At 48.6% G+C, this 131,296-nt stretch overlaps 2 protein-coding genes and 1 non-coding gene across 3 annotated transcripts; 1 reads left to right on the forward strand and 2 right to left on the reverse strand.

Moving 5' to 3' along the window:
- The first annotated feature begins 6,495 nt into the window (after positions 1 to 6,495).
- Positions 6,496 to 16,862, forward strand: TACR2 (tachykinin receptor 2). The gene is made up of 5 exons (XM_052641114.1): positions 6,496 to 6,887; positions 8,468 to 8,662; positions 12,355 to 12,508; positions 13,115 to 13,311; positions 16,646 to 16,862. Exons 1-5 carry the CDS (start codon positions 6,496 to 6,498, stop codon positions 16,860 to 16,862), a joined length of 1,155 nt encoding a protein of 384 aa, XP_052497074.1.
- A 2,222-nt stretch (positions 16,863 to 19,084) lies between these two features.
- Positions 19,085 to 91,108, reverse strand: HK1 (hexokinase 1). Its single transcript, XM_052641328.1, has 18 exons — positions 90,934 to 91,108; positions 72,256 to 72,418; positions 59,630 to 59,778; positions 53,872 to 53,991; positions 51,831 to 51,926; positions 51,140 to 51,239; positions 50,843 to 51,026; positions 44,363 to 44,518; positions 39,823 to 40,056; positions 37,098 to 37,402; positions 36,029 to 36,177; positions 35,592 to 35,711; positions 34,146 to 34,241; positions 32,191 to 32,290; positions 27,132 to 27,315; positions 24,919 to 25,074; positions 21,539 to 21,772; positions 19,085 to 19,955 (listed from the first exon to the last, which is right to left on the reverse strand). Exons 1-18 carry the CDS (start codon positions 90,994 to 90,996, stop codon positions 19,811 to 19,813), a joined length of 2,754 nt encoding a protein of 917 aa, XP_052497288.1. The 5' UTR covers positions 90,997 to 91,108; the 3' UTR covers positions 19,085 to 19,810.
- On the reverse strand, positions 48,135 to 48,207 carry TRNAE-UUC (transfer RNA glutamic acid (anticodon UUC)). Its single transcript has one exon. It is a non-coding gene; the product is annotated as a tRNA-Glu (tRNA).
- Positions 91,109 to 131,296: the final 40,188 nt, after the last annotated feature.

Below are 131,296 nucleotides of genomic sequence, written 5' to 3' on the forward strand. Positions count from 1 at the left end.
CCATAACACAGGGCTGCCCTCCCTGGATTCAAAATGTCAGCTCCCGTTGTTACCATTGCCCACCCAGTAGGAAGAGGGGAGTGGAAATGGAAAGCAGCCAACTCCTTCTCTAAAGATGAGACCCACCCGTGGTGGATTCATGTCAATGTATGGCAAAACCAATACAGTATTGTAAAGTAAAATAAAGTAAAAATTAAAATTAAAAAAAAGAAAAAAAAGATGAGACCTTCAGAATGGCCATCATCAAAAAGTCTACGAATAACAAATACTGGAAAGAGTATGGAGAAAAGGGAACCCTCCTAAACTGCTGGTGAGAATGTAAATGACTGCAGTCACTATGGAAAATAGTATAGAGATTCTATTTAGAAAACTAAAAATAGAACTACCATATTATCCAGCAATCCTAGTCCTGGGCATACATCCAGACAAAACTATCATTCAAAAAGATACATGCATTCCTATGTTCATAGCAGCACTATTCACAATAGCCAAGACATAAAAACAGCCTAACTGTCCATCAACAGATGAATGGATAAAGACGTTGTACAATATACAATGGAATACTACTCAGCCATAAAAAAGAATGAAATAATGCCACCTGCAGCAATATGGATGGACCTAGAGAGGCTCATACTAAGTGAAGTAAGGAAGACAGACAAATACCATATGACATTGCTTATCAGTGCAACCTAAAATACGGCACAGATGAACCTATATATGAACCAGAAATAGAATCAGGGACGTAGAGAAAAGGCCAGTGGTTGCCAAGGCAGAGACGGGTGGGAGAGGGCTGGACTGGGAGTTTGGGACTAGCAGATGCAAACTAGTATATATAGAATGGGTAAATGACAGAAGTCTAATTGTACAGCACTGGGAATTAAATTCAATATCCTGTGATAAACCATAACATAAAAATATGAAGAATGTTCATATATGTATAATGAGTCACTTTGCTGTACAGCAGTAATTAGCACAACATTGTAACTCAACTATATTTCAATAAAAAGTCAATTAGAAACAAAAAGATGAGGACTTACCTGGTGGTGCTATGGATGGGAATCTGCCTGCTAGTGCAGGGGACACAGGTTCAGTCACTGGTCCGGGAAGATTCCACATGCCGTGGAGTAACCAAGCCCGTGGGCCACAACCACTGAGCCACTGACCCCGTGGGCCACAACCGCTGAGCCCCTGGGCCACAACTGTTGAAGCCCACCCTCCTAGAGCCTGTGCTCAGCAACAAGAGAAGCCACGGCAGTGAGAATCCCACACACCGAAACTGGAGCAGCCTCCACTCGCCGTAACTAGAGAAAGCCTGTACGCAGCAATGAAGGCCCAGGACAACCAAAAATTAAATTTTTAAAAAGCAAGCTGTTTGTTAAAAAAAAAAGCAGATGAGACTTTGAAGTTGTCTGTATACACATGTAAATCGCTTCTGTCACATCCTATTGGTCAGGTCTTCATCATGTGACCACCTCTGGCTTGGAAGGGAGGCTTGGAAATACAGTCCATTAGCTGGGAAGCCAGGTGACAATAGGTAACAACAGGGGAGGTTTTATTGCTGAAAGAAGCAAGGGGAAAGTGGTCCTGAGAAAGAATTGGTGGTAAAGGAATGAGGCTATTTTCTTCAACCCAGAGAGCAATGGGGATTCATTGAGGGTTTCAAGCAGGAAGTGCGTGGTGAGATAGTGTTTTAAGAGGTCACTGTGGCAGAGGATGGAGTGGAGAGGGACAGATAGTACAGGGGTGGTAAGCTCTCTCTGCTCCTCCAGGATTTGGCTCTCCATCTCGGCTGGAAGCTTCTTGAAGGCAGAGACATGATGCTTTCTCCTAACTCTGGGATGATTGCAGGGAGTCTCTCCACTCCCAGTCCAGTTGAGAGGCCCCCTGCAGGGCCCAGGACTCAGACCTTTCAGCAGAATCCCTGACCCTCTGTCACCCCCCCCTTCCTCATTCATTCACCACTTCCTCACGACAGCACAATTGCCAGTACCAGGGCAGACACCAAGTCCCCTCTGTCTGCAACACCCAGGCTGCCTCTGGGATGACCCCAGGTCACCTAACTAGCAACCCCCTCCTAGGCAAGCCTCGCCCACTTCCTCCTAGGCCTGCCATAGATGGGCAGATTTTGCAGAAGCCTGATGTTGGGAAATGAACCCGTTTGGTGTTAAGAGCTTCTGAGCTCTGTGTACACCAGCACCGCAGCAGATGTAAACACTCACAGCCTCTCTTCTCTGGCTAGATAAACTTCAGGCTTTTAGGGGGAGGCACCGCCCCATCACACTCACATTGTTTAAAAAAGGTGTCAGCTGCAGCGCGTGCTCTTGGCAGACTGCAACTCTCCCTCTCCCAGCTGAAGTCCCAGATTCTGGGCCACTGATGCTCAGGCCAGGGGGGTGGGGGGCCCAGAGTTCATCTTCTAAAGGGACCACATCTTGGGACCCTCTGGTTTGTGGACAAGGTGGGGCAAACTGTGAGGAATAAATCCTAAGATGCTGTGGAAACACTCAGCATCCTCCAAAAGCTCTGCCTGACCTACACAGACATGTTTTTTTAGTTTAAGTTTTAGATTCTGTGAAAATAAGAATGCTACTCCCATCACCCCTGACTGAGTGATGTTCTAAACTTTATTCATTATTTGTTATTCATGTATTCATCTGAGACTTATTGAGCACCTACTGTGTGCCAGTGTGCCAGGTTTTACACTGCCCTGCCCACTCAAAGTTCCCTAAAATCCCATCACTGCCAATCCCATTAGTTTAAGGTTTTCACATCTATCTATCTGTCAAGCATCTGTCTCTTTATTAGATATGTTCTACCTATTATAGATAGATGCTTCCATGGTGGCTCACACGGTAAAGAATCTGCCTGCAATGTGGGAGATTCGGGTTTGATCCCTGAGTTGGGAAAATCCCCTGAAGAAGGAATGGGAACTCACTCCAGTATTCTTACCTGGAAAATTCCATGGACAGAGGAGCCTGGCAGGCTACAGTCCACGGGGTCACAGAGTCAGACACAACTGAACCACTAAGCTGCAGCATTATAGATAGATAGATAAATAGATGATATACGCAATATATACAGTTTACCATCCCTCACCCCTGAGTCATTTTAAATCTGGTTCATCATTTTCATTCAGTCCACATTTAGAGGGTACCTGCGATATGCTCGCTGCTCTCCTGGACAAAAGACATAAACTAGACACAACCCAGGCCCTGAGGAGCTCCCCACCTGTGTGACAAGGAGGTGACCAAGAAGTGGCTTCATGAGAGCGGAGGCAGGCAAGCCAGTGCAGACTGTGCAGGATGAGGGAAGCCATCAGGAAGCGGCCCCCTTCACAGGCCAGAGGACCCGAGGCCAGCCTACTCCTCTCGGGGGCTCCCCCCCTCTTCTCCAAATGAGGAACTAGATCAGGACTCCTGTGTCTTTGAATTTCATGGACCAATAAAATATCAAAACACCTAACTGAGGGAACCATACAGCTCATCAGCATGGTATTCCACTGAGTAAGAAATGTAAAAGGAAATGAAAAACCAGGGAGGCAACTACCCACCATCTGCCATCACCATTATTTCCTGAAAAAAAGGATATTTCAACCCCCAAAGCAAGAAGGGCATAGTTTCAGAATGAAGGCTGATTTTTCAAATGGGATTCATTCACCCAAATGAACAGCTCACTGTGCTGTCCTTGTCCTCGTCTTGCCCAGCCCAGGTGAACTTCGTGGTGACCAGATGACCTGCAGCCAAGTGTGACCCGCTGAAGCTGTGACCAGGTGGTCCAAGCCCAGCCAGAGACATGGTCGGGCGACTGCCAAAGGCATCTCTGGGACACTGTTGAGGGGCATCTGGGCCACAGCACTTCCTGGAACCCCTTTCTTTCTCCCATCCCTTACCCCTGCAGCAGCTCCCACCTTCTGTTCCAAACTCCCTGAAGTACAATTCCTCTCCCATTCTAGTCTTCAGGAGTCCAGCTTCAAAACCACAATAGCACAAACCATGAGGGTAACTCTAATGGGTCCTTCTAGCTCAGAGTGATCTGACCTGGGGCTGTCCAAGGCCACTGTCTCACCATCACTGCTCAGCCACCCCCTTTGCCCACACCTGCTTCTCTCCCCTCCCTTCCCCAGGGGTTGATCCCATGTGCTCCTTAATAAACATCCCACACTCTAAAGTCGGAACCAGAGTAGCCTCCCGGGGTACCCAACCTGTGCCACTGCTCAGCCCATCCAAACAGAACTGATGGGCAGCAATCTCCTCCACTTCCTGGTGGAGGAAACTTCCCATACAAATCCTCGAGGACCAAACTGGAATCTGGACGTATGCAGAGGAGCTAAAGGAATTCAGAATGTTTTCCTGTCTTGAGAAAGACCGGCTTTCACGACCATTGTTTAGTGATGGACTCCGCAGGCCAGCTCTGCGTGCCCCTCTGTCCAGGGTGGCCCCCACCCTCTCCTTCTACGAGGCCACCAGTACATAGTTGGAAAGCTACAAGAGCACATGATTTAAGGGGGAAATAAAACTCTTAGATTTAACAGCTCCAAAACATAATCCTCACGTAAACACTGGAGGTGGTGGGATGCTGGCGGGGAGGAGAAACGGGTACTGTTTGGGGCTTCTCTGATGGGTGACACACGTCAGTGTCCTATCCTTGCACTCTGCTTGTACCTGAAACTCAACAAATTCTGACAGCCTGGAGGAGGAGGCAGAACCACCAACAGAGTAGGTTGCCCCAGCTTACATCCTTATGTCTACACATTCTGCCTCCAAAACCCTGGTCAGGGAAGCATAAGACAAGCAAGCCCCGAACTGGAGTGTCTGCGGCTCTCCTGCCAAAAGACATCAGAGGCAGAGGTCGTTCAGCAAAAGGCAGTTGTCCAAACAGAGGATGGTGGCCCAGTCCAGACAGGGAACAGGCCTCCCTCTGCCCCATGGCCTGGCCGGGGTGGGAGCCCTTGTGTCCTAAGCTGACTCTGGGAGGGCAGGAGGCCCAGGGTCCTACAGTATACACACCCACGGGAAGAGTAGGGGTCCCCGGAAGCTGGCTGGCGTCCAAGGAGACAGTGCACACTTGGCACAGCAGGGCTGCCCATGCTGGTGACTGACAACCCTCCAAGCGTTAAGGAGGGACATGCCCTGCCCCCCTGAGGCTGCCGGGTCTTGATGGTCTACACCCCCACGGGTGTGCACAGGTGCACGGATGTGCATGCGCTTACACATGCCAGTCACATACACATACAGTCACTCAGACAGCAGCTTCAGGCAGTGCCCGACACATCACACAGTCAGCGCGCAAGAGCGGAGTCTGCCGGTCGCCCCTCGGGGTTTTCTGGAGCTCACAGGAGAGGCGGTGAGCCCTGTCTTTGTCCTAATACAGTGGTTCTCAAAGTGAGGTCCCTGGGCCAGCAGCATTAACATCACCCGAGAACGTGTCGGACATGCTTTGTGTTCCGTCTTGGTCACAGAGCCCTGAGCAGGCCTGGGGGCCTCCCACAGGGCTGTGACTCCTTGTCACACCTTTTACGTGTCAGCTCCTGTGCTAAGCAGACTTCATATACACTATCTCATTTAAAACTCACCAATACACTGTGAGATGCACACTGTATTGTTCCTATTTTTTTCAGATGGGGAAGCTGAAGTTCGGAAAGGTTTAGGAGTCCTGGCCTGGAGTCCCCGAGGCTCCCAAGCCTGTGCCCCTAGTCACATTCTAGATGAAGCTCCGGCCCCGCTGAATGTAAACACCCTACTGAGGACTGTGCCCTCCATGCCAGGCCCCACCCCTGCCACCCCCTCAACTTTCCCTGGGTCTCTCCCTGCCTCAGCAGCCAGTCCTAAATCTTTCCTCAAGAGATGAAGCCTGGCCATCCATGCGGGAGGTGGGACAAAGGGCGGAGGCAAAGCCCCAGCTCATGAGAAGACAGCACCTCTGCCAAGGCCCTCGCCGCCCTGCACCACACGGCCCCGCCCGGAGAGTAACGGGACGGCCTCCCCGCCTGCACCCCAGCGCCTGGAGAGACAGCCTGCTGCACAACTGACCTGCAGGATCCAAACAGCTGCTTTGCGCACATCTGATCCCTAATGTCTCCTGAACCACATTAGGAGGGACCTGGGTTCGAGTTTATCACCAACTTACTACATGACCTGGGCTGGTCCCCACTTGGAATTTGTTTTTCCATTTCTGCAGTGAAGACGCAGGCTGATGATTTAGAAGGATGCTTCTTACTCTGAGACCACATCTTGGATTCTAGATATCCACGTGACGTTGGAGAAGGCTGGCCAGGACATGGGAATCTGAAGTGCCTAGGGCTCTGGACCCGGCTGTCTGCTCAGCCTAACTCATCTCTGTTTGAGACTTGGGAGTGACCCCCCAGCTCCCTGGGCGCGCCTGGCTCGGCACCCACTCCTCCCGCACTCAGAGAGGATTTGTGTGCTCCCCCACAGGGCACGAGGGCCTGGAGGGAGCCAAGGAGCCTTACCCCTTGTCCCAGACTCAGAGGCGGCCATGGGGGCCTGTGTCGTGATGACCGATATAAACATCTCGTCTGGCCTTGACAGCAACGTCACGGGCATCACAGCCTTCTCCATGCCCGGCTGGCAGCTGGCACTGTGGACCGCAGCCTACCTGGCCCTGGTGCTGGTGGCTGTGATGGGTAATGCCACAGTCATCTGGATCATTCTGGCCCATCAGAGGATGCGCACAGTCACCAACTATTTCATCGTCAACCTGGCCCTGGCCGACCTCTGCATGGCTGCCTTCAACGCTGCCTTCAACTTCGTCTACGCCAGCCACAACATCTGGTACTTTGGCCTTGCCTTCTGCTACTTCCAGAACCTCTTCCCCATCACAGCCATGTTCGTCAGTATCTACTCCATGACTGCCATTGCTGCTGACAGGCAAGAAGGGGCAGCGGGGTAGTGGGGCAGCTGGGGGGAGCCGGTTCACTGTGTTGGCTTCAGACAGGGCTGATACCATGCCCACAGTCACACAGCAAGTTAAGTGTAGAACCCAGGGAATTAATTGCCTCCTAACCTGTTCATGATCCTAAACTATGCATCTGGAATAGTTTCACAGAGGACTGTGGAACTGAGACGAGAAAGGATAAGGTTAGACACGAGAAAGAACTTTGCCCTAGATGGCTGTTCAAGGCTTTAGGGGAAGAACAGTGTTTTAGGGACCTTCTGGAGTGTTCTTCTCTGGAGTTGACTTTCGTTTTGGTTTCTTTCTTTTACAAGGAAATTGCTTATTTTGTTTCCTATTCCTAGATAGATTATGTGAGCGGAAAATTAAACACTGCATGCAGTTACCACATAATTACGATGGGGCCAATTACCTCCCAGGTGCTGTATCTCCGGGGCTGCAGAGCAAGCCTCTGGAGGGGTTGCGGGGCAGGAGGGTGGAGGAGTGATCAATCGGCAGGTCTGAGTCACCTAAGACTTTTCATTCACTCAGTAAGTATCTGAGGCACTGTCTCAGGCACTGGGGAATATACACCAGTGGGAAAAGCATGGCCTCATGGAACTTCCGCCTTAAAGCTCAGGTTGGGGGCTGGGTAGTATGGGCTGTAGAGGGCAGGGTGGAAGCCAGGAGTCCAGACAGGCAGGAGGCGGTTGACTAGTAACTCAGGGGAGGGAAGATGGTGGCTCAGGTCAGGATGGTAATAATGGAGACTCGTCCATCCATTTCTTCATTCATTCTTACGTTCAGTGCCCACTATGTACAGATACTGCTCTGCACATTCAGGTAAAAACAGATAAAGATGCCTGCCCTGGTGAAAATTTAAATAGAAACACAAGACTAAATAAATTATGCATTGTATTTTGAGGTCATGAGGGCTATGGGAAAATATTAGAAAGGGGTTAGGGGATTCGAGGCCCTGGGGTTTGTGTTTTGGGGTGGGGCAGGTAGTATATCAGGATGTCAATATGTCAGGATCAGTGAAAGGGTGGGATTTGAGCTTTGTCTTATCGTCCTGGCCATGTCTGAAGGTTCAGATTAATCCCAGGGAGGAAGGCTGGGGGGGTCATCTAGGACCAAGGGCATTTCTGCATATGTAGAGCACTTTCTCCACTGCAGACAGCTGGTGGGCAACTGCTTGGGCTTTGTGCAGAAGACCTTTGCGCAGAAGACCTTTGCGCTGTTAAGAGTTTCTGAACAGAAGAGAGGCTGGGCTGCTGAGGAACTCAGCAGGGCGGAGCTGCAGGACAATGCCCCAGATGGACTTCTGGTGTGGCCACACTGCCCTCTTGTGGCCTTCTGAGAGCATGTCCACGCTCAGAAGGAGGTGAGGTGGACAGAGGTTTAGGGCGCTAGTGCGCCATGTGTCGACAAGACCGTCACCAGCCCGGCAGCTCTCTGCAGGTCACCAGCGGGATGCGGGGAATAGGCTGGAGAGTGTGCGCCTGGACTGGGAAGAGGAGGTGCAGGCTGGTCTGATGGGAGTGCACCCACGACTCACACCGCCCTCTGCTCACAGGTACATGGCCATCGTCCACCCCTTCCAGCCCCGGCTCTCAGCTCCTGGCACCAGAGCGGTCATTGCTGGCATCTGGCTGGTGGCCCTGGCCCTCGCCTTCCCCCAGTGCTTCTACTCCACCATCACCATGGATGAGGGCGCCACCAAGTGCGTGGTGGCCTGGCCTGAAGACAGTGGTGGCAAGATGCTCCTTCTGTAAGGCCTGGGGGTGAGGGAACATGGTGTGTGTGCATGCACCTGTGTGTGTGTGCATGCACATTCATGGTGTACACATGTGCAGTGTGTGAGTGCACAGGTATCTGTGAGTGGACGGGGGATAATGTGAGCACTGCTGCTGCTAAGTCGCTTCAGTCGTGTCCAACTCTTTGTGATCCCTTAGATGGCAGCCCACCAGGCTCCTCTGTCCCTGGGATTCTCCAGGCAAGAACACTGAAGTGGGTTGCCATTTCCTTCTCCAGTGCATGAAAGTGAAAAGTGAAAGTGAAGTCGCTCAGTTGTGTCCGACTCTTGGCGACCCCATAGACTGTAGGTAGGCTCCTCAGTCCATGGGATTTTCCAGGCAAGCGTACTGGAGTGGGTGCCATTGCCTTCTCCAATGTGAGCACCGTAACAACTCAAAGTGACACTTAGCACTCAGTAAACGTCAGGTCTGGTCTAAGCACTTTACATACATGAACTCATTTAATTCTCATAACAGTATGAGTATGTATTATTATTATTTCCATTTCTCAGATGAGGAAACCAGAGCACTAAAAAAAACTAAGGGCCTAGGACCACACAGCTATTAAGTGGTAAATCAAAGATTTAAATCCAGGCAGTCCTGCTTCAGAGCCCAGTCTCCTCAACACTCTTGCTTAAATAAGGGGCGTATCAGGGTACTGAGGCAGAAAGAAAGGGCAGATGATGGAGTCTGGGATGTTTTCAGGAGGAGCCTGGAGACAGCCTTAAGTTGAGGCAGGCACCATGGGCTAGGGGATGGGGGCAGAAAGCAGAACTCAGACTCGGTGCAGCTGCTGTGTGACCCTGGATAAGTCCTTTCCTTTTCTGGGCCTCAGTTTGCCTAGTTCTCACGTGGCTCTGTCATCCCCAAGCACCTTGGAAATTCAAAATAGAGGATAAAGAATTGATTGAGGTTCTGGCGACAGTATTCGGGTTGGATCCTGCTCTGTCCCCTGCGGGCTCAAGGATCTTTTGAGTCACTTAACCTCTCTGAGCCTTTGGCTCTTTCTCTCTCAAAGGAGATTCGCAAGAGACCCTTGCTCAGGGGTTGTTGTGAGGCTCCAGGCACGAGCCTGGAGCAGAACCTGTGCCCAGGATGTGGTCGTTTAAACGGGAACAAACGAAAATAAACCCGTCAGACTTAGTCCAAGAAAAGCCTGGCTACCGCAAGCATCGGTACCAGAGCCGCCAGATCACGGCGACAATTCAGGCCCCTCCCCGGCCCCGTGACAGCCCTCTCCCAGCGCCGGCCCCTACCTCTCCTCCAGTCCCGAGCACTGGCCAGAAGGCGCCATTCCTCTGAGAAGCCTGTTCCTGGGGACTGCTGTGCTTCGAGGGCAGGCCCTGCCATGGGTCTTGGCCTCACCCTGTACCCCCACGTTCTCAGGATTCAATGCTCCGTGGGCGGTGTCCATGTAGGGACGGGCCCCTCTTCCTGGCTCCGGGAAGGGATGGGAGCAGAACATTTCGAGACTGGCCACTGGGGGGCGATGTTTCTCCACCTTAACATGGAGCTTTTCTCCTGGAGGCTCGTAGTAGTAACTCAGGGTACCAACCAGTACCAGGGTACTCCAGTTTTCTGGGGTCGGTGATTTGCGACCCTGATTCAGACGAAGGCAGAAAGCAAGAGGGCAGAGATGGGCTAGGAGGGTATCCTTTGGTGATACTTCGAATTCTGAGAGGATTTGGGCCAAAGCTTGGTTTCTTGTGTGTGAGAATTTATTATTCATTCTTGGGTTAGGGAGCTTCTGAGGTTTAGACTGGGGCCTCCATCCTTACAGGCTCACATTCTGTGTGTGTGAATCTGATAAAATGACAGATCCCCTCTCCAGGGAAATGCACATACACTTGCAAAATCAAAATGCCAAGAAAAAGGCAGTCTCAGCTGTGGGAGAAGCCATTCCTGATAATGGCAGGCCCTAGAAGATGGTCCCCAATGCTCCTTGGCTCTTCCTTCTGGTGGGAACTTAGCCCAGAGTGAATCCCCATCCTGCACCAACCCAAGAAAGAATGAAGCAACAAAGGGGCATCACTCATCCTCGGGAAGCATGGTGGAGATTATCTCCATGTTTTACAAATGGGGAAACCGAGACTGAAGGAGAGATCTGATTGCCCAAGGCCATGCTTTAAATTAGAGGTTGGACAAGAACCCGGATCTTCTGACTCCACAGGGCTGATTCTCAGTGAAAGGGAAATCATTTCGGTGTTAAGTCTGTAGAGCTGTTTCACATGACATAGACTTCCTGTGCCTCTCTGAGCCTCAGTTCCTCGATCTGGACACTGAGGCAGATGGCTCAGCTGATCCTCAAGGTCTATCCGTGACCTCAGAATCAAAGGTGACAGGGGCCTGGCACTCACTGCTCCTCGTCTCCTTACCTGCTCCACAGTAGGATAGATGGGGGTCAGGGTGTCTAGGAGGCGCCAGACATTTTGTAATTAGAAAGTCGAATTCTAAACTCAGGTTTTAGGGAAGGCATTTAGGGAAGAACCCATCTGCTCTCCTCTCTCCAGGTGGCAGCCCCTCTTGAAAGGGGCCCAGAAAGGCTGGCACACGTGGAGGAGAGAAGTGGCTTGGGAACACCTCAGTTTTCCTAGAAGAAGTCACATGATAGGGCCAGGGGTCTTGGGTCCATCCACCAAATGCTCCTGCCTGGGTCTTGTTGGAGCGTGACTGCGGCACCACTCAGAAACCAGAAGGCTCACATCAGCAGACACACTTTCTGCTGTGAGCAAGTGGCATGCATGTCCTTTACCCCAAAGGAAATAAAAGGGCCTCAGCACAGCCCCGGGTGTCCGCCATGGGGACTGGATGAGCACCATCAGTGGTGTTCCAGGCCACTTGCTCACAGCAGAAAGTGTGTCTGCTGATGTGAGCCGTGTTCCCAACAATGCTCACAGTCAGGAAGAGGTGATCCGATAGCTTGAACAGTGTGGCCCGTCTTCACTGCCCCATTCCCTGGTAGGGATGCTGGTGCAGGATAGAAACACATCAACTCCAGGACATCTATTTAGACAGACAGATGCAGATACAGATGATATACATAATCTATCTAATACATGTGTATATGCACACATATAATGCATGATTCTGGAAGAAAATATTCCAAATCGTTAATAGTGGCGCGGGTGGGATATGTAATTTTATTTCCTCCTTTGTGCTTAATGGGGCTTCCCTGGTAGCTCAGCTGGTGAAGAATCTGCCTGCAATGCAGGAGACCCCAGTTCGATTCCTGAGTTGGGAAGATCCCCTGGAGACGGGAAAGGCTACCCACTCCAGTATTCTGGCCTAGAGAATTCCATGGACTGTACAGTCCATGCGGTCGCAAAGAGTCAGACACGACTGAGCCACTTTCACTTGTGCTTAATGTCATTATAAATTTTAAACAAATGTATTGGTTAACTTTTTCATTCCTATTTATTTCCTCGTTTGATAACTTGTCTGCCACTTGGAAGGACTCAGAGCTTACACTGGTGTCCCTTTTGCGGCAGGGGAAGCCCTCACTGGGCATATATGCTAGTCGGTTTGCCTTTAAAAAAAAAAAAATTAAACCAAGGTCTTGGGAGGTGGCCCCGGGGTGGCCTGTCAGGAAAACTCAGGGGCACTGCAAGGTCCTGGGGACTGAGCTCTGGCAGTCGCCAGGTGCCCAGGCCCTTGACTCTCCCTCCAGGTACCATCTCGTAGTGATCGCCCTCATTTACTTCCTGCCTCTCGTGGTGATGTTCGTCGCCTACAGTGTCATCGGACTCACGCTCTGGAGACGCTCTGTCCCGGGGCACCAGGCTCATGGTGCCAACTTGCGCCACCTGCAGGCCAAGAAGAAGGTGAACTCCGGGGGCGGAGGGGGCGGGGTCAGGGCGGGGCCGGAAGTTTGGCCACGCCTCGGCATCGGCTATTCCGGGCCCACCCGCGAAAGGGCGCCGCGGAGGGTAGACTCCGCCTGTACCTTGCGTTTGTCCCAAGTTTCTGGCCAGAGCCTTCATTCCTGCTTCCCCAGGCCGGCCGACTTGCCTTTGGTCTTTGGGTTGTGACAGACACAGATTGCAGCGAGTGGGGGTCTTGCGGACCCATAGCTGGCAGGGTCTCTCCAAAGGATGGGGTTAGGAGCGAGAGCTCATCCACTCTCCAGGGAGGGGAGCTGCTTTGCTCAAAGAAGGATCCAGGACGCCTTTTAGAGAAGGTGGCATTGAACTGGGCTTCGAGGAGTGAGGACTAAGAAGGAAAAACAGCAGTGTGAGCCTAGAGACCAGCCTGAGCAAAAGCCCTCAGGTAGAGGGCCCAGGAGTGCCTGGGTAGCAGGTGTTCTGGGGGACCTGATTATTGAGGGCTTCTCAGGCTGGCATGAGGCGTGCCCCACCCTCACCCTCAGGAAGACTGGTGGGTCTTGGGGCATCCGGGCTGCGGAGTGACCGGAGTGTCTCCTGGCCCAGTTCGTGAAGACCATGGTGCTGGTGGTGGTGACATTTGCCATCTGCTGGCTGCCCTACCACCTCTACTTCATCCTGGGCACCTTCCAAGAGGACATCTACTGCCACAAGTTCATCCAGCAGGTCTACCTGGCGCTCTTCTGGCTGGCCATGAGCTCCACCATGTACAATCCCATCATCTACTGCTGCCTCAACCACAGGTGAGCCCTCACCCCAGCCCCTCTCCTCAGCCTGGCTCCATCCGGACCCCCCTGCACAGCTTCACCCACCCCCATGGGATTGCCATCCTCACAGGGATCCCCCAGCATAATCCTCGCTTGAGCCCCACCCTCTCCCCAAAGCTCTGCCCAATGCCCAGGCCACAGCTTTCACGTCTGCCTGCTCCTGATCTTTCTTCTGGGGGCTGCACCTGGGACAAGGAGAAGAGAGAAGGGAGGGGCAGAGAGATGGAGGGAGGGGCAGAGAGGCAGAAGGACAGCCAGAGAGGGAGGAAGGAAGGAGCCAGGTAAAGGAGGGAGGGACTTGGCTACTTCCCTAGTGGTCCAGTGGTTAAGACTTTGCCTGCCAATGCAGGGGGTGTGGGTTTGATCCCTGGTTGGGGAGCTAAGATCACACGTGCCTATCAGCCAAAAAAACCACAAAATATAAAGCAATATTGTAAGAAATTCAATAAAGACAAAAGAAACAACAACAACAACAAGAAGGAGGGAGGTACTGATGTTTTTAAGAGCTTTCTACATTGAGGAGGCACTGAGGACTGTCTGTAGGCCAGAACAGTGCCGGCCACAGCGAATGAAACACAGCCTGAGGGCTGGGGCCGTGGCTGGAGGGGAAACGGGTTGCTCCCTGGAAGATCACAGGAGGGGCTTTCAGGAGCGCTAGGAAATGGCCTTGGCAGAGACTGCCAGGGAGGAAGGAGCCCAGTTCTCACTCCCTGCTGCTCTCGTACCTCTAGAGAAGTGGAGTCTCACTGAGGGACTGGCATGTGCTCTGGAGCATGTGCACAGGTGTGAGATGCTGGGCCAGGCGGAAGCCCCAGTGCCCAGGAGTCCTTCTTGTAGAGCAGGCCACTCAGCCTCAGGACGGTGGGGCCAGGTGAGAGTCAGTGAGAGGTGAACTCTGAGTCCTGGCCTTAACAAGGCAGTGATGTGGGTGACATTGACCTTGGGCATCTTTGATCACCTCTCTGCACAGATATCCAGACCATTCATAAGGCCAATAAAGCCTTTGTTGCTCAGACATCCTACCCACCTGGGACAGGCCAGAAGGAAGTGAGAGACTGACTTTTATCTTTTGAATGTTTAGTAGGCATCAGAACCCTCCATTGTCTCCTGACAGGCAAGTATACCCCATGGACTGTAGCCTACCAGGCTCCTCTGCCCATGGAATTCTCCAGGCAGGAATACTGGAGTGGGTTGCCATTCCCTTCTCCAGGCAGATTCATTGCAGGCAGATTCTTTACCATCTGAGCCACCAGGGCTACCCATGTAATGGGATGGAGGTGTTATCCCCATTTTACAGATAAAGAAACTGAGTCTCAGAAAGGAAAACTCTCCTAAATTCATACAACAAGACTTCCATGTGTTTCCAAGGTCTGTAATCTCATCCCCACATCACACATTTTTCTCCCATGCAGTTGTAGAAGTGAGAACTTAGAGACAGGGACTGTCACAGCAGGGAGGGCCCCCAGCCTTCTGTGTTTATGCACTGGTACCCAATGATACAGTCCATGGAAGTCAACACCCCAGGGCTCTATGAGTTCCTGAAACAACCTCTGATCGTTCAGGATTTGAAGACACCAGCTCTGCAGTGGGACTGTTCCTCCTGGTGCAATCTTCTTTTCTCTAGAAAACAATCTCCAGTGGCTTTGTGTGCCAGCTCTGTTCCAGACCCTATGGGATACGCTGGTGAACAAAAACAGTGATCCCTTTCCTCAGGGAGCTGACCTTCTAGGGGGAGCAGGTGGAGATAGACAATAAGCAAAGCTAATGAGTCAGGGAGTCACAGTGTGTATTAGGTGATAAATCCTATAGAAAAAAAGAACTGGGTAAGGGAGGACAGGATGTAATGAGGGAAGTAATGGGCATAAAGGTTGCAATTTTACAGGATGGTCAGGGTAGGGTTACTGAGGGGCCCTTTGAGCAGATTTGAGGACTGAGTGGGCCCTGGTAGCTGTCTGGATAAGAGTTCCAGGCAGAGGGAACACCCAAGGTAAGGGGGAGAAGCCGGGAGAGGATTAGGCAGTTGCAGTAATCCCACCAGGCAAGAGATGGTGGGTTTAGATGCATGAGAAGTGGTCAGAATCTGCAGATTGCTAAGGTAGAGTCAACAGAATTCGATGGAGAGGAAGTCAAGGATGACTCCAGGTTCTCCGGTGGTCAGTTATCAGGAGCTGAGATGAGGACGACTGTCAGGGGTATGGGGGGAAGAAGATAGGGAGCTCAGGTTGGGATATGCTGAGGGTAGGTATAAGGGACAGTGGCCATGAAGCTCCCATAATAAAGCCGTTCATTGGGCTGCACCGTGGACTCTCTAGAGCTACAGGGGGAGGAACCAACGTCAGGTCCGTGCTTCTGCAACAGAGAAGCTTGCGTCTTCTGGGAACAGACCACCCAGTTGTCTGCCTCTCTCTGCACCACACAGGGCCTCATCTATTTCTGCTCCTAACGGGACAGTGTCTACCTTCTGCCGGCTCTGTCTCACTTCTTCCACTCACTCTCTCCTTCCTCTGATCTCTCATTTACGTGGGGACCCTCTGTGCTGCCATGGGGAAGCTCACTTATTCTTTAAGCAAATGTCCCCAGACTTAGTAGTTCCATGTGCATAATTCCTTTCAAAGCAGTCCCCTTGGAGAGCATCCTTATTCCAGCCAACACTGCCAAAGCCCCAATTTCTTAAGATTCCTCTTTGCATACGCCTTTAGAAGCCAATGAACAAATCAAACAAGAAAATCTGTTGTGTTATAATTGTACTTGGTTTGTTTTTGTTTGTTTGTAATAACAAATGGTCTTGTCCAGCTTAATCCCCCACTTCAAACTTGGACTTGGCTCCAGATTACTTCTGGCTGTTTCCAAAATCCCAACCCACTAAAGAACGTGTTTCTGAGCTCTTTTTTTTTTTAAATTCTTTATTTTTGGCTGCCCTGGGGTGTTTTTGCTGTGCGCCGGCTTTTCTCTAGGTGCGGTGTGCAGGCATCTCATTTCAGGGGCTTCTCTTGTTGTGGAGCACAGGCTCTAGGGCGCTCGGGATTCAGTAGTTGTGGTCACGGGCTTAGCTGCACAGGCTTAGCTGCACGGGCATGTGAGGTCTTAGTTCCTGGACCAGGGATCGAATCCTCGTCCCCTGCATTGGCAGGAGGATTCTCAACCACTGGACCACCAGAGAAGTCCTCCAGAGACCCTGAGCTCTTATGAGCGAATTTCCGAAGCAACTTTCCTCTGGAGGGGAGATTGGCTTCGGGAGGTGGGGCAGCCACAGGCCAGTTCCCATAACTTGGCCTCACTCCATTTCTCAAGATGACCCTCCACCCCTCAGGTTTCGCTCTGGATTCCGGCTTGCTTTCCGTTGCTGTCCATGGGTCACGCCAACCGAGGAGGACAAGATGGAGCTGACCCACACTCCATCCCTCTCCACGAGGGTCAACAGGTGTCACACTAAAGAGATTTTTTTCATGTCTGGGGATCTGGCCCCCTCTGAGGCGGTCAACGGGCAGGCTGAAAGCCCCCAGGCTGGAGTGTCTACTGAACCCTGAAGCCTAGTGCCTGGCTGCAGGGAGAGGCTCTGCACCCTTGAGAAGTAGCCAGACGAAAGGACCACATCTGAAACTTTGGCCCATGCCTCACCCTTCAGTACATCCATGGGAAGACGAGGCGGGGCCAGGAACTCTGCAGTGGGTACTACCTCTCCCAGCTAGCCCTTCAGACAGTGCTTCAGGGATCCAATAATTCAAAGACAGGGTGAGCTAACACTTATCTAATCCAGGAGTTGCTAGGTCAAATGCCTTCCTGGGGCATGCAACATAATGAGTAAATTGAACCCAGTATAAAAGAAAAATTGTAGATATATTGATAAAAGATAACTGGCTTCCAGTGTTGGGGCAATAGGGAATGGTGGGGACTGTGGCAAACTGGAGGGCATAGGAATCCAAAGGGGACAGTAGCTGATCAGCTCTGGGCAAATGCTGCCATGCGACTGATCCTCTGCATCTTTCAAGAGAAGCCAGAAACCCAAATTTGTGAAACTTAACTTCCAGAATTGTTAAATTTAGCTCACATTTTTATACATGTATGAACCAAACAAAACACACCCGTGGGCAGTACTCAACCAGGACACTGATTTATTATCAGGATAAAGACACAAGGAAAGAAGCTTCTTAATTTTGCAAAGCCCCTAACCTGTGAGCAAATCCAGGGCTTCTCTGCTTTAGCATCTAAGAACCCAGTTCCACCCCAGGGGAGATGGTGGTTAAGGGTCAAAGGGAGCCTCAGCTGGGTGGTCTCAAGACAATGACCTTCACATTGCCTTCCTCATTCAGTTGCAAAGCTACTTTGAAGGGAGGCTGAGGATGATGGGAGGGATGCCTATACATCAGCAAGCCCAATACATGTTAAGTGCTTCATAAACAGTGTGTGTGCTCAGTCACTGTCATGTCCAACTCTTTGTGACCCCATGGACTGTAGCCCACCAGGCTCCTGTCCATGGGATTCTCCAGGCAAGAATACTGGAGTGGGTTGCCGTGTCTTCCTCCAGGGGATCTTCCCGACCCAGGGATCAAACCTGTGTCTCCTGCATTGACAGGCAGATTCTTTACCACTGAGTCACCTGGGAAGCCCTCATAAACAGCAGCCGTGACTTTCATTACTACCATGGCAGCCGTCTGACATGAATGCCTCTGCAAGTCAGCAACACAGCCGTCACCCTTACTTCTGCTCAAGAGGCTGGCAGGCAGAGAACATCAGCTGTCCCATCCCCTAGAAAGCTCCAGGCCCAGCCGGGTCCACACCTCACTCTGCCTGCTGACTCACCCTTCCTGCCTTGGGCCCTTCCAGAAGAAGCACATAATGCTGTGAACACACACCTAGAGTTTAATGTTACCTGTGTTCTCCATAAAATCACTGTGCCATAGGCGCTGGCAGTGCCAATAAAGGGACCCTGGTCTCACCAAACCAAGTGAACATGCAGTCGGTCCTGGGGAAGACCACGCAGAGGTGTGCCCATGGCCAGGGAGACTCATGTGGCACTGCAGTCACAGGGCACCAGAATGTGGGCTAATGTGGGGTCCGTTGACCTGGGGGGAGGAATCCAAAATGGCAGCCACAGAGCGGAACAACACCCTCCAGGCTGAGGTGGGGCAGGGATGGAAGGGCTGGACAAGGGCCAGTTTCCCATAGAAGGGGTTAGTTTTCAAAGGGGGTGTGTGTGAGGGGGGCCGCGGGGGGAGAGCACCACAACCCTGCTACCCAGGGCTGCTGCAAGGCTTCACCTATTCGGGGCAGGGCGTCTCTTCATCTGTTCGCCTGGAGTTGGCAGACAGGATGATGAAGGCAGGACCTGCTCGGGAACAGTGGGAGTGGCGGGGGCCAGTGTTGCCCCGTCCTCTCGGGAAACCCAAACAGCCCCTGCAAGCCAAGCTTCTACTTTGTTCCAGCTACAGGTGAGGAAGGCAGGCTATTGGAAGACAGAAGCCTTTACCTTCTGAAAGAGGTCGAGGTGGGGGTGCAGGAATCCCTCCCCAAGGCAGGCCCCTGGGGCTGCAGCAGGGAGCCTGGAGGGCAGGTGCCAGAAGACACGGGGAGAGCACAGAAGTCCTTGAGCCAAAAGAAGGCTGCAGGCTGAAGAACACAGCCTTCAGTTCAAACTCTGCCCCCGACCCAGAAGGCCACAAAACCCCCCAGGGTTTGGTTTTTGCCACATCCCCCAATATCCTCCCCACCCCAGTCATTAAGCATCACTCGGGTCTTTGAATTGGTACAAAGTTTACTAGGTCATACAACATGGCTCACAAAAGCGATGGGTAATTCCAATGAGCGTACTGTTTCTTGATTGGTTCCTTTTACCCGAATGGAGACAAGACACTTTCCCGCAGGACTGCCCACCTCCCCTCCCCAAGACAGACAGAAAGCAAGACTGTCACAATGTGGCTATGACCAGTTCCACGGACACATAATTCAGTGGCATTGCCATGCCCAGATGGGACACCAGACAGCAGTGGGTGCGGCGCCGGGAGGAAGCGGCGGCCACTGCACCCATGGGAGGAGAAGTCCCGGCAGTGTCTGCTGGTGATAATACATTGCACGTGGGGGATGGGTCCCCAGGGACGGGCAGCGGAGGCCCTTAAGGCCTGTCAGATGGTGTGACTTTTCATCTTGGGCCAATAAATAACGGTTGGACGAATGCATAAATTAGAAATGGACGCCACTAAACTTCACACGTGGGGAACATACGACCGGGTTGAAATCAAATCATGCAGAGTGGTAGGGCAGGTGAGGAGGGACCTGGAGGGCAGGGAGATTATCAACAGCACACACTCTATTTTGTACCCTACGTTACGCGCCGTTCGTGGGCTTCTGGTTTCCTCCCTGCGGTGGTGCAGGCGGGTTCTGGCGCCGGAGTCTCCCAGCACAGCTCGCTGGGCAAAATAAGGGGTCGCTGCTTGAAGAGAGAAGTGCTGGAAGGGCAGCAGGCTGGGGGTCAGGGCTCTTAGCTGCTCATTTCTTGCCGGAGCCGAACGCCCACTGCTGTAATGAGGGCGGCTCCCTTGCCGCTGCCGTCTTCAGATAAGAGGAAGGACACGTTACACTTTGGTGACAGTTCCTTCACGGTTTGGTGCATGATTCTGGAGAAGCTGAAAAGGACAAAAGATAGAGATGGGTTGGTGGAGGAATAGGAGAGATGCAGGACCCACCTGAAGATGCTGAGGCAGCCAAAGGGAAGCAGGGGCGTGAGAGGGGTGGGGTTGCTCTGAAGCAGCGAGACTTATTGAGAATGCCTGGGAGGAAAGCAGGTTTCCTGCCAACCTAAATACAATTTGCAGCAGGGAGGCACGACGGAGAATCCAAAATGAGCTCCTCTGGACAGCTTCTGAGGGCAGCGGCATGAGTAACACACCCAGATAGCTCCCGTCCTCAGAGCCTGAGGATCTGAGAGGACCAAAATCCAAGAGGGTGTTGAGACCTGGGTGTGGACCACTGAGGCGCGCCAGGCCAGGTCAGCTGTTCAGCTCAGCAGGCTTCATGGAAACAAACATCACCCATCCCTAGCTTGCAGCCCTCTGAGACCCCAGCCCATCAGCACCTGAAGCTGAGAGGGAGCCTTCCTTCCCACCCCCAAGTGAAGCATAATCTCTAAATGAGAAGTGACTCTGGGTTCTTGCATTTTGTACTGCAAATGAGATAGGGCCAGGCTGAGAATGCTCAGGGCAGCGGGGCTCCTAGAGGTAATACTGCTTGCCCTCTGCTGAGTATCTCCTAGGTGTCCCACACTTGATATATGTAATGTCCAGTCTGCCAATGGTTATTATCCCGCAAAGAGGAGACTTGACAGAGATGAAGCAATTGAGCACAGCTTCTAAAGGGTGCTGTCAGGATTAAATCCAAGCCTGTCCACGCTGGGCTCCAAAGACTAGCTCTAAACACAGTGACAAGGAGTACAGTGACAACGGTGAAGAAACTGCTGGGGATGGAGCCAGACAGCCTGTTCCATCCCAAGCCACGGCCGTGAGGTAAGCAGGCACCATCCACGCTGAGTCGGGTATGCCTGCTTTAAAGTAGGGTGACATTATGGCTGGTTTACTTGGGAACGGTCCCAGTGTAATTATTAGTAGCCCTCTCTCGACTGGCCAAAGTACCTCTGTTTCGACAATAATACGGTCACTCCATAAGAGCCCAGCTTTGAGACATAAGGCGGGTCAAAGAGCAGATGGGCCCACCCCTTCTCCTCCAGCATGGGATGTGGGACACCGGGCCTAAAGGACGTTGATCCCGCCCGCCTCCGTGCTCCAAGCCCAGGGCCACGATTGCTCCTGCCTTCCAAGGCTTCTGACAGACTGATGTAGCAGATGAACAAGACAGTGGGGCCTCTCCCTTTTCTTCACTCCCTCTCCCGGCTTCTGAAAAACAGCTTCTCCACCGGCTGATGGGTAAGCCCGCGCCCACCCTGCTTTCCTGCTCCCCGCCCAGGAGAAGGGGCCTGGGAGGAGCAGCGAGCAGGAAATATAAGGTCCACAGGGTGAACTGGCCAAGTGAAGCCGCTTCTCCGCCCTGCGCCCCCTTCCTCGTGCCAAACGAGCCCCGCCCCGACCGCACAGCCTGCAGGCCGGCTGGGTTCCTGGTGAGGAATTTTACTGGGGGGCGGGAAATCACCTCCTGATGTCCCGGAACCAAAAGGGGCCTCGCCCACGCGCCCACCCCCAATGGAAGCCCCACTCACTGCGGATGAAGCTTGTAGAGCGTGCCGTCCACGCCCACAGTCACGTTGAGGCGGTCCAGCCCCCTGTTTTCGCGGATCTTATCCACCACAGCAGCCATGCCTGCGCCACACAGCTGCGCCGCCCTCTTGGACACCACCCCACACACGGTCTTCACGAGGATACTGTCGTCGCATGTGCTGTTCAGACCCAGCTGCTGGAGGATGGCCCGGACCTGCAGTAGCGCTAATCGGTCGCTGTGGGGGCGAAAGTCAGGAGGCCGGATGAAAGGGAACCCGCTGGAGAGCAGCAGGGGCCATCCCCAAATCACCAAGCTTATCCGTGAAAAGGGTCATGGGGTTTTCTCTTCCCTTCAAAATAATATATATTTTAAAAATGACCCTCCAAGTATTACAAGTTAAGTTGTAGAAAAACTGGCAACTCTAGAAAAATTAAAATTGGAAAATTAAACCTCTACAACCCCAACACTGGGGAAAACACTATTAAGGTTTAAATATATTACCTTCCAATCTAGTTTTCTTGAATATCATTAAACTGTGTTTGTTCTGTATGTAAATAGGCTTGTCATTTATTTATGTTTAAATTTTTATTTTATACTGGAGTATAGTTGATTAATTGGCTTCCCTTGTGGCTCAGCTGGTAAAGAATCCACCTGCAGTGCAGGAAACCTGGGTTCAATCCCTGGATTGGGAAGATCCCCTGGTGAAGGGGATCCCACTCCAGCATTCTGGCCTGGAGAATTCCATGGACTGGACAGTCCATGGGGTCTCAAAGGGTCAGACATGACTGGGTGGCTTTCACTTTCACATAGTTGATTAATAATATTGTGGACTTGCCCTTTATATATGGTTTTCTTTCTTGCTTTTTTCTTACTTCATTTATCTGAGGGAGTTCCTACCTCCTTATCCAAGACCGGGACTGAAAAAGGCTGCCATAGTATTCCATTCTGGGAATGACCATAATTTATTTAGAGAAATTTAACTTGAAAATTTTTGCTACCAAAAAGTAACACTCTGATGACATTCCTGTTTATAAGTCTTTGTGTGCAACTCAGATTTTACCTTTAGGATACATTTCTGGGTCGAAGGGCTTTTGACCCAGAAGGCAAGTGCCTTTCTGAAAGCTGACTCTTGGTCTCCTGGGATATTGGTCTCCTCATGAAATTGAAAGAGTTGACCATGAAACAATGATGATGACAACAACAGTGACAAGAGCGGTGAGCCTTCTTTGAGGACCCACTATGTGACAGGTGTTTACATACATCACTTCATTCCTCTTCCTAACAGCCAACTGATCCACACTTGACTGTTCCCATTTTAAAGATGTGGCAGTTGAGGCAGAGCTCACAGCCAGTGACGTAGAGCAGGTCTCAGGGCCAGAACTACCGAAGCTCTCGCCCACCGGGACATGCTCAGTATCTTGTCATATAGAATGCAGATGTTTTCTTTGGTTTGCTGTTTTGTCTTTTAAGCTTGAGGATTGATATTGTTTTTAACTTACAGAAACCATGCAGCTAAAATTTGCAATTTTCTCTTTATTATTTCTCCCTTTGATATGACACGTGAAAAGACCTTCCCCAGCACTTCACACCCATCAGGATGGCTCTTATTAAAAGAAATAAAAACAGAAAATAAAATATTGTTGACGAGGATATAAAGTTGGAGCCCTTGTATATACTGTTGGTGGGATGTAAAATGGTACAGCCACTGTGGAAGAGTATAGCAGTTCCTCCGAGTAAATAAATAAAATAATTACGTGATCCATCAATTCCACTTCTGAGTATACACCCAAAAGAATCGAAAGCCGGGATGTGATCATGTGTTCGCACACTCATGTTCATAGCAGCATTATGCACAACAGCCAAAAAGTGGAAGCAACCCAAGCGTCCATGGATGGATGAATGGATAAGCACAATGTGGTGTATACAATACAAGGAATTATTCGTATTTGGCCTTAAAAAGGAAATTCTGACACATGCTACAACTTGGACGAACCTTAAAGATACTATGCTAAGTGCAGTAAGCCAGATGTGAAAGGACAGATGCTGTATGATTCCACTTACATGAAGTCACTAGAGTCAAAGTCATAGACAGAAGGCAGAGCAGTGGTTGCCAGGGGCTGGGGGGAGGGGGATATGGGAGTTAGTATTTAATGGGTACGAATTTCAGTTTGGGAAGATGAAAAAGTTCCGGAGATGGATGGTGCAGATGGTCAGACAACAAAGTGAAGGTATTTAATGCCGCTGAACTGTCCACTTCCAAAATGGTCACAATGATAAAGTTAACACTATGTGTATCTACCACAATAAAAAGGGCTTCCCTTGTGGCTCAGCTGGTAAAGAATCTGCCAGCAATGCAGGAGACCTGGGTTTGATCCCTGGGTTGGGAAGATCCCCTGGAGAAGGGAACAGCTACCCACTCCAGTATTCTGGCCTGGAGAATGCCATGGACGGATGGAAGTTGTAAAGAAGTCCATGGGGTCACAAAGAGTCAGACTCGACCGAGCGACTTTCACTTCACGGTGATAAAAAAGTATTAACAAGAAATATTCACTGCTACTTTCTTCTCCTTTTCTGGCTGCTATTTTCCACACTTGGCTCATGGGTGAACTGAGAATGAAGAGAGAGGTGGGAAACTTGGTTCCCTATCACGGCCCCTCCCTTCCCTGAGGCTGTGAAATGCCACCACTCTGGGTGCCTCCAAGGTCGGGGCCTCGGGGCTGCTGTCTACAGCAGCAAGCACTTTACTGCATGGGTTCTGGTGGGCAATGAGTTTCCCCTGCAGGTTACAGACCCAGGCTTGGGGGACAGTAAGGAGCAGGCCCTGGCCCAGTGCTGCTGTCATGACCATGCTAAAATGCAGAAGGCTTCTGCACAAGCGCTTCGCTGAGCACTTTCCTACTTTCTCCCACAGTTCACTGTGCAAGATGGCAATGCTGGAGATGAAATGTTCACTCCGGGTGAGAAAAGCAGGAGGAAGACAGAAGCAGCTTGCTGGGACACTGTGGGTGGTGAGCCCTGCATCCCAAGCTGCCTTTCAGAGGAGAAGAGGGTGAGGTCAGACCAATGGCACTTGGCTCTTTTGGACTCAGTGCTCCTTCAATTCAAATATCTGCAATGCACCTTTCCTATCTTGAAATGTAACCTACTTACACACAGGATGATTTCAAACAAATCAATATAATGCCCTAAAATACAGAATGAATAAAAGGGAATGATTTACAGTAAAATTATGGAACTTCAACATGCAACTGCTCAGGGTATACTACTCCAGAAAAGAAGAAAACCCTCACAAACAGCCAAGATGTCCCCTAGATTGCCTACCACCCCTATCACGGCCCCCTGGCCAGGTCCACCTGTGACTTGAAGGCCCTGCCCGCTCACCTCTCGATCTGAGAGAGATACTTGGTCTGAAAGAGGCCCCGGGTCTTCAGCGGCTCAGAGATCTGCCCCCGGAAGAGGAAGCCCCTCTTGGCGAAGTCGATCAAGATGTTGCGGACAATCTCACCCAGGTACATACCGCTGATCATCTTCTCATACCTGGAACGAGAGGAGGGAGGCTGGGCATCTCTAGGAGGCCTCTGGTCTCGCAGTAACCATGGGCACCTTCCTGTGCCTCACGGGCATCACCACCCCACGCACCCAGCCCTGTGCTCCCTGGCAGAGGCAAAGTGCAAGACCAGGAAGGACTGAGGAATCCCCAGCCCTCCCAGGATACCTACCACCAGCACTGCTTCATTGCTGGATCATCCTCTTCCTCACCCGACTCCCTGCCTCTGCCTGGTGAAATCCCACTCAAGCTCCTAGCTCTCAATTCAACCATCACTGCTCCAAGGGGTCTATCCTCCCCACGGTTCACCTGCCTGTCTCAGCTTCCAGGCACCCTCCCTTCTTCCCAACACATGCGGGTCTTCCGCCTCTGGGCATCCCTGCAGTGAAAGCCTCGAGGGGACAGAGTGTGAGTACCTTGCTCAGTTTTGTGTCCCAGGGCCTAGCACAACACAGTGCTGCTCTCTGAAGCGCTCAATACCTAACTGGAGAGCTCGCAAGCAGCTTAAAGGGATAGGACAACACGGAGAGTGTTTCCACTTGATTTTTGAAAGGTTTTGCCACAACCCAGGGTGCTGGTCAAGCACCCAGAGAATGACAAAGCCACACGGGCTGGAGGACCCAGGCAGCCACCACACCCCTGGGGGCCACTTGTTTTGGGGGCTTTTAATTCCTGCCCTCTCCATGCTCAAGGGCCTCAAGAAATGACAAGGGATTTAACTGCTTCCGTGCACACACCCCATATCTCAGGGTCCCTAAGCTGGGAAGACTCCCCTGGAATCTGTATACTCCAGATCTGGGGTGCTCCACAGGAAAAAAAAAAACAAGAAATAGCACAATTATCCTCAGTTCTCACCTAGTCTTTCTCATTCCATCAAGGAGACATCTCCTTGGTGTGGAACAGTTTGGTGCTGATATGGCTCTATCCCCTTCCAACCCCTGCAGATCTCCCTTTTAACAAAGAGGGTCTTCCCGTGGAGCGTTTGGTGGGCACAGTAGGTAGGACAGAAATAGCGCTCTTCTTCACTATATCCATTTTATGGTAATACTGGTTTTTCCTCCCTTATTAAACTCAAGAATGCAAGCTGATTTAAAGAAAAACATGCAACCTAGGTGGCATTTGGAAAAGACGTAAATCTTGAGGTTAGCTGGAGAATCACTTATGTTTGAGAGGTCCTACCCCAGCTCTTCGTTCTGCTTCTGGGGACGTGACTTAGACCACCCCATCTTGGCTGTGGCAGAGGATGGTCTGATCCCTGGGAGCCTGAGACAAGAGATCATTTGTCTCTTTGCTGGGAAGGGGGAACACTGCCACCTTGGGGAGGATCCCTGAAACCCAGGCTGCAAAGCTCCAAAGAGCCACTAGGTGTTGCAAGAGGTCTGCTGCGGGAAGGCTAAAGGGCGGCAGGCCTCAGCCTCACCCCTGACCTGGAGCCCCCTACTCCCATCCCCACCCCCACTGGCAACATCCTAACTTCCCTTGCCCATTAACAACTGCAAGTCAAGGGTGTTCTGCTTCCACTAAACAAGTGAGCAGCCTGCTGACCAAGAGGTTTCTATTAGTCTATGGGGAGGAATCATAGAGCAACAGCAAGACCAGAATGTTCCAGAATAAACATGGTCAGTGAGAGGACTGGTGTGACCACTGCCACCCTGTACCCAGAGGAGGCACCTGGACAGATCATCAACCTGGGCCATCCTGTACCACCTGCAGCTGCCACCCCTAAGTTCTCTGTTCTTGGGCCAAAAGAAAAGGTCAGGAGTTAACCTGAGGGACCACAGTCTCCAGGCTCTGCAAAGCCCCCTCCCACTAGAAACTTCCTTCACTGTAACAGGCAGGGGACTTCCCCGGCAGTCCACTGGTTAGGAATCCATGCTTTCACTGCAGGGGGCCCAGGTTCAATCCCTAGTCAGAGAACTAAGCTCCCACATGCTACATGACTCAGCCAAAAAATAGACAAACACAGGCAGAAACACAGCCACGTACCCTGCACCCCCGCCCCCCACCCGCCCACCACTGTCCTGTCTCCTCTACCAGGTGGAATTACCTTTGCTTCCCAGAGTTTAGAGAAAACTCATCCACCAGTTTGTCATAGATTGTTCTGATATCATCCAGACACCCGTTGTCCCCAAAGGCCCCCCACTCCATGTTGATACACATTTGTCCCTGGTTTCCTTCTAGCGTCTCGACGTTTTTCATTTCCTCCATGTAGCAGGCATTGCTGCCAGTCCCTGAAATACATAAAGTGGGGAATGAATGGCCATGTCTCCATGCTTGGTGGGGAGGGGGATTGCAACTAGGCCTGGTGCTCCACCGGGGCACGCTTCTGAGATGAACATTTACTTTCCCAATGTCTTCCAGAAAAATCTCAAAATATCATGGGAAAGTTAGAGTGAAAACTGCCCAGAGCATTTGATTAACTCACTTTATACCAAGGCACCAATACTAAGAGCCTCAAACGTTCACCTGTCCATGCAGGGCTGCTGTTGCTGCTGCTGCTGCTAAGTCGCTTCAGTTGTGTCCTACTCTGTCCAACCCCATAGATGGCACCCCACCAGGCTCCTCCGTCCAGGGGATTTTCCAGCAAGAGTACTGGAGTGGGTTGCCATTTCCTTCTCCACCAAGTAGGGCTATGCTTACTTTAATACAAGACGGTGTTAGAGCAAAGGGATGCATCTTAAAAGTGGTGGAGGTTATGCAGCATTCAGATTGAAAGGGTATTTCTCCAATTCTCTTCCCCCACCCCCCCAACACACTGGCCACAGATACAAACATAGACACACACACACACTATATATATATATATATATAAAATTGGGCTTCCCAGAAGGTAAAGAGCCTGCCTGCCAAAGCAGGAGATCAGTCAGGAAGATCCCCTGGAGGAGGGCATGGCAATCCACTCCAATATTCTTGCCCGGAGAATTCCTTGGGCAGAGAAGCCTGGCAGGCAACAGTCCATGGGGTCGCAAAAAGTAGGACACAACTGAAGCGACTTAGCACACATGCATATATTACTATTAATACATGGAGGTGTTGTCTACTATCCAGCCACATATATCCATATATCTTATCACACTTGGTCATGGACTCTGCCTGAATAAACTCTCCTGTGTGTTCTACAATGAGGCCTCTGGTTGGTTCACCGAAAGACAGTGTCCTGAGCATGTCCAGGGTGTATTTCTAAAGCAATGGTTCCTCACCATTTTGGTGTCACAGATCTCTTTGAAATTCTGATGATTCTCCTGAGAAAGGAACTTCCCTGGTGGTCAGGGGCTAAGATTCTGTGCTCCCAATACAGGGGGCCAGGGTTCGATCCCTGGCCTGGGAACTGGTAGCACTAGTGGTAAAGAACCCTCCTGTCACTGCAAGAGACGTAAAAGATAGAGGTTTGATCTCTGGGTCAGGAAGATCTCCTGGAGGAGGAAATGGCAACCCATTCCAGTATTCTTGCCTGGAGAATCCCATGGACAGAGGAGCCTGGCATAGAGTCGGACACAACTGAATCAACTTAGCACACACACGCTCCTGAGAAAAGGGACATCTCCCCAGGTGTACCCATACACTGTATACACATAGTCTCACAAATGGCTTCCAGGGGCTCAGGAGCCTCTGATTTCCATCCCTGATGTCCCAGGACAGGGCTACTCAGAGTGTGGTCCCTTAAGCACTAGGGTTAGAACCCAAACTGTTTGCTGTTCTCATCCAGGAGGATTTAGGTCCAGATGCTGGGAGGAAGTGTTCTAAAACTTTCATAACAGTTTTAATTGCCAGATATCAAACTTGTAGTTGTTGGCTTTGTCTCAGTGAATGGATGGGAAATTTAAAAACCAACCAACCAACCAAGAAGCCCCTCACATAGATATTTTTCTATATACCTGAATCCCCTGAGGAGTTGTTAAGGTGGATTTCCTGATTCAGGAGGTGAAGGATGAGTCCCAAGACCCTGCATTTCTAATACGCTCTTAGATGATGCTGATGTTGCTGGTCCATGGACCACAACAAGATTCACAAGGCCCTAGAGCACCATGGACCCATCCTGGGTGGGATGCAGAGGTAGATGGATTTTCAACATCACTAAGGGACACAAAGACACCCCTACCAACTAGACAAGTGGGCTCAGGTTGTTTTATGCCCTTTAAAGAAACTTAAGTAGAATTTGCAGATGCTTCTGACTGTATAACTATAAGCAGATAGGGTAGGGGGTCCCCGGAGAAAGACAAACAGGCATGATTTTCTTAACATTAATGAAGCCATGTTGGCCTAATGCATTTTGTGATCTAAGTTTGGCCACAATTCTTGCTCTGCAACAGGTCTCAGTAATAATGATCTTAAGGGACAAAAGAACAAACTATTATCAGGGAACAGAAGTAATAATAGCAAAAAAAATAAATCAGTTGTAAAGATTCCTAGTTCTGTTTCATGTTAAAGATTAGCCTGAAGCACTTTCCTGAGCTGTTTTGCAGACTGTAAACCCCCTGCAGGCACTCAACTGCCAGATTATCATGTATGGATGTGAGAGTTGGATCATAAAGAAAGCTGAGCGCCAAAGAATTAGTGCTTTTGAACTGTGGTGTTGCAGAAGACTTGAAAGTCCCTGGGACTGCAGGAAGATCAAACCAGTCAATCCTAAAGGAAATCAGTCCTGGGTATTCATTGGAGCGACTGATGCTGAAGCTGAAGCTCCAGTACTTTGGCCACCTGATGCAAAGAACTGACTCATTAGAAAAGATCCTGATGCTGGGAAAGATTGAAGGCAGAAGGAGAAGGGGACGACAAAGGATGAGATGGCTGGATGGCATCCCTGACTCAATAGATATGAGTTTGAGCAATCTCCAAGAGAGATAATGAAGGGCAGGGAAACCTGGTGTGTTGCAGTCCAAGGGGTCGCAACTGAACTGACTGAAGGGATGGTGATGTTGACCTTTCTGACCCTTGTGACTTAAATCAAATGAAGCCTGGACTCTGTCAACCTTTGCCCCAACTCTATACTGAATTCTCCTTCGCCCAAGCCCAAGGTATTTCATGAATATGCAAGTACCCTTAGCTTAAAACTTCCCCAATTTTTCTGTTGTAGGAGACACTGCTTTGGGAAAGATCCCCAGTGTTCTCCTTCTGATCTTTGGTTTGGCTGTGTCTTTTGGCTCAATGCCCACCAAGAAGCCAACCCAGTTTTGGATTAACATCACTGGATTACTTTTGCTTTCTCAGTTCCCTTTCAACCAGAGGGTAAAATTGAGAGAAGAGGCCCAGAAATGGAAGGGGTACAAAGAAAACCAAAATATGCAAACCATACTTCTTGCTGGGGGAGTTCTGCGCAGAGATCAATTGATGGCAAAGAGTGGTTTGAAGGCAGCAGAACCCCTCCTACACCTCGCCCACACCCCTGCCCTTATATCTGTGGGTCTGACTCAGGCCGGAAGCAGAGAAAGTGCCGAGTCACTCTAGCTTTGCATTTCATACCTAAGGCCATTCATAAGCAGAAAGGGGAAGGGACCAGGAGAAAGCAAGCTTTGCAAAAGAAAGAAAGAAACAAAGCCCCAAAGTCAGGCCTCAACCAACCTTCCCCTGGAGCTGCTCCTCTTCTTTTAAATCTCCACTGAAGCCAAAAGTGGATTAATAAAAGAAAAGGTCTTCCTGGCACCAGGAAGGCAGCCTGCTGGGGTCTTCTCCCAATCGCCCAGGTCTACGCAGCAGGGTGCTAACCCTCTCTGCCCAGGGAGGTCTGCAGGTGTTGACTAAGAAACCGGGCCTTTTCTCAGCATTCCTGAGACTAGGAGCAGGATCAGTTAAACAAATGGTTTTCTTGCAACCTAAATAAAGATGCTTCTGGAATTCTGTGCTCTCAAGGCCCAGATCCTTACTTGGATTATAAAGGAACAAGCTGAAAAGCCAAAAGATAATCCTTCTGCCTATAACCAAGCAGGACCCTACGGGGCTTTCCCTGGACAGACCCTTCTCCCACACTGTCTGCTTTAGCTCCTCTCTGAAGTGCCTAGATAATACGTCCGAAGAACATTCCCTGAGTTGTGTTACAGATGCCAAAACCCCCACCAAATGGAAGATACTTGCTGACCTTGGGCACACAGCCCACAGGCCTGCTGGAGCCTAAGGATTGATAATGTTAACCCCTGTGACACCACCCTGCTGCTTCACCTCAACCAGTCAGAGAACTGTGCACAAGCTGATCACATTCTGGGACTCCCTCCCTCATGTGGCCTTCTTAGGGACCCCATGAACTTTAGCCCACCAGGCTTCTTTCTTTGTCCATGGGATTCTCCAGGCAAGAATCCTGGAGTGGTTTGCCATGTTCTCCTTCAGAGGATCTTCCCAACCCAGGGATCAAACCCCAGTCTCCTGAAATGCAGGTGGGTTCTGTACCGTCTGAGCCACCAGGTAAGCCCGTTAAAACGGCTTCGCTGAAACCAACTGGGGAGTTCAGACTTTTTGAGCACTGACTGTCCTGGATTCCTTGTATGGCGCCTTACAATAAATGCTGTACTTTTATCCTACGCTAATAAACTACCTCTTTTTCTATCAAAAAAAAAAAAGTGGTTTTTCCTTCACCATATCCCAGTGTTGGTGGATTGGCTTTACTGGGTGAGCGGACCCAGGTTTTGGCTCAGTAACGTGCCTCCCTCTTCAGCAGCTGGCAGGCCACTGCTGCTGAAGGCCAAATGGCATCCAGACTGCCCTCTGGCCCTTCTCTGCAGTCAGGAAAAGAGTAGGCTCTGTTTCCTTCCCAGCCACAGACCTGGCCCTGCAACACCTGCCCAAGTCCCTCATACAAGCCCTCTGAGTTGCCCTGCTGAGCAGGTCAGCTCCAGGCCCTCCCACCCCGTCCACTGGGGCCATGAGAGCCACCAGGAGCCTCATTCCCGGAGAGTTCAGTTTCTGACTTTCTGCTCACCCTCATGGGGTGAGTTTTAGGAGGGGAAACCTCTGGAGAGCCCTGCAGCCTCAGTCCACAATGCAACTCTGGAGGTGTAAGGGGACAGTGCCGACAGATGTACGTCTCCCACCAAGCACCGAGATGCTGACTCAGGGCTCCACAAAACAGGAAAACCCAGCCTTCCCTGCCACGGAAAAAGACCTTCCAGGACACCCACCTACAATGAGTCCAACCTCGCAGGTGGGCTCCTCATAAGCACAGGTCATCATGGTGCCCACCGTGTCATTGACCACAGCCACCACGTCCAGGTCAAATTCCTTTGGAAAGAAAAAGACAAGTTTAGCTTTAGCGGAAGGACATGCACTGCCCGGCTTGAGGTCTGCAAGTTCATTCTGCTGCATGCCAGTCAGAAAGCCGCTGGTGCGTCATCTGAAACTGTTTCCTTAACAGCCTGTGAAAGGTAACGAGATGCTCCTTCACTAAACAGCTGCTATTAAAGGTGCATCTGAAGCCTGAACTCGGAAGAAAGAATGCATTCTACCCACTTCCGAGATGGCACTGAGCACTAGAGAGGCAGCCCAGAGGGCACCGTGGGATGGGGAAAAGCCGAGGGATCATGGCCACGCAGCTCTTTGTCTTGGCAGGTAAAAATGATAGCCTTCAGAGGGCGTGACGGAAATACCAAATCCATGTCTCAGAATTTGTCCAGACAAGCAAGTACACAAAGGCACATACAAGCGTATTTTCTCCGTAACTCAGGAGAGCCAGGAGAAACAACTGGAATGCAGATCAAAGGGGGCTATGGAAGGCCCTACGCAGACAAACCCTGGAATCCTGTGCAGCCAAGAAAGCGAGTGAGGTTGGCCTCTACGTAGCAACATGAAAGACTCCTGGTTTCCTATTAAATGAAAAAAAAAAAACCCAAGCAGCTGTAATATAGTTTATATGGAATGACTCCCATTTTTTAAATGTGTGTATATTTGTATACACAAGGAAAGTACATTGGAAGAACACTAAAAGTTTGTGAAATGGGCAAAATGAGTCATCAGATTTCTTTTCAATGAAATATTAACTGTTGTTTAGCATATTCTTCTAGGAACAACCGGCTCCTCTTCATGCCTATTCATTTCAGCTTTTCTAACTGCCTGTGTATGTATCTGCTCTTCTGAACCAGAGAGACTTGAATGGACTTTTTTTCTTTAACTTCTTACTGATTCCCTCATTAACTAAGGAGCTAATTTTTTATTTTACATTTTGTCAATGTCCTCCAGCCAAAGACCATACCCATAGAAACGCACCCACAGTAGATAAAGCTGGGCTTCCTGGCTGGTTGGCTGCAACACAGGCAAACACATCCCATGGGGTGACTCAGAATGTGTTAGAGAGCACAAGTCTAGGATTTGAGCCTGTGCTGGTGGTTTTAGGGAGGGTGCCAAGAAGTGGGGTTTGGCTCTGGACTGGGTGCTGTCAGGAGGCAGGGCCATCTCCGAGTGTGTGCCAAGTTCTGCTGTGATGACGGAACGCTTCTTTCTCACCTGATTCCATCACTGTCTCAGGGGGGCTGTGACGGCAGCTGTGCCCCGCAACAGTGCCAGGGTGTGCCCCACAGTCAGGAGCTGATTTTCCCTTTTTCAAGCTAGAGGAGAGCCATGATTTTACATTCCTTAAACTATCCCTTAATAACACAAAACTGTTCTGATATTTTATTGCCATTGGGTGGGGGGAATGTTAGTACCCTTGTCGCATACTTCTGTATCGACTGAATTCTATACAACAAACAAGTACAACCTTTTTTTTTTTGGTGGTACAGAGTGACTGGTGGGATCTTAGTTCTGCAACCAGGTATCAAACCTGTGCCCCCTGCAGTGGAACTGTGGAGTCCTAACCACTGGGTCACCAGAGAATTCCCAATCAAGTACAATTTTTATAATCTGAAGAAAGGAGCAGTTCAGTGGTTAAGACTGGCAGTCCAGTGGTTAAGACTCTGAGCTTAGTGCTCGCTTCGGCAGCACATATACTAAAAAAGACTCTGAGCTTACAATGCAAGGGCCGAGGGTTCGATTCCTGCTTGGGGAAATAAGATTCCACATGCTATGTGGTGCAGCCAAAAAATTAAAACATAACCTGAAAAAAAGTAGTAAGGATTTTTTAAGACATCCTTTTAATAGTTACCTCTCTCCTTTTTATCGCCTCCCTCAGTAAGGTTGCTACGTCGTGCCCCACGCAGTCGGTTGCCTTGAAACCTTTGGTCCAGGTGATTAAGATACCCTGCAACAAGAAGGGCCCCGCAGAGTCTTGTGTCATTAATCCTTCCAGGCAGAACACAAAATGCCACTCCCTCCTTCCAGAGTAAACACCTGCTAAGACAGTACAGTGAGATGACGCTGGAACGTCGGAGGCACAACGAGTAGAATATGAAGAGTTCTCCCAGGCCTGCCCCCTTCTCACAGTTCTCACAGTGGTCTGGTTTATAAGCGCCACTTCACAAATGGAGACTCTGAAGGAGATCAGCCCTGGGATTTCTTTGGAAGGAATGATGCTAAAGCTGAAACTCCAGTACTTTGGCCACCTCACGCGAAGAGTTGACTCATTGGAAAAGACTCTGATGCTGGGAGGGATTGGGGGCAGGAGGAGAAGGGGACGACAGAGGATGAGATGGCTGGATGGCATCATGGACTCGATGGACGTGAGTCTGGGTGAACTCCGGGAGTTGGTGATGGATAGGGAGGCCTGGCGTGCTGAGATTCATGGGGTCGCAGAGAGTCGGACACGACTGAGTGACTGAACTGAACTGGGCATAGAAAGTTAATGGTGCTGCCCGTGGTGTCACCAGCTAGTTCCCCTGAAGAACAGTTTGCCAAAAACAGAAGTGGAGAAATGCAAACTTTTAGTAACGCTGTTACTACCTAAAGTCAGCTTTAGGCTTGATTGGACTGTAGTCTATATGCTTGCTAGCTGTGTTCTCACTGCGATGACGGTACAAGTGAACTGCTTTTAAAAACCACCAGACCTTTAAAAAAACCACCCTTAAAAACTGCCAGAAACAAGTTTACATGGATCCACCTGTTGAGATCTCAAAGCCTTTAAGAGGGAAAAAGCCCTGAGTCAGCACTGTGACTGGATTAACTGGCTTCAGAGGCAGGTGGCCCTACCCAGCGTCTCAACTGCTGCCAGTCATACGCTGCAAACCCTGGCCTAAGACCTATGTCATGCGATGCCAGCACCACGGCTTCCTCCCTGGCCATACCCCTACCTGGGAAAACACGGGCACCCGCAACAACAGGACAGGGCCTGCCTGCACGACTCTGAACAGTCAGCTCCTTTCACACAGACTGTCCCCCTGCCCCACCAGGACCCCTAAGCGTGGCGCTGGAGCTGCTGGTCTAAGGGCTGGGATGCTCCACTAGACTGGGGGCTCCCTGAGGACAGGAACTGCCTGCCTAGTGTTCCCAGTCCTCAGCAGGTGCTCAAGCCCTGACCTTGAACCCTGTGTCATTCCATCTACTGAATAAACATTTATTAAGCGTCTTTTCTGCTAGCACACTGGGCTAGGGCCTGTGGGGAACACAGATCCTTGGTCAGTGCTGCCCGATGTCTGAGGCCTGGAAAGAGACTCACCGCATCTAAGCTCGTCTGCTTGCAGGGAAACGAAAATGTGAAGCCCAGAGGCATTTTAGGGCCCTTGATGCCCATGTAGTCCAGGAAGTCAGAGATGCAGGAAACGATGTGGTCAAACAGCTTTAGAAGAAAAGAAGGGATTACTCATGCACCTCTGGGTTCACACCCTCAGTGCACGCGCACACACACACAGACACAGACACACACACACACACACACACAATGACACAGGCAGAGCAAGCTGCCCTCCCTCGGATCTTCAGAGGGGCCTGAGCATCCTCAGCCCAGGCGGGCTGAATGTACCTGACACTTTTGGGCTGCATGGACCCAGCTGCACTGCAGCACGTATCACATGGAGGCTCTGGGGCCCAGCAATGCCACTGGCCACGTATGTGACGCACACGTGCCTTGGCGAGGGAAAAGCAACACTATCTTACCTCCTCCCCAGTGCCCTGCATGATTTCAATGGGAATGGCGTAGATCTTATTGTGCATTTCCACTGATCTCTTTTTCCCACTACGGATTTTCACCAGCAGGACGCGGAAATTCGTTCCTCCAAGATCCAGGGCCAAGAAGTCACCATTCTCTGTTGTAGTCAAGAACATCAAGAAGGTCAAGAAGAGTGAATTTCACCTCCTGGCAGCCAGTAAGTCCAAGACTTCAAACTTTCAAGGGAGGAAACCCCATATTAAACAGAGGGGAGAAACTGTTAAGTCTTTTCTCAGCATACAGCCCAGGCTCAGAGAGGTGGGCACAAACTCATGACCACCACAGTCTCCAAGTCACACCAGAAGACAAAAGGCCCCATGGATGAACCAACAGGACCAGCAAGGTCACAGTACAGGTTGGATGCTGAGCTCCAATGTGCCTGGATGTAAAACTCCCCAGGCCTCTGCGGGCCTCTCACACTCTCCACCTAGGAAGGAGGCGCTGGGTGTGTCCTTCTTCTGCCTTACTGTGTTTAGCAAAGGACCTACAAGCAATCTCAGTGCTTCAGACTCCGCCCAGCTCTGTTGTTTAAACAATACTTTCTAATTCGGAGTCAGGGCTGTGGTTTTAAAGACAGCACCTGCCTGGGAGTCCAGACCAGGGGAGGTCAGTTGCCTCGAGTCTCACATGCAGCAAGCAAGTCGGTGATAAAAATGGAAGAGAGGGACTTCACTGGTGGTCCAGTGGCTAACACTTCACTTTCTAACGCAGGGGATGTGAGTTCAATTCCTGGTTGGGGAGCTAAGATTCCACATCCCTCATGGTCAAAAACACAAAACAGAAAACAGAAGCAACACTGTAACAAATTCAATAGACACTTTAGAAATGGTCTATATAAAAATAGAAAAGATATCTTTGAGAGGTTTGAGTGAGTTTCTAACTCTTGCCAAAATCATGCCACCCATCCCAGAGTCAACGCATCCCCTGGAGAAGACAACCTCCCGGCAGCCCCGCAGTGACTCGGCCGCTGGGATGAGAAGTGGGAGGCACGTGTGAGCCCCCAGCTCAGGTCCTCACCAGTCCCATCAGGAATGCTCCGGACGAAGGAGGGCAGCATCTTGACCACAGCCTTGTCATGCGTCTGCTTGCCCAGCCCCAATTCCATCTCAGCCCGCATCCTCTTTTTCACCTCCAGCAGCATTTCCTTGGTAAGACTGAAGTGGGCCAGGGTTTCTTCTATCTGCCGGTGCTGCTCAGCCAGGCGGTAGGCCACAGCAGTCACCATGGCGGCCCCCTTGCCACTGCCGCTCTCGGAGAGGAGGAAACGCACATCGCAGTCGGGCACCAAGCGCCGCAGAGTCTTGTGGAAACGCCGAGAATACCTGGGACGCAGGGCGCACAGTATACAGACTGAGCCAGACTGTCGGGACCTCTAGGATCCCCTTCTTTTTCCACATTTTAATTCCATCTTCTACACTCACTTTCCTCGTTACTCAAGTCATACAACACATCCACTGTAGACAAGTTAGCAAACGCAGACAGGTAAAAAAGGAAAACTGAAATTACCCATAATCACACACAAAAAGAGAGGGCTCTCATTATTATACAAATATCGAGGGCCTTCTCTGGTGGTCTAGTGGTTAAGACCCCATGTTGCCAGTGCAGGGGGCACAGGTTTGATCCCTGATCAGGGAACTAGGATTCCACATACCAGGCAGCCAAAAAAAAAAATTGTATCGAGTACAGAAAATACAGGGTTCAAAAATCTGTTGTCCACCATGACAAGGAGATAATACAGTACACTGGTTAAGAAAGAGCCCAGTGTTTAAGTCAGACCAGAAGGGACTTCCTTGGAGGTCCAGTGGTTAAGACTTTGGCTTCCAATGCAAGGGGTACAGGTTAGATCCCTGGTCAGGGAGCTAAGATTCCACATGCCTCAGGGCTAAAAAAACAAACAAAACAGAAGCAGTGTTGGAACAACTTCAATAAAGACTTTAAAAATGGTCCACATAAAAAAATCTTTTAAAAAAGTCCCCACTTCCACACCAGGGGACCTGGGCCTGTTACTTAATCCTGGAGTCAATGCAGATGACAGCGTCTGGCTGACAATGATGAGGAAGGAACTCAACTGAGTTCATCAAATGCTTCAGTGAATAACTGGCGCTAAGCAGGGGCTCAATAAAGAACTGCTCTTGTTTTTCATTTTCACTTGGCCCTTTCCCTCAGTCCCCAAGAGCTGAGATATTTTTTAGTGGTTAGAAGAGGACTTTAGGACAGGACTCAGTAAGACACAGAATTTTCTCCACGTTTGTGGTCTGCTTTAAGTATGGAAGGCTGGGAAACTGGGAATGTAGAACCCCAAAATGATAAGAATGGTCAATTCCGGGGGATGGGATCAAAAATGGCTTCTCTCTGGCATTTTTTGAATTATTTGAAGTTTCTATACCAAAAGTATGTTACTTTGTATTTTAATCTGTATTTAATCAGTTATTTTTTTTAATATAATGTTGTAAATGAGGAGTTCGAGAGATGGCTGGTGGTGATGGCTGCACAACAGTATGAATGAACTTAAATTTACTGACCTATACACTAAAAAAACGGTTGAGATGGTAAATTTTATAGTATGTATATTTTATCACAACTAGAAAATTATTTTAATGTGATGTAAATGCCTAAGCTTTCTTGTCCAAAAATTAGCCAATAAATTTTTTTTTAATGGCTAATTGCATTATCAAGAATTTTACAAATACTCTTGTGAACCTGGCAGATAACAACAGCTAACTAGCTCAAACCCTATCCCCTCAATAACACTGAATTATCTCAGTTTAAGTCGATCTTCATTTAACTGTTTCAAGACCTGGTATGAAGGCACAGTATCTGCAAAGCCACTTCACAGGCACATTATATATACAATGGGAGAAGGTCATGTATATACAAGGTCATGTATTTAAAAAAAAAACATCTTATAGGCAGTCATTTTTAAAACTCAATACAGGGACTTCCTTGGCAGTCCAGGGGTTAACATTTCACCTTCCAAGGCAGGGGTGTGGGTTCAATCCCTGAATGGGGGGCTAAGATCCTACATGCTTTGTGGCCAAAAAAACAGAAGCAACATTGTAATAAATTCAATGAAGACTTTTAAAATGACCCACATCAAAAAAAGCTTTAAAAAATTAATTAAAGTAAACAAATAAAACTCAGTACATAAAGACTTAGAATTCACCTTTAGCTTTTTAAAAAAATACAAACCATGTTCTTATGGCCAAAGGCGGCTTCTGACACTAAGGAGTCCAACAGACAAGAAGGCAGCATCTAAGTGAGGACTACTGACAACCTAATCTCTCATTGGCTTGCAGATGCAAAGTGTTGACAAGCTGCCTGTTTTTAAAAATTACTATCTGAGTGTTTGGGGAGCTTTAGAAACTCACAGGAGCTTCTAACACAGGGATGTGGGCAGCACCTGTATGACCCAAACTACAGTGACAATGATGGTCCCTGATTAAATGCAGAGAAGTAAGAGAATTGACGATACAGACACATTCCACCCAGTGCTCCTGGCAGCTAGAGAAGTCTCTAACAAGACTTATGAAATGAGGAGAGATGCCAGAGCAGTGCAGAAGCAACACCAGTGGGAATCAGCTGAGAGCCAGATATTTCTCCAAGTGGGCAACTCTGACCCTTCTGTCCAACTAGATATTGTCTTATCTGCCAAAAACTTTCACTGGGTGCAAAAGTCTGACCTCTGGAGACGGTCCTTAGCCAGGGCAGGTACTGAGTGCCAATTAGAGCAAAGGGGACTCACTGTGGGTGCGTCTTGTAAAGGGACCCGTCGACACCAACCGTGGTCCGCAGCCTGGGCGTGCCCTTGTTATCTCGGAGGCGGCTCAAGATGGCGCCCAGGGTCGCCGCCACCAGGTTGGCAGAGCGAAATGAGACGATGGTGCACACGTGCTGAACCGAAACACAGTCATCATCAGACGGCTCCACTCCCAGGCGGGTCAGGATTTCTTTGGCATTGTGGAGGCCTTCCTTATTCCTGTGAAGTCAGAGGCCAAAAGTCGTTAGTTAAGGACTACAGCCGGCAGTGCACTGCTGTGAGCACTGGGGCTTGAAGGTCCTGGGGAGGTGAACTGACCATTCATCATGTGTGTATGGCAACGGAGAAATGCCCGAGACGGGGTCTCCTCCGTAAGAAGTCAGAAAGCAGCAGAAGGAAAAACTGTGATGGTTAAGTTATGTTAGGCACATGGAGAAGAGAGGCCAGCCCACATGGGCTCTGAACAGGTGGAGAAATAGCTGCTTCCATCCCAGGCCTCAGTGCTTCAGAGATGTGAGGGAATCTCCTGGTCTGGGTCTGTAGTATGCCCCTGGATTCTTACACATTCTTCCACGATTTTTTCAGTCAGAGTTTAATTTCCTGCATTTTTGTTATTTAGTTGCTAAGTCATGTCCAGCTCTTCTGCTACCCCATGGACTGTGGCCTGCCAGGCTTCTCTGCCCATGGGATTGCCCAGGCAAGAATACTGGAGTGGGTTGCCATTTCCTTCTCCAAGGGGATCTTCATCACCCAGGGATCGAACCCACATCTCCTGCTTGGCAGGTGGATTCTTCACCACTGAGCCACCTGGGAAGTGCATAATTTGCTGCATATATGCTTTGTATAGCTTTTGTTGGATTTAAAGTATATCCTGGAGGGTATAGCTTTAACTATTGTAGATGTTGTCTTAAATAAAAAATACATATACACACGTATTTTAAATGTACCGTATTAAAATGTTAACAATGGGAAACATTGGGTAAGAGGTATATACTATCTTTGAAGTTTTTCTGCAATTCTAAAACTAGTCTAAAAGATTTAAAAATATGTACATATTTTAATTACTGTCAATACATAGAAATATAATTAACTTTTATATCTTATCTCTAGATATCATTCCTAACCTCTTCTGTTATTCTAATCACTTGTCTAGATATGTTGGTATTCCATACAAATACATCTGCAATTAATGACAGTTTTACTTCTCTTTTGGATTATTATGCCTTTAATTTTTCTTTTTTTCTTTCATAAAAAAATATTGGAGCTAAGGCTCCAGGACAATGCTGAATAGAAACAGGTGATACTAACACAGGACGCTTAACTCGGTGCTCTATGACAACCCAGAGGGGTAGGAAGCGGTGGGAGAGAGGTTCAAGAGGGAGGGGACATAGGCATACTTATGGCTGATTCATGTTGCTATACAGCAGAAACCAACACAACATTCTAAAGCAATTATCCTCCAATGAAACAACAACAAAAAAGAATCAGGTGATACTATCTTGGTCCTGAATTTAAAGAGAATGCTTCCAATATATCTTCACTGGTAAGAGGTTTTTAATAGATTTTTTCTTTTTTTTTGAGATAGGCTTTATTACAACATAGATGCCTTCTTGAGCTAGTTCAAGTGGGTTTTGTTTCTTGGTAACCAAAGAGCCAACACCATAAACAGGCCCAGAGGAAGGCAGGCATTTCCTGACTTTGTCAGTGATTCTGAGATAAGCCACACATTTCTTGCTCCCTCCCCTCCCAACAGCTGAGCAGGGACCTGAGAAGGGAGACTGTTGGAAACTCAGTAGTGTGGTTCCCTAATGACTGTAGTGCTGCAGGTCCTGAAGGAGAGGTCCTAGGACAAAGGTCAGGACTCGAAAAGAGCAGGTTCAGATAAACCCCTTTCCATTTACATCAGCATCTTCTCCCTGGAGCCAGAGCAATGATGCCACTGGCTCTGAATTTCGAGGACCACAGCATGGGCAGTAGGATGACTGCCTCATGCAGAGATGAAAGGGCATTTCTAGCATCAAGCTAACCCTGTCTTTAAGCAGGTGGCCTCACGTGGCTACGTGGAGTCTCCTGAACCAGGAATAGAACATGGTGGCAAAGGGAACCAGCCACAGGACAGGTGCCCTTCAGACATTCGGCTACATCAAGCTGCCAGCATCAAGCCACCCAAGGCCTGCAAATAACAGGCCTTGGGTGGACTTGAGACAGAGAAGACTGGGTTTCTTATGTTGAGGTCAAAAGATAGAAGCCAGGTTGCTGGCTGGACTCTGTCCTTCTATGTCTATCTGTCCTATCTCATCTATTAACCAATGCTTCTCAAACTTGTGCCAAGGAACATGTGTGGCTGTGAACAAGTGAAAGAATGGGGAGGCTGGGGGGTGGGAGACAGAGAGGGGCATGGGGTAGGAAGAGTGGGGAGGGTGCTTCAGGCACAAAAGGATTTTGGGAAATGACCAGTTAACCAAAGTGAACTAGGCTTTCTTTTATATGCTAATGAACACCTCAGTTCAGTTCAGTTCAGTCACTCAGTCGTGTCCGACTCTTTGCGACCCCATGAATCACGCAGCACGCCAGGCCTCCCTGTCCATCACCAAATTCCGGAGTTTACTCAAACTCATGTCCATCAAGTCAGTGATGCCATCCAGCTATCTCATCCTCTGTTGTCCCCTTCTCCTCCTGCCCCCAATCCCTCCCAGCATCAGGGTCTTTTCCAATGAGTCAACTCTTCGCATGAGGTGGCCAAAGTATTGGAGTTTCACCTTTAGCATCAGTCCTTATAAAGAACGCCCAGGACTGATTTCCTTTAGAATGGACTGGTTGGATCTCCTTGCAGTCCAAGGGACTCTCAAGAGTCTTCTCCAACACCACAGTTCAAAAGCATCAATTCTTTGGCACTCAGCTTTCTGCACATTCCAACTCTCACATCCATACATGACCACTGGAAAAACCATAGCCTTGACTAGACAGACCTTTGTTGGCAAAGTAATACCTCTGCTTTTTAATAAGCTATCTAGGTTGGTCATAACTTTCCTTCCAAGGAGTAAGTGTCTTTTAATTTCATGGCTGCAGTCACCATCTGCAGTGATTTTGGAGCCCCCAAAAATAAAGTCTGACACCGTTTTCCACTATTTCCCCATCTATTTGCCATGAAGTGATGGGACCAGATGCCATGATCTTCGTTTTCTGAATGTTGAGCTTTAAGCCAACTTTTTCACTCTCCTCTCTCACTTTCATCAAGAGGCTTTTTAGTTCCTCTTCACTTTCTGCCATAAGGGTGGTGTCATCTGCATATCTGAGGTTGTTATTTCTCCTGGCAATCTTAATTCCAGCTTGTGCTTCCTCCAGCCCAGCGTTTCTCATGGTGTACTCTGCATATAAGTTAAATGAGCAGGGTGACAATATACAGCCTCGACGTACTCCTTTTCCTAGTTGGAACCCGTCTGTTGTTACACATCCAGTTCTAACTGTTGCTTCCTGACCTGCATGCAGGTTTCTCAAGAGGCAGGTTAGGTGGTCTGGTATGCCCATCTCTTTCAGAATTTTCCAATTTCTTGTGATCCACGCAGTCAAAGGCTTTGGCATAGTCAATAAAGCAGAAATAGATGTTTTTCTGGAACTCTCTTGCTTTTTCCATGATCCAGCAGATGTTGGCAATTTGATCTCTGGTTCCTCTGCCTTTTCTAAAACCAGCTTGAACATCTGGAATTTCACGGTTCACGTATTGCTGAAGCCTGGCTTGGAGAATTTTGAGTATTACTTTACCAGCGTGTGAGATGAGTGCAATTGTGCGGTAGTTTGAGCATTCTTTGGCATTGCCTTTCTTTGGGACTGGGATGAAAACTGACCTTTTCCAGTCCTGTGGCCACTGCTGAGTTTTCCAAATTTGCTGGCATATTGAGTGCAGCACTTTTACAGCATCATCTTTCAGGATTTGAAATAGCTTCACTGGAATTCCATCACCTCCACTAGCTTTGTTGGTAGTGATGCTTCCTAAGGCCCACTTGACTTCACTTTCCAGGATGTCTGGCTCTAGGTGAGTGATCACACCATCGTGATTACTTAGACTTCTCTAAATATCTCCCAGTCCTAGTGGCCACAAAACCCTTTCTTCGGGGGAACACCTAATGATCTTGAGGTCAGTAGGGTTCCCTTGAACACTGTCTGGAGAAGACCCTGATATCCCAAGGAGGGATTAACCCAAGCCTGAGCTCAATCAGTTCCTGTTCACCTCCAGGATCAGCTGTATGTGGGGCTGGGGGAGAGTGAAGGAGAAGGGGATCTTTGGTAATCACACCATTCAAGGAGCATTTGCCCCTAACTAGACGACTTTTTAATGTGCAGCCACCAGGTGCCCGCAGGGAGAGCAGCCCGGGGTGGGTCAGCCAAGTGAGAGGGGAGACCGGCCCAGAAAGCCCTAACACTCCTCAGGAGAAGCCCAGCAAACCAGGACTCAAGCAGGTAACAAGAGACCCATCGTTCTTCTCTGCCCCATGCCCCCCGGAAAGCCGTGAGGGGAGGCACCTACTTTTCGATGGCCGACACGTCACTGGTGTTAAACTTCCCTCTGGTGAGCAGCTCGGGGGTGATCCGCCCTTCAAATAAGAGGCCCTCCTTGGCCATCTTGACCAGGATCAGTCGGACCAGCTCGCCCAGGTACATGCCACTGACCATCTTCTCGAACCTGCAGGAGAAAAGCACCAGGCACTTAGTGCCTCCTACATGCTCACCACTGTGGCATCTCATGAGTGGTGGGAGAGACGTGAAAGGAGAGGAAAACACGCCTCAATTCTCACAAGCGCACAGTCTCACTGGCAGGCAAGACCGCGCGTTTGTGTGAGTAAACAATGAACAGACAAGCGGGGGAACAGGGTCATCCAGACCCCACACCCATTCCCAGGGAAGGAAATAGGAAGAGAGCGCCAAGGTCAGGGGCAGTCAGGGAAGGCTGCCTGGAGGTGGAGGGAGCATCAGGATTTAGACGGAAGGTAATGAGGGGGGACCTAGACAGGAATGAGTAGGATATGATCATCTTGTGCAAAACTTTACACCTTACTTTTCATTTTTATTATTTTTGGGCCATGCCACCTGGCTTACAGGATCTTAGCTTGCCTGGATCTTAGCTCTTCGACCAGGGATCGAACCTATGCCCTAGCAGTGTAAGCACTGAGTCCTAACCACTGGACTGCCAGGGAATTCCAATTACTGTACTTTTCAAAGGGCTTTCATCTTTATCCCTCTATCAGGAAGCTCTCCAATTCCTGTGGCAAGGTGGTCAGGAAGTATTCTCTCCATTTCCCAGCTCAGAAAGTGTAGACGTCTTCTCTGAGGGGCGATGACAAGGCTAAAATGCAGCCATTCCCCATGGGACCTCTGTCACTGGTCACCTTCCTGGCACCCATGTTCTCCTTCTCCAGCGGAGACACAAAGAAAAAAGGTCTCCAGGAAAGTGCTTTCTTTGTGCAACTCACTCCTTCCCCACTGACCTGCCCTTACACTCCAGGAGAGGGGTCCCCGAGTAGCTTAAAACCAACCAGCTCCTCCTACCGCTCTGGCCACATTCAGCCACAGGCCAATCACAGTGGCTCGGCCCTCCTGCCTCCCCTGGGAGGTGTGGTGGGCGGTGTGAGTGCTGTGACTGCAGCAGCCATTTTGAGCCCAACACTGCAGGGGAGAGGGAGCCAGGAACTAGGGCTCGAAGCCATATCTGAGCCAGAGCCAGGTCCTGAGTCCTGGCTGATGAGAGGCCAGGAGGAAGCCCAGAGCAAGACAGATCAGAGGCAGGTCCACGTCCAGGCAGCTGGCCTCTCCTCTGAGGGCGCCCAGCTGGCACACCCAGGGCTGGCTATGACACAGCAAAACAATCTGCTCCATTCAGAGCTGGCACGGGAGCCAGGGATGCTGCCGGGACCTGAGCACACGGCCGCCCAACCCGCCCCCAAATCAAGGAGTGGAGAAACACTAGGTCCCATTGTTCAGACAGGACCAGACAGGACTGCCCTGGCCCCGGCTGCGTTGAGGATCCCTGGCAGGAGGGCACCCTGCTGAGTCCTAGCTGCCCCACCCAGCTCCTGGCCCAGGCACCTGTGGGAACAGCTTTAGTGCCACCCAAACTGGAATCTCAGAGCAGACAGGAGCCAGACTGCCTGAATTGAACTCCAGCCCTACCACTTTATTATGCTACTTACCTCTTTGGGCCTCAGTTTCTTTACCTGCATAATGGGGAGCACACAGGGCCCACCTCTAAGGTTGCTGTATGAAAGACAGAGGTGGATATAGGTAAAATGCTCCAGTGCCTGACTAATACTGAGCCATGGCCCTTGCTATGTCTCCTGCCTAATTAAGCACTTTATGTGTATTAACTTATTTCATCCTTATTATAAAGCCTATGAGATAGACATCATCATTATCCCCATTCCACAGATGAGAAAACTGAGGCATAGAAAGGTTATATAACTTGCCCACAGTCATAGGGCTGATGAGTGGCAAATTATTTTCAATCCAGTTAAATCCAGCCTCAGATTCCATGCTCTAAGCACTGTGCTCTTCTGTCTCTCCCATGGACACTATCATTAAAAGCCACCTGTATTACTGTCATCCTGGCAGCCATCAGCCCCAGCCCAACCCAGCCTCTGCTCGTCTACCTCCAGCTCACTCCTCTAGGCAGCCTGCCCCTGCTATTGGGAAAATGTGACAGCAAGAAGGTTCTTCCCCCTTAAGGTGGACTACAGTCAGCCTTGTGCACCTCCCTACCATTGCTTCTTCTTCTTTTTTAATTTATTTTTGGGTGCGCCAGGCCTTCATTGCTGTGCCCAGGCTTTCTCTAGTTGTGGGGAACAGGGGCTACTCTCTAGTTGCAGCGCATGGGCTCTAATGCTATCGGGGTTCAGCAGTTGTGGGGCACAGACTTCGTTGCCCCACAGAATGTGGGATCTTCCCAGACCAGGGATCAAACCATGCCTCCTGCATTGGCAGGTGGATTTGTAAACCACCAGACCAGCAGGGAAGTCCCACCCATTGCTTCCTGTTCTGCCTTCTGGAGACACTCAGAATGACCTGCTCCCTTTTCTATATGATGGTCTCTTAGACACATAGACACTGCCATCCTCCTTTTCAGATAAAGGAAGCCTGAGGCCAAGAATCTGTCCTTTCCCAGTCCCTAGAGTCCCCGCTGGAGCAGCAGAACAAGGAAACAGCCCTTCTCACAAGCCTCTGGCGAAAGCCAGCAAGCCGTGATCTGCTGCTCAGCAGTCAGATACCTACGACCACAGGCCAGTGGGTGGCACCATGGTGTTGCAGCCTCGCTGCATGCTGGTGGGCACAGGCAGGGCTGTGGCCCACAGGGCCTGGGGGAGCCTGGGAAAGGTGGGCAGGGGATTGGATGCTGACAAGAAATGCCCTTGGCAGCCAGGGTCTGCTCCGACAGGCAGCCCAGGGTCAGAGAAGGAAGGTGAGGTCTGTGGGCACCTAAAGAGGGTTAGAACTGCTGAGAGAGTCTATGGAGCAGGCAGAGCAACAGTAACGAAGGTGTTCGGGGGATGACTTGAAAAGAGGAGCAATTACTCCACCACCATCCAGGCCAAAGACTTCTCCAGGCCAGACCTCCCTGCTGTCACAATCACGGCTGCTGCTGCTGCTTTGGGGGGCGGTGTCTCCTTCACTATGAAAGATGTGAGAGGGAATCACAGGGGAATGGGATTCAGAATTCCTAACAAAGCAGAAAATAAAAGAAAACAGAAGAGCAAAAGGCCTAAGAAGACAAGAAGAGGAGAAGGAAAATTAGAAATGAAAGAAGCTGGGGCTTCATCTACAGTAGGAGACAGGTGTGGAACCAGGACAGAGGGCAGCAGGGAGGAAGGCAGGCCATGGCCAACCCCTTTTAGAGGGATAAACCTTCTAACCTGGGGGCTGGGGGAGCGGTCCTGAAGCAGCTGTCAGCAACGAAGGCAGGAGGCATAGGGCCGCGGTACTGATAGCCTTCCTGTCAGCTGTATACGGTCAGTACTCAGTAACTGTAAACTTCAATCCAAACAAATGAGTGGATGCACAGTGGTCTAGAGCCCACCTGGGCACAGAGCCTTTAGACAGAGCTAGCTAGATACACCTCTGTTTTCAGCCTTGGTTAAAAACTAGAATCACTTGCAGGCTCTTGAAGACAGGGCTCAGCCTAGGCCAAGTAGGACTGGGAGGGAAGGTGGGTAGGGTGGGAAAATACCTAGGCAATAATATGTTTTTTAAAGGTCTCTACGTAATTCTTCTTTATTTTTTCTGGCCATGCCACGCAGCTTGTGGGATCTTAGTTCCCTGAACAGGGATTGAACCTAGACCCTTGGCAGTGAAAGTGCAGAGTCCTAACCACTGGACCACCAGGGAATTCCCCTTTTAAAAAAGAAAAAAATGTTTTAATGTAATTCTAGTGGAAAACATTCCTCTAGGGGACTTCCTGGGGAATTCTTCTAGGGAATTAAGATCCCCCATGCCGTGTAGCACAGCCAAAAAAAAGAAAAACATTCCTTTAGACCATTCATGATAATGTTTGCTCATAAATGATGAAATGCCTCTTCAGACATTCTGGAAGTTCACTATGAAAAACATGTACTTTCCAGCAGGACAGAAAACCACAAACTTAAGCCAAATGAAACCTCAAATTAAACCAGCTTTGCCCTGTCCCAGGGTCCTCGTGCCTTAATTTCCCCATCAGTCAAATGGAGCAAACACCTTTCCCTGGTACAAGGAAAACAAAACAGCTTTGAAGAACCTGACATTGCACAGAAGACACAGGGAAGACCCCCAAAATCAGGCAGATGCCTAGGAGACCAGCTACATTAACTTTGGCAAAAAAACCCTCTGACCAATAGCCTATTTCTAGAAATATATGATACAACTCAAAATCTGTCATCTCTTCGGAACTGTGCTTACCAAGACCTGCCCTATGGTTCAGTCAGCAGGGAAGATGGAGATGGACCTTATCCCACCTGTCTCACTCTTACACACGCACGTATTTCCCACCCATTTCCCAGCCACACTTCTTATCCACTACTCATCCTCCAACCCCCATCCATCCATCCATCCATCCATCCATCCACTTATCTTTGCGTGTCCATCTTCTATCCATCCACTATTCCAAATATGTTTATTGAAAGTCAACTGTGAGGCCAGTTCACATTTCAGCCTGAGGATACAGTTCAACTCTTTAGAGAAATTCAGAACTACATCAAAATGGATGACAGACAATCCAGGTTTCCACCTAAGCCACGTAGGATCCCTACATTAAGGCTAAGGAAATAGCCAAGGCCCTGGGCCTTATCTGCTCAGTTATCACAGGTAACTGCCCAACCTGCTCTGCTGAGAGGGATGACTTCAGACTCAGTGATTGACAGTAACTACAGGTACATCATTTCTTATCTGAAACCCCTGGGGTCACATATGCTTGGGAACGTGGACATTTGAGGATTTCAGAGAGGTAGTACGGTACACATGCCACATAGTACAGAATAGCCCCAGGGGTGCCTAAGGCAGGGCTATAATCAAGCACAGATCTCCAGTGACATGTATAAACACGTGAGTAAATAGCTTCAAGGCAGCTGGGGTCAGATTTTAGAATTGGGGTTTAGGTCAATGGATTGAGGGGAAAAAACCTTTGGTTGTCAGAGCTGGGGCTCCTTATTACCCAGCTGGTGTTTCAGCATGCAGAGCAGATGTTCAATGCTGGGTTTAAGAACTCAGGATTCTCCCAGTGAGAGACCTCATTTATTCACCACCACCAGTCCCAGTGGAGGGAGGTTGGCCATTTATGCAATTCCATTAACTCAGGTGGAAAGCCTATTAGCCAGCCTGGGGGGCTGAGATCTTTTGGGTGACAGATTTCAAAATGACAAACTCCCTGACAGTGTCTCTCTGGCAAAGGATAAGGGCAATTAAGCTCACAGGGTCAATGAACATCTCCCAGTGTGCTGATAGCACCCAACTCCAGAATAAGGCTGCTGGGAGGTCAGTCAAAGAGGGCAGCATGCAAGCATCACAGAGAAATATGAATATGCACTTCAGGAAACAAGGAGCTCACAGGAAGCAATGCCCACACCAACCTAAATAATATCACTCACACTTCTGTGGCCAGAGCTCTCCAAGGCCAAGACCAACTTGCCAGAGAAGTCTGATGCAATGTTCTCTATCAGCTGTGACCCATCTGGCTTATACATGACATGGAAGAAGGTCTCCCCACAGTCTGCACGACTCACATGGCTCCCGACCACTCCCCTGCATGACAGGTATTTGCAGATGTGACTTCCCTCCCCAAATGGACCTTAAGTTCCGGAAGGGAAGGTGCTACTCTGTATGCCTGGAGCCAAGCACTGAGCTGGCACATCTCAGGTGCTCCAGAAGTGTGTGCAGAATGAATGGACATTTGCTCACTCTCCCTGCTCGCCAGACACCCCACATGCTGAGTGGCCTCTCCCACCCTCAGCAGCAAACCCTACTGAGGACATCATACGGAAATGTTTTTAAACCTTAGCTTCAGGCTAATGCTTCTGTGCTTTTAATTTTTAAAACGTTTACAAGAACACAATCACAGTGTAATTAAACAGAAATTTGGGGGTGGAGTAGGGGGGTAAACTGGGAGATTGAGATGGATGTATACATGTTATTACTATCTATAAAACAGATAACTAATAAGAACCTGACCTATATGGGAATAGAATCTAAAAAAGAGTGGATAAATGTATCAGTATAAGCGATTTGCTTTGTTGTATAGCAGAAACCAACACATTGTAAATCAATTATACTTCAATAAAAATTAATAAGGAGAAAATAATTTCATTGAAAATACGCTTTCAATGCTGCACACGCCACAGCTGCGTGTGTCTCAAAAGAAGTGAGCTAATATATACTTGATGGGTGATCCTTTTGTGATCACCTGGCTTCCTGCCCCTCTCATCATCTACCCCAAATCTCCCCTTAAGTGTCCTGTAGGTCCTCTATATGACTATTAAGAAAAGGTGGGACTCACAGCTGCTTCCCAGGGTTGAGCGACCCCCGGTCTATCTCCCGGTCGAACTCAGTGCGGATGTCCTCCAGGGCCCCGTCGTCCCCAAAGGCCCCCCACTCGGTGTTGATGCACATCCTCCCCTCGTCGCCCTCCACCAGGTCGATGTGCCTCAGCTCCTCCATGTAGCACGCGTTGGTGCCAGTACCTTGGAGAGAGAGACGAGATCAGAAGCTGTGAGCACACCACGTCACGAGAGAGACGGCAGCACCTGCTGGAAACACCGGCTTCAGGAAGGGACAAGGACAGGGTGGGCGTTACCAATGATGAGGCCGACTTCACACAGCTGGTCGTCGTAGCCACAGGTCATCATGGTCCCCACCGTGTCGTTCACCACAGCCACAATGTTGGCATCATAGTCCTGGAGGGAGAGAAGAGGGGTCACTGCCCACTCACACGTGGAGCAGCGATCACCTGCCTTTAAGATGGCCTGGCTGGAGGGCTCCCACTTCATAGCCTCTGCTGCTTTCATCACTGCGGGCACTCAAATTCACCGGACTCAAGCCCAGTGATCACATTATGGAGGCAAAAAGGCGCCCTTCGTTATTTGGCTTACGATTCTTTTCAGTGTGGAGTTCACTTACAGAGCCACAGCCCTGTGTAAACCATCCCAATGCATCCATGTGCCTTCTGCATTTGCTGCAACCCTGGCATGCTGCACTCAATCACGCCAGCTCCCTGCACAGCTGCCCTCATGTCAAAAGGAGGCTAACCCCTGCCCAAGAGCTCGGCTCTTTGGTAGCACCTCGGACAGCTCTGCTTTGAACCAGCCCCAACCTTCCAGAGTGTGAGCTCTCACTGCTCACCTGCCTTGGTCTTCAAAGGCCCGCACCCACCACACCACAGCCACAGGCCATGGACTACTGTCCCCTGAAAGAACCTCAGTCACACAGCCTTCTCCTCACACTCCCCACCTCTAGGTGGTCAAGGCAAGTGGCTAGTGAGAAGTTACCCCACGCTTTTTGATGGCTTTGTCAAGCAGCTTCACCACATCAGTTCCCTCCACGCCGCTTGCTTTAAATCTCTTTGTCCAGGTGATCAGGATGGCCTGTACAGGAGAGCACAGAGGGGTCAGAAGAGGGCTAGGAGGCCTCCGCAACCTTCAGGTCCCTGGAGAGTCTGCTCAAGGACAGTGACTAAGCCGAGGCCCAGGGAGGGGAGACACATCACATCAGACCCAGACTCTTATCTCCTGCTTATCTATCCACACAATGGAGTTCTCTGGCGGCTGCCACAGGGAAAAAAACCCTGCAGCTCACACTCAAACACTGTCAGTGGCTGGCTAGTGTGGTGGTGTCACACAGCATGCAGATCTAACTGGTGTCAACTGCACAACCCGACTTCATTTAGAAAGAGAAATGCTGTTATTACCTGATCACCCTTCTGTATTTTCAAACCAGACCTTGGTTTCCATGGCCCATGGCCCCAAGGAACTTTCATCAGAGCCAAATTTCGAAGAGAAACAAAATGCTAAGATAATTCTTGGCTACTGTGCTTCTAAGAGCCAAGTCCTGAGCTTAAAGGATAACACTAACTGATTCATGCCTCTTCCACAAGTTTGGAATGTAAATCCCATTTGTAAGCGATGACTCTACAGTATAATCTATTTCCGTGTGTATATTTCTAGAGAAACACTAAGGACATATATCCAGTGGTTATTCACTTGAGACTATACAAGCATAGGAATTTCACATTTTGCTTTACACCTTTATATTATTTCAATAGTTTTACATATTGCTTACATCTTTTTCTTTAAATCAAGGATCCAAGAAAAGAATATTGTTCTATGTGACTATTTTCCAAGTGCAGGAAGTCATTATAAATGCGGCTTGGTTGGGAAGAGCTGCTGTTTAGGCCCCGTTCTCTCCAGGGTGACACAGGGATGGGAAGTGTCTACATTGGGCTGCCCTGCACTCCGAAAGCCGGGTAGCCTCCATGCAGGATGCATCAGCAAGGGCAGGCAGCAGCCTGCAGCTGACCGGGCATTCCAAAAGCCCCCAGACACTGTTATCACCCCTTTGACGCTCAGGCCCCCCAAAGCCTTGGAAAACACGGTGCTGTGGAAAGAACATGGATTGGAAATCAGGACATCAATCCTATCCCCACCACTTCTGTCCATTTCCTCGTGGGCAGTCTTCCCAACTCCTCTTATGGTGACTGTTCATCTGTCAAAAAAGGCAGCTGGTCTAGACACTCTTGAAGGTCCCAGGCAGCCTTGAATGGGCTCAGGCCTCCAGATGGGTAATTAGATCCTGGGATCCACTGGCTTCCTAGCAGGCAGCATGCCCGGCTGAGCAAGCCCTCCCCAGAGAAGGGTCAAGGCTGGCAGGTGGGGGCCACACTTTTGGCTCTTTCTCTGCCAGGCACCATCTGCTCTGCTCTGCTCTGCTCTGTGGGGCTCTTGTGCCCCCGAGGACGTTCCCTATCCACTTCTGCAATGCCTTCTTTCTTGGAAGACAGCACCTCTGCCAGGCAGGCCATATCTGTGTGCAGCTTTCTCCCAGGGCCTAGCCCAACCCACAAGGATGGCACTCGGTCCACGGCCACTGATGAACAAGCAAACAGCCAGCAGCCACTTCATTCCCGGCCCATCTCCTGCCTCTTCCGGCGGGAACAGGGAAGTCTCACCCTGTCTTCTGCCCGGGGAGCGTGGCTGTCAAGCCTCAGCTGTCAAAAGCCAAGGGAAAATAGTACTGACAACGGTCCTCGTGAAAGGCCACTAACCCTACTTTCTTTTCTTTCACTTGCTTGAGTTTAAGAAATGGTTTTCTCTACCAAATGGCCACAAATACCATGATTTGTAATGAAAAATACACATATAACTAAAGCAACCGAAAAATAAACATGATTATCATGACCTTACATTCATTCTACAAATGCTTCTTAAAGAAAAAAAATCCAAGACACGCAGACCATCCAGAGAAAGGAAAAGGGTTCCTTAGCATTTCGTCTCTGGGGTGTCTGGGAAGCCTGATAATCCCAGAACGTCTTACCTCGTCTATTCTGGATTGCCGACAAGGGAAAGAAAATGTGAATCCCACAGGTAATTTCTTGTCCTTGATTTTTTTTTTCTCCATGAAGTCTCCCAGGCACTCAGCGACGTGATCAAAAAGCTGGAGGAAGCACAAGAGAGAAGTTGGGAAGGAGAAAGAGGACTTAGCATTTCAGGAAAAATGTGAAGGATTCTCTGCCCAACACAGAAAGGAGCCTGGCTACCCTAGCTGCCCATCCCCAAGGCACCTGGTCACCAGGTGGGGCTTTCCCTGGAGGTTCAGTGGTTAAGACTCCCCATGCTTCCACTGCAAGGGATGTGGGTTCGATCCCTTGTTAAGGAACTAAGATCATGTATGATGTGCAGCACAGTAAAAAAAAAAAAAAAAGAAAAAAGAAGCCAAGAAGTACATGACTGGCAAAGAAGAGTCCCTTGAAAATAGCCTGCCTTGTGGGCCAGCACGGCTTAGGAAGCCTTTTTAAGCCTTCACGTGGCCTCTCGTGTATCACCTGGGGACTAAGATGTATCATCTGGGTATTTAGAAAATGTGAAAATAAGAGAAAGACAGTTCATCCTCCACAACACACAGGCCATGGACCGCCAGCAGCCACCCAGGCAGCGTGGCCATCTGGCCCCTTCTCTCTAACTCCATCTCTCTCTCCCTCCCTCTGTCAGTTCCAGAAGCTCTGTAAGGCAATTCCCCAGCCTCCAGGCCACTTGAGTGATCTCACAATCTCCGAGTTATCCACTTTTTACTTTAACTCACGTTCCATATGCATGCAAAAAGAGTGCTCGCGTCCTAAGTGTAGGGTTCCTTGGATTCTCACAGGTGTGCCCAGACACCCTCCCGTGCAGTCACTGCTGCCACCCAAACTCACAAGGCCAATCGCAAGCCACTCGGCCTTCCAACGCCCTCTGCATGGCTGTCTACTATGTATAAAAGGAACAGCAGTGTGCACGCCATGGCGTCTGCCTTCTTTCCCTCTACACTATGTGTGTGGGCCATCCACGTAGTTGTGTGAGAACCAGTGCTGGTTCTCATTGCTGCATAGTATTCTATGGTGTGAATATACTACGATTTATTTAGTGAACTGCAATTTAAGTTCTACGACATGTTGTAGAACTTGCTGGCTCTACAACAAGTTGCCAGAATATGCATATGTCTCTTAGGATCCACTAGAAAGAAGTCAGAACACTGTTTCCCTAGCCTCTCTGTGAATGCTGTCAATGACGGCAAGCTCATCACCTCCTAGGCAGCTTCTTGGATTTATCCAATACCTCCCTCTTTCTCTAAAGTATATCCAGAACTGAATATAGTATTTCACATGTGCTCCGATTTAAAAAAAAAAAAGCTTAGTTGAACTAAGAACTTCCCTTTCTCTTAGCTCTCTACCTCCATTAATATAACCAAACCATATATATGCTCTTTTGGCAACCATGCCACAGTCTAGGTAACCCCTCTTTTTTTTCACATGGCTGTCATCTAACACTAGGCCTCCCATGTACATGGGATTGACACAGCTAATGGAGCTTCTTGAAGCCCAGAGAATGTAGCGTTTGCAGGGCCGAACTGCACAGTCACAGGAAGCAAACTCAGCCAAGGCAAGGCCAACTGCCTGAAGGCTTTCTCTGCAGGGTCCTTCCCCTCCCCATATTAAACTTAAAGTTCTATTCAGGTTTGATTTTAACAAATGTGTCGAGGAGAGAGCTCCACAGGAAAGAGTGGAGTCCATGGGGGTAGATCCCTCCCCAACGCCTGAGGAGGGGGCAGGTCCCCTCCCCTCTCCTTATCTTCCCTCCTCATCTAAATGGATTTTGGGGGGAGACCTATACAGGGGAGGGGGCTGGTCCCCAGGCTGTGGGGGTGGTGCCTGGGATAAAGGGCTATGGAGGAACAAGAACCCAGACCAGGGAGGAGTTGGGGAATGGCACAAGGACCATTTGCCAAAATACACAGCCTTCTGATTCCAGATTGAATTTACAGATAAAACACCAGACCACAAGCAGCACCCACTTCCTCTCCCCACTAGGGCTGTAGCTTGAAGGGAGAAGAGACAGTTTCACCAAAACAACGGTCTATCACTCCGGGCCACTCTGTCGGAGCTCCCTGACAGATTGAGGGGACAGAGGAAACCAAAATAAAACGTCGGATAAATTGTGTAGGAGGAATCCAGGAAGGGCCCAGCCAGAGCTGGGCCAGGCATCACGGCTGCCACCACAGCCACTCTGTAGAGTCTCCTTGAGAGGAGGCCAGAAGTCAATATTCCTATCCCCATCTTTCCCCAGACGTCCCTGACCCAGCTCTGCAGTCTGATCTTCCTGCCAAAGGAAAGGAAAAACTTGTCAGTTCTGACTTGGGAGCCTCTGTCCCTGAGTCACTATTACTGAGGCCACGGTGACAGCGGCAACTCTGACCAAGGAGACACATGACCACCTTCCCTGGGAGAACCCAGCTAAGCTTCCTGCGACCTACATTTCTGAGCGACGTAAACCCATTATGAAGCCCGACAGCTTGCCCCACGTCATCTGCCGGAAGAAGCTCCCTCGGGGAGCAGGCTGGGCGGAAGGCAGGCAGGCTGCGGGCAGGAAGAGGCAGGGAAGTGAGTTACACAGGGCTGTGGTGCTGGAAGCAGTCTCTGGATTGAAGTCACACACCCACCCCTTTGCAATCTGCTAAAAAGGAAATGCCATTTGTGGAATGAACCAAGGAAGGGGTGACAAGCCTGCTCAGAATAGACAGGAAGCTTCCCCCAGGCTAACTCGTGTCTAACCAACCAGAAAGGGAAGTTACCCAGCCTCTCTGCACTCAAAATTTTAGTGATTAAAAAACATTTTTTTCTTTCCTGACAACACACACATTTATTTAATTTAAATAAATTTAAGTCATTTATTTAGTATTCAAAACTCCCCAAGCTAAATAAGTGATGTCTTAAGAAGATCGCAATTATGTTTCTGAAATGATTAACGCTTAAAACTGTGCTGAAACTTTCAAGATACTTTGTGTTTCTGTGTGTGTTATGTGTGTGTGTGTAGAGCAAGAGAGAAAAAAGGGTAAAACAAATAGTTAATTGGGAAATCTGGATAAAGGATATAAAAAGCTCTTTGTGCTTATCTTAAAGTTTTTCTGAAAGTTTAAAATTATTTAGAGTAAAAGGTTTTAAAATCTATCAAAAATTCCTGCCTATGTTTGAACATGAGATAACAGCCCCAAGAATTCAGCACAGTTCACAGGCTGTGAGTTTGAGCTGCTTCATGGGCAAAATGGGGCCCTTTGTGGACTAGGGTATTCTATAGGTCAACAAGAGATATCAGAAAAATGGGCCACCAATATTTATTGCTAACCTCACACCAAACTTCTAGACGAGAGGTTGCCGCTTCATCCCTATTTTTCAACTGCCAACCCTCTCCTCCCTCAATCACTTGAACTTTCCTCCTTGCCCACACATTTCTACACTATCAAAAACTTTTAGTAAAAATACTAATTAATTTATTAATTAATTAAAAACAAAGACCCAGTCTAAGAGTGCCCCACATTGCTAAAACTGTCACATCTGGAGCCAGACTGCCCAGGTTCAAATCCCAGCTTTATCACTTATGTGCTGTGTGACCCAAGGGGCTGATCACTTAACAGCTGAACCTCAATTTTCTCATCTGTGAAACAGGAATAATATCTACCCACAGAGCTGTAATGATGATTAAATGAGTTAATCTGTATAAGGGGCTTATATCAGTGACATACATAACAAGTTCTATGCAAGTATTTGCTCTAATAATATAACATTATCATTATCCTCAACATCAACATCTTTTCTTTGCAAACTGCTTGAAAGGGGCAGCTGCAGAAACAGCTGGAAACAAAGTAATTTTGGAGCTGGGAAGAAGGGGACAGAGGCTGGGATAGACAAGGTCCTGGGGGCAGCAATTAGAAGAGTCATTAGCTTCGGAACTCTGAAACAATAAATATTCATGATATGTGAGAAAGCATGATACACAACTGTATGATCTTAATTACATAAAAATGGATGCTTAGTTGTGTAAATACACAGATGAAACCTAGAAGGACACATCAAACGGTCAACTGCTCATGATTTTGGATGACTGTGTCTTCTGCTTCTTGTGGTTTTTGGTTTCCTAGTATGCACATGTTAACTTTTAAGAAATAAATGTTTTTCTAAAAATCTTAAAAAAAAAAAAGTCACGGCAGAAGTGATGCAGCAAGCGTGCACCTGAAGGAGGGCATCCCCTCAATTTACAAACCCTGCTCCTAAAAAGTCAAGCCAAGACTCACAGGAATGTCCATGGCATGGGGGGCAAGTCCCAAAGGTGAAGGCAGGAGGCAGAGGTGGCTCCTCCCAAGGGCCATGGGGAAGAGTGACTAATCAGTGTTTGTTGGCAAATAGAAGGAGCAAAATGCCAACTGTAGGCTGCTGGCCACCTGCAGAAAGGAGCAATGTGGCGAGCACTGGGCAGGGTGAGGAGACCCACTCGCTGGCAGCCTTCATGCACACACCTTCATGCGCACACTGAATGAATGAGCCAATCTCTGCAGCCCTGTTATGGAGGACAGCAGAGAGACCTCCGGGCAGGGGCATCCTATGAGCGATGCACCCGTTTCAGTGGCTGATAAAAAAGTGGCTTAAGGACAGTGTCCCCATCAATGCTCACAGTCAGTCTGAAAATCTCTGAACACAACCCCTGCCCCTCCTCAGCAGCAGGTGAAAGACCAGAATTAGCCCTTTTCTCTGGTAGAAGGAAAAGGTGGAGTTTGCATTAGGTCCCAGCCACAGGAATTTAGGAACAAAGAGGAGTCAAGAGAAGGCGCTGGGCTTCATCCCAAAGTCCAGCCCAGAGCCATTAGGTTTTCTGCAGAACTTAGTCATGAACCTTGCTGTGAACACACCCTCCCTAAAACAAATATTTGGCAAGCTCTGAATAATACATATCCTGACAACAGCCATGACTTAGGAGGCGAGCTCTAAATGGGAGGGGAGGGGTCAGAACATCTGCAGGAGAGGGGGAGGAGCAGAACAGGACCAGAAATGACTGCAAGCCTGCCAAGGGCTGCCCACAACCTGATCACAGGGTCCTCAGTGAGCCTGCAGCCTACCACCCACCACAACCAGATAGGGAAGCAGGAGGGTGGTCAGGCTCTTCTGAGCATGCGCATGGCCTCAGCCAGCAAACGAAGGCAGCCCTTCCATTGGCAGGGGTTACAAGTGTGAGAGGAAGGGATGGTGACTTTCCAGGCAAGGTCCTGCCCTCGCTGCTTTCCATGCCAAGGTCTCGTAGGAGACTATTCAGTTGGGAAGCCAGGAGCTCTTCAGAATAGTCCTGGGGCTCTGAACTCAGATTCCTGCTGTCCCACAAGGTGACAGCCACAACTGACAAGGCCGAGGCCTTGGGGGAACTGGGTGAGGAGGACAATGACTTGGAAGAAGGGCTTTCACCCAAGGGCTCTGCGCTCCCTCTTCTGGGGAACCACCGCAGGATCCTTAGGGAATGAATGCATTTACCCGCTGGGCCTCCTCTTTACACCCCTCACCTGAAAGGCCCAGCAGCTGAAAGGACCAATAGCCCCCTCCCATCCTCCAGCTCATTCACACAGTGAGGATTCCACCCGGGAGTCCTTCTCTATGTATGCCTATGATGGACTCACCCAGGGGCTCAGCCCACCGCTGCTCTGGGGCTGGTTCCTGGGGGTACCCTGCAGCCTGATGCTTAGGCCACAGGGGCTAGTCAGAAGGGAAGTAGAGACCCACCTGGCTTCCACTGCCATGCATGATGTTCTCCGGGGTGTCATAAACCTCAGACTCCATATGAACAGCCTGGTTCTGCTCATGATTCACCTGCACCCGCAGAATTCGAAAGGAAGATCCACCAAGATCCAGGGCGATGAAATCTCCCTTTTCTGTTAGGGAGACAATAACATCACATCAGATTCAAGTGCCTGGGAAGGCTGCACGCTTCACCCACTTCTCAGCAGGGTCTGGCCCCACTTCACTGTGCTTTCGGCCACAAAATAGGAGTCATGTAGACCCCATCACACTACAGCCCCACCTGGAAGAGTGGGCGAGAGCAGCCCTCTCCCAGCTGGGTGTCCCTAGGCAGACAGCTTCACACAGTTCCGCTCAGTCCCAACTGCAGAACGAAAGTATGGACTTCATTAAAGTACCAACCATCGTTCTCCAAGTCTTTACCCCTTCTCACAAATGGCTATACTATCCATAAGGTAAAAATAAAAACAGCATTTCAACTCAGCGCAAACCCTGCATCTGAGGTCTATTCCATGCCTTGAGTTCCTTCCCTATCAGCTGAGACACCAATTCCAGCTAGTCCATACCTCCACTGATTCCCCAGGGGATTTTTTTTTTTTAATTGTAGTAAAATATACATAACATAAAATTTTCCACTGCAACCATTTCTGTGTACAGCCCACTGACATTAAAAATGTTCACAATGTTACACAACTACCACCACCATCCTCAGAAATTTCCATCATCCCAAACAGAACCTCTATAACCATTAAGCAGTAATTCCTCATTTCCCCTGTCCCCAACCCCAGGCAAACACTATTCTACTTTTTACTTCTATGAATTTGCCTATTCTAGATATTTCTCATAAAAAAAATCATATAGTATCTGTCCTTTAGTGTCTGGCCTATTTCGCATTGTATCAAGTCTCCAGGGTTGATCCATGTTATAGCCTATATCAGTAGTTCACTCTGTTTTCAGGCTGGGTGATATTTCCTTGTATGTGTATCCATTCATCAGATACTGGACACTCCTGTTGTTTCTGCCCAGGGGATGTTATTAACAGAAGTCCCTCCTGGTCACACAAGAGTAAGCTGGCTTGAACCAGTCTTATTCCTCACGACCAATGTGAGCAGTGATTGGGGTGGACCTCAGTGGGTTAGAGAAAGACAACAGGCCTGTGTGTCAAGACCACCACAGAGCACCAGTGGAGGTGGCTGTGATGAGAAACCAAGCCACTAAGCCTCCACCCAGCATCCTCTATCCCAGGTCCCCTCCAAAATCAATGAAAATCTGTTCATTTTACTTCTGATGCTACATTATCACTGTCTCACCATCACCTTACTTTCTTGATGATGACTTTTGAAGCATAAGAGTTTATAATTTTGATAAAGTGCGACTTATCTTTTTTCTTCTATGGCTAATGCTTTTCGGGTCATATCTAAAAATCCATTGCCAAATTCAAGGTCACAAAGATTCGTACCTATGCTTCCTTCTAAGAGTTTTACAGTTTTAGTTCTTACATTGAGGTATTTGGTCCATTTTGAGTTAATCTGTGTATATGGTCTGAAGTAGAGGTTCAGCTTCCTTCTTTGGCACATGGACGGTTGTTGCTTAGTTGCTGAGTCGTGTTTTTTGTGATCCAATGGACTATAACCCCCCAAGTTCCTCTGTCCATGGATTTCCCAGGCAAGAATACTGGAGTGGGTTGCCATTTCCTTCTCCAGAGGATCCTCCCGACCCAGGGATGGAACCCATGTCTCCTATGTCTCCTGCACTGACAGGCAGATTCTTTACCAGGCAGGCACTGTCAAATAGCAACACCATTTGCTAAACAGACTATTCTTTCCCTCACTGAAAAGTCTTGACACCCTTGCCAAAAATCAAGTGACCATAAATGTATGGATTTATTTCTGAACTCCCAATTCCTTTTTTCCCCCCCGTTTTGAACTGTAATTGACATAGTGAACACTCAATTCTGATTCATTGATCTGTACATCTATCCTAACAGCAGTACCACACTGACCTGACTGCTTCTGAAAATTTGAAACTGGGAAGTGAAAGTCCTCCAACCCTGTTCTTTTGCAACACTGTTTTCACTATTTTGAGCCCCTTGAAGTTTTTATTTTTTTTAAGTAATGGATTGTTGGGTTTTTTTTTTAACTTCTTTTTTATAAACTGACACCCTCTTTGTATTTGATTCCAACAAACTTTAGGTTCTGACACACTGCTCTATTTCTGGAACTTAGAATGGTTGTTTGGCATATAATATGAACACAACCAATATTAACAGTTGAATTAATGAGGGTGGCAAAGGAATCGAGGAATAAACCAAAGACATTTACAACTGAATTTCTGTTCTTATCCTCTCAAGCTCGTTGAGGGAAAAACTACAACTTAGGATTCTTTACATCTGCCCTTGGTACCGAGGGTAGTTCAATAAGTGCTTGGTAGCTGCTTGATCACAAGGGTTGGTGGCCCATTCATTCATTCAAGGAAGTTTGGCTTCTTGTTCATTACACAGGAAGCAGTTATACCACTGATTGGTTGTTTGTTTTCTTAGCAACAGCTTTATGGGAAATAATTAAAATATCACATTTTATTTTATTTTTATTATTTGGCCGTGCCACATGGCTCAAGGGGGCGTGGGCATCAAACCCATGCCCCCTGCAATAAAAGAGTGAAGTCCTAACTGCACCACTGGACTACCAAGGAAGTCTGCACCTATCACATTCTAAAGTGTACAGTTTGGTGAGTTTTAGTATATTTACATCACCACTATCTAATTACAGAAAATTTTCATCATCCACAAAAGAAACTCTATACCCATTAGCAGTCACTCCCCATTTCCTCCCAAACCGCCTCATCCACTAACAGCCACTAATTCACTGTCTGTCTCAAGAGATTTCCCTGTTCTGGACATTTCATTACAATGGACACATACAATACGTGGTCCCCTGTGGCTGACTTCTTTCATGTACCATAATGCTTTCAAGGTTCACCTGCATTGAAGCACATACCAGTACCTCATTCCTTTCTGTGACAGGTTACATTCCACAGTATGGATATACCACATGATGTTGCTGTTTTAAAACTGCTTCTGTGATCACAACAAACTGTGGAAAATTCTTAAAGAGACTGGAATATCAGATCACCCTACCTGCCTCCTGAGAAACCTGTATGCAAGTCAAGAAGTAACAGTTAGGACCAGGCATGGAACAATGGACTGGTTCAAAATTGGGAAAGGAGTATGTCAAGGTTACTTGTCACCCTGCTTATTTAACTTGAATGCAGAGTACATCAAGCAAAATGCCAGGCTGGATGAATCACAAGCTGGAAACAAGATTGTCAGGAGAAATATCAATAACCTCAGATATGCACATGATACCACCCTAAATGGTACAAAGCAAAGAAGAACTAAAAAGCCTCTTGATGAAAGTGAAAGAGCAGAGTGAAAAAGTTGGCTTAAAACCCAACGTTCAAAAAACTAAGATCACAGCATCCAGCCCCAACACTTCATGGCAAATAGATACAGAAAAAATGGAAACCATGACAGACTTTATTTTCTTGGGCTTCAAAATTACTGCAGATTGTGACTGCACCCATGAAATTAAGAGGCTAGCTCCTTGAAAGAAAAGCTATGACAAACCTAGACAGTATATTAAAAAGCAGAGACATCGCTTTGCCAACAAAGGTCTGTATAGTTCAAGCTATGGTTTTTACAGTAGTCATGTACAAGACGTGAGAGCTGGACCATAAAGAAGGCTGAGCACTGAAGAATTTTTGCTTTCGAACTGTGGTGCTGGAGAAGACTCTTTGATCCCTTGGACATCAAGGAGATCAAGCCAGTCAATCCTAGAGGAAATCAACCCTGAATGTTCAGGAAGGACTGATGCTGAAGCGCCAACATTTTGGCCACTTGATGTGAAGAGCCAACCCATTGGAAAAGACCCTGATGCTGGGAAAGACTGAGCGCAGGAGGAGAAGGGGGCGACAGAGGACGAGATGGTTGGATGGCATCAGAGACTCAATGACATGAGCTTGAGCAATCTCTGGGAGATAGTGAAGGACAGGGAAGTCTGGCGTGCTGCAGTCCGTCAGTCAGAGTTGGACACAACTTAGCAACTGAGCAACAACGGTCCAAAGGAAAGAGGCCAAGTGGGAATGCTAGGAAGAAGGTGTCTCAGCTTTGTGAGAAATTCTGACCCTGATGTCATAGGTCATTCAAATTAGTTTTGGGTTTTCCCTGAGTTCTCATCAGAATCCTAATCCCTTACACTACTACTGGGTAAAAAAAATAAATGTGATATGAGAGGGTTCCTTCTCAGGAGAATGAATTACTAGAACATCAGAAACACTTAACTTTACTATCACTCATTGAGCCTTTCTGTTCTCCAATTGCTAAGTACTTCTTCTGGCTCATTTTACTTCTAACCCCTCTCCACTCTATGAAGTAGGTACTATTATGATCCCCGTTCTGCAGATGAGCAAGTAAAGTCTGGGAGGGGTTAGGGAACTTGCCCAAGCACACAGCCAGTAATTGACAGAGCCAGAATTTGAATCAAAAGGCCAAATTCATAGCCATTGGATACAACTGCCTCTTAGACAGACCTCAGGAACAAGGATCCCCAGAGAGGGCATTAGAGTGAGATCAGCACATCAGGAATGGCTACATCTCTCTATAAACCACTTGTGTACAGGGAAACAACACATGCAAAAGCGAACACTGTGCTAGGATGAAAATATGGGAGCTTTTCCTTTGTAACATTTTTATTTAATTAATTCATTTACTGTTCAGTCAGTAAAGAATTTGCCTGTAGTGCAGGAGACCCAGGTTCGATCCTTGGGTTGGGAAGGTCCCCTGGAGAAGGAAATGGCAACCCACTCCAGTATCCTTGCTTGGAAAATCTCATGGATAGAGGAACCTGGTGGATTGCAGTCCATGGGGTCGCAAAGAATCGGGCACAACTGAGGGACTAACACACACACACACACACACACACTGTTTTAATTTTTTAAAAAAAGTTATTTATTTCACGTTTTGCACTGGCTTTCATCATAACTTTAAAAAATAGCTTGAGAAATCTTGATAAATCAATCAGGTCAAAAGTCTCATCTTCAGTTGAATCAAGGGACTAAGTAAAAGCAGGCTCTTGTGCTCAAGTTCCACGTGATGGTGGGAGATCTCTTGCTTATTGGTGTCATTGTCAACACACAACAGGAAGGAATCAGGTTTCAGGCAGCACCCCTGAAGCCCCAGCTCTCAAGTTTTCAAGCAGGATAAGTTTAAATGATCTCATCTGCCTCTAGGTCAGGGAAGAACCTGGCCTTAGGGTGCATGGGGCCGGCCCACACTTCTGCAGCTCTGTAAGACCCCTGCCCCGTCCCAGCCTCCCACCACAGTCTGTCCACCCCATTTCTCCTTTTTTTTTTTTTTTTTTTTAACAAACACAGGTCAATAGGGTTTCAGGGAGTTAGGGGCAGAGAAGGAGAAAAGTTAGCCTTGAGATGATTTGTGAAGGGGCCTTTCCCTGAAGGCATTTTACAAGAGGTCGCTGTTAAGCCCAGTGCAGCCCCTGATCCTTTCCTGAGCAGTGACCCTGATTCCAGGGTGTGTTTGCGCTTGCTAAAAGAAATGGCAGTTGGCATCTCTTCTGTAAATCACATTTGCAGCTCAGGAAATATGGGACAAATATTAACTCGCCTCCTCAATCTATGGATAAGGTAGCTCCAACCAAACCTGCTGAATGACTTGCTCATGGTCACACCTGCGCAAGGCCAGGGCCCTTCCCTTTCCTTAGTCACTCATATACTTGCAAATACTGGGATGCTCATTCATACATACACACACACACACATATACACATAAAGTTTTATCTTCCTCATCTGGGTGATGAGCAATTTGAAGGCAAGGGCAATTTAGCATGCTTACTTCCTTCTCCCCAGTACTGAGTCCCACATAGGGACTCAGTAGGCAAATCAGAAAGTGTTTGCAGCTAGTTCAGTTAGAACACCTGGGTTAAATGCATGGTCTGTTCAGCGCTATCCTCTGCCAGGCAAAGGACACCAAGGAATGACTTCTGGTAAGGTGTCCAGAAAGCTTTGTTTGCTGTCTGGTGTCTCTTTAGATAACCACCCTTCCCGTTTTGTCATCTGAATTGGGGGTGGGGTTGACCGCCTGTTCCATGTGACCCAAGAGCATCCAGAGTTCCCAGCTTTGGCCAACGTGATTGGTTCAGGGTGGGCACGTCACCCACATCAGCCAATCACCACCTTCTCCAAGACCACCCCAGGACCTCTAGTTTGGAGATGAGGTGTCAGCTACGGCTGCTGGGGCTACCTCTGCCCCCATAAGGGAGAGGCAGCCTACGAATGAAGCCTTGGTTAAGAGACATATGAGGCCTTGGTTACAGGAGCCAACTTACAACTACATTTTCCATTATGTGAACCTAGAATTCCCTTTCTTGCTTATACAACTTTGAGTTAGATTTCTTTCAGTTATAAGCAGAGGCTGCCAGCAGCTCAATATTCTTAATTCAATATTCTTTACTAGGCAATGGGTGCTCCAAATACCAACTTGCCCTCCATAAAGGATGTATCCTCCCCTTTATCTCAGTTGGTCCCCCCCATTCAGAGCTGTGGTGTTCAATCACCCAGCTGCAGAGGAACCAGAGCTGTAGTTTGTGGGCTCATCCACATTATGAGGGGTATTGGGGTGGGGGTAAGACAGCCTGCCTTTGCTTCCTCCCTTTTTTTGTCTCCTCCCTCCCATAACATCACAGGGATGCTGGTGAATTCTGAAAAGCTCTGACATTTTCCTCCAGGGAGAGACCTCTACCTTTAGGTCTGATGGGTAGGGGCCTTTGGCCACATTGGATGGGAAGGGCCTTCCAAAGTTGGGAAATTCTTCCAAAGAATTCTTCATTGTTGTTTAGTTGCTAAGCTGTGCCTGATTCTTTTGTGACCCCATGGACTGTACCCTGCCAGGCTCCTCTTTCCATAGGATTTCCCAGGCAAGAATCCTGGAATGGGTTGCCATTTCCTTCTCCAGGGGATCTTCCTGACCCAGCGATCGAACCCACGTCTCCTGCATTGGCAGGCAGATTCTTTACCATGGAGCCACCAGGGACGCTCATTAAGAATTCTTAGAAAGTCATTTATTAAGTTATAATGATGACCAGCAGAACAATGACTCTCTGTAACTCTCATGGTGGTTTGCAGTTTCCAAAGCACTTTGATCCTTCTGACAGCCTTGTGAGGCAGGCACAGCAGGACTGCCACACCCATTTTACAGATGAGGAAATGGAGGCTTATAGCAGTGAAGTGACTTCTCCAAGATCACAACAGATAATAAGCAGCAGAGCCGGAGATTAATCCAGTGGTCTGAAACTCTATTTTCCCCTTCAGTTTCAAGTTCAGTCTCCTTGCCGCAGCTGACTTCCTTTCTTACTTCCTCTTCAAATCTTTGGCTTCAACCTTCCTGCCTGCCACTGCCGAGACTTCATCCTACATTTCCCATTTCCACTGAAGCCAAGAACTGCTCTTCTATAGAAGGCTCATTAAACAAAGCATCTGAAGGGCCCCTGGCAACTCTCCACTTTCTAATGACAGCCATTATTACCAGCAAATAATGGAAAACAAACACTGAAACAGATGTCTCTCTTCAGTCCAGACCTGTGCTGGAATACAGGGCAAACAAAACTCAGCGTTCATGAAATGCCTCCCGTTGCCTGCTCCATGAATTACTCCTGTACACAAGACACAAAGCCTCCTGTCTGCAATCCTGCTAGGGTTAGGGTTAGGGTTTAGGGTTTACACCGTCATCAGAAACCCAACTGGAATGCTAGGCATTTCGGAGATTTCATCAAATGAAGAGAATTTCTGAGATAATCCAACCATCTTCCCACATAAGGACAGAGAAAGGTAAGTAAACAGCCCAAATGCAGTGAGAAAAGGAAACGTTTTCCTTCCTTTGGCTGGAAAGCAGTGTATCTTAAGCCCCACCAATTTAACTGTGAGTGTGCTAAGTCGCTCCAGTCATGCCTGACTCTGCGACCCTACGGACTGTAGCCTGCCAGACTCCTCTGTCCGTGGGATTCTCCAGGCAAGAATACTGGAGTAGGTTGCCATGCCCTCCCTCCAGGGGATCTTCCTGACCCCGGGATCTTACATCTCCTGCACTGGCAGGTGTGTTCTTTACCACCAGCGCCACCTGGGAAGTCCAGGAAGAAGTGTGTTAGTCGTCCAGTCGTGTCTGACTCTGCAACCCCATGGACGGTAGCCTTCCAGGCTCCTCTATCCATGGGATTTCCCAGGCAAGAATACTGGACTGGGTTACCATTCCCTTCTCCAGAGGTTCTTCCTGCCCCAGGGATCAAACCTGGGTCTCCCATATTGCAAGCAGATTCTTTACCACCTGAGCCACCAGGGGAAGCCCAGGACCACACCTCAAATCAAACATTCTAAACTTATCCTCTGGGTGAAGAGCACACTAAGGAACCACAAGGCAGAAACAAGGAAATCTTCAACTCAATTTACCCTCAAGAAGCCTACAATCTAATTGATATTTACAATATCCTGAGTGATAAATGACAAGATAAGAAAAAAAGGGGAAGTTTCCCAAGTGAGAATCAAAGTCGGGCAGGCCTTCTGACAGAAGCTGGATACAGATGGGCAGTTTCCCCAGAAACTGGGCACCTTTGAACAGGGTTTCTGTTTAGCCAAGTCACCAGCATAAAAAGGCTTCAGTATCTTCCTCCTTTATGTATTATTCATATCTTTCCCATTGCAAAAAGGATATGCAGCAGCTAAAAGCCACTTTAGGGTTTTGCATCTTTTTTTAACCTAATGTATAGATTACTTGAGAACAATTAATGAAAAAGCACTGCCCATTAAAATCGTCAAAAGGGGGGAAATTAACAAAAATGGGCTGATAACATTTTCAAAAAAAATCAATACAGTTTCAAAAGGCAACAGTTTTCAGTAATCCAGTCATCAGGGTCAAGGTCAGCAGGAAAGGAAAGGTTTGCTTCTCCCTCTGACTTGGAAGTCACATCACCGCTTGACGGGCAGGGGCACCTCTCCACTGCAGTGACTCCAATTTATCCTTTGGTGGTTTGGGATTACCACTAATTCTGTCACTGACTAATTATACAGGTGAAACAGTAATTAACATCTCAAAAAGAGACTAGCACCATGGTTTACTATGAAGGAGACCCACATTCTGGCTCCTCCAAGGGACCTTGTGGTTGGAGGCACTTCCATCAAAAAGTGGCAAGGACCGGATTGGTGCCCAAGGCCTTGGCATCAATATCAGTGTCTATGTGGGGCTGGAGGGACCATTCCAGGAGGAGTGTGGGCCCCTGGACACCTGACTTGAGCCCACCCATGAATATTAGGAACAATCAGAGAGAGAAGAGCTACACAGTATTTTATGGTTGCACAGTATCCCCACCAAAAGGCACAGAAGTCCTAACCCTGGGTACCTGTAAATGTGGCCTTATTTGGAAAAGGGTCTTTTTAGATGATGTAATCGGATGAAGAGGCGGTCATGAGTGTGGGTTCTGGTCTGACTGGCATCCTTATTAGAGGAAAATGCCACATGACGACAGAGGCTGAGTGGAGAGATGCAGGTGCGTGTCAGGGAACGTCAGGGACTGCCAGCCACCCCCAGAAGCCAGCAAGGGGCAAGGAAAGACTTCACCCAGCGTCTCGGAAGGAGCACGGCCCCACCAACACCTTGATTTTGGACTTCAACCTTCCAGAACTGTGAGACAATCACTCTCATTTAAAGCCATGCGGTTCATGGGACTTCATTACAGCAGCCTTGGAAACTAACACAGAGCAGAAGAAACAGTCCCCAGGGAGAGGTGGAGCTGGGGAAGGGCTAGCCGTCCAGGCCAGGGGAGCCAGGGCCTCAGGGTGGGTCCTGGGGACTCAGGGCTTTGGCGTCTCCCCTTCCTCCTCCTCCTCCTCTCAGCACGGCTCTGTGCTCCCGAGGGGCCCTGAACGTTCGGGCCCACTCACTTCTCTTCACACTGGACATGAGAGAGGCTCAGAAGGAGGCATGGGGCCCAGGCTGCTGGCTCCAGTTCCACAAACTCTAGGACAGCATTTCCCAACACGGCCGTAATCACCACCTACATCATCACATTTAAGACACCACTGATTGTGGACACATCGTTATTTTATGTCACGCGAAGAGAGAAAAAAATGCTGCTCACAGTAATTTAAAGAGGCAACTACTGCACAGTGCACTGCTGATTTCAGAGGACTCAACAACAAAGACAAAAATAGGGTCTCGAAATAGATGAAATATAGTAGTAAATACTGGGGGAAAGAGCAAACAGGTTTGGGGAAAAGGCAGGTAGCCGGGTTTAATAGTCTCTCCTGCAGGACTGCTCAGGGCCTTTAGCACCCTGGTATCGGCTTCCAATCTCTTGTTTTCTTTTCTTTTTGATTTTCCATGCCACGTAACATGTGGTATCTTAGTTCCGACCAGGGGTCAAATCCACGCGCCCTGCGCTGGAAGCACAGGGTCCTAACCTCGGGGCGACCAAGTCCCTGCTCTGGGTCTCTAAGAGGGGTCTCTGGGAATGTTGTTTTTCCCAAATAAGAATGCATGTGGAGCCCTGTTTTCAAGTGGCTAGATTACTACTGTATCTGGATCACACTTTGAGTCCCTCAGCCCTAAAAATGTGAAGGTATGAGGCAGGGCACCCCCTGCTGACACACGGGCCACGGAAGGGAAGCTGGCTTGCAGGCAGCTTTCAGGAGGAAAGGGAAGGAACCTCTCATGGGACATGCCAGCACAGGGCCAGTCACACAAGATCAGGGGTCCCCCGAGCATCAGGCATCCTTCTGAGTTATCTAAGCAAAGCCAGAGCGGGGGCCCTGGGGGGCCGCGCCTCTATCTTATCTCCCTTTCCCCCTTCTCTCAGCAGACAGCATGCAGAGCCAGATGCAGAATTCAACTAACCTGGTAAAGACACAAATGCTTCTGGACACGGGTGCCATTCGGGGTTGGGAAAAGTAGGAGCAAACTACAAAGCCAGAGATATGAGAAAAATACCCAGGGGACACTGTGGTCTGGTCACTCTGATGGCCAGAGTCTCCTCGGTAGTCATAAAAGAGCCTAAACTGCTGGTGAGCAAGACCTCAAGGAAAACAAAAGGATAAAAGTGGGGTAGATTTTTAAAAGTCGGGAAACATGAGAAATACAAGTACCAGTGTGTGTGCGTGAAGTAAACCCCACCTGTGGCCATAAGGCACACAAGAGCACCCGCCCTTCCATGGTGTCCCAGTCTGTTCAGGACTTTAAAGGCCGGCTGCTGGCACAAAAGGACCTTCCCACCGCGCCCAGTCACTCCAACACGCAGTGCACCTGCCCGTCTTTCATAAACATCAGCTGAAACAGCTGCAGTTTTCCTGATGGCCATTTTGAAGGCTGCATATCAGATGCCTCAAATCACGGCTTTCAATGAGTCTCCAGAGCAGGGAAGAAATAGCAGGAGAGCGTAAGGGCCATACTCTCGGAGTGTGTACTCACAACCCCAAGAGAAATTTAACTTTCATAATCTCTCTCCCTCCCTTGCACATGGCAGGTGAACCCCAGCCTAGAGGACAGAACCCAGCTCAAGGCGGGATTCCTGGGCATGTGCTAAGCTGGGGTAGGCACAACACCCACTACTGGGTCAGCCAGACAGAACGACTTCCACGGAGCAGGCCAAGGCCAGGCTATGCGCTCTCAGCTTCCACTCTGCCAAGCGGAGGGACTGAGGCCACTCCCCTAGGGCGGGGCAACGACAATCCTCAGGAAGCCCCCAAATGCCCACTGTGGGACATGAGCCACACGATGCAGACCAAGAGGGTAATTTCCCTTTTCCAATCCTACTCCCCTCACCATTTCTCTGCTTGAGGGGCCACCCTGACTTAGCATCTATGAAATTTGTTCAAATGGGGACCTGAATCTCCCCTCTGGGCCTGAGATCCACCTGGCCACTAGGGTTGCTGCTTATCTGGGATAGTACAGGGAGGCCCTGGTGCCCTGATGAAGAGATTCTCCTAACATGAACTCTTGGCTTGTTCTGGAACCTTTCCTGTCCTGGAGATGTAAGAATAATTCACACAGCATCGGAAAGATCCATGAACGCTATGCTCTCTTTCCACAAGTCACTAGACAGTCAGGACAATCAGGGGAGGTCAGCCTGGTCCAAACATGGTCCCCTATCACACGACAGAATCCCAACAAACATAAACTGGATGGATGGATGGAATGATGGATGAATGGATGGATAGATGAATGGATGGAATGGTGAATGGATGGATGGATAGGTGAATGGATGGATGGATAGGTGAATGGATGGAATGGTGAATGGATGGATGGATAGGTGAATGGATGGAATGGTGAATGGATGGATGGATAGGTGAATGGATGGAATGGTGAATGGATGGATGGGAGAACAGATGGATGGAATGGTGAATGGATGGATGGATAGGTGAATGGATGGAATGGTGAATGGATGGATGGGAGAACAGATGGATGGAATGGTGAATGGATGGATAACTGGCAGTTGGAAGGATGGTTTCACAGAGCATTCAGCCCTGAGAGCCCATTCTGTGGGTGTGAGACTCACCTGAGCCATCGGGAATAGACCTTACAAACGTTGGCAACATCTTGACTGTGGCTGTCGGATTAAAATCCCGGGAGAGGCCATTCTTCATCTCCTTTTTGAAACGATTCATGATATCTAACAGAGTTTCATCAGAGAGCCGCATGGCATAGAGATACTTGTCAATCTAGAGGAAGGATGAGAAGAAAAGAAAGTGAGGCCAAGGCTGAGGAAAGTCGTTTCAGCTCCAGTCTGGTTGGAGGAGGACAGGGATGCCAGGGTGAGATACCCATCTGCTGCTGCTACTGCTAAGTCGCTTCAGTCGTGTCCAGCTCTGTGCGACCCCATAGATGGCAGCCAACCAGGCTCCTCTGTCCCTGGGATTCTCCAGGCAAGAACACTAGAGTGAGAGGTACCCATCTAAGACCATACAGATCCATGGGCCCTGGAGCACACATGCTGATCCATCCTTGAGCTGCCATCAACCATGTTGCCCAGAGCAGGTTTGCAAATGCTCTGAGCCCTGGTCCCTCTCCTGTAAAATGAACGAGACACCTCCAAGGTCCCTACCAACCCTCAAATATTACATGGAAACTGTCCTTTGATCCCCAAGCACATGCCAGAGGCACATTAAGCCTCCATGCGACTCCTTCCCTCTGGCTCATCCTCACATGGATGGCAGTGCCCCAGAACAAGGGCTCCAAAGCCATCACCTGGGGCTCAAATCCCAGCTCCATCGCTTAACAGCTGTGTGAATTTCAGTTTCCTCAACTGAAAAACTGAGATGATAAACAGAACCTCCTTCGTGGAATGTTACAAGATCAAAGGAGACAGAGGAGCCCTTGGAACACAGAAAAGTGCTCAATAAACATCAGCAATTTCTTACTAGGGTCGTGAGGCAGTGGTGCTGATGGGTTTCCTTGGGCATGACTTCTAGGTGAAAGGAAATGGCTAGTGAAGGGCCGGAGCCCTTCAGGACATGCCGCTTCAGGCCCAGGGCACAGAGACCTTAACCTCACTATCCCGAAAAGGTCTGGAAGAGCCCAAGTTCCCATGCCTGTGTGCCAGAGCCCATGTGCCCACTCTTCCAGATCAGACCACCCCTGACTCAACCAGGACCGAACCAACCTGCCCCTCTTCCTGGGTTACCTGCTCTCCTCCAGGATCCCAGGATCCCAACCTTAGGCCTCCTTGTCGTCATTTGTTTTTCTTTCTTCATAGTACCTTCCCAATGACTCTCCCCAAAAGTATTAACTGGCCGCCTACTACATGTCTGGCTCTGGGTTAGACACCTGTCCTCATGGAGTTCACTGGAAGTCTGTCTGTCTCCTGGCTCATTCTTTCTGCCACGTCCTGCTTTAGGAAGCCCTGATAACCAAGTGCCTGGATTCCTAACTCCTGACCCATTCACTGCAATGGTTTTCAGTCTTCAATTTCCCTCCCTTTCTAACCTATCTTCTATACCATGACCACATTTTGCCTTTTGTGGGGCGGGAGGCAGAGGGCTTGTCCAGGATATTTCACTTTCTTAAACTGGGACCCTGATCACTTCACTCCCCTGCTCAAAACCTTGCAATGTCTCCCATGTCCAAGGCCCCTACACTCTGCAGGTGCAGCTCTGGGCTCTCTGACCTCCATCCAAACCTCTCCTACCATTCCTGGGAAGTTCCTGGGCTCTCCTGTCAAACCACCCTTCCTTCTCTTCCCACTCAAATCTCACCTCCCCTTCAAGGTTCAGTCAAATGTCACTTCCTCCAGCAGACGTCTGAGACCCTCAGGGTACAGATAATGACTCCCTCAGCACTTCTCTCCACATGGTCCAGCCTGGCTCACTGCCTGCTACACCTGTCATGGGGACAGTGTCTGCTCCATTCACCTTGACCTCCCAGTGACTCACAGGAGCCTCACACATAGCAAGCTCCCGGTCGATGAAGAGGCTGATTTATGACTCAATGAGGCTGCTGAAAAGGCCTTTGATGCTGATTGGCTTCTGAGAATGGGATCTCATGGTTACATTTCAGGGTGGCTGGAAACACTCGACTCAAGGACACAGAGTAACTTCTGCATATCTTGCTCTCAGGCAGCCTTCTTGCTCTGGATTCCCGCCTCCTGCTGCTCCCAGCCCTGCCTGTCTCCAGTCTCACAGACAAGGCAGGAGTCCTCCAGCGTCCTCTGCGGCCTGTGCCCTGCCCCCACCCCCATCTCTTCCACCACAACCACCTTTTCCTTTCCCCTTCGTAATGAAGAGAAGGGCAATCAGAAACCGCTGAGAGCTGGAATAGAAATGGCCAGGACACAGCCCCAGGAGACGTGCTCTGTTCTACCCCCAAGGCTGGCAGCGCCCATCGGCAGCTCTTGCTGCAAGTCACGGTGACCATGAGCTGGTCGGAAGAGGCAGTCGCTCATGCGTGAGCCACAGAAGCGCACGGCGGGCGGAGCGGGTGGGGCCAGCTACTGAGTGCAAGAGCGCATCAGGGCACAAGCGAGAGCAAAGGCCAAGGACGAGGCAGGTAGGGTGGTCTGTGTGATGATGGAGCGCACAGTGCAAGAATGGAGCAGCTGGAAAGGCTGTCAGGAGCAAACGCATGCGGGGCCTGATGAGACAGGTGGACAAATTCAGACTCTGAAGGTGACTCAACTGAGTATTCAACAGTGAGATGTGTCTCAGAAAGATCAAGCTGTGTGCTGCGGAGGGGATGTGTGAGCAGGAGCAGAGAAGAGAGTCACGGCGCTCCTCTGGCATCTGGACGTGTTTTCCCTACCACACTCCTCACCCTCCTTACATTCATCTGTCTACTGACATGCCTGTCTCCTCTGATAACTCATGAGTTTCCCAGGGAAAGGAAACATGTCGAGTAGACCTTTGGAACTACCCGGTTGCCTGGAACAAAGGAGGAATTCAACGAATGCTGGGTGCAAGAATACTTTATATCAGGGTTTATAGTATATCAAGTGCTTTTGTATCCAATATGTCATTTTATCTTCAAAATAACCCTCTCAGGGGGACATTCTTAATCCCCATTTTCCAGCTGTAGAAATTGAGGCTTCAAGAAGCTAAGTGGAACCTACCACCGCTCCCACCCCTTGGGGAAGGCCAGTCCCCTCTACTGTGCAGGCATCAAGGCCAAGCAAAACTGCTGAGACTTTCTAGCTGGTCAGGGAGAAACTTCTAGAAAGAGCAGGGCTCCACAGCCAGCCTGCCTCCTAACTCAAGGTGCAGCTCAGCACAGGGACAGTGATCCCAGAAGCCTGATGTTTTAGGACAGCCCAGCAAAGCCAAATAGAGCCAAGAAGCTCATACAGGATAGCAGGCTAGGGAAACAGATGCCAGACAACCTGGCCCTCAAGTGTTGAAGGAAGAAGGGCTTTCCCACTCTGGTTCATGTTCATGAATCATCACATGGTACAACTCCTCTCAGCAGAGATGTGGAAATCGGGGCCAGAAAAAGGGTACAGCACAGGGCAGAGCTGGAACTGACTCTGAAGCCCCTAGGATCTCAGGTGGTACCTTCCTGGTCCTTAGAAGCTCAGGAGGGGCCTTTGAACCCGAGGCTGGACTGCAGTACCCCCCACCCTGCCCGGCCAGGCAGGCACCTGGTGCAGGGCTCAGCAGACTCGCATCATACGGACTGTGGCCCTTAAGCAGCCCAGGAAGCACTGGAGCCACGTCAAGAGACACTTGCAGGATGCTCCGTGGGAACCAGAGTGCCCAGAACCTCACCAAACAAGGGGCCTCTTTCCTCTTGTTCATCAGATGAGCCCTGCCTGGCAGCTGGCTGGGCTGCCCTCTGTCCCACCCGGGAAAGAAGCTGGGAATGGGCAGTGGGTGGAGGGAGGTAGAAAGGAAGGGGGTTCTCCTGTTTGCTCCAGAGCTCTACAAGAACCCCAGGGCAAGAGCTGTTTTTGTTATAGAAGGTGGGCCCAGAAGCCCAGGAGGGGAAAATGAGAGAGGCAGGGCTGGAGAAGGGCAACTTCTGGCTTTGGGAGATTTGGCCAAAGTTGTGGTCCTCTCAGTTTTTCTATTTCTGCCCCCTCTCCAAACAGCTTCAGATCTTTTCCTCCCCACTCTCTCTCCCTACCTCTCATATTTCCACAGTCTTTCCTCTTCCCTTAGGATACCGCCTCCAAACTCTGCTGCTGTGGCCAAACGCTCGTGTCCAACGCATCCCACACATGCCTTAAACTCCTAGCCCTACATTTTGGTGACAGGAAGGCACAGCACCTCTTCTGGTGGCTTCAAGCTGCAAGCCATCTATCATAGGATGTCTATCACAGACACAGACAGAGGCTCCCAGGAGTCTGTGATAGGAATTCCTTGGGCTCTGGAGAGCTCACGTTCACACTTGGTGTCTGACATGAGCACGCAGGACTCGGTCAGACTGGGAAGGAGATGGGGGCAGGGGTGCCAAGGTCCCAGACACCACACGCTGCGCTCAGCTCAGAGGCAGGGGGGGACATCAGAAGAGAACACAGCCTCACCAAGCACCGCAGAGCCACTCAGCCAGCAGAAGTACCCAGTGGCCCCACACTGGTCTAAACTCAAAAGTATCTGTGCCCGAAGCCACCTCCTGCTCCCAAACATGCATTTAAAAAAAAAAAAAAAAAAATTCAAGACTGGACATGCCCAAGTGAATAGGCCAATTGTGGCAGGAGGCACCGTAACTACTGGTGATTCGGGCACTCTGACCCCTCATGGCAAGGGGCACAGCCATGGAAAATTTTTCACTCTCTCTCTCAGCAGAGCAACAGATGTGCCTGAAGTGGCTCAGCACCGGCCTGTGAAGTGAACGTCCCAAGTGAGGTGTTTTACTCACAGAGGAAACTGGGGAACAGGCAGTGAAGGGTTAAGAAGGACTCTTGCTTAAGGGCAGAGGAGAGATTTCAACATCAGACGCACTTCTCTTTCTTAAGGGGACTGACTCAGGAAAGAATGGGTCCAGGGTGATAAATATTATTTTAATGAGCGCTCATGTTTGCAGAGGACTCTGCCATTTACACACATGAGTTTCACATATTATCCCATCTGGATGTCATAGAAAGGGAAGAAACAAGCTTGTGGATGTCAGGTGCCTGGCATGAAGTGGGGGCTCAGTGTGTTAGTTCCCTTTCTCCCAGCACAATACGGCAGTGAAGCAGGCAGGAAAGATATCATTATCTTCATTTTATAGCTGAGGAAATGGAGACCCATGACTCACACACAGTCACATGGTTTATAAGTGGCAGCTGGACCTAGACTCCAGGTCTTCCAACCCCTCTCTGGGGGGTCCTCCTTATGGATTTCTATTCTTTCTCACATGTGGGAAGCACCCAGGGCTGTGGATGAAGAGAACCGAGTTCCATACCTGCCATTTATTAGCTGTGTGACTTTGGACAAGTTACTTAATCTCTCTGATTCTTGTTTTCCTCTTTCAAATGGGAATAATAATATTTTTGCTTCCCAGGTAGCATGGTGGTAAAGAATCCACCTGCCAAGGCAGGAGACATGAGACACAAGTTCGATCCGTGGGTCTGGAAGATCCCCTGCATTAGGAAATGGCAACCCACTCTGGTATTTTTGCCTGGAAAATTCCATGGACAGAGGAACATGGCAGGCTACAGTCCATGGGATTGCAGAGTCGGACGAGGCTGAGCACGCATGCAATACTTTCACCTCAGAAAGCTACTGGGAGAATTTTAATAATGTGTCAAAAACTCTTCCCATCCTTCCACTGAAATGACCAAAAGGGAATCCATCTCTCTCACTCACCTGCCTAGCTCATAATCACATGCCCCTAATTCCTTTTACCTAAATATCTAGAGAAATGCATTGATTACCAGATATTACTAACCCATCTTGTAAAAACGAAAACGAAAGGCAGGTGGTCATTTGCCTGAAATCATAGCAAATGAAAGATTCTCACAAAAGTCCTCTGAAACTTCTGGGTTGTTTTATTCTTTTCTTTTAAACTAACAGTAAGTTATATATACTTACTATTAAAGAACACAAACAAGGCATAAAAGTACTAATAAAAAGTCTGAGTTCTTCCCTCAGTCTCCCCAGAGAAGTCCTTGCTAATACAACTTTATGTTCTAGGGCAGCTTTCCTACTTAAACATCCATGGGTACAGAGCTTGGTTTTTTTATATTTTGTTACAAAAATGGAATCATATTATAAACAGTTTCTCCCTGGAAACCTTAACTCCATTCCTGTTTCTCCTGGGAACTTTCTCTAAGACACACTAACAGCCAACTTAGATTTCAGGAAACTGCCTGGCTCGAGGATATGGCACGGACTGAGCAGTGCAGACACCTAGGTCAGACTCCAGCTTTGCCATTTTGCAGGCACCTCAGTCTTTCCATCTATAATGTGGCTGTGTTCACCTGACTTTGACCTACGAAGGCCTTCTACTTTGCACGGCGCTTTCATGTGCTGATTCTTAAGCTATCCTGTCCAGAGAAGCAGGGCAGGTGCCATCACATCCAATGCCCTTAGGAAAAATCAGAGTCTAGAGAGGTTATTCAACTGGCCATGGTGACCACCTGGTGACTCAGACCGTAAAGAATCTGCCTGTAATGCAGGAGACCTGGGTTCGATCCCTGGGTTGGGAGGATCCCCTGGAGAAGGGAATGGCTACCCACTCAGTATTCTTGCCTGGAGAATTCCACGGACAGAGGCGCCTGCAGGGCTACAGTCCACGGGGTCACAAAGAATCGGATATGACTGAGCGACGAACACTTTCGAGGTGATCACTGGTCAGCGAGAAAGCTGGAGTGGACACCAAGTTCCTGGTTCTGTGCTCCTTCCTCGGTACCCTTCTTGCTCAGCCCAGGGCGAACCCAGCCCCAGGGTCAGAGAGCAGGGAGATGTGGGAAAATGGTGGCATTAATGCCACCACTCCATCCACTACAGAAGCAGTATACAGGCTCCCTTGCCTGACAAAAGCACACCCTGCAGCCTGGTTATTCTGGAGGCCTCATTCACCCCCCAGCAGCCACCAGCGATCTGTATTGCTCATTTCATTTTCCCTTTCACACCATCCTGGGAAGGATGCTCAAAGGCCATAGCAAACCCAAAGGTCCTGGCCTAACGGCACCCTCCGCCATGGTGGGTACCACCCCAAGCCCCCCTCTGGCAGGTCCAACCCCCTTCCTGCCTGCCCAGCCCCACCTCACCAATGAGGGTGGTGGCCCAGGAAACCCACCTTTCTATCCTACTTCTGGCAGCTAGTCCCTGAGCAGGCAGGGCACTGGCCACAAAGACAGACATTTTGGACGCCCTGAGTTCCCTACCAGAATCACCCGTCCAGGGCACCCTCCTGCCTTCTGCCCCACTGATGGTCCTTCCTGACAGATCCGCTTCCACTTGACTGGCTTGGCCCGTCAGTGCCGCTCAACACCCCGCTCCTTTCTCCACGCGCACTCCTCCAAAGGGCCAGGTGATCCGCCCGCCCAGCACCAGCTGCCGCTCTTCTCAGCATCCCCTTGGCCGTTGTGCTCAGTGTGGAGGAAGCAACCTGCCTGGGGACAGCGGCAGTGAGTCTTCCCCGGGGCACCGCAGCAACATGTGCATGGTGTGTGCCTCCCGCCAGACCAGGAGTGCCAGGGGTGCAGGGGCCACACTTCCAGGCCACTGGTGTCCCCACCCCCTCAGGTGGCTTCTCAGCTGGGCTGAATGGCTGCTCTCCTGGGTGAACAGAAGCCTCCAGTGACACCTAACCCAGGAGGTCGTCTCAGAAGGGTTGGCTAGCTCAGATAGAGCAGGAGTCCTCTTCCCTGAATGACACAGGCCTTCTCCAGCCCCAGCCCCTTACTTCAGCCTCACAGTGACTTGTGTGGATCCAACAGCCCCTCTGTGAGGGAGGGACTGCTCCAGGCGCTCTCCAATCCCCCTACCCCTCACAACATCTGCACCCTGGGGTCCAGGGGGGACACCAAAGCTCTACAGATGATCAGGGGTCTCCACTATTCAAGGTGACCAGAGGCTGCTGAATACCTGAGAGAGGAAACGTGTTTGGGAAAATAAATTCCATTTTAGAGGCTTCTGAGACAGAGCTGTGTGTGCAAACATCCCCAAGCCATCAGGGTCCCTTTGGCAGGTTCAAACACTGTCCTCAGAGGCTCCCTTTCTCAGGCCCTTTCCAAGGTTCAGATACAGCTCTGGGTCCTTTGTACTTCTGAATGGTTAGTTCCATTTCAGTGGGCATGGACTGAGCATTTATTAAGCACCATGTACTATTCATACAACACTTCTGTTTAATCACAACAAATCAGGACGAAAATGGGATCCCCATTCTTGATGAGGAAACTGAGGTTCTGGGAACCGAGATAACAGTAAGTGGCACTGGAGCCCCTGCTGAACACTTCAACCTGCCCTGATCTAAGCAGCACACTTGCAGGGTGGGTGTTGTCAGCCCCGTTTTACATGGGAGGAACCTGGGGTCAAGCAGCCAAGGGAAAGGCCCAAACATCCAGCCTCTAGGATATCTAGGGCAGCTCTGGGTTCAGACCCCAACCTAGTGCTCCCCAGACTCCTCTTGCTAGGATGACCGCCAAAGGTCATGCCCGAAGTCCTCCTGGTGACCTTGGCTCCTGCTATGAGGCACTTTCTGCTGGTGAGAGACCAAGCCCCTGCCCAGGATGAGAACACAGCTGTCATACTGAACTAGCTAAAAATAAAGGAGGTACCCAGTCCCTGAAGGTGAACAGAACAGCCCTGGAATGTGGCAGGACAAGAACAACAGGCTTCATTCTGGGCCTCGTGGTCAATGGCTTGGGCTAGAGCCAGGCTCCAGACTCACAGTTTCCAATGTCTCAGGTGCCTCCAGGCAAGGGAAGAGAAGATCTGAAGTATAGACAGCTTTGCTTTCACCATGAGACATCCAGACCCCAGAGTCATGGTTCCAAAGTACTGCAGTGGTGGGGGCAGAACAGTCTGGAAAGCAAAGGATCTCAGGCCTCCTCCAGCTGCACGGATTCCTCCTATAACCCTGGGCACATCACTTCCATCTGTGTTTTTCCTATCAGTAAAAGAGCATCATTGAAAACTACCCTCTTGTCACATACAGTGGGCACTGGAGCTCCATGACACCATGGATTCCTCAGAATACAAGATTTCAGAATCCTATGGAGGCCAAGCAGAATGGGACCCAGGATTCCTGCCCAGCTCGGGGGTCTGGCCACCTGCCCTCTGTTATCCAGGAAGCTGCGCTCCTTCTGCAGATGCCTACAGGTGTGCTCTGGATGAACAATGATAACATCTGGCATTTATGTAATTCAGGACACTTTCCAAGTGTTTCCATGCCCATTCTCTGATTTAATAAATAGGCAGTGAGACACAAATCACCTCATCTGACAGAGAAGGGAACTGAGACCCAAAGGGCTTGATGCCTAACAATACTGCTTCAGCCACAGGGATCCTTAAGAGAGAAAGGATTCCAGCCTCCTGGTTTTACAGATGAGGAAATCGAGCCCCAAGGACCCCAGGAACCTACTGCTTTAAATGCAGAGTGCCTCTGTCCAAACCTCTGAGCCATAAAATTCACTTCTAGCAGAGTGCTTCCAGCAGGAATATAATGCAAGGCACATATGTAATTTAAAATTTTCTAGTACCTACATTTTTTGAAAAGGTGACATTAATTCTAATAACATTTTATTTAACCCAATATATCCAAACTATTATTCCCACATGTAATTAATATCTTTTAAATCATTGATGAGCTGTTTATATATCTTCTTTGTCATACAAAGTCTTCAAAACCCTGTATTTTATGTTCAACAGCATATCTCAAACCAGACTTGCCACATTTTAAGTGCTCAATAGCCACACATGTGGAAAGGCAATGGCAACCCACTCTAGTGTTCTTGCCTGGAAAATCCCACGGGCAGAGGAGCCTGGTGGGCTGCCGTCTATGAGGTCGCACAGAGTCGGACACGACTGAGCAACTTAGCAGCAGCAGCCACACATGGCTAGTGGCTCTTGTTCTAGACAGCAAGGCTCTAGCACTCCAGCCACATCCCCATCATGGGAGCCTTGAGTGACAATTTCTGCTGGGAGGCCACTGCCATGCACTGCTGTGGAAGCCTCAAGCCCTGGACCACAGTCCTGGATCTGCATGCGCAGTGACAGCCACCCACTGGTGTAGGCAGACCTGTGCCCCTTCCCAGGTCTTCTGCTCTCTGGCTAACAAAGATCATGTCAATTCCACTTCCTGAGGCTTCCCTGCCCCCACATGTAAGAGGTAGGAAGAAATGCCTACATTCAAGCTTGCCAGAAGGACTCCACTAAATCAAGCATGTAAAAGTATTTTGAAAATGAAACAGAACTTTGCAAATGTGAGGCAGTGTCTTTGTTACAGTGATGGCCTGGCGTCTCCTACTTGATTCATTGCACCCACCCAGGCAGGGTCCTGGAAGGCACTGGGGGACATCAGAGAAATGAGGTCAGCTTGAATAACAAGGCTGCAGGCGAACCCCACACATCAGTCAATCAAGGAAAGCAGCTGCTTACAGAAGGGCCAGGCAGATGTTGGGAGAGAAAGCTAGATTGATAATGCCTTACAGGGAGCATAGGGAGGTCTTGCAAGGTGAGCGCTGGCCTCCCCAAATGTCCTCTTTTAAATGCAAACAGGATGGAGGGAGGGGGACAAATGGACAAAGGGTACAGAGAGAAATTTGAAAACCAGAGAACATCCCTAACATTCACTGTAAAAGACTTTATTGGGTCAATTTCCTTCCCAGGTGGAAGGAGTTGGTCAACACTGAGCAGCATGGGGGTGGAGGGGTGGGGCGTGGAGAGGTAGGGGGCGGAGGGTGGGGATGGACAGGCACAAACCAGGGTGCTGGTGCTGGGGAGGGTGGGGAGGAAGGGGAGACGGGAGTCAGGGGGATTTTGAGGATTCTGTGCCCAGCTCTGCCTTGTCCCCAGCTCTTTCCTCCTTTGAATCTGTTTCCCTCAACAGCAAAAGGAGAGTTGGGTGTGTTACAGTAGAAAGAAGACGGGTTTCTGAGTTAGGGGACCTGACGGTGTTTCTGTCTCTATCACTCACGAGCCATGTGGTCAGCAAGTCCCTCCACCACATGGGGCCTCAGTTTCCTCATTTCCTTCCTCAGGGGGACAGAAGCAGGATCTCTTCCACCAATTCCACTTCTACACACATACCCAAGAGAAATGAAAGTATGTCCACACAGGGAAAACTGCTCACAGCCGCATTATCACAACAGCCTCAAGGTGGAAACAACACAAACATCCTGAACTAACAAATGTGTAAACAAAACGTGGGAGATAAGCACACATGAACACTATTCAGCAATAAAAAGAACTGGAGTACACGTACTCAGGAGTACATACGTATGAATGAACCATGAAAACATGCTAAGCGAAAGAAACCACACACAAAGGTCACATTATTATACCATTCTGTTCATATGAAATGTTCAGAAGAAGTAAATTCATTTAAAAAAGAAATAGATTAGTAGATACCAAGGTGTAGGGAGCAATGGGGAGTGGCTGCTTAACAGGTAGAGAGTTTCTCCTGGGGTTGATGAAAATGTTCTGCAATGAGACGGTGGTGACAGTTACCCAAGCTCGTGAATGTATTAGACACAACAGACGTGCACTCTTTACGTTAAGTTTTGTGGTATGTGAATTATATCTCAATGTTAAAAAAAAGCAGGGGCTCTGCCAGCAGACTGAATGGGTCCGCATGCTGACTCTTCTGTTTATACCTGAGGCTCAGGGTTCTCATCCAAAAGCAGTGAGCATAAGAGATCCCCACTAACAGGGGAGCTGCGGGCACGTAATGCCTTCGGTGCAGCAAGCAGGACAGGCATCACACGTTGGCTTCGCTTAGTATTGTCACTACTGACGGTTAAATAAGAACCATTTTAGGAAAGACAGGCCCCTAGTAGGCATTCAGTGCAACCTTCCCTCCAACGTCCCCTCAACGCCTCAGCGCCTGCAAGCCGGTAACTGAGAGTGGAATTGGATGAACATGATCCGACATTTTCTGCCTCTCACAGGGCTCACCAGATCTGTTGCAAAGGGCTGGGCTGCAGACTCCACATTTCAGTTTCCCTGCTGCGGGGGACACAGCCACCCTCTCCTTTTAGGGAAGACAGTCTCAGAGAGGCTGCCGGCTTTGAGCGTTCTCTAACAGAGAAATGTTTACGGGGCTGATAAGCCAGCTCTGCCCACCCAGATCCACCCAGGAAGAGAGAGGACGCACGGGCAAAAGCACACTTGTGTGTTTCAACTCCCAGGAAAGTTTACAGGATTCACGCTAGAGCACAGGGGACACAGAGAGCCCTCACAAGCTTGTCTCTGTACCCCCCACCCCCACCCCCTCCGCATGCACCGTGGAAACAGCCAAGGGGTGGGCACTGCTCACAGTGAGTTTTCAGCCTCACTCAGTAACACTCTGGCAGCAACAGCTCCCTTCGAAAGGCAAACTAGGAAATGGCTATTTTTAAACCAAGCTCAAATGCTGTCACGTGCGTGGAAGTGTCTGGGAAGAAACAGTCTGTTTAAAAATTGTCTATTAAAAATCGTAAACGTTTTACTGCACCAAAGGTTGGCTGTGGAACCACAGGAACCTGTACAAAACTTTTTTTTGTTTTGTTTTTTCTATTTTTTTAAACTTTTCATTTTTATAGGGGTATAGCCAATTAACAATGTTGTGATAGTTTCAGGTGCTCAGCTATACATATACGTATTCTCCCACAAACTCCGCTCCCATCCAGGCTGCCACGTAACATTGAGCAGAGCTCCTTGTGCTATACATAGTAGGTCCTTGCTGGTTGGCCATTTTAAACATAGCAGTGTGTACATGTCCAACCCAAAGTCCCTAGCTATCCCTTCCCCACTTCCTCCCCCTGGCAACCATAAGTTCAGAACCTGTACAAAACTTCCAACTGGAAGCCTGATCACGAAGGCAATCTAGCAAACGTCAACAATGGGAAGATACACACACTCTTCTGCCAAGTAATTTCAGCCCTAGAAACACAGCCTAGAGCAACTTCTTTGTGGACAGAGGATCCCTATGGCACTGCAATTTAAATAATCAGAAATTCAAAAGCACACCAAAAGAACTGATAAATTAGTTTAGTGTGTTCACACAATGTAAGAGCATACCACAGTTTAAATTGATGAAAGGGAGGTACACGGATCAACATGGAAGAGTCTTAAATATACAACGTTGAGCTTTTAAAGAAAGCCGTTGCAGAAGGATACAAACAGAATAACACCATTTACAAAAGGTTCAAGCCATATAAAGTAACAGCACACACTGCTTCATAGATACATGATATGCAGTAAAAAAAATATTAAACATGCAGGAAATGATAAACACCAAATTCAGGACAGAGGTCACCTCTGGGAGGAGAAATGAATGGGACTGAAGACAGGCATAGAAACGGTTTCAGTTGTGTCTGTAATAAAATTGCAACTGTGTCTGTTACTTTTCAAGCTATGCAGTGGATACACAAGTGTTTGTTATATTAGCTTCAATACTTTTTATGCACCTCGAATATTTCACAATAAAAAATTAACTCTTATGTACTGATTTGGCGGGGGGAGAGAATTAAAATACAGATTCCAAGTTAAATCACTAAAAACAATAGCCCTCTGGAACCCATTCCAGGTCTTCTAAGACCTTGAGAAAGTTACTTATCTCCTCTGGGCCTCCAGCCAGTCCCTGTTTCTAAAAGGGGAATAAAATCTCTGCCTTCTGTCCATACACTCAAGGCAGCAGAATGTGCAGGGAAGGAGCAGTGAGGGGGACGGATAACACTTCCTGCCATGACAACCTCACTGAGGTTTCTGAAAGATCAGATGAAAGCACACACATACCCCTGTGGCTGTCAGTATGTCCTTGTGTATTGTTAGATATAGACAGACATATATACCTACACACCCAATTGGTATCTGATAGGAAATGGCAACCCACTCCAGTACTCTTGCCTGGAAAATCCCATGGACAGAGGAGCCTGGTAGGCTGCAGTCCATGGGTTCACTAAGAGTCGGACACGACTGAGCGACTTCACTCTCACTTTTCACTTTCATGCATTGGAGAAGGAAATGGCAACCCACTCCAGTGCTCTTGCCTGGAGAATCCCAGGGACGGCGGAGCCTGGTGGGCTTCCGTCTATGGGGTCGCACAGAGTCGGACACGACTGAAGCGACTTAGCAGCAGCAGCAGCAGCAGGACTTCCCAGGTGGTGCTAGTGGTAAAGAACCCGCCAGTCAATGCAGGAGACGTTAAGAGGCAGGCTTGATCCCTGGGTTGGGAAGATCTCCTGGAGGAGGGCATGGCAACACACTCTAGTATTCTTGACTGGAGAATCCCACGGACAGAGGAGCCTGGAGGGCTATGGTTCACAGCGTCACAAAGAGTCGGACACAACTGAAGCGACTTAGCACCCACGCACGTGGCACCCGGAAGGTGTTTTAAAAAGAGAACCATTTAAAAAAAGAGAAGGCAAACTACATTTTGGTAACTATCCATTTGACTCACCCTTACAAAGTTTCTAAGTATAACATTCCCATTTGTACATTTAGAGTCTAGCTTTCCCCCTGCCCCGCCCCCTACAGCCCATGTGTAGTCTTAGCTCCCTGACCAGGGATCAAACCAGGGCCCTTGGCAGTGAAAGTGTGCAGTACTAATCAAAGGACTGCCAGGGAGTTCACTAGCGCCTGACTTTAAGCAGCTCCTAGGCTAGCTACTTCCCACCCAAAGATCTGACTATGGCCCCAAGAGCTCTCATAGCATTCTATGCTTTGCACTTATCATAAGACAGCAGATAATTATTTATACTCTATGAGAAAACAGGGACTATTTTGTCCAGGTTTATAGTCATCACTCCAGCCTAGTATAGTACTCTGCACATAATAAAGGACTCAAACATTTTCTGAAGAAATGACTGCTCTCCCACAATCCGATTTGATTCTAAATGTCCTCAAATCAATTAAGCAGGTGCCAGCGGTCTAGCCAGGACTACTTCCTGGGTGCAGAGGTGTACGCTGGCCTCTCCAGCATCTCCCCTAGGACCTCCTCAGGCATGTTCAGAGCTGACTCCAGTGGCTAATTCTACCAGGCAGGAACCCCTGACTGCAGGCACACAGTCCTTCTAGGAGAAAGCTGCCCATGCTTTCTCCAGAAAACAGGAGTGTGGGAGGACTGCATGGCATGGCCAGATGTGAAAGTCCCTCATACCCACCCGCACTCCCAGTTTATTCCCTCAAGACAATCCCAAACTGTGAAACCAAAGAAGTGTTGGGGATTTTCTGGGTAGAGAACTCCAAGGAATTTCCAAAGGGTAGAGGGGACAGGGGCTGTGTAACGAAGGTTCCCCAGGGAGTGAGGCTCTTCCTGAGTATTTGCATAACACCAGATCAAAAGGTGCCTGTGATGGTTTCCTATCATTTCTGTCTCACTCCCCCCACCCCACCCCCAATCAATAAGGAAACAGGCATTTTTTAAATGCTTGCTTTTGCCACTGGGACACAGGGGCCCCAGGGAACTAGAACTCGGTAGCCCTGTAACTGCTAAGCATACTGTCCTCTGTCTTCACGAACCAAGTACTCGAGGACTTTGGACAAATCACACTTGTTGCTCACCTGCTTATGGAGATTCCATCAGATCAGGGGGATCCCTCCTAGGGAAAATCCACTGGCATTTGTTCACCATTCTGACATCCCTGGAGGAAAGAAGTCTAGCCTTTCTTTAGAGGCCAAGTTCTAACCTTGCGGGGCCCATCTTCCTTTTCTGAAGGAATATAGCACTATGTAGTCCTTCACCTTTCTTCAGGCTCTTAATGGCTAACCCAAGTGGAGGAAGCAGGTGAGAGAAGAGGCATGTTAAAAGCTGCTTGGAGGTCAAAAGACACAGGCTCTAGCTGCAGAATTAACAGGTGGCTAGAATTCTGATGAATGGAATGCACACGAGCATCCTTTTCCTCCCAAAAGCAATAGAAGAGTAAAAGGGATATCTGTGTTTTGTACTCTTGTACTTCAGTCTAATGCCAGGGCACCCTTTTCACTGCACCCCATCATCTAACACTATGCATATGCAGTCTGGAAAACGGTGATCCATGCTGGGAAGCCAGATGCTTGGCGCATTTCAACACAGGATGTATTTATGAGGTTGAATTACTGATGTCCCATAAGCAATGGGGAGAGAAAAGATACCCTTTCATGATCACTTTTGTATCCCAAGCAATCCCATAAACCTTTGCTGGCACCATCCCCATCTTCCCCTTCCCCACCCCCAAGATAGAGGGCAAGGAGATGGATGAAGATTAGTGGGGGCTGCCAGAGCTGTCTCCAGTGCTCCAGAGGCCACCTAGGGCTGGAGGGCTGAATCATCATGGCTTGTCTTCACTGGGTCCTCATCGGGTTGCAAGTAGGGCCCAGTTCCGCAGGAAGAACAGGGCTTGGAGCCCTGCCAGTGGAGGGCTTACCCTGGATCCCTATGGTAAGTGGTCTCTAATAATCCGGAGTCTCAGGAGAACAGACGCAGTCTCTCAGGATCTGCACAAGTAGGGGCTGGGAAAACTGACTAGGCTATCAGAACAAGTGCCCACTCTGTGTTCAGGAGGCCCAGGAAGCTTCCTGAGGATCACACACACAATGGAAGAGCCACACAGCCCATCATGAAGGTCCCTCTGGCAGGAATCCACATCCTCTCCCCATAGAAAGCAGCCTGAGAACTCCTCCGTGAGATGCAAGAATGCCAGCTTATTTTTAAGACTCTTCTTGACCAATAATATTCTTTGGTGGAAGCTTTGGCCTCAAGACCCTCCTCCAGCAAGGTTCTGAGGCCAGAGGAAGGCAGAGAAGGAATTTCAGAATGCCAGTCTCAGAGGAGGAGGGATTTGAGGATCAAGTGATTCAGAAATCACACAGTTAGATGCATACAGGAGCCTGGTGGATAGACTGTGAGTCAGGCCACCACAAGGAGTGGAGGGCTCTGGCTACACTAGAAACTGCCCACATGATAAAATGGGTCCCACCAAGGCAGTCCAAACCTCAACTCAACTTGGCCCCTGGCAGCCACAGATGATGGTGGGTGTGGATGCTGGAGGCTTACAAGGTTATCTGGGTCCCCACCTTGGTGATCGGCCGTCTTGAGCTACAGAGGGCACCACGTGCAGGGAGAGGACAGTGAACCCATCTATGTCTTCAACTCCCCACTGTGAAATGGGAAGAACATCAATGATACACAACACCACTGCAGACAACTGGTGAAATGTACACGTTGGCATGCACAGCTCCCAGAGCTCAGTGGCCAGGAGGCTGCAGGGTGCTCCTCGGGAGTGGAGTCCCATGGTTTCACAGCGCCAGTCACTGCCACTTGTAGCCATGAGGGACCCTGGCTGGTTCCCAGGCCTGTCTCCTAACTACTCAACTCTGGTCCATACTGGGCGCAGGATCCAAGATCCAAGCAGCATCCTCCATCGTTTCTGTCTCAGCACCTCCCCCTAAGCTGACTTCAAGGAGGAGCCTCGGTCAAGTTCCTAGTGGAGAGAGGCAGAAACGTGGGTCACACCCTGGCTTTCCCCCTAACTCCTCGGGTGACCTTGATGAGGTGACCTCACTACCCTCAGCAGGCCTGTTTCCTCTTGTGCCAGAGGCGGGGGCTGTCCCGGGTGATTAGGAAGAGAAGAGCATTGAACTTCCGGTGGCTACAGTTCTGTGGCTCCTGCCTCTCACCTGTAGGTAGCGCTCCCTTGTTGGAACTCCAAAGTCAGGTTGACTTTGCTCTCCAGCCCACTTTATCCCAGCAATAATGTCACTCACTTTGGGTGTGGGTCAGGAGCATCTGCCAGGCTCGGCAATGATAAAATGGGCGTCTTTCCCTACAGTTTAGGCTGTTTCTTAAAAACTTGGTGCCAAAGCTGGTAGAAGGGAGAGATACACCTTTCACACCTGCCAGCTGACAGTTTGTTATGTTAGAAGTCAGGGAAGGGAGATGTGTCCTTGTGCAAGAACACACACGCCACAAGCATACAAGTCAAGACCTCCATCCGACTCAAAAGAGCAGTCTCTTATTTGAGCTCCCTTGGGCTGGTGGGAAATTACAGCTTAAGAGAGCGGTCACGTAGAGGGATTAAAAAAAAAATTCCATTCAGACGTACCGCTCCAGACCTGAGGCCTATGAGCAAAGTTTCCGGTGGCCTCCGCGCCCCTCCCCGTTTCAGGAAACCATGCGGGTCGTTCGGTCCTCAGATTAAGGGAGCAGCCGCAATAGCTGGGAGAGCTTGGGGTGACAGTTTTCCCGGACCCCTGACGCCCTCCGCCAGGAACCCCAAATTTGGGATGCCTGGCCTCCAGCCAGCACCCCCGCCTGCCGCGCACTCACCTCCCCAGCATCTCTGTGATCACTCCGCCCACGGCGCTAGGACCGTACCAAACAGGCCCTACGGACCAGCCCATCAGTCCCCACATGGCCACCTCCCCGCATGGCCCGGGGGCCCATTTGACTTCCACAGCCCGTTTCAAGGACACTGCAGCAGGCAGCCCAGTCTCGAGGGTCTTTCCTCAACACATACACAGACGGCCCCAGGAAGAATCGAAAGGCGAAGACTTCCCCACCGCCCGACAATCCAACCAATGCTGGCCTGAGGGAGGCTGGGCGCGGGAGGATGGAGGCGGCTGCGGCGGCGAGCGGATGCCGGAATGCAAGGCTGCGGGCAGAGCGCCGGGCGGCGGCAGCGGCCCCGGCTCACCTTTTTGACTTGGTCATCCTTCAGTTCCGTGAAGTAATAAGCTAGGAGCTGCGCGGCGATCATGCTGGCGGTCGGGGGCTCGGGGCGACAGGCGGGCGGCCGGCGTCTGTCCTCCGCAGCCCGGGCGAACAGTGGTCCTCTGGCGGCTGCTCCGCGGCTCCTCCGCCTCCTCCCGCGGCTCCTCCCCCACGACCCGGAGCGCGGCGCCGGCTCACGCGCTCCCCGGCTGCGCGCTCCCGTCCGCGCGAGGGTGACAGTCGCCAGCCGGCCCACCTCCTCGGCGCCCATTGGCTGCCGCGCGCCTCGGCTGCGCCGGGCGGCGGCGGGCGGGCCAGGACCTGGGGGGCGCGGTGGCCGCTCCTCCCAGCGTCTGAAAGAGGGCGGGCGGCGCTGCGAAATCCCCCACGGCCAGGCATCTCCCGGCACGTCCCCCACGTAGGGAGCCGGCGCAGGGGCGGGAGGTTTTGTCGCGCGCGCACCGCCACGCGTGGCGGCGCCCTGCTTGGGCGGGGCGCAGGCGGGGAGGCGGCATCGCCCGGCCCGGCTGGCTGGGGAACTGGGCAGGCGGGGGGCGGGGACGCAGTCCCCCTTCTCGGAAATTAGGGTTAGCCCCTGTTAGTTCCAAGGAAGGGGAGACGCCCTAAGGGGACTCGAAGAAGTGGCCTTGAAAAGCGAGCGGGGCCTGTGGCGGCGAATGCGAGAGGCTTGGGAGGCTTGGCGGTCCTCGCCCCGGGGCCCCACGCCTGCCAGCTCTCGCGGGCCCAAGGGGTCCTCACCGACGGGGCATCACCCCACTCCGCCCTGGCCCGCCCGTGCTGCAGCGCCTCCAGGCCTGATCCTCCGGCTGGAGGATTTGTATTGCTAAACCAAGAGCGACGCCCCACAGCGTCCGTCCCTGAGTCACCGGTTCTTTGAGCCGTCTTCCCCAAGGGCGCACACGCCGCACGCCGCTGGGCGGGACTTGAGCTGCAGGCACTGGCCCCAACCCCTGGGCTCCCGAGCACCCAGGCCCAGGCTCAGTGGAGTTTGGGGGACGGTTTAGGCGCCCCTCTTAGATGCCGCCTTTTTCACATCCTGGAGGAAGTTAGCTGGGTTGGGAGGAATCCCCGAAAACTATTCAGTTCTAAAATACGGAAGGGAGGTGCGGAATCAGAGGTGTTTATGCTGCTACTAGGACTGATGGCAGCCATAGGATTCTTAGATTAATTGCTTCTGTGTGCCAGACACCACCAGGCGCTTTACTGCCTTACGAGAGGACGTGAACTGAACTCAAAATACAAAGAGGTGGTTACTGATTCAGCGGGTAAGCAAGTGGGGGCTCACTGAGGCCATGTGTCTTACTATACAACCAGAAAGCTGTCGATCTAGGATTAGACTTTGAGTCTGTGTGTTTTCAAACCAGTGCTCACCCCTGGGTTTTATGTCCTCCCAGTGGTAGGTAGCCGCTCTGCCTAAACAGGCCATGGTACTGGAACCAAGGCAGCAGAGATGGCCAGTGTCCAGCCCCATAACCTCTACCTGAGCCCTGGATCCTGGGAGCCCCTGGCCAGGCCTAAGAAAAAGGTACAGTGGAGTCAGGAGGGGATGGTTTAGGACCAGAACACTTCTCAGGAACCTCAGAGGCATGATTTTTGCCATCATCAATTGAAGAGGATCTCAGTTTTGGCCCTGGAGCCCAGAGCTGTCAGTCCAGAGCATAGCCCTCACCCCCTTGCTTTATGGCTGAGGCATCCAAAGTCACCTCTCTGAGCCTGCTTTCTCATCTTATAACATGGAGATACTAATGGCACCTACCTCCCTTGGTTGCTGTGAAATAGTACAAATAGAACACCTGCTTATAATATGCAAATAATAAATGGTGGGTATTGTAAGATTGACTTGGAAGCTGATGAGGTTTACACTTTGAGGCTTCTTGCTCACATTTCCCTGAGTCTAGGCCCTGAGATGGAGAAGGCAATGGCAACCCACTCCAGTCCTCTTGCCTGGAAAATCCCATGGGCGGAGGAGCCTGGTAGGCTGCAGTCCATGGGGTCGCTAAGAGTCAGACATGACTGAGCGACTTCACTTTCACTTTTCACTTTCATGCATTGGAGAAGGAAATGGCAACCCATTCCAGTGTTCTTGCCTGGAGAGTCCCAGGGACAGCAGAGCCTGGTGGGCTGCCGTCTATGGGGTCGCACAGAGTCGGACATGACTGAGGTGACTTAGCAGCAGCAGCAGGCCCTGAGAGGACCCATCAACTTTATTTTGTAATTTTGAGTTATTTTCCAAAGAGGCTCCCCCAAATTGTTTAAGCTCACAAGGACCAAGAATTGTGCTTTGTTAATTGCTCTGTCTCACAAAACTTGGCTCTGCCTCCTAGACATGTGCGCAGTTGCTCAGTCCTTTTTGACTCTTCGCAACTCTTTGGACTGTAATCCTCTGTATATGGTATTCTCCAGTCTAGAATGCTGGAGTACGTTGCCATTTCCTCCTCCAGGGGATCTTCCTGACCCAGGGATCAAACCCGCATCTCATGTGTATCCTGCATTGCAGGCAGATTCTCTACCTGCTGAGCCATCAGGAAAGCCTCACCCCCTGGACAGTAAGTATCCTTATAAGCCAGGAACAGAGAGGTCTCTTGGCAGCCATCAAACATTTCACCACCTGCAATTCCATAAAGCAAAATTGGGAGGATGAGAACACTTTGGTTGTTCTCAAGTGCCATTCAAGTCTTGCAAATGTAATTCTGCCAGACTCACAAGGACCAAGAATTGTGCTTTGTTAATTGCTCTGTCTCACACTCAGCCCAGGGCCTGGCACTCAAAGATGGAATGAGTCCAGGGCAGTGATCAGGAGTACACATACCTTTTTACCCAGGCCCAGCCAGCATCATCACCAAGCCCCCACTACAACTGAGATGTTTATCTGAGCCAAAGCAAGAGTAAACTAACCCTTCCACTGGCTAGGCTACCCTGAGATGTTCTGTTTGCAGGCAGGGAGGCTGCCAGTACTTTCTCTTCGCTGCCTTTGAGAGAGAATCTGCTTCTTAAGAGGACTCACTCCTCCCCGTCCCCAGAATGCGGCCAGGTCCCAAGGCCTATCGAGGTTTCCTGAGAAATATCTCTAGGCCTGCCTCACTGCTTTTTCCCAACCCTCAGTCCTCATCAGCCCATGCCAGAAATATTACAAGTCTTCTAGCTGCCCTTCCTGGCTCCTGGCTTCCTGCCATCCAAGTCATTCTGAGGTCTGAGCCACATTATTCCTGCGAAAAAGCAGCCTAATCACATCATAACCATGCCCTAAATCCCTTGATGGCCCCCCTCCTTCCTGATGGAGCCAATTCAAACATCTCTGCCTGGTGTCTGAGGCCTTACGTAATCTGACTCCACTCTTCCCCACTTATCTTTTCTCCACCCCAAGGAGGTCACTTCCCCCTGTCCTTGGCCCACACCAGGTCCATCCTGTTTAAGCCCCTGCACTATTTCCTTGCTTGCTCAGCCTTGTCCACTCACCTCCACCTGACCAGCGTCCCTCTCACCGGAAACCCAGCTCTCCCACCCTCCCCATAAAGCCTTCCCTGACCATGGCTACTCACTGAAGTTTCCCAGGCCTCAGCACTTCCACAGGACAAACTCGGACTGTGCTTAGAGTCCATCTAGGTCTAGACCAAGGCTCTTCTTTACAGAGTAAGAACGTGAGGAGCAGTAGGTGGACCATCTTGCCCAGCGTCAGGTCGTGGTAGAGTTTGGAGCTGGGACACAAACCCAGTCTTGATGCCCAGCCAGTGTCCTGTGCATCCTTTCCCACCACCTCACTGTAAGCCTGGCCCGCAGATAAGTAACGCTGAGTCATGACAGTCCGCCTGATATTGTTGGCTGTCTTCTGGGGGTGGGTGGCCTTATCTGTCCCAATCAGACAGCTTCCTGAGGCCGGGGCCCATGCTGCACAGCTGTGTCCCATACTAGGCTCAGAATTTCCCCCTTATGTCATGCCATTTATCACCCCTTGTACCTCTTTATTATTCTGCCTCTTTTTTGGTTGCTGTCACAGATCTCTTGGACACCAGCAAAGTCCCTTTGCTGAGGAAGAGCAGCAAAGATCTGGACCATAGGAAACCTAGTTCCACAGGTCTCCCCTCTAGATGCCCCCCCTCCTCCTGGATGTCTGCTGGGTTTCTCTGTTCAAGTTGGGGTGGGGGTAGAGGATCAGACTGCTGGACTATCAAGCCGTGAAACACCCCTGCTGGTAAGAAAGTGAGGGCTGCAGCAAAGTCAGAATGAAACCATTCGCATCAGCCCCATGGGCACTAGGAACTTTACTCCAGAAATTCTCTGCAGAGGAACAAAGCTGTACCCCAGCATCTGGCAGCACACTTGTAACAGCAATGCTTGGATAATGTTGACAGTTTACAGAGTAGTTTCTCATTTATTGCCTCATTTCTCCTGATAACAGGCTGGTGAGGTTAGAAGGGCAAATATCATTATCCCCCCTTAATCAATGAGGGTCATGGGGTTTATAGAACTTGTTTAAGGTCCCAAAGAGAAAGAGAAAGCGAAGAAAGAAAACCCACACTAGGGCAGCATCTTGGAATACTGACAGTGGGGGCCCTGTCATGCATGCAGAACACATTCTGAAAAGCACCACCAGGAGGGGAGACTGACCCAGTGTTTCTGTTAGTTAGATCTGTGGTGTTCAACCTGGGTGCATAAAAGAATCACCTGGAGGGAATTCCCTGGTGGTGAAAGCGGTTAGGACTCAACCCTTTCACTACTGTGGGCCCTGGTTCGATCCCTGGTTGGGGAACGTTAAGATCCCTCAAGCCAGGCAGTGCAGCAAAAAATAATAATAGTCACCTGGAGAGCTTTTATAAATGCTAATGTCCCAGCTCTAATCCCAGAGATGATGGCTGAATTGATCTGGGGTGCAGTCCAAACAGCCTTTTAAAGGTTCCCTAGGTGAATGCCAGAGACTGTCAGGAATGAGAATGACTGATTTAGACCCTAACTTTCTAAGGGGACATCTGGAGGAAATGTCTGAAATGAATTGACCGGTAATACTTTTAGCAGGCTCCCTCAGACACTGCCGGCCGTGGTTCCTCCAGGGTCCTAGTGATCCTGTCAGTCTGGAGAACACTGGGATGAAAGTTCATTGTGACTTTCTCATCAACTTTGCACAGTTCTGCTTCTTGCGTGAGAAGGGTAAGGAGTGGCTGGGGTGGTAAAATCACCTCAGCTTGCCTCCCTTCCTCCTTCATTTGCCTAAAGTGCTGCCTTCCAACAACCTCAAAACAGAAGTTACAAATTGGCAACTACCAGGCTGAAACATTGTATTGGACCCACCTCGTGTTTTAGGTGCTTCCCTGGTGGCTCAGAGGTAAAGAGTCCGCCTGCCAATGCAGGAGACACAGGTTCAATCCCTGGGTCAACGAGATTCCCTGGAGAAGGATATGGCAACCCATTCTGGTATTCTTGCTTGGGAAATCCTATGGACAGAGGAGCCTGGTGGGCTGCAGTCCAAGGGGTGCAAAGAGTTGGACATGACTAAGCACACGTGCACAATGTTTTATATGTATGGGTCAACCCTTGAAAATTAGGAGATGTCACCTTATTTTTAAAAATTTTTTAGGCTGTACTGCCTGGCTTGAGGGATCGTAATTCTCCCACCGGGGATTGAACCCACATGCCCTATGTTGAAAGCATGGTCTGCCCACCCACTGGACCAGCAGAGAAGTCCCAGATGTCACTTTAAAATCCAGATTTCTGGCATCTAAAGTCTAGCCTCACAGAGCCCGTGTTATTACTGGCAACAATCAGCTGGCACTGACCACTACTGCCCCCTTCAGACAAGGCTGAGGTACTGCAGCTTGCCCCAGACCCCACCTGTCCACCTGCTTCACTGGTACACACAGTTGACTGGCCCCAGTAGGCATTTCAACTTTCAGCTGATAACTGGAATTTATAGACCCAAGGCCTCAGGTATCAGAGCCAGGACTGAGATGAAGTAAGAGAGGCTGCACCCTGCATGTGTGCATGCATGCTCAGTCGCTCTGTCATCTCCAACTCTTTACTCTTAGCGCCTCTTTTGCTTCACCCAAGTCCCAACCCTCTCAGGTGTCATCCAGGTCCCTGCGTGCCTGCTTTCTGTTCACCTCTGACTTGTTTACCTGGTTCTGAAAGGGCCTGAAACCACCAGTCCCACTCCAAGACACCTTGTTCCGCTTCTGTCCCCAAAAGGCTTCTATTCTCCTGTAAGGATGATTCCCTCAGGGATGCCAAGGGAAGCCCAATCCAGTCTTGTCAATCCCTGAACACCCCATCCTCCTCCCATTACCTCTGAACCTGACGAGCCTCCTGTGCTTAAAGAATAATGGCCTGGAGGAAGAAGGGTTAACCAGACTGCTGAGGCCTGCCTGGCCTCAGGCCTGCTCCTTATCTGAGGCCAGCTCCTTCCCCAAAGGACACCCATATCGTGTTGGAACAGAGCAATCTTAAATCACCCTGCTGGCTACCCCAAGTTTCCTGGGCTATTTCTCCCCAGTGCCCCCACACAAACCACCCTCATGGGTCAAAAAAGATTTCTCAATCCTGCCTCTTGGAATTAGCTCCAAAATATAGAGGAAAATGCTCACATAGGAGAGTCCATGTCAACACCTAGGCAGGGTCCCCAGCCTGTGGGACTACACAGGCCAGCAAATTAAACACAAACAAAACCTAGGCACTGGCTTTTTGGTTTGCTGATTTTTTTTTTTTCATTGTAATTTCCATCTCCTCTCACCATAATATCCTAAAGGAACATATATTTTAGCCCAGAGAAGTAAAAATAAGGGCTGCTTTTTAAATCAAATACTTTGGTTTTATAATAATGTTTACTGCTGTTTAGATGGTAAAGAATCCACCTGCAATGTGGGAGACCTGGGTTCAAACCCTGGGTCAGGAAGATCTCTGCAGAAGGGAATGGCAACCCACCCCAGTATTATTGCCTGGAAAATCCCATGGGCAGAGGAGCCTGGTGGGCTACAGCCCCTGGGGTCACAAAGAGTCGTACACAACTGAGTGACTAACACGCACACAGTTGCTAAGTCATGTCTGACTCTTTACAACCTGTGGACTGTGGCCCAGCAGGCTCCTCTGTACATGGGATTCTCCCAGGCAAGAATACTGGAATGGGTTGCCAGTTCCTTCTCCAGGGGATCTTCCCAACCCAGGAATCCAACCTGTATCTCCTGCTTGGCAGGCAGATTCTTTACCACTAAACCACCTGGGAAGCCCCCTTTATAATAATAGTGTTTAGGCAGGATTTACTACATACCAGGTATTGTTCTAAAATCTTTACATATGTTTACATGCTTGATCCACAGAACAATCCAATGAGGTAAAAACCAATTTTATCCCCATCTTATAGGTGCAAACAGCAAGTCACAGGGAGATTAAGTGACTTCTCCAAGATTACAGGGCTATTGATGGAAGAGCGGGGATCCAAGCCCAGGCAGTCTGACTCAAGACCACCCTGCTGCTCTAAGAAAGTGAAATATTCATTTCACCATATTGTCCTTATTTCTCTTATTTCACCCAAGCCTAGTGATGGCTCAGTCACAGCTGGGTCCAAGCACTTGAGTAGGGGAGCCTGTCTCCCCTAGTGTACTGAGCCATTTTTGGTTAGATGTATGAAACATAGCACGTGGAGCCTGGCTCTGCAGAACCATCCTATAAAGGGCATTTTCAGACCAAGTGCTGAGGCCAGTCCAGTGACAGAGGGGCCTGTAGCGGGGGTAGGAAAGCAGCGGCCCCTTCCAGTGCGGTGGGGGTGGGGCATCTCCTTTGGTCAAAGGAGCTGGGTGTTCCCTGCTCTCTGAGTCTCCTGTGGGTGCATCCCAGCCTGCCCTACCCAAAGAATCACTCTTGTTTGTCAAGAGCTGCAGTCCCCACCTCTCCTGAGCTCCAGGTTCATATTTCCAGCTGCCTGTAAATACCCAGTGCTAGCTCCCACAGGCACCTGAAACTCAATTTGTCTCCCATCACTGTCATTTCTTCTTAAATTTATTTTCTTCTTGGTTCCTCTCCTTGTCATTTATTCACTCAACAAATACTTGTGAGGCACTTAAGGTGCCCTGCACTTCTAGCTCACTAGAAATGTATAGGTGAGCAAGACAGAGTCTCTGCCTACATTCTTTGGGGAGAGACAGTAAACAAATCGCAAATTGGAGGCACCTTATGTCAGGTGGTAGGAGGGAAAATAAAGCAAAGTGCTGGCCACACAACTACCTCCTACAATTTCCATTTCCCCGTGTCCTTGAGTCCCGCAAAACTGAGTTCCCCTGCCAAGTTTATGATTAACCTCTCTGTGCAAAAGCTTATTCCCTTTCCTCTCCCATCCCTGTTCCCCTCAGGCTTGAGGAATATCCAAGAAAAGGGGGTCTGAAATTGAGCGGGACCCTGTAGGGTCTTCCCAGGCAGAAATCCTTCCATGCTCCCCGCTCCCCATCTGCCTTCTTGTTTGGCCTTCCCTGAGCCCCCCAAAGTATTTCAGTTCAGTTCAGTTCAGTCGCTCAGTTGTGTCTGACTCTGCGACCCCATGGACTGCAGCACACCAGGCCTCCCGGTCTGTCACCAACTTCTGGAGTTAATGATTAGAATAATGGTCCCGGGCCTCCTGAAGTGACCAAGATAACATCTGAAGCGTGTGTGTATCTTTGAGTAGTTCTGCAGAAAGACCCCCACTCAGAGGAGGGCGGTAACTTGCTGACCCCCAGCATGTAGACCCCAGTGATTGGAACTAAAAGACTGATGAATAGGACTCCTGAAAACATCTATTAATTCACCACCAACCAATCAGAAGAATGTCTGCTAACCTATCACACACCCTGCGACCCTTACCCCTAATGCTCCCTTTAAAAAAGCCCTTGCCTGGAAAAAAAAAACAAAACAAAACCCTTGCCTGAAAGTCTGTAGTGCATGAGCTGCCCCTGGGTGCCCCACAGTAAATATTGTACAGACTGTACTTTGGCAATTTGTTCACTACCACCCACCCGGTATCTGTAGATTGATTTTGCTACACATCAGGTGGTAGGACCCAAGTTCCATCAGTAACAAAAAGAAAGTGAGAGCACCTCATGGAAGCTTCCCAGAGCCATTCCTGCGCAGCTTCCCCTCTGCCATTCCGCCTCCTTTCCTTCTGCTGGCTGAACTACAGACAGACTGGCTGGAGATCCAGGAACTGTCTTGGATTAAGAGATAACCTTGAGAATGGCAGCCATACAAAACAAAGCAACAAAATAAAATAGAGCTTGTTTCCCTCTCACCCAGGGACCCCATATCAGCCCTACACTGACAGCCTCCAGATTTCCAGAGCTTGAGAGAGAAAAACTAAATTATAATAGAAAACCATAGAGAATCTGAGTATCATTTTAGATAGGATGGATAAGGGAAGCCTCTCTGAATATGTGACATTTGAGCAGAGACCAGAATAAAAGGAGGGAGTATGCCATGCCTGCGCTTTCTCTTCTCTCTTAGGAAAAGAATGTTCCAGACAGAACCAACTCCCTGCCACCCAAGCTGGAAACCTGAACACCATCCTTGAGCTCTTTCCCCTCCCAAATGCCCCACATCTAATCTGTCACCAAACCCCATCAAGTCTACTTATACTTGGGTCTTGAGAACAAACACAACACAAATCAAACCTACGGACTCTCTTGAATCCATCTTCTCCTTCTGATTCATTCTGCTGGAGCAGGACTGGAGCAGGTTGAATGGCACCCGCCTCCCTCCAAGGCATGGCCTGATCCCCACAACCTGTGAATGTGACCTTATTTGGAAGAAAGGTCTTTGCATGTGTAATTAAATTAAAGATCTCAAGATTATCCTGGATTACTGATGGGCCCTAAATCCCATGACTGTCCTCATTGAGAGGCAGAAGACAAGACATACAAAGGAGAAAGGAAAGTGCCATATGAGGGCAGAGGCAGATGCCACGTGAAACCCAGCCAAAGGGTGCCGAGAGCCCCCCGCAGTGGAAGAAGTTCTCTAGAGCCCGTGGTAGGAACCTGGCCCTGCTGACACCTTGATTTTGGTCTTCTGGCCCCCCAGAAGGGTGAGACAATATATTCCTGTTTATTTAAGCCACCAAGATTGTGGCTATTTGTTCTTGTGGCCCTAGGAAATGAATACATTTCTTTTAGCACAGTATCTGCTCTCTCTTGGCTCCAGGCTACAGAGCTTATCTGTTTAGAAATCCCTATAGTAAAAAAGTTTTGATCATGTATCTCAATGTAGTAAAAACGTCTTACAACTATTAGTGCAAACTACTATATGTATGCATATCCATACTAATAAGTATGTTGTAAAACACGCCTAAATGTCTATGCTAGACACAAAAATGGATGAGACAGATGAGAGTTTAAATGATACAGCTACTTTAGAACTGTTTGGTTGCTTCTGATAAAGTCTCGTAGACACCGACCCCATGACCCAGCAATACCTTTCCTGGGTATTTACCCAAGAGAAATTAGGGTATATGTCCCTACAAAGATTTGTATACAAAAATTCATAACACGTTATCAGTAATAGCCAAAACTAGAAGCCACTCAAATGTCAATGAGCAAGAGAGGGGATAAACAAATTGTAGTACATCCATACATACTTTATACTTCTCAGGTATAAAAAACAAATGCTTTTTTAGGGGTAACAATATTATTGAGATATAATTGACTACTGTATATGCACATTTAAAGCATAAAATTCAATGATTTTTAGTACAGTTGCAGAGTTGTGAGATCCTCACCACAGTCAATTTTAGAACATTTTCGTCATCCCCTAAAGAAACCCCATAGCCATTACCTGTCCCTTCCCATCAAAAGTCCACACTCCCCAGCCCTGAGCAACCTCTGATCTGCTTTCTGTCTCTACAGATTTGCCTATTCTGGACATTTTGTATAAATGGACTTATACAATCTTTGGTGACTGGCTTCTTTTATTTACCATAATTTTCTCATCATTCTTAAATTTTCTGGAGTATAGTTGCTTTACAATGCTGTGTTAGTTTCTGCTGTACCGCAAAGTGAATCAGCTCTACCTATACATACATCCCCTCTTGTTTGGATTTCCTTCCCGTTTAGGTCCCCACAGAGCGGTGAGTAGAGTTCTCTGTGCTATATGGCGGGTTCTCATTCGTTACCTATTTTATACACAGTGGTGTGTGTAGTCCCCTTCTCCCACTTCATCCCAACCCCCTTCCAACCCTGGTATCCATGTGCCCATTCTCTATGTCTGTGTCTCTATTTCTGTTTTGAAAATAGGTTCTTCTGTACTAGCATGTTTTTAAGGTTCGAAGGAAATGGCAACCCACTCCAGTGTTCTTGCCTGGAGAATCCCAGGGACAGGGGAGCCTGGTGGGCTGCCGTCTATGGGGTCGCACAGAGTCGGACACGACTGAAGCGACTTAGCAGCAGCAGCAGCATGTTGTAGCACATACCTGAACTTCAGTCTTTTAAATATCTGAATAATATTCTGTTGTGCAGCTGTATCACAGTTTGTTTATTCACTCATCATTAATAGACAGCTGGTTGTCTCCACTCCAGGGATTCTTTTGGTATTGTATTAGTTAGCTAGGGCTGCCATAACAAAATATCACTGACTGGATGTTAAGCTTAAACAACTGAAATTCACCCTCTCACAATTTTAGAAGCTTTCCAAATTTTAGAATTTTCCAAGACCACAGTGTTAGTAGGTTTGGTTTCTTCCGGGGCCTTTCTCATTGCCTTGCAGATGGCTGCTTCCTGATATGGTCTTCTCTCTCGTGCACAGACCCCTGATGTCTCTTTGTGTATCCAGACGTCATCGTCATAGAAATACCAGTCAGGGTGGATGAGAGTCCACCCCGAAGAGCTCATTTTAGCTTACTGAAGACTCTATCTCCAAATATGATTATATTCTGAGGTACTGGGGGCTAAGACTTCAACACATAAATATTGTGGAGACATAATTCAGTCTTGCCTGGAGAATCCCAGGGACGGGGGAGCCTGGTGGGCTGCCGTCTATGGGGTCGCACAGAGTCGGACACGACTGAAGAGACTTAGCAGCAAGTAGCAGCGGCGTTCAGTCCACAGTGAAAGTGAAGTTGCTCGGTCGTGTCCGACTCTTTGCGACCCCAGGGACTGTAGCCCACCAGACTCCTCCGTCCCTGGGATTTTCCAGGCAAGATACTGGAGTGGGTTGCCATTTCCTTCTCCAGGAGACCTTCCCGACCCAGGGATTGAACCCGGGTCTCCCGCATTGTAGGCAGACGCTTTATCGTCTGAGCCACCAGGGAAGTTGCAATTCAGTCCATAACAGGTATCAAATTAAGAAAGCACCACCAGACCAAGGTCACCAAGATTCATACCTATGTTTTCTTGTAAGAGTTTTATAATTTTAGCTATTGCATTTAGGTCTTTTGAATTAAGTTTTGCATACGGCTTGCTGGACATGAGTTTGAGCAGGCTCTGGGAGTTGGTGATGGACAGGGAAGCCTGGTGTGCTGCAGTCCATGGGGTTACAAAGAGTCAGACACTAGTGAGCGACTAAACTGAACTGAACTGCTTATGGAATGAGGTAGGGATTCAACCTCATGCTTTCACATGTGGCTATCCAATAGTCCCAGCACCATTTGTTGAAGAGACTGTTCTTAACCCCCATTGAATTGTTTTGATATCCCTGTCAAAAATCAAATGATTGTAAGGTGTTGGGGTTTATTCCTGGACTTTTCATTCTATTCCATTGATTTATATGTCCATCCTTACACCAGTACCACACTGCCTTTATAAGCTTTGAAAATAGGAAATATGAGTCCTTCAACTTTCTTCTTTTTATGAAAGATGTTTTGGCTATTCTGAGTCCCTTCCATTTCCATGAATTTTAGGATTCACTTGTCAATTTCTGCAAAGAAGCCAGCTGGGATTTTGATAGGGTTTGTGTTGAATCTATACATCAATTTGAGGAGTATTGCTATCTGAACAGTATTAAGGCTTTCAATATACATGAACATGGCATGTCTTTCCATTTATTTAGATCTTCTTTAATTTCTTTCAACATGTTTTGTAGTTTTCATAGTATAAGTCTTACACTTTTTTTAAGTTTACTCCTAAGTGTTTTGTTCTTTTTGGTGCTATTATAAATGAAATCGTTTTCTTAATTTCATTTTGGATTTTCTTTGTAAATGTATAGAAATCCACTGATTTTTGTGTATGGATTTTCTATCCTTGCTGGATGTATTCATTAATTCTAACAGTTTTGGTGTGTGTGTGTGTGTGTGTGTGTGTGTGTATCTTAGGATCTTCTATATACAAAATCATGTAGGAATGAATATATGCAGCAATATAAAAACATTAAACCCAGATACCAAAGAACACATATGTATGATTATATTTACATGAGGTTCAAGAACAAGAAACCCAACCTATGGTGCTAGAAATCAAAACAAAGATAACTTCAGGACAGGGGATGGGGAAGCAGTGACTGGAAAAGGGCATGAGGAGATTTTGGGGAGTGATGGAAATGTTCTATATTTTGAACTTCATGATGGTTATATAGGTGCATATGAGTATGAGTAATAGCCCCTCAGTCACGTCCAGCTCTTTGTGAGGACCCCATGGACTGTAGCCCGCCAGACTCCTGTGTCCATGGGATTTCCCAGGCAAGAATACTGGAGTGGGTTGTCATTCCTTTCTCCAGGGGAATCTTCCCTCCCTGGGGATCAAACCCGGGTCTCCTGCATTGCAGGCAGATTCTTTACCAGCTGAGCCACCTGGAAGCCCATACAGGTGCATGAGTGAATGAGTGAAAGTTGCTCAGTCGTCTCAGACTCTTCGAAACCCCATGGACTATACACTCCATGAAATTCTCCAGACCAGAATACTGGAGTGGGTAGCCTTTCCCTTCTCCAAGGGATCTTCCCAACCCAGGGATCAAACCGGGGTCTCCTGCACTGCAGGCGAATTCTTCTCCAACTGAGCTGTGAGGGAAGCACATACAGGTGCATACATGTGTTCAAACATATTGATCTAACACTTAGGATTTATGCATTTGACTGCTAGTCAATTATACTTTAATAAAAGTAAAGAGATAAAGATGAAATAAACCGTTTTAAAAGGCTATAGCCTAATGTATCACTAGCTAATTATTTCAAGGCCTTCTATGTAAATAGAGACTAGCTCATCATTAGTGATATACGAAGTAGAGACAGAATTCAAATAGCCTTGCTCACTTTAATTTTTTTGACTGGTTAGTTATTATATTTGATCAGACCTTTTGTTTCTTTAAACCCCAAGGTGTGATTGGTGAGTAGCTTGTATTAGAGATAGGAAAGCAATCAGCATTCTTATTTCTCACTGTTCATTAGCTTTAATCCAGTTTCTATGTAGAAATCTTTCTCAGCCACTTGCGTGTTTTGTAAGGGTCAGCCTAGTTAAAGCCAGATAACGTCATGCATAAAACGTCAACTAGTTTAAGTTTGGGATTATATAAAAATAAAACATTACCCAGAAAACTGAAAAACAAAACATATGAAACAAACAAAAATAAAGAACAAAAAGTCTTCAACCAAGCAGTTTGAAGATATAAAGCCTCATAATATGCTTAAAATGGTTCAGGAAACAAAGCAACGGGCTGTTAACAACCACTTCTCATGGTGAAAGACCCTAGGTGCAAGATGATACTACTAACCATCTGAAAGTCTAACCAAGCAAGGTTACCATCAAGAAATTGGTTACAATGGAACTTGTAACAATGGGACTTTGTAATATTTTCTCCCTACTCTGAGTGGATTATCTTGCACACACACCTCTGGGGATCTCTCTAGACGTATCCCCACATCCCCATATCTGAGTTTCCTGGATGCCCAAGGCTCATGCTCCTTGACACTGCCAGATAGAATACAGTGTAATCACATGATGCTTCAGCCTAAAGATCTTTTGGACCCAGTCATTGCTGCTGCTGCTGCTGCTAAGTCGCTTCAGTTGTGTCTGACTCTGTGCGACCCCATAGACGGCAGCCCACCAGGCTCTGCTGTCCCTGGGATTCTCCAGGCAAGAACACTGGAGTGGGTTGCCATTTCCTTCTCCAATGCAGGAAAGGGAAAAGTGAAAGTGAAGTCGCTCAGTCGTGTCCGACTCTTTGTGACCCCATGGACTGCAGCCTCCCAGGCTCCTCTGTCCATGGGATTTTCCAGGCCAGAGGACTGGAGTGGGGTGCCATTGCCTTCTCACCCAGTCGCTAGAGTTCCTTAACCAGACACCCAGTGCCTTCCCCACCCGACTTCATCAGCCTCCCCTTGTGTCTTCCATACCAGTATCACACCAGACAGCCTCTCCAGGCTCCTTTCCATCGGTTACAGGCCCTGCTCTCTCTGCTGGGCATGTATAACCTGCCCTTACAAATTCCTTCCTCAATCGAGACCCTCTGCAGATCTCACCTCTTCTATCCAGCCTTCCTTCTCTTCCCAAGACACGACTGAGTCCTCCGACATCTGGCTCTTAAGTCACATGTCACCCTATGTTGTAACTTTTTTCTGTGGAGCTTCACTTCAACCGTAAGTCCTCAAACACTGGCGACTCATTTATTTTGGAAAGGAGAAAAATAGAGCTGTACAATCAGTGAATAAAGGTCAGGGCAGAGGTGGCTATGAATGCCAACCCAGCCTTGAGCCTCACATAGGACCAGATAGTGGACCCAGATGCAGGAGAAATCGAGAGTTATTCTGCTTTTCTTCCAGCAAATTGGCTCTTCAGGGCTCTAATTTACCAGCTTTGCATGAAGCAATCCACCTCAGATCTACTCTGTTGCAATTTTTTTTCTTTTTTTTTGGCTGCACCAGCATGACTTGCAGCATCTCAGTTCCCCAACCAGGGACTGAACCCAGGCCATGACAGTGAAAGCCCAGAATCATAACTACTAGGCCACCAGGGAACTCCCTGTTGCAATTTTAAAGACACTGTAAAGTGCCAGCTTAGGGAATGAGGGGAGGTGTCCACCTCAAATGGCACAGAACATTCTGTTTTGGGAGCACATGGGTGATTCCAGTAGGGAAGATCTGAGACCTGTTCATCCTCTGGGGTCGGGGAGTGGGCATCAGTTTCCTGACAAGCCTCTTCCAGCACACTGGAAGAGACAAGAGAGGCATAAGACCCTTCCATTCCATCTCCCAGAGTCTCCCGCAGTCAGGATGCCAGAGAGCTCCAAGGCTGCAGAGCGCCGTGTTTTGCTCCTATGCTTAGCATTTTGCTTCTAAGAAAGGGCTCAGATGTCGTATATTAACGTATATATGTGGAATCTATGAAAATGGTATAGATGGTCTTATTTGCAAAATGATGATAGAGACACAGACATAGAGAACAAATGTATGGACACCAAGAAGGGAAGGGGGTGGGTGGAATGAATTAGAAAATTGGGATTGACATATATACCCTATTGATGGGGCTTCCCTTGTGGCTCAGACGGTAAAGCGTCGGCCTGCAATGCGGGAGACCTGGGTTCGATTCCTGGGTTGGGAAGATCCCCTGGAGAAGGAAATGGCAATCCACTCCAGCACTCTTGCCTGGAAAATCCCATGGACGGAGGAGCCTGATAGGCTACAGTCCATGGGGTCGCAAAGAGTCGGACACGACTGAGCAACTTCACTTCACTCCACTCCACTTCACTGTATTGATACTATGTATAAAATAGATAACAAATGAGAACCTACTGTATAGTTCAGGGAGCCCTAATTCAGTGCTTTGTGGTGACCTAAATGGGAAGGAAATCCAAAAAAGGGTGGATATATTTATATGCATGGCTGATTAACACAACAGTGTAAAGCAGCTATACTCCAGTAAAACTTAATAATATTCAAAAAAGGTTAAGAAGGGAGCCTAGGAACAAAGTCTTCTCCAAAAGCCTCTGCCCTGAGGGGTGGTCTGGGCCCTCACTCCAGAATCCACTGCAGGGCTTCTCAGTAAAACCATGTTCAGAATTTCCAAAGGGAATTGCCATATGCTAAGTTTCTTCTACAGAAGACATTACAGAAGGAAATGGAAATAACATTGAGGTCTCTTACCTTACTTTCAGTGAGCGGGGGCCGGATTGAATTTTCAGTTTCTGTACCCTTAAAGACAGGACAAGATAAGGTGTTATAGAGGCATGCAATTTGCATTCACAGCACATTGGTGCTTATAATTAACCAACTATGCTCAGAAAGTGAGAGTAATTACACATAACCTTGAAATACCTAAGCATATCCTATAGCGGCAAATGAGCCTCTGAATGAAATGCAGCCAAGCTCAGAAATCTTCGATTCATGAATGTATTCACATCAGCCTTTATTAGGTATTTACAAATGTGCTAGGCACTGTGCTAGGAGGTGGCGATGCAAAGGTGAAAACCAGCAGTGGCTCTGCCCTCAGGGAGCCACAGTCCTCGAGAGAGGACAGACGTGCTCAGCAATAATGAAAGCACAGCTGGCTAAGCTAGCTGCTAGAGAGGTGGGTAGGGAAGCCGTGGGAACACAGGAATCTGTCTCTGCTGAACCACTGGCCCCACCGCATCCCCAAGACTGCAGGGTGAGATGCTTCCTGGATGAGTGTGGAGGAACTGTGGGCATTAAACAGTGACCATTTGCTGAGTTAGCACCCCGCCCTTCCATAGCCCTCTAACAATTTCCCCTGCCAAACAGATGTGGGGAGCTGCTGCCAATCAAGTCCTTCATTGGAAGGACTGATGTTGAAGCTGAAACTCCAATACTTTGGCCACCTGATGCAAAGAGCTGACTCATTGGAAAAGACCCTGATGCTGGGAAAGATTGAGGGCAGGAGGAGAAGAGGACGACAGAGGATGAGATGGTTGGATGGCATCACTGACTCAATGGACATGAGTTTCGGTAAACTCTGGGAGTTGGTGATGGATAGGGAGGCCTGGCGTGCTGCAGTCCATGGGGTCGCAGAGTCGGACACGACTGAGCGACTGAACTGAACTGCCAAACAAGAGACAGGCTCATGTGAATTTCTTCCTCATGGCAGCTGAGGTGATAAGGAGGATATAAATAGTAAATTGTTTGCAAAAAAAAAAAACAGCCAGAACAGTTCACCTCTCTGTATCTATGCTCTAGTGCTGTCTCCTCCCACAGTGACTCCGGGACTGGCTATGTGACAGTAGCAACAGGATGCGAGCACTTGAAAAATGGCTTGTGCTGGGGCCTGCTCTCTCTTGCTGCTGTTGGGACTCTTGCTAACCCCACTCTCAGTGGGTGATAGGGAACGGAATCCAGCGTGACAGAGCACAAGAGGAAATCCTCCTTTCAAGGAAGGAGACCGAGGTTTCTAGAAGGTTGCATGGCAGCCGGCAGACATGCAGCCAGTCCCTGTGAGAACCAGCAGGAAAATCGGAATCCCCCTGAAAGGCAACCCGTATCGGTCCCACTCTGTGCTGAATGAACCATATAATTTTTGGCCCTTTGTTAGATGAAGAGTAGGAATTCGGTATTCAAAGCACAACATTCCTAAGCTTGAAACAACTGGAAACAGAACTGTCCTGAGGAAGTCATGGTTTGAGTGGCATGCCTTGCCCCGAGCCTTAAGTTTGATGTGAAGGTAAAAAGAACACAGGTTTTGGGTCAGAGAGACCTGAATTTATATCCTGGATCTGCCACTGACTAGCTGTGCAAAATTAGGCAAGTAATTTAACCTCTCCAAGCCTCAGTTTCTCCATCTCTAAAATGGGAATGATACCTGCTTGGTTGAGCCTCTGTGAAAATTAAAGGAATGTAAACTGAAGTGGCTGGCATGGGGTACTGCTCCTGACATGGCAGCAGCTGCAGAAAAGATCATGGATTTACACAGAAGCACAGAGCAACAACATCAACTTACCCCAACTCACCTCCCGGGCTACTTGAGAGCTCAAAGCAGCCTCCAAATCGGCAGTTTTCAACTTGTGTCTGAGACCCCAGAGCCCGTGTTCCTCTCTCTGGGCCCCCGAGTACCATGGAGGACCAATCCTAGACCCACAGATTGACCTCAAATTCCAAGTGCCAGTGGCCAAGCCTGCTGACTGCCACCTGGCGCCTCTGACACCCGCTGCTTCGTGCCCCCTCTCCAAGGCTGGCCTGGCCTGTTTTAAACACTCAGTGGCATTCTGCCTGGAGCTGGCAAAACCAGGCAGGGGCACAGGAAAGGGACAGTGGGGACCAGCAGAGGTGGCAACGACACCCCAGACAAACCTAGTTGGGAGGTCCTCCTCCTCCTCTGAGCAGGAAAACACTTGTCTCGTTCTCACTGTGGAGTAAAGGAAGTAAGGGAAGGAAAAGAAACTGAAGACCAGGGACCCACAGAGTCTCTGACTGTAACCAGACAGGTGCCTCAGATTCCACAGGAGAGACAGGCTGAGCTTCCACTTGGGAGTTAGAAATGAGATTGAATCCAATTTTCTCAATGCCCTGCGAGGCAGGAAGGATGTGTCTGGGCTACACTTTGCAAAGTCCATCTCAGAGATGATGAAGGGCGGATTTTAAACCAGTCTGGCAGGACTGAGGGAAAGAGCCCCCACCTCACCCCACTCCTATGTGCCCAAGCCCCTCACCTGGAGGCTAAAGCAGCTCACAAGCTCGTACACCCTCCCCACTTTCAAACACTCTTTGGGAATTAATTTGACACCCAGGAGTGCTGGGGCCACAGGAGTGTTTAAGATGTAAGATGCTGGTGTGAGAGAGTTCTGTCCCCAAGACTTTAGCTCTGCCATTGTCCGACTGTCTGTTGGGCTTAAAATCCCGCAGTGCCTCTAGTTCCATAACTTTGAAAAGAAGCAAGTGTGTCCTTGCCCAGAGGGGCCATCTGCAGCACAAGTTAACTTAAAATGAGCCAGCCCACTCAGAACATTGTCCTGTAAACATCTTCCAGGATCTGTTTCAACATCCAGAGGAGCAGCAAAGCTATCTGTAAGAGGCAAGAATGGGCTTCAGCTTTTACATGGCAACATAGAAAACAGCCCTGGAAGTCTTCTCTTAGATAGAAAAAGCCACAGTCTTGTTTACATCACACATCTGTGAATTTGCAGATGACTATCTAGGAAGCAGTTGAACAGAGGGGTTACATGAATAATCCTCTGGGCTCGCCTTGGTCAGGACATTTCTGGCTCAGGTGAAAATTAAACTGCACAGAGAAAGGCTGGATCTGAGGGGCTCCTGACTTGTTCCATAATAAGTCCCTGCAGGGCTCTTGGTCTGGGGCTTCCATTGTAAAATGGATCCTAATGTAACTCCTGCCAGAGAGGGTGGGCTGAGCAGGAAGGGGTGCATGTGACCTTGTGCAGTCAGAGAAAAGCTAGAGGAGCTCTTACCCATCCTCGCTGGCAGGTCTGCCCCATGGTGGGGAGGACACTTGCTGTCTGGAGGTCCTTTCCTCTCTTCCACTCTCAGCAGCAGGGGCGGTGACACCTGGAGAAAAGCAAAGCCCAGAGGATGTAGCGTCAGGGGCTTGTCACCTCATTCTTGTCCTCCCCAGCTGGGACACTAAACAGGCAGATACGGAGGACTAGGGGCTAAGTGTAGGCCCGTGTCTCCAAAGGTAAACTGTCATGAGGTTTTAGGCAGGTTATCATCCCAGAAGAAATTCCCAGGAACCTAGTCTGCAGGTGGTGCCTCATCCCAGCCTCAGCCTCCTCTCCTTAGAAAGAGGTCTGGTCTTGGGTGCTCCTTTGGGGAAGGAACCAAGTAGGAACGGAAATTAGCCAAGACAACTCCAATGTTTCAGAAGTGTGATCTTCATCACAGTAGCATTCTTCTCCCATGTCTAAAACGGGGTAGGGACTTCCCTGGTGGTCTGGTGGTTAAGACGTCACCTTCCAGTGTAAGGGGTGCAGATTCAATCCCTGGCTGGAGGGCTAAGATCCCACATGCCTAGTGGCCAAAAAACCAAAATGTAAGACAGGAGCAGTGTTGTAACAAATTTAACAAAGACTTTAAAAATAGTCCATATTAAGAAAAACATCTTAAAAAAATAAACAAACAGGGTAGGGAGTATCTCTGGGCTTCCCTGGTTGCTCAGCTGGTAAAGAATCCACCTGCAATGTGGGAGACCTGGGTTTGGGAAGATCTCCCGAAGAAGGGAGCGGTTACCCATTCCAGTGTTCTGGCCTGGAGAATTCCATGGATTGTACAGTCCATGGGGTCGCAAAGAGTCGGACATGACTGAGCGACTTTCACAGGGAGTATCTTTGTGTAAAAAAATAATTTTCTAATTACAAAAGCAATGTACATTCATTGCAACAAAAGTCAGAAAATACAGACAAGTAGTTTAAAGTTTTAGATCAGCTTCATTCCTACAGAAACAAGCTCTATTAACATTGTGGCACCTGCCCCTTCCTTATATTTTTCTCCAGATAACTACGTACCAATATGAGTACAAAGATGGAATCATGCTATAATATACTTTTAAAATCTATTTTTTTCCATGGAATACTATATTATGAAAATCTTTTCATGTCAATTAACCAAGATCTCAGTGGCTTCTTGCCTGCCAATGCAGGAGATGTGGGTTCGATTCCTGGGTCAGGAAGATCCCCTGGAGAAGGAAATGGCAACCCACTCCAATATTCTTGCCTGGGAAATCCCATAGACAGAGGAGCTTGCTGGACTACAGTCCGTGGGGTCACAAAAGAGTAGGACATGACTGAGCAACTAAACAACAACCATAATCAAGATCTCATCATTTTTTGTTGGTTACACTGAGTAGAGATTTAGAATTTGTATACAGAAAGGCTAATTCAAGAATCCTTATTCAATAGCCTAAAGTCAAAATTCATAGCAATATTATTGTCTCTACTTATCATGAACAGCTTACAAATATAATGTGATTTGCCTAACAATTAGGGTGCTGCAGCAAATCCAAAGCCTCCCTACAATTTGAGGCTTTTTCAGTTCTCAGAGGGTAAGCCAAGAGTCCAAGCTCCTAAACACTGGCGTAAGCTGGGCATGCAGCCACTGAATCCCAACAGTTCAGGGTGTGTGAATTCTGCCAGAATTGGTCTTGGCAGTATATCTGGGGCACCTCTGACACCCCAAAGCCTCCCTGGCCCAGCTCAGAGGCATAAACAAAACTTGTGGGGTTGCTTTGTTATTTGTTTACCTAAACAAAATTTCATTTAAAGTTTACACTTAATTCCTTTATCCTGAGAATTTCTGGAAGAGAAAAGATGCAAACTTGGCTATCAGATATCCTTCAGAGAATTTAGAAATATCAATCCTTTGACATTTACTTGATAACTGCCCCCTCAACTCTTCCATCAGAGGATAAGCTCCCAAGATATGGGGACTTTGTGCATTCCCTGGGTCTAGGCACATAGTAGGTGTTGAACATAGCCTACAGGTTGGGCTACTTGGTTTGGAGCCCTATTCAGCCGCATAATAGCCTTGACTCTGGAAAAGTTACTTGGCCTATCTGAGTCTCAGTTTCCTCAACTGTAAAATGGGGAGAATGATAATAGAGCCACATTAGAATGAGGTACATAAACTTAGAAGCTTGGCACCTAGTGTATATTCAAGATATGTTAGTTAACCATCATCCCTGTTGATTGATAAGCAAATTTACAGACATTCAAAACAGCTGTGAAAGAAGAAAGGGCTTTTATTGAGAGCCAGAAAAGGCTTATAATTAGGGGACACAGCCTATTCAGAGATGGTTTAACAAAGTAAGTCCACAGGGAACACCAGACAGTTTGTTGGGGTGACTGAAGATGCTATCAGGACTTTTATTTACAACTTTTTAAATCTCACTCTGTAACTCTTTTAGGCTAGTCTTCATAATGCGTACATTATTTTAGTACTTTACTAAATGTATATAATTTTTTTAAATTGAGATATAATTCACGTACCAAAAGATTCACATTTCAAAGTATGTGTATACTTTGGTGGTTTTAGTGTATGCATAAGGTTGTGCAAACATTACCACTATCTAATTCCAGAATATTTTCATCACCCTCAAAGAAACTCTGTAGGGAATTCCCTGGCTGTCCAGTAGTTAGGACTCCATGATTTCACTGCTGAGGGCACAGGTTCCATGTCTGGTCAGGGAACTAAGATCCCAAGAGAAGAGTGGTGCAGCCAAAAAGAAAGAAACCTTCTGCCCATCAGCAGGTACTCCCCACTCACTCTCCCCACCCTAGTCTCTGGCAACCACTAAGCTACTTTCTTCTCTGTGGATTTGCCTATTTTGAACATTCCACATATGTGAAATCATATGTGTATACAATCTCAAAATAATTACAATGCGTGCATTTGGGAATGTGCCTGCAAAAGTATGTTACCAGTAGCGTGCATGACCAAAAAAGTTTGGAGACATCTGGCTGGGAGTGTAAAGCCAGCTTAGTTTTATCCCTGGTTCCTCTTAGTTTGCTCCACAGGCACTCAGTTCAGTTTAGTCGCTCAGTCGTGTCCAACTCTTTGTGACCCCATGAATCGCAGCACGCCAGGCCTCCCTGTCCATCACCAACTCCCGGAGTTCACTCAGACTCACGTCCATCGAGTCCGTGATGCCATCCAGCCATCTCATCCTCTGTCGTCCCCTTCTCCTCCTGCCCACAATCCCTCCCAGCATCAGAGTCTTTCCAGTGAGTCAACTCTTCGCACGAGGTGGCCAAAGTACTGGAGCTTCAGCTTTAGCATCATTCCTTCCAAAGAAATCCCAGGGTTGATCTCCTTCAGAATGGACTGGTTGGATCTCCTTGCAGTCCAAGGGACTCTCAAGAGTCTTCTCCAACACCGCAGTTCAAAAGCATCAATTCTTCGGTGCTCAGCCTTCTTCACAGTCCAACTCTCACATCCACACATGACCACTGGAAAAACCATAGCCTTGACTAGACGGACCTTAGTCGGCAAAGTAATGTCTCTGCTTTTGAATATACTATCTAGGTTGGTCATAACTTTTCTTCCAAGGAGTAAGCGTCTTTTAATTTCATGGCTGCAGTCACCATCTGCAGTGATTTTGGAGCCCCAAAAAATAAAGTCTGACACTGTTTCCACTGTTTCCCCATCTATTTCGCATGAAGTGATGGGACCAGATGCCATGATCTTCATTTTCTGAATGTTGAGCTTTAAGCCAACTTTTTCACTCTCCTCTTTCATTTTCATCAAGAGGCTTTTTAGCTCCTCTTCACTTCCTGCCATAAGGGTGGTGTCATCTGCATATCTGAGGTGATTGATATTTCTCCCGGCAATCTTGATTCTAGCTTGTGTTTCTTCCAGTCCAGCATTTCTCATGATGTACTCTGCATAGAAGTTAAATAAGCAGGGTGACAATATACAGCCTTGACGTACTCCTTTTCCTATTTGGAACCAGTCTGTTGTTCCATGTCCAGTTCTAACTGTTGCTTCCTGACCTGCATACAGATTTCTCAAGAGGCAGGTCAGGTGGTCTGGTATTCCCATCCCTTTCAGAATTTTCCACAGTTTATTGTGATCCACACAGTCAAAGGCTTTGGCATAGTCAATAAAGCAGAAATAGATTTTTTCTGGAACTCTCTTGCTTTTTCCATGTACCAGTGGATGTTGGCAATTTGATCTCTGGTTCCTCTGCCTTTTCTAAAACCAGCTTGAACATCAGGGAGTTCACGGTTCATGTATTGCTGAAGTCTGGCTTGGAGAATTTTGGGCATTACTTTACTAGCATGTGAGATGAGTGCAATTGTGTGGTAGTAGGCACTAACAAAAGGTAATAGGCTCTATCAATCTAGTGCTAATGAAATTCCAATCATTGGCACAGTCCAAAGAAAATATGACCTATGGGCAACAAACATTTTGCTTTGTAATTTATGATTTAATTCAATTTTTATAAAAAGAATGCTAGATAGACTAACAAAATAGCAATGCAGCCTAGGACCTGGGCTCAATCCTTGCTCTGCTACGCACTGAACTTCTCTATGTTTCCTTGTCTATAAAGCGAAGGTCGTAATAGGTGAGAACGAATGATCCTTGTCTACTTTCTTTTTGGATGCACCACACGCCTTGCAGAATCTCAGCTCTCTCATGGGTGTGCATGCTCAGTTGTGTCTGACTCTGCAGCCACATGAACTGTAGCCTGCCAGATTCCTCTGTCCATGGAATCGCCCAGACAAGAATACTGTAGTGGGCTACCATTTCCTCCTCCAGGGGATCTTCCCAACGCAGGAATCAAACCCAAGTGTCCTGTGTCTCCTGCATTGGCAGATGGATTATTTACCTGGGAAGCCCCCGAGCTCTCTCACCAGGGATTGAATTCGGGCCATGGCAGTGAATGCCCGAAATCCCAACCACTAAACCACCAGGGTACACCCTATTTGCACTAGAACATGGCCTTAGTTAGTGCTCTAGCTCTGTTCCCCTACTTACCTGGTAAGGGTACTATGTCAAATTTATTTATAAGCAATATCTCCTAGGATAAAGATTATCCTGACTGGTAGATTGCTCTTGGTTGGACGAACTATAAACACTAGATAGAATGCCATAGCTTTGGGCTTTCCTCAGAGAGGTGATTCTTGTCCTGTGCCCACAGGGACCCTGGAAGATGTCCCCATGGAATTGTTACAAGAGAATTTGTCTCCTGTGGGGAAGGGAGATTTTAAGCTAAAAGGAATCCTGCTGCCTGATGAGATTTTGTCTCCTCCTATCTGTGAACTGCTACACAGACTCCTTCAGAAAAGAAGCTCTCGGACTTGTCCTGCAGGCAAGTTGTGGTTCTTGTCTTATAGTCTTGCATGCAGAATGGGGACAAGTGTGGCCTGTGGCAATCTTTGAATCTGGAGGTTTAGAAGAGTCTAGGAACTCTCCTGATGTGCATTGCAGATTAAGTAATGTGAAAAGCCTGGCATACATAAGTCCTTAATAAGCAACAACTATTAGTACCAAATAAATATGGCCATTATTATTATTAATGTTATATTTACACTTACCAACTCAGAGCGGGCAACAGATTATTCTAACCCAGAGAAGCCCAGGTGTGGGTATCAAGCTGCCAGATATAGCCCTATTATGAAGCATGAGAAAACACCTCTCTGTAATTCTCAAAGGTGAAATTATAAAGATGTCCATTCACTGAGTATTTATTTGTACTAGATGTTAGGAGCACTGTAGTGAAAAAGATTGACACAGTCCCTGCCCTTGCAGAGTTTATAACAATTAAAGAGCAATGATAGTGTTAGGTAGTTAGAATAGGAAAAAGGAGTCCAGAATGGCAGAGGCTAAAAGACAAAGAAGGGAAAAGCCGGTGAAAATAGAACAAAGGAAGGTCTGAGGACCGGATTGAGGACCTCAGGTAAAACAAACAGCCCTCCTGGCTAGCCCAATTTGCATAGGGCAGGCTCAGGGGAAGGAGAACAAACTAAAATATAGGAGCCAAAAGTGGGCTTCTCTTCTCTTCACATCTGTTGGGTCGGCGGACCCTCACACCTTGAGGATGTATTTTCCTTTGCTTGCCAAATAAAACTGAGCTGTAACACTGATCTGTCCGTCACTTCAAATTTTTGCTGCGGTGAAACAGAACCGAGAAAATTACCAACTTCCCGGACATCTATGGTGCCGTTTCTCGGATTTAACCTGGCTGAAACAAGCTCAGCTTGGTCCCCGCAAGGCAGAGGCCCAAACACAGCAGAAGCCCAAATCAGCAAAAGCTCCTGTGGTGGAAGCTGAATGCAAAGAAACCTCAATGCAGTGGAAGTGACAGGAAGCCCAGCATGCTGGAAACCAGGACAACCAAAACAAATTGGCAGAAAGCTCATGCAGCTCAGTCCCAGACTCTAGAAGACCTCTGGTTGGGGTAGAAGTCCTTGTCCCTGGGGCTTGAAGGACATATGGCTAACAAAATCTTAATTCCTTTACAATCTCCTGTTGCTTGTCTCCTTGAACCCCCCTGCAAACAGGCGAGTAGCAGTGGGTGCAATTGAGGGGCTCTGGAGAGGCTACTCCCCAGTGTGTCTCAAAGGCTCCACTATCCTCTGCGCCCTTGGAGCTGTTGCCCAAGCAGGTAGGGGTTCTTCTGATCTTAATCTTCTTTGTACCAAGGATCAGGCCAATGAAAACTGTGAGCACAGGTCAGGTATTTAGTAGATTTTCCAGCAGGTTATGAAGGGGATTCCTAGGCACATTTTCTCACTGCTTTTCCCTCCCATCCTTCATGTCCTCTCTCCTGAGACCTGAGCCTGGCCAAAACCCATGGTGCCTGGTTTTAAGACCTAATGAAGCTCAGGCTCTTGATGTCTCATTGCAAAAAAATTCAGTGAGAGACACAGCGATAGGTAAGAGGTGGGTTTGTTCGGATTTAGAGAGAAGTACAGTGCACAGGGTGTGGGCTGTCAAAGAGGGTGAATGTGGTGGCCATGGAATGTGGTATGGTTAGTTTTTTCAAGCTGGGTGATTTCGTATGCTAATGAGTGGGAGGACCATCCCAACAATTGGGGAACCACCAACTCCTTGGTCTTTAGACAGTGCCTTGGAACTGTCCTGGCACCTCTGGGTGGGTCATTTAGCTTGCAGATTGAGGATCAAGGTTTAGTTGAATTTGACTTGTCATCTTGAACCCATTTGATTTTAATCAGTTTATGTTATGCCCTTGGGCCATGTCATTCTTTCAAAAGTTGTGCCCTGCCCTCTTCCCTCCTGTTCCACGCTCTTTTCCTGAGCCCACAGTGTTGTCTGGGCTCACAATGTTGCCTCTACGATCTTCTAGATGGACAAACAGAAGATAGCTAGCCCTTGCAAGAGAAATACTGTGTAATATCCAATCGTTCTAGATATTCAGGCCTTCATCTTCCATGTTTCCTATAGCATGTGCAACAACAGCATTGCTCAGTGAACCCGCTAGGGTGGGTGACAGGCACACAATGCCTGCTAGAAGTCCATCTGGTGGTGGCATCCCTTCAAGGGCAATTGGGCTTCAAGGGATAATGTTTGCCACTTTGGGAGTTAGCCCTGCAGGCTGTTTGGGCCCAGACCCTTACAATCCTTCTCCTAAAGTTACAAACATACCCCCAGATCAAATCTCCACTCCACTTTTATGGAACATCTGGTTTGTTGCCTCTTATCAATTTGTTCTTAAGCCGCTTACTAACTCCTACAACCAGGACCCTCCTCTCTTGTAGGTAACATTGCTCCATCCCACTTATTATTAAAATACTCTTAATGCCTCTAACAGGACCAGATAACCCACTCCTTTGTCACTACTTCTGTTATTACCTGGAGTGGGTCTATGACAATGAAATGTTTACCACTGAAAACACCCTAAACTGCTCTTATGGAAGACTAGGAGAGGAAATCAGTGGTTTACATTCCCTCAGAGCAATAAGAGGATAAGGCTTACGGCTGTTTCACCAGGTTCTCAGTCTCAGGGCACAGACTTGGATTGCTTTACATCATGGTATCTATTCCCATCCACAGTGGACAAACCAGCAATGAGTTAAGATTCAGTTCAGTTCAGTTCAGTCGCTCAGTCGTGTCCCCTTAATTCTACCCAGCACTGGTCACGCTGGAGACCTTGGGGATGCCCAACTCCAGTCTGGGGTCCCCAGGAAGTCGACCTGCTTCGAACTGCCTAGGGATCTGGTCCTTGGAAGGTTGCCATGACTCAACCTGCTTGGGGATCCGCCTGTCCAGGAGTCCCAGGAGGTTGACATGCCTTGACCTGCCCAGAGACCCAATTCTCGGGAGGCTGACCGGCCTTGACCTGCCTGGGGATTCGATCTCCAGCAGGCTGTCAGGCCTCAGCCTACCTGGGGACCTGCACCCTGACCTGGGGACGCCTGGCTCTCAGGTTGCAACAGTACTGGGTAGGATAATCTTTAGAAAGACTCACCCCTAATGAAGTCCACCCATAAAAATAGAAGGAAGCCTATTAATTTTTTTTCTTTTTTCTTTTCCTGCCTGTCATCACTGTCTTTCAGATGGGAAATAACCAATCCACTTCCCAACAGACGCCCTTGAGATGCATCCTCAATAACTGGAAGCTGTTCGATCCTCTAACCTCAACGAGAAGTTGCTTAAAATTCTTCTGTGCCACTGTGTGGCCACAGTATCCTCTGTGGGACAAGGAGCACTGGCCTGAGGATGAGAGCTTAAATTACAATACCCTCCTGCAGCTAGTCTTATTCTGCAAAACACAAGAGAAATGGGCAGAGATCCCCATGTCCAAATTTTCTTCCAACTAAGAGATAAGAAGGAACTCTGTCTTAAGTACGGGGTTGTTGTCTGCCCTAAAAGTGAGCCTACCAGGCAAATGGTGTGAGGCGCAGACAACCAAGAGAAGGAAGCGCCTCGTGAAGGCTCACCTCCCACGGCTCCCGAGTTACCTGGCACTCCTTCCTTGTATTCAAACGTGCCCCCATATCCAGGAGCACCCCTTCCACGAAAGCCAACTTGAGTGTGTCCCTTAGTTGAAACTGGAGAATTCAGACAAACCAGGGTCATAAGCCCTTCTCATTCTTAGAACTAAGACAGATCAAACAAGACTTGGGAAGCTATACAGATGACCCAAGCATATATATAGATACATTCCAACACATTACCTTGGCCTTTGACTTGACATGGAAGGGTATCACGGTCATATTTAGTAAAACTTTATCTGACCCTGGGCATGCTAGGGTCTTAAACGAAGCCCGAAGGTATGCTATGGGGCTTCACATATCAAGAGATAAATACCCAGTGGGGGAAACTGCAGTACCTCTCTCAGATCCTAATTGATTAGAATGACCCTGAAACATCTGGGAAAGGGATCATTCTATAATCTGTGTAAAGACAGGACTAAAAGCAGCCCAGCAGAAAGTAATCAGCTATGCCTGGGGCTCAGCAATAACTCAGGAGCCCAGTTAGAACCCCATTGCCTTTCTGGAAAGGCTAAACGAGACCCTTCAGAAGTTTACCAATCTGGACTTAGACTCTTATGACAGACAGGTGATTTTAAAGGACAAATTCCTGTCCCAGTGTTCATCAGACATCAGGATAAAGTTACAACAGCTACAGTAGCAGGACCCTGCTGCTTCTTTAGATGAGATCATTCAGACAGCCACCAATACCTTTTATAACAGAGAACAGGAGAGGGAGGCCAAGGCCCAGGAGAGGGAGAGAAGGAAAGGGACAAAGCATGCTGGACGCCCTCCAGGGAAGCCCTATGGCAAACCCTGAGTCCTTAAAGGACAAAGCACAAGGCAAATGCCTAATCTGTACACAGGCAGGACATTGGGCCTAAGTGTCCAAACTGTGACAAGTCTCCTAAAACATGCTACCAATGCCATCAGTCAGAACACTGGGTGGCACTCTGCCCTCAGGACCCAAGAGCCTCAAGGTCAAGCGCCAAGCCTTCCCTCACGATGGTTCAGCAGGACTGAAGCGGCCCGCTCCAGCCAGCCTGCCTGTCACAGGTAACCATCATGCGGCTGGAGCCAAGGGTGCAACTGGATGTGGCAGGTAGGTCCAAGAATTTCTTGATTGACACAGGGTCTACCTACTCTGTCCTGACCTCCTACTCTGGAGCCTTCTCCTCCCAAAGCTGTACCATTTTGGGTGCTACAGGAAAAACAGTTACAAAAAGATTCACCCAAGCACTTCTTTGTTCCTGGGATGGACAAATATTTTCCCACCAGTTTCTGGTGTTCCCTGAGTGTCCTATTCCCTTATTGGGAAGAGATCTTTCTCTGCTTCAAAATCTTGCAGCTATTGCAGTCCTGATAGAAGATGCTTTAAAACTCTGTCTTGCAGGCAAACTATTTTTATCAGCCACCAAGTGAAACAACTCCTGAGTGGGAGAGGCCATATATGGATGTCTGATCAAAGAATCCTCAGATATCAAGTAGTTCTGATAGCAAGTCCAGGCCTGACTATAACCCTTTGTGAGGTTCTTAACCCAGCCACCCTCTTGCCTATCCCTGAGGCCTCTCTCCCCTTTCATTCTTGCCTAGAAACCTTGGACCACTGAACAAAACCCCAAGAGGAATTGTCAGAAGATCCTCTGAAGATCCTTTGATCCTGAGAAAATCTGGTACGCTGATGGAAGCAGCTTTGTCTTGGATGGAAAAAGAAGAGATGGATATGCAGTAGTCTCCAATTTTGAGACCATAGAGGCTAAGCCTCTGCCACCAGGTACTTCAGCCCGATTAGCTGAGCTCATAGCCCTGACTCAAGCTTTAGAGCTGGGAAAAGGAAAAAAGTAGCCATTTACACTGACTCCAAGTATGCCTTCCTAGTGCTACATGCACATGCAGCTATTTGGAAAGAAAGAGGCCACTTGACCACCTGAGGGTCCCCAATCAAATATGGTGATCAAATCCTTAGGCTCTTGGAGGCAGTCCATCTGCCCACTGAAGTTTCAGTCTCCCATTGTAAAGGACACAAAAAAGTGAGCATGGAAGTGGCACGAGGGAACCAAGCAGCTGATCAGGCAGCTAGGAGAGCAGCGTTACAGAACCATGACCTAACAGGGGCTGCCACCTTAGTTCCACAGACTAATTTGCCAGAAACTCCTTCATATACTGAAGGAACCTCCAATGGAGGTTGGTTTACTCCTTACATGCCACCACTAATTTCGGGGAAAAGGTCCTCCAAAGACTACTAGAAAGGTCCTTCAGAGGAACAGGCCTCCAAACAACTATAAGGCAAGTTGTCTCCTCTTGTCCCACTTGCCAATTAAACAACCCCCAAGGAGCTCGAAGACCCCAGCTGGCCTAGTCTGTCCAATGATGTGGGACCTACCCAGGAGAGCACTGGCAGATGGACTTCACACTGATCCCAGTTTTTCAAGGTTATAAACCCCTAGTAGTCATGACAGATACATTCACAGGATGGATTGAAGGCTTTCCCACCTGGACTGAGAAGGCTGAGGAGGTGGTAAAAAAAAATACTGTTTCATGAAATCATTCTGAGATTTGGTCTGCCCAGGTCATTACAAAGTGACAATGGGACATCATTTACTTCTAAGGTCACCCAAGGGGTCTCTAAAGCATTGGGCATTACTTATTATCTCCATTGTGCCTGGAGGCCTCAGTCTTCAGGAAAAGTAGAGAGAGTCAACAAATTCTTAAATCAGCGATAAAAAAGATAACCCAGGAGACCTCCCTGGGATGGAAGGAGGCTTACCAATAGCTCTCCTCCATACCGATATTGAAAGGAACAGGTTGGTCTTAGTTCTGATGAGATGCTATATGGGAGACCTTTTTGTTTATGTCAGTGACCTCTTCCTAGATCCAGAGGCTCAGACCCTCTGGTCTTATACCATGGCCATTGGGCAATTCCAACAGGATATACACTTGTGGGGTGTCAACCAGGACCCGAAAGATTCTAAAGAGTCACCACTATATGCTCCAGGGACTCAAGTCCTAATTTAAGTCTGGAAAGATGTGTCCCCAAAGGCTCAAACTCCAGCCCACATGGAAGGGCCCCTACCCTGTAATACTTTCTACCCCCACAGCAGTCAAGGTACCAGGACACGACTCCTGGATTCACTACTCACGAGTCAAACCATGGAAGAAAACAGAAGAGGATACTCAATATACCTGTGAACTCCTGGTAGCTCTCAGATACCTATTCAGGACTACAAATGAGTGCCATTCTAATGAACAACCCTAAAATTAAGTTTCTAGGGGTAAGATTTCTCAGGGTAGCTCTTAAGAGCCAACACAGCTTGGCAGGGGTTGTACTCCAAAATAGACAGGAGATGCATCACCAATGCAATGGACATGAGTTTGAGTAGGCTCTGGGAGTTGGTGATGGACAGGGAAGCATGGCGTGCTGCAGTCCATGGGGTCACAAAGAGTTGGACACGACTGAGCAACTGAACTGAGATCTCTTGATCCCTGAACAAGGAGGGACTTGAGACATCTTGAATGAGATGTGTTGTTTCTGGGTAAATACCTCCAACTAAGTTAAAGAAAGTCTCACAGTCCTCAAGAAAAACCTTCAGATTCCTACAGGATCTCAAAGAATGAGCTAGAGAATTCTCAGGGTGACTACAATCTCTCTTTGGGAGATACTTCTCATGGCGAGAGGGAATTTGGAGTTGGCTAATGCGAGTTCAGAAAAACATCTATTTCTGCTTTATTGACTACACCAAAGCCTTTGACTGTGTGGATCACAATGAACTGTGGAAAATTCTGAAAGAGATGGGAATACCAGATCACCTGACGTGCCTCTTGAGAAATCTGTATGCAGGCCAGGAAGCAACAGTTAGAACTGGACATGGAACAACAGACTGGTTCAAAATAGGAAAAGGAGTATGTTAAGGCTGTATATTGTCACTCTGCTTGTTTAACTTATATGCAGAGTACATCATGAGAAACACTGGGCTGGAGGAAGCACAAGCTGGAATGAAGATTGCTGGGAGAAATATCAATCACCTCAGATATGCAGATGACACCACACTTATGGCAGAAAGTGAAGAGGAACTAAAAAGCCTCTTGATGAAAGTGAAAGAGGAGAGTGAAAAAGTTGGCTTAAAGCTCAACATTCAGAAAACGAAGATCATGGCATCTGGTCCCATCACTTCATGGGAAATAGATGGGGAAACAGTGGAAACAGTGTCAGACTTTATTTTTTGGGGCTCCAAAATCACTGCAGATGGTGATTGCAGCCATGAAATTAAAAGACGTTTACTCCTTGGAGGGAAAGTTATGACCAACCTAGATAGCATATTAAAAAGCAGAGATATTACTTTGCCAACAAAGGTCTGTCTAGTCAAGGCTATGGTTTTTCCAGTGGTCATGTATGGCTGTGAGAGTTGGACTGTGAAGAAAGCTGAGCACCAAAGAATTGATGCTTTTGAACTGTGGTGTTAGAGAAAACTCTTGAGTCCCTTGGACTGCAAGGAGATCCAACCAGTCCATCCTAAAGGAGATCAGTCCTGGGTGTTCATTGGAAGGACTGATGCTGAAGCTGACACTCCAATACTTTGGCCACCTCATGCAAAGAGTTGACTCATTGGAAAAGACCCTGATGCTGGGAGGGATTGGGCGCAGGAGGAGAAGGGGATGACAGAGGTTGAGATGGCTGGATGGCATCATTGACTTGATGGACATGAGTTTGGGTAAACTCCAGGAGTTGGTGATGGACAGGGAGGCCTGGCGTGGTGCAGTTCATGGGTTCGCAGAGTTGGACACGACTGAGTGACTGAACTGAACTGAACTGAATGCCTCTACTAATCCTTATCACCATACTGATGCTGCATGTGATTGCCCCATATATTATCAATTGTTTAACCCATTTTGTCTCTGCCCAGGTCAACAAGCTAAAACATGCAGTGCCAGTTCAACAAGGATATATAAAACTACACCCAACCACAGAAAATATCACTCACCCTTAGATGGACACTGCTATAAGGACTCTGAGGCTTGAGACTAGCAAGAGGGGGAGGCCTAATGCCCCTCGCCATCCCAGCTCTGCAGGAAGTAGCCAGAGAGATCTCAATGTCCCAATTCCCAAAGAATTAGGCCTCCCATCTCTTGAGGGGAATGTTAGGTAGTTAGAATAGGCAAAAGGAGTCCAGAATGGTGATAGCTAAAGACAAAGAAAGGAAAAGCCCCCAAAAATAGAACAAAGGAAGGTCGGAGGACCAACCTCAGTGAAACAAACAGCCCTCCTGGCTAGCCCAGTTTACATAAGGCAGGCTCAGGGGGAGGAGGAAAAAACATATAAAAAAAGAGAGCCAAAATTGGGCTTCTCTTCTCTTCACATCTTTTGGGTCAGCCCACCCTCACGCTTTGAGGATGTATTTTCCTTTGCATGCCAAGTAAAATTGAGCTGTAACACCGATCTGTCTGTCGATTCAAATTTTTGCTGCGGTGAGACAGAACTGAAGAAATTACAAACTCCCCCAACAGTAGTGCACTGTGATGGGGAAGAACTACATTTTAGGAATCCAAGGAGACTTCTCAGAGTAAGAACACCAACCTCTGGCCCATGGCACAGAATCCTAGGTTGAATAAAAACTGGACCCCTGGCACTCATCTTCTCCCTTTCATCACTGTGCACATGGCAGATTGTTGCAACTGTGGATGGGTTTCTTTGTATCCATGCCCTTGGGTAGCTCCCATACACAAAGACCCAGGTTTCACCAATGACTTGCCTTGGGCAATTGGCCAATAGCAACTGTGCCACAGGAAAAGACTTGAAAAGTGCCTACACATAAGGGGCTTTCTCTTGTTGCTCTTGGGAGCCCTGCCACTGCTGTCATGGGAAGAAGCCCCTGCTGGCCTACTGGCTAATGAGGAGCTACAGTGGGGCAGAAATAGCCATCCCAATTGAGTATCTGTGGCTGGCCAGCCCCCAGCCAACCAGGGAGTTGACAGAAATGCAGGAGTGAGTCTGACCAAGACCAGCCACATGTGCCTCAGATCTGCAGTACCACTGTGATAATGTGATTTACAATAAGAAATATACATTTGGTCGTTGTCTCTGTTCCTGGCACATAGTTCCTAAAACCCTTGTAATTTCCTAAGTGATAAAAATAATGAGAGACTCTTGTTAGAATATTTGGTCTTTTGTCCTCAGATAGCTTCAATTCCAGGAACAACTCAAGTGATCAAGGGGAGTGCCTTATTATTCACAAGCCCCTTTCAAGTTCACGTTAATGAGGATGGGGCTAGTTGCCAGGGGGAAACAACCCTGCGATTTGAGGGTTGGAATTTCAGGCCCCTCTCCGTCCCACTGCCACACCACCCATGGGGAAGGGACAGGGGCTAGAAGATGAATTAATATCAGTGATTTAATCAGTCCTGTCTGTGTATTGAAGACTCCCTGCAAACCTAAAAGCATGGGGGTTCAGAGAGTTTCCAGGTTGATGAACACATGGAGGTTCTGTGAGGAAGGTGTACCTGGAGAGGGCATGGAAGTTGGATTCCCCTTCCCACATATCCTGCCCTATGTATCTTTTCCATTTCATTGTTCCTGAGGAATACTCTTATAAATTTTTTTCTTTTGGCCATGCCACACAGCTTGAGGGATCTTAGTTTCCTGACCAGGGATTGAACCTGCACCCTCAGCAGTGAAAGCACAGAGTCCTAACCACTGGACCACCAGGGTATTCCCAAGTTATATCCTTTTATAATAAGCTGGTCGTCTAATAAGTAAACCGTTTCCCTGAGTTCTGTGAGCTGCTCTAGCAACTTAAACTTGAAGAGAGGACTGTGGGAAATTCTGATCTACAGAGTCAATTGGTCAGAAGCACAGATAACAGCCTGGATTTGTGACTGGCGTTGAAGTGGGGGTGGAGAGGTAGCCTTGTGGAATTGAACCCTTAGCCCATGGAGTTGGTAGATGGTGTCAGAATTAAGTTGTAGGATGGTCTATAATTCTGGTGTCATGGAATTGTTTGCTTTGGGAGAGAAATCCCACCCACCTGGTGGCCAGAAGCGTTTGGAGTGAGCAGAAGATACACAAATGAAATGGATCTTCTTTTACAGCCACTCAGCTCAGCCCAGCCTACATTGCTGTAACACAGAATCTCAAGCTTATTGTTTTAGGCCACAAAGTTGTTTTTTTTTTAATTTCTTGGCCATGCCACATAACATGCAGGATCTTAGTTCCTGGACCAGGGATTGAACCTGTGCCCCCCTCAGTGGAAGCATGGAGTCTTAACCACAGGACCTCCAGGGAAGTCCCTGGGGGTGTTTTGATAACATCGCAATAAATAACTGAGCCTCCCAGGAGCATCTATAATAGGAGAGTGCTGAGCCAGGAGCCAGGGAGCTGCCCCCCTCTAGCCTGGTTCCACCAGCTGCTACCCAAATGGTCTCGGGGAAGACGCTCAACCCCTCCAAGCCTCAGAGTGTCACCTGATCACAACTGCTCTCCTGTCTGCTTCAGTAGGTCATTGTGAAGATCTCATCCAACTACTTGTATCCCTCAAGGGAGCTATTAGCATGGCCTGAATGGCAGCTGGCTGTAAAGAAACTTTGCCTTCCAATAATTAATAATGCTATAAGAAGAAAAAGTTGCATTTGCACTTCTTATACATTTTTTCCTTTGATCCTGGTAACACCTTTTGCAAGGGGGAGAGTACGATCAACACTCAGTTGTAAGAAGATGAGGACATTCAGAGAGGTGCTGTAACTTGTTCAAGGTCACACAGCAGGACACAGGGAAACAAGCACAGGGGAAGATCTCATAGACTCCCGAGACCTTGTCCCCCTCCACAAGCTGTCTGTCCTCCAGAGTCTCTGTCATGTCATCCACGCCTCCTCATGCCTCATCCTCCTGAAGGCTGGAGTGGAGTGAATCACACACTCCCCAGGTCCAGCCCCTCCCCAAGGAGAGTCTGCAGGAGCCAAGTTGCCCACTAGCATTCAAAGCAGTTCATCAACACATTCTACATGCACTCTTTCTGATACCCAGGCAGCTTCCCAAGTCTAGTTCAAACACTACCCCGGATCACCAAAGCAACCTACCAGACAATAAACGTCTATCTTTCCCATTGGTATTTGTTTCTTAAAGCCACCACGGGTCTGTCACATGACCGAGAAGATTATGCTCTCATCCTCTTCTTTGCTGGCTTCCTATCTGCTGTTACCCAGGAGATGGGAATGAGGGGAGAAAGCAACCTCGGGACTGGCCCAGGGCACTCAGTGTGAAGGTCACTCAAAGCAGTGTTTCTTTTTGTTAAGAAACTGCTTTGGCCCAGAGCTCATGTGGAAATTGGTGGCATTTCCACTGGCCCACTGTGGTTCTATCAGCACACACACCCTCCTTCCTTCTAGGAGCTGGCATTACCCCATAAGCCCATTAGTCCTCTTTCTGGGACTCACACAGTCTCTTTTCAATTCCCTCCTCAGAATTTAGAGCATCTGTGTGAATTGAGAGTTGCCCTTCCCAAAAAACCTGGCACAGTCAACATCTTAACACAACTTCCAAACAGAGGCTTCATTTCTTGAGTCATTTACCTGAATTTAAGTAATTAAATTTAAGTCAATTTAAGTCATTTACCTGAATTTAATAACAACAACAAATCCACAATTCATTTGCACATATCAGTGATCGGATTCCTTGTTGGTTTCCAGATATGCTTTCTTGGTATCATCTGAGACTTTATGAGAAAGCATGAATCTTCTAATCAATTGACTTCAAATCTTTCCCTTAAACAACTCTTTCCCTTAAACAACTCACTTGGAGGTGATTGTAACTAGCAGTTATTGAGAGCATATTATTTCTCAGGCACTGCTACAAATAAGTCAAGACCCTAATTCACAAGAACATATCATAAGTAATATTATCCCATTTTACAGATGAAGAAACTGAGGCTCAAAGAGGTCAAGTAACTTACCAAGGTCACACAGCAAGTAAGTAGCAGAGCTGAGATTGGAGATCAGATTGGCTCTAGCTCCTGCACTTTTCACTTCTGTACTACACTCTCCCTCAACAGCAGAGCATCAGCTCAAACACTGACATTAATAAGAAGGGCAAATGTTACTCAGGAGAGAGACCCTTTACAGTTTATTAAGCTATGATGAATACCAGTACAGCTTTTACCTTAAAAAAAAAAAAATCACACTGTTAGCCCAGTTATTTAAAACCAAAAGACTTAACTGAAGTGAGTTTGGGTCCAGTTGAAAAATCACTGTGTAGGGCTTCCCTGGTGATTCAGGAATTAAGAATCTGCCTGCCAATGCAGGGGACATGGGTTCGATCCCTGGTCCAGGAAGATTCCACGGGCTGTGGAACAGCTAAGCCCTTGTGCCACAGCCACTGAAGCCCCCCCGCACCTAGAGCCCATACTCTGCAACAAGAGAAGCTGCTGCTGTGAGAGGCCGGTGCACTGCAGCAAAGAGGAGCCCCTACCTGCGGCAGCTAGAGAAAAGCCTGTGCAAGCAGTGAAGACCCAGTCAGTGCAGTCACAAATAAATACATATATCGCTGTGTAAACTTGGGAAAGTATTTGCCCCTCTCTGGGCTTCTTCAGTCAAGTAAGTAAGTGTTAGTCTCTCAGTCGTGTCCGACTCTTTGCAACCCCATGGATTGTAGCCTGCCAGCCTCCTCTGTCCATGGAATTCTCCTGGCAAGAATACTGGAGTGGGTTGCCGTTCTCTTCTCCAGGGGATCTTTCTGACCCAGGGAACGAACCTGCAGCTCCTGCCTTGCTGGCAAATTCTTTACTGTCTGAGCCACCAGGGAAGCCCTTTGTGGAGTATGTGGGTTTGAACTCCAGGATCTACCCTTTGAGATCATAGTATCTCTTTACTCATCCTGTTTCACACAGGACAGGAAGCTGTCTAATGCAAAGGTCAGGGAGGGCGTGGCTCCGGGTAGAGTCAGACCACCAGGTTTTGGCCGCCCACTCACTTGCCTTGGGATGACTTGAGACACCTCTGCTGGCTCTTCACTTGGTCTCACTTTCATTTTTCCAAAAGGACAACATATGCTGCCTTGCAACCCAACTGTAGATTCTTGGCACAAAGCAAGTGTGGGTGGGTGTTTGGCTCTTTTCTTCCTTGGGAACAATGCACTGGGTAACAGTTCTTCGGTTGGTTGGTTGGAGTCCTGAGGACAGAAAGAGACAAAAGATTCATTTGTCACTGTATGAAGGCTCACCAAAGGACGGGAAGGCGTAGAGGCTGCTCCAGCATCCTGAGGACGGAAGGACACAGGCCTTGTTTCCAACGAAGGGGATGCTACTATGGCCTTATGGGCAGGGGCTGGGGACCTTGGTGCCCTTGACATTCAGAGGTCAAGGTTATGGTTGTGCTTTATGGTTATAAAGTTCTTTGTCCCACTGGGATCTCACAGAAGCTTTGGGTGGGGAGGACAGGAATGGTGACCGTGGTGAAGAGGATGGTGAGGATGGTAATGGCAGTGGAAACCCATGTGCCCTGAGCCCTCACTGTGCCAGGTACTATGCTAAAGATTTCCTGTGTGTCGACTCCAGAGGCTTCCCAACAGCCTCAAGAAGTAGAAACCTTTTCCTTATGCCTAGGGAAGCTGAAGCTTAGAGAAGCTGAGTCAGATGCTCATGGAAACACAGCAGGAAAAAGCAGAGCTGGCTTTTGAACGCAGATATCTCCCTTCCTGGGGCTTGACTTCTGCATTTTATGGGTGCAGCAGCGGAGGCTTAGAGCTAGCAAGTAGCTCAGAATTAGTAAAACCAACTCAGGTTTTTAAATCTGGGAAGAAATGAAATGCTCAGGTTGGTGGAAAAAATAGAGAAGGTAAACCTCATCTGGGCTTTCCTGGTGGCTCAGCGGTAAAGAATCTGCCTGCAATGCAAGAGCCGCAGGAGATGCGGGTTCGATCCCTGGATTGGGAAGACTCCCTGGAGAAGGGAATGACAACCCACGCCAGTATTTTTGCCTGGAGAATCCCATGACCAGAAGAGCCTGGGGGTCTACATGTCCATCGGGTTGCAAAGAATCAGACGCTACTGAAGCGACTTAGCAGGCACACACACACAAACCTCATC

The sequence above is a fragment of the Budorcas taxicolor genome, chromosome 5 (assembly GCF_023091745.1).
Source record: "Budorcas taxicolor isolate Tak-1 chromosome 5, Takin1.1, whole genome shotgun sequence".
NCBI lineage: Eukaryota > Metazoa > Chordata > Mammalia > Artiodactyla > Bovidae > Budorcas > Budorcas taxicolor.

What these genes read in the sequence shown, in the direction of transcription:
- HK1 (XM_052641328.1), bottom strand. Translation starts at nt 90,996, where the DNA reads ATGATCGCCGCGCAGCTCCTAGCTTATTACTTCACGGAACTGAAGGAT. An exon ending in CTTTACAAGACGCACCCACA is followed by an intron (nt 37,403 to 39,822) that starts GTGAGTCCCCTT and finishes CCTGCGTCCCAG; the next exon opens with GTATTCTCGGCGTTTCCACA. An exon ending in GAGCATTCCTGATGGGACTG is followed by an intron (nt 36,178 to 37,097) that starts GTGAGGACCTGA and finishes TGACTACAACAG; the next exon opens with AGAATGGTGACTTCTTGGCC.
- TACR2 (XM_052641114.1), top strand. Translation starts at nt 6,496, where the DNA reads ATGGGGGCCTGTGTCGTGATGACCGATATAAACATCTCGTCTGGCCTT. An exon ending in ACTGCCATTGCTGCTGACAG is followed by an intron (nt 6,888 to 8,467) that starts GCAAGAAGGGGC and finishes CTCTGCTCACAG; the next exon opens with GTACATGGCCATCGTCCACC. An exon ending in GGTGGCAAGATGCTCCTTCT is followed by an intron (nt 8,663 to 12,354) that starts GTAAGGCCTGGG and finishes CTCTCCCTCCAG; the next exon opens with GTACCATCTCGTAGTGATCG.